This window comes from Cibotium barometz, chromosome 19, assembly GCF_041138505.1.
Source record: "Cibotium barometz isolate CiBa-2024 chromosome 19, ASM4113850v1, whole genome shotgun sequence".
In the NCBI taxonomy this organism is placed as follows: domain Eukaryota; kingdom Viridiplantae; phylum Streptophyta; class Polypodiopsida; order Cyatheales; family Cibotiaceae; genus Cibotium; species Cibotium barometz.
In genome coordinates, this window is record NC_141064.1 from 16,171,071 (window position 1) to 16,315,249 (window position 144,179).

The 144,179-nt window shown below is 42.1% G+C and overlaps 1 protein-coding gene across 2 annotated transcripts; it reads right to left on the bottom strand.

Moving 5' to 3' along the window:
* Positions 1-38,426: 38,426 nt before the first annotated feature.
* Positions 38,427-111,205, bottom strand: LOC147628268 (haloacid dehalogenase-like hydrolase family protein). 2 transcript variants are annotated; one of them, XM_086813339.1, is made up of 27 exons: positions 110,682-111,205; positions 98,962-99,062; positions 98,805-98,861; positions 98,553-98,647; positions 77,221-77,320; positions 76,999-77,057; positions 76,745-76,863; positions 74,616-74,733; positions 72,877-72,964; positions 72,442-72,514; positions 64,104-64,164; positions 63,692-63,767; positions 63,438-63,548; positions 63,155-63,250; positions 61,633-61,755; positions 61,219-61,416; positions 61,011-61,115; positions 60,045-60,109; positions 59,082-59,175; positions 51,814-51,971; positions 42,032-42,081; positions 41,801-41,922; positions 41,397-41,597; positions 40,921-40,957; positions 40,022-40,272; positions 39,514-39,663; positions 38,427-38,748 (listed from the first exon to the last, which is right to left on the bottom strand). In XM_086813339.1, exons 1-27 carry the CDS (start codon positions 111,067-111,069, stop codon positions 38,590-38,592), a joined length of 3,255 nt encoding a protein of 1,084 aa, XP_086669465.1. In that variant the 5' UTR covers positions 111,070-111,205; the 3' UTR covers positions 38,427-38,589. The 2 variants fall into 2 exon arrangements, with proteins under 2 accessions (XP_086669465.1, XP_086669464.1); XM_086813338.1 differs by having other exon boundaries at positions 72,436-72,514.
* Positions 111,206-144,179: the final 32,974 nt, after the last annotated feature.

Here is a 144,179-nt window from a genome sequence, read left to right on the forward strand (position 1 = left end):
GTATAAGGTGTGCTACTTTGGTAAGTAAGTCCACTACTACCAGAATGGAGTCATATCCTCCTTGAACAGTGGGGAGACTTGTGACAAAATCCATACTAATGCACTCCCACTTCATTTGGGGAATATCTAAGGGTTGAAGTTTTCCAGGCATCTTGACTCTTTCAGCTTTGATCCTTTGGCATGAGAGACATTGCTTCAAGTACCGAAGGACATCATTTTTCAAGCCTGCCCAATGAAAGCTCCTTCTTACGGCATTTAATGTTTTTGCATAGCCTGGGTGTCCTGCAGCAGGGCTATCATGAGCTTCATGGAGGATTAGTTTCTTTAAAGCAGGATCCTTAGGGATACATAGCCTGTGATTGAAGTAGAGGCTTCCTTCGTGAGTGGAGTATCCTTTGATTAGATTCTTCTCTTTCTCTGAATGTCCCCCTTCTTCTACTAACTTTATCATCCTCTGATATGGATCATGAGATGAGACTTCTTCCACCTTGACCAGAATGGGATTATTTGGCATTGAAATAGCACTCAAGAAAGATTTGCGGTGGCTAAGTGCATCTGTTACCACATTATCTTTCCCAGGGCAGAATTTGATGTTGAAGTCATATTCTTGTAGAATTTCAATCCATCTCCTTTACCGCATGTTGAGGTTAGGCTGGGTGAAGATCCACTTTAGACTTTTGTGGTCAGTTACAAGCTGGAATTTGCCCCCCAAGAGATACTGTCTCCATAATTTGAGGCAATGAACAACTACTAAGAGTTCCAAATCATGGGTGGCATAATTTGCTTCATATTGCTTCAGCTTGCGGGAAGTATAAGCAATTGGTCTTCCTTCTTGGCCTAAGACACCACCAAGTGCTAGACTACTAGCATCGGTAACCACTTCATGGACCAAATTTTGGGGCGGGGTATCCAAATTTGGGACGCCCGCCTCGATTTGCGTGCCGGACCGCCCCGGCTGGCGAAAGTTTTTTTTGTCTGGGAGGTTCTCCTGGTCGTAGGGGTTTAGACCGTTCGTCAATCGGACGCCCGGTCGTGCATTTATTAAGGTTTAAAGGTCGCTGTTTTTTAACTAAAATGAGTGAAATTTACGTATAGGCTTGATCTGGTGTCCGTTTTGGATGCTGTAAAATCCTATATTAGGGTAAAATCACGCACAGATTCCAAATTTGGGCTCAGAATTTGAAGATTCTAAGTAGAAATGACTCAAATAATAAAATCATTGATTTTTATACCATAAAAACTCATAATTACATGGACATTTCTTTATTAGTGAAGATGGGTATGTTACAATTAGGAAGAAGATTAACATTAAAAAGAGGGCATAAACTTCATTGTTTAGGCTTACCCTTGGTTTGCTTGATTCTTTACCTTGCAAAAGATGTGTAGCCCTGAAGGAAGAGGCTTGGCCACCAAGGGAAAATGGTAATCTTCAAGAGAAGAAAAGGTTTAGTGAAGCACCAAAGCTTCACAATGGAGAGGCAAGGTAGAGGGATAATAGAAATACACTAAACTAAAAATTACACTAGCATAGAATTACTCTAAGATGGAAAAAAAAGGAATAAGGGTATACTTATAGGTGAGGGAGTCCACCAACCAAGTCCAACTAGAATCTAGAGGCTTCCAGCTTCAGTTTGAACCAATTTGGACAAGTTCTGGACCAATTAGGCCCACTTTTCTGATCTAGTTTGAAAGAGGTGAGAGGAGAGATGAAATATCTCAGTTTTTGATTAAAAAATTGGAGTAATCATGGAGATTCTAGGCACCTCCTTCATGAGCTCCACTCACTCTCTTGAGGTGTCAAAAATCTATTTTTTTACTAATAAATCCCCTTTTTTTTTACTATTAAGTCCTGTACTAGTCAACTCTTCATCTTATGTGAGAATTTTCTCCTTTTTGGGAGATTTTCTTTTATTTTTGCATTTTTGTTATTCAAACACTTGTATTAACCCCATTGGCCCTTTAGAACACTCTTTGGACCTTAATCTATAATTTTCTGAAAATGGGTACCCTTAGGCTAAGGTGTCTAATACACATATTCAATTAATTTCTAATGCATATTAGAAAACTCTTTTTAAACTTCTGCTTTAGGGGAATTCATCTTAAATAAAAGGGATAGCTTTATATCCAAAAATATCTCAAAATTGTATTATCTCTCTCTAGAATATTTTCTCTCTCTAGGCCAAAAACAAAGGAAAACAATGTTTTCTTGCATTCTGAAATAGGGGATGATTTATAGGGGAGTGAGAGGAGAACTTATACATCTTTTAGGGTCTGAGGAGGAGCCTTACATCCATTCTAAAGAGGAGAATGATTACAAGAGACTGAAGGGAAAGTTCTTATATCTTTACATCTCAAAAGCTGGAGAGAGGAATCTTACAGCCTTGGGGGCTTCACCTAAAAATATGTAAGTGTAGCACATGAGTTCATCGGGAGGGGTATATTAATTTAAGAAATTTCTAGAATCACATTTACAGGAGGGATTTATGAACCGTAAGTTTATGAAGAAAAAGGGGTCATTTTATTCACAAAAGTATGTAAGTGTAAGGGGTTTTTTAAATAGTCCTTGAATGCATGTGATACATCACATTTCTTCATAGTGCACCCCCAGAGGGATTGACTCACTCAAAATCAGGCTGACATTTATTACCACAAAGGGGACATTACCTTTATGGATATCCACCAAAACAAGGTTTAAGGGATTGGAGTGACTGGAGCTCCTACCTTGAAGACATCTAGAATGCTTAAGGGCCTGAGAAAGAATTAAGAAATTTACATATCAAGCTTAATCCAATCGATAAAAGGATGCAAATTCTAAAGTTCCTGAGTGGTTGAGTGAATACATTGATTTATTTCTAGATAGAAATGCCCCGAGTTCGTGAATTGGATCACGAAATTGAGTTGATACCATGTGCACAACCAACTGCAAAGAGGGCCTACAAGATGTTGATGTATTTTCTAGAGGATTTGATAGAAATTCCCCATGTTCGTGAAGTGGATCACAAAATTGAGTTAATACTAGGTGTATAACCTACTATAAAGAGGGCCTAGAACATGTCTATTCCCAAAGCCATTGAGCTTAAGGAACAATTAAGACATCTCTTAAAAAATAAATTCATCCAACCTAGTGTATTTCCTTGGGTCTTCTTTGGGTGCTTCTATGCCTTTTAAGAAGAAGAAAGGTGGTACCTTAAGGTCATATATTGATTATCGATTGAATCAATTAACAATTATCCAGGATAGATGAGATTTTGGATCATCTCTATGGTGCTTAGATATTTACAAAGATTGATATAAATCTGGGTACTGCCAAATAGGAACTAAGGATCAAGGCATTCCAAAAACCATCTTCAATACAAGTTATGGACATTATGAGTTCACAATAATGCCCTTAAACCCTTAGATCATTTTGTTCTTGTGTTCTTTGATGACATCTTCGTTTATCCAAAGAAAGCAACCAAACAGGAGAAGCATGTTCATAAAGTTTTAGAGATCCTGATAAAGCACAAGCTCTTTGCTAAAAAGAGTAAGTGCACCTTCTTTATTGAATACCTAGGCTTTATTATTTCAAAGGATGAAATCTTAGTTGATCCAACTAAATTGAAAGCTATCGTTGATTGGGTAGAGCCAAAGTCTATGAAAGAAGTTTGAGGGTTTTTTGGTTTGATAAGATGGTATTAGATATTTATTCAAAGATATGCCAAAATTACCTCTCCCCTGATAGCACTTATCAATAAGGCTTATCAAGAAGGACACACCTTTTAAACCAATGTGTTAAAGTGCCTTTGACAAGCTCAAATCTACCTTGGTAACTAATCCAGTACTAAAATTACCAAAGGTTGAACCCCTTCGAGGTTATTACCAATGCAAGTGGGTTTGCAATTGGATGGATTATTATTGAGGATGGCCAACCTGTGGTTATGAGTCTTGAAAGTGAAAGCCTTATGAGAGTAATTATGCAGTTTATGACTTGTAACTTTTAGCTATCTCATGCATTGAAATTATAGAGGTACTACTTGCTTAGTTAGATATTTACTCTAGTAGTAGTAGACCATAAAAGTTTGAAATAGATGTTTACCCAGAAGAAAACTTGGGTCTCATTAGGAAAACCTACCCTAGATTTGATAAAAGCTTCAGTACAAACAATATTAGGCCTTTATAATGAACATGAAGGGATGCTAAAGCTTAATTTCCACATAAGTTCTTACCCCAAGGAAGGTAGTTTTTAAGTTTGACTATAGGAAGTTGGAACTATGCTACAAGAGATCATCCTTGGAAGGGAACAGATAGGTAAACATGGCTACATCATCGATTGGACCATGAGGATAGCCATAATCAAGCTATCATAATGGAAAATAAATGTTCTTCGTACTAAAAGAGAGCTAGGATAGATCTTGAGATCTAGAAATTACTACCACCATTACTTACAAGCTGGTCCCACATCGAGCCGCTAAGTGTAATCATCCGTAAACTCAAGGCTTCATCCCCAATCAACCCTCACCAAACTCCTCAAAACTAAAAATTGAAAGGAGTCAAAATACCAACCCCAAAGGAGGAGAGGCCTCATCAAAAACCAAGGAGGGACCACAACAAGAGAAACCAAAGGCTAGCACAACCAATACTTCAAATCCTGTTATCTTTGTTTCTTAGAAAGCCCCTAGGAACCAAATGGAGCAAGTGTGGTTATCAAAGAAATCAAAGAAGCTAACTTGTGTGTTCACCCAAGCTCCCTAAGGCCAAGAACCAAAGGCCAAAATAGGTGTGTTTCCAAAGTATATTATCCCCATACAACCCTCATAGAGTGAGAAGAGAGAGTAGCCAACAAAATTATCATCATGCTCAAGGACCTTGCAAAGTTGCATAAAACAGGAGAAGGCCCAAAAAGCAAGACAAAGGGAAGCTAAATTAGAGTGAACATGGATTTTTTAAAACGAGGAGTAGCTTTAGAAGTAAATCTAGGAATTATTATCTTCTTCAGGTTAGCAAGAAAACCTAGCTTCCCTACTTGTGTTGAAACCTTAGATGAGCATAGTATCAAGACTATCCCCATCACACGAAGGCCCAAAGATAATAAAGCCTTGTTTTGAATCTAGGAAGAATCTAAGATCTGTTGAGATGTCAACAAGCTCAACATGAGCTAACACTCATGAGGCGCTTGGGTGACTGTTTCACATTTATACCACTAGTGTGTTTGGTAGAGCTGACACGACATATCTTCACTATTGATTCTATAGCTAGACTACACCAAATTAGTCCAACTAGCACACTTATCTTTCTAGCTCACTTGTTTAGTACATTATGGACCACTTGTGCATAGTACTCTAGTACTTATGTTGGGTTTTCACTTATCTTTTATAGCCTTCTTTTGAGAGTAAGAAGAAGAAGAAGATTTCAGCCTTTCATCTTTATGTGTGTGTTATCCCTTGTTGTGTGAGTGTGTGTATGCTTATAAGAGCTCAAGCTCTCTCACTTCCCCAAATATTTTCATGGTATCAGAGTGTGGTTTAAGTTAAGGAGCTGAGCAATAAGAAAAAGAATCTACCAAGGCAAATGAAGTAGTACATGGGTAAGAGCATCATCATCTCTTCCCTTTGTTATTTAGATATGACACCCCTTGGTAGCTTTGGGAGCTACACATCTTGGATTGAGGAGTTATCTTCACAGGCATGGAGGTGCTTGTGATGTGCTCAGTACTTTATACTAAAGTTTTATGGAAAATTTCTCATTTCATGTGCGTTTCTGTCTCTGTTCAGCCACTACAAAAGATGTTGCATGCACTTTTGGGAAGTTCCGGTTTGGAACTATTTTTGTCTGAACTCTAGTTATTTTAGTTCAATAGTGCATTTTGGGTGTCCAAATAGTGATTACACATGTATCAATGATTGTGGGTGTATCTACATGTGCTTTGGTCACGTGCTATGACATACATATTGTGTAGAAGTTGTGCTATAGGAGCTACAATATATATTGTTGTGTTATAGTTTACATACAAAAATTGTCTATTTTTTGGCTGTTGTAAAGAAAAGATGTTTGACAACATTAACCAAATTGTCAGTAAGAAGCTTGACGAGAATAACTTCCATGAGTGGAAGAATGACCAATTTCCTGATGGGGAAAGGATTTTGGACTATGTTAAAGGAGACAATGAAGAACTCGAATTGCTTGAAGAGAATGCAACTCTATTATAGAATTAGGCATTCAAGTATTGGAACTAGGGCACAAGGAAAGTCATGTATAGGGCATATACAGGATGCCGACACTCTAACAATTACATGGGAAAAGCTGGTAAAGATGTTCTAGACAAACACAAAGGCAAGGAAGTCGTGCAACTAAAATAGGAGCTACATACAGTGGATAAGAAGAATATGTTTATCATGAGTATGCATTAAAGACCAAGGGAATTTTTGAATCCCTTGGATCTATTAATGTCTCAGTGGAAAACGATGACTTGGTGAGTGTCTGTTTGAATGGGCATTGCATCATCAAGTGAGTATAAAAGGAAATGCTATGAGGATCTATCCCTACGTTACTTCACTTTAAGCTTTGGTGGATGTGTGTGACACCCTCATGCATCCTAACTACATCTCAATTATCACTTTACATATTTGTCAAGGTTTCCTTTCATTGATAGTGCACATGTATGTACATGGCCTTTGTGGGAGAAAATAAAAATACTTTTATAGGCTTTATATGTAGCACCTTTGAGGTTCCTTGAACTATTTTATAGGCTTTATATGCAGCCCCTTTGAGGTGCCTTGAACTATTTTATAGGCTTTATATGCAGCCCCTTTGAGGTGCCTTGAACTATTTGGTGGCAAGGTAATAACCTCCTTGCACATCATAGTATCAGTAGCTAATGCTATTAAATAAACAACCCATATTTCCTTTGTTTTCCATACAATAGCATACCACACAGTGGCATCAACATGATTCTAGGATCGGTCCAATTCTAGAAGTGTTTGCATAGATAGATTGCACTAGTCAAAAGTCAGATCGGTTGTGAGGAATCTTCCAAGAGTTGGATTGCTAAGCTGATTGTAATCTTGAGGCTTGGAAGCTTGGGAGGCCAAGGTTATGTTATCTTGAGGCTTAGGCTATGGTCTCGTGATGTTAGCTTGAGGCTAGGTTATGTTATGCTCTCTTGTGTAGAGGATCATAACTACTCACCTACCATTTCACACTATAGGTACATGCTATTGGATTAAAGTTATACCTCTTGATGGTATGGGACATCAAGGTAAAGGTATGATGTATTTCATTATTATTCATGTGTGCATCCCTTGGGCTCGGGGGTGGTCGGGTGGATGAGTTTATGCATGATTTATGCATGTTTATGCATAACAATTATCTAGAGAGATCTTAGGGTCTTAAGAGTCCCCACTCGAAATTATAACAAAGTTACTAATGTCATGTAAGTAATGGTATGGGCCAAATACATGAACAAGTGTAAAAGGGACATTAATAAGTGTAATGTGGAAGGGACAAGAGTAAAAGGATCATTAAGTGTAATGTGGAAGGGGCCAAGTATATAATCCCATGGACATGTTCATTTACCAACTTTTGAATATACAATCTCTTTTGAAGCTAATTGCTCAAGGTTTCATGGTGGTATGACTACTCATGTGAATGCTAGGATGTGTGCACTCCATCCTCATTGAGTGCTAATCTTTCTTACATTGGTATCAGAGCCAAGCCTTTGATCCATCTTCTTCTTCCTTCTTTCTTTCTTTTCTTACAAAACGTTCTTTCACTTCTTCTTCCTTATTTCTTTAACTTCTTCTTCCTTCTTTCTTTCTCTTCTTACAAAATGTTCTTTTCACTTCTTCTTCCTTATTTCTTTAACTTCTTGCAAAATTTTCAAAAAAATGTATGGTTTCTTGATTTTCATGATCTTCTTGATTTTTTTGGTGTTCTTGATCTTTCCCAATATTTTCTTGAAAATCTTGGTGCAAGCATGGAAAGTGTTTCAAGTTGGATGCTAGAAACTGGCTACAATGATCTTAAATCAAACTGGACATCAAATAGATGGGATTTGAGTTAAGTTTGAGTCAATTTGGTGATCGAATGGGCATCCTCTAAACAACAATGAGAGACCACACAATCAAATAAAGCTTATTAGATATAGCTTAGGCCTTGCATTCATTTCCAAGTTATTTTTCTTGAGGAGCCCCTCTTTTGATTGCATTTTGCTAGGCTTTGTAGGCAAGTATCCTAGACACTATAAGCCCTTGTAACCATGATTTTATTTCAAGGGACCTTGGTCTTACAGAACTTTACTAATTTATATCAAGCTAAAATGCATTCAAAAGATAACAAATTTAATTGCATGGGTATTTTTGTTTCAAAAGGCACCGATGGATTTAGACAAAGAATGCATTGAGCTTATAGTAGCTGAAGAATAGACATATAGGGTACCCATGGAAATGCCTATATGCTAGGTAGATCTAAAATAGCTTGAGGGTTACTTAACAGAGATAATATGCCCTGACTATGAGCCCACAAACTTTTTACTTCTCTATAGTGTTAGCCATAGGCTAGCCTAATTAAGCCGCGGGTCAATGTTGCAGCTAGACAGCCCGTAGAGACAGCCGCATGTCAGCATCGTCAACTGTCAGGTCCCACCTACTTTTTTGTAGGAAACGAAACTTCCTTAAACACTCAATCGGTGCATCTTATCATCACAATACGGACAGATACTACAAGCAGGCACTATCAAAGGATGAGTCCTCTTGTAAAGGCTAGCTGCCGATTGTATCACTTTCTGTTTTGGAATGATATAAGCAAGACCATTCTTTTTTGTTATCTCTCTCTTGTACATTCACCTTCCTGTTATGTCTCTGTGTATTTCAGTTATGTTCATACATTATGATCGTTAAAGTTATCTATTAAGGCATCGTGTTTTTACACTGTTTATTAAGTGGTTAGCCTGATATTGTTCAGTGTTCTATGTGATGTGTTTGTTTTGCATTAGATCTGTACTTGTCTGGTGTATGTTGCATGTATAACCAGTGAATCTTAGTAGGTTGCAAGAATAATCTTAGTAGGTTACGAGAATAAGCGGTCATATTCCCCCGCCGACACTTTGGCGATGTGAGATCCTTTCCCTCTCTGCGCATCGAACTCTGGGGTGCTGGCAGCAAAAGTAGCAACCTCTTGCACAACGCAGAGCTTCCCACTCGAGGCCTCGCCTATGAATGTTCAGACAAAAGACTAATCCCTCTGTTCATCTAAAGCCGAACCTGGAAAAAACTTCCCTTGCCTAGAAAGCATAGGCGATTCCTCTAGGAAAAATCTTCTAATGTAGTCAAGAGCCTTAACCACCCTTTGTATTCCGGGCGAACCCGGCAGGTCACATGGCCAGTTCAAAAAAGGAACTTGCACTTGGTTCATAGAGACCAACGCTTTTTTCCCCATCGAATGAGGCACAGCCGTTGATTCTTTTCCATAGAACAAGGATTATCCTAAGACTTACTTCAACTATCGTAACTTGAACAGAATTGAATTTTATTATAGGAATCCATCAATCCAACTTAACCACATCCAATCCTAACCGCCCAACCACTGTATTGATAGGATCCATTACAAATATTTGGTTATGTTTTGTCCCGGGTACTAGGGAAAAGAGTTCCCAGGCCCCCCTAGCCGGCTCTCATGCAAAATTTAAATAGACACACCACTTACACACCCAATAAAAATTTGCCTTTTCTCTGATTCAACTATTTCCAAAACAGCATTGTAATAAAACCACAGTGTTTCCATCATAATTCTCAGTATTCCATTTCCAGGTCCAATTTCCAACTTTTCCACTTTCCAACCACAAAAAATCCAGTTTCAGACATTCCTTCCTCAGCGTACTTCATCGGTAACTAGAACGCTCACCACCTAGTCACTTAGGGGCCTTTTCAATAGTTCCTATCCCATAGTACCTAGGGGTATAATCACATAAAATCCATATGGACTCTCAATTGAAGATTTGCAAGATCAACCAACAAGATCCATGTAAAAGAGCCATGAACTCATCCGTCGAAGACCAGCAAGGCCAATCAACCAGATCCATGCCCGTGTTCAGAAAACAACTCCAACTCATTTTCTTCCTCGATGCATGCATGGGTATCTTAGGCGACCAAGCACCGTATGGTTAGCACCCTCTAGGTTCCTTCGCAGGTGACCTAGCGCTTCACTCATAGGCCGCTTCCTTGGCCCCTCATCCACCATACCGGAATTTTAACCGAACCGAGGATGGTCAAGACCTCGGTCGATCTTGCCACGCGAGATGTCCTTATTTGACTCTCCGTTAACTGTTGCAAAATCTTCCAATTAGGTCCCATGATCTCATTCCACAAGATAGTCAAAATGCTTCCCCCAGCATTCTTGACGTAAAACAGTTTTCACATACAATTATAGTTTTCAAATAAAATTCCCATCTTTTCTCATCATTACACATCCTTTCACATCATTCCTCATCATCTCTCATCATTCCATATCGTTTCTCATCATTTCATATCATTCCACGTCATTTCTCATTATCCCACATTTTTCTATATTAATTCACCTCACATCATTTCACATCAATTCACATCCACTCACATCATCCCACATCAATTCACATCCAGTCACATCATCCCACATTATTTCACATCATCTCACATCATTTCCACATTCATTCACATCCACTCACATCATCCCACATTAATTCACATCCACTCACATCATCCCACATCCATTCACATCATCCCACATCAATTCACATCCACTCACATCATCCCACATAAATTCACATCCATTCACATCATCCCACATCAATTCACATCATTCCCACATTCATTCTCATCCCACATCATTCACATCATCCACACATCAATCCACATCCATTCACATCATTCCCACATTCATTCACATCTTCCCACATCATTTCCACATCATTCACATCATCCACACATCAATCCACATCCATTCACATCTTCCCACATCATTCCCACATTCACTCATATCATCCCACATCATTTCCACATCCATTCACATCTTTCCACATTATTCCCATCCACTCATATCATCCCACATCATTCCCACATTCACTCACATCATCCCACATCATCCACTCATCCACATCAATGCACATTAACCACATCAATCCACATCATCTACAAATCATCCACACATCACTTCTCATCACTCCACATCATTCCACACATCAATCTACACATCCCACACATCACTTCTCATCTCTCCACATCATTCCACACATCCCACACATCACTTCTCATCTCTCCACATCATTCCACACATCCGACACATCACTTCTCATCTTTCCACATTATTTCACACATCACTTCTCATCTCTCCACATCATTCCATACATCCCTCACATTACTTCTCTTCACTCCACATCTTTCCACACATCCCACATTAAAAGTACAGTTTCTCTACTTTTTATACTGACAGGACTTTCTAAGTCTCGACCATTACTTGGCTCAGTTTAAAGGTAACTTTTTCTCAACTCAATTCAATTAAATCTAAATTTCCATTCACTTTAGGATCCTTGATCCTTTCAAGTATTCCAGATTCCTTTTCCAAGAAATCTAGGAATAAATCAGTCGCAATTATTTACGTTCATTCAACCACACATGTTTCTGGTCTTTTTTCATGGAGTTCCTTTTCCCGTTCAGAATGTACCCAAGATTCTATTTTGCGAGAATCTAGACGTATACCCTATAATTCCAAAAGTTAATGTGTTCATAATTTCTCTTTCTGATTAAAATTTATCCATGTTTTCTCAATGCATTCCTATGAATATTTTCACATTCTTTTCTTCATTTCTCCAAAATAAAATATGCTCAATATTCTTCTTTTTTAATAAAAGATGATTTCATGGGATTTACAAAATCAATTACACCCATATTTCCTCTTTCAGCATAAAACATTTATGTACCCAAACTAATTCAATTTTATCTAAATGAATCAATTCCCATAATTCTCATAAATTGATGAAGGTAGGGTATCCACCTTCATTTACTGGCAACACTCACCCTTTGTCTGCTTGTACAAGTTTGACACCCCCCGCATTTTTTATGAAATAATAATATCCAAAGTTCTTTTAGAATAAAAATTATTATACATAAACCTTCATTTTTTATTGACAAAATTTGGCCATAACTTCCCCGTGTTTTTTATGAATTAAAAATGGTTAAAATAATCCTTTTAACATAAAAACTAGTTTATGCATAAGCCTAAGCTTAAACATAAACATAATTACATTTAAGCACCCTATTTATTTAAGAAAAATACCCAAATATGACTTCCATATGAAAATAATATAAGAATGTTAGCCCAAGCTCTCTTTCACTTTAGAATGAATAAATATGAATTGTCTTAACATAAAACAAGCATAAATGAATTAATCCTCATTTTAATTGGATTAAAAATCATAAAAATGCTTAATCTTTATCTCTAGCTTGTTAGGCCTAGAGATTTGGTTTAAAAAATGAGATTAGGACTAAGATCTATCCTTCCAAGAAGGATTAATCCATAAAGGAGAGTATTCTTACAAAAAGAGAGATTTACAAATCAAAACATTACTTTTAAGCATAAAAGATTAGCACTAATCTATTTAAACAATATAATCAATAAAAGCATGGTTTTAAAGAAGAAACCAAAGATTAAAATGCTTCCCAAGCATTAGAGGGGTTGGGAAGAAGATTACCATTTAGAAGAGAGTAAAACACCATTGTTTTAGGCTTACCCTTGGTTTTTGGCTTGATTCTTTTAGGGAAATGTGAAGTCCACAAGAAGAAACTTGGCCACCAAGTAAAAGAGGGTAATCTCCAAGAGAAGAAGAGGATTAGTGAAGCCCCAAAGCTTCACAATGGAGAGGCAAAGTAGAGAGATAATAGAAAGATACTAAACTGAAAATTACACTAGCATAGAATTACTCCAATATGAAAATACAATGGTATGGGGGTTTATTTATAGGTGAGGGAGGCCACCAACCAAGTCCAACTAGAATCTAGAGGCTTCCAGCTCCAGTTTGATCCATTTTGGACAAGTTTTAGACTAGTTTGGCTCACTTTTTTTATTTGGTTTGAAGCAAGAAAGAGGAGAGATGAAATATTTCATTTTTCTGAATTAAAAAATGTCCCCTTGATGTGATTTCTCCTTCATGAGCCCTTCTCCCCATTCTAAGGTGTCAAATTTTTTATTTTTTACTAAAAAATATCTTTTTTTACTAAAAAATCTCATTTTTAAACTAAAAAATCTCATTTTTAACTAAAAAATATCATTTTTTTAAACTAAAAAATCTATTTTTTTAAAACTAAAAAATCTCATTTTTAACTAAAAAATCTCGTTTTTTAACTAATAAACCCAGCACTAGTCAACTCTTTATCTTATGTGAGAATTTACTCATTTTTGGGAGATTTTCTTTTATTCTTTGTATTTTTCTTATTCGGACACTTGGATTTAACCCTATTGGCCCTTTAGAACACTCTTTGGACCTTAATATGAATTTTTCTTAAATTATATACCCCTAGGCCAAGATGTCAAATTCACATATTCAATTAATTTCTAATGCACATTGAAAAACTCTTTTTAAGATTCTGTTTTAGGGGATCTCTACCTATTGACTGGGAGAAAATTCTTATCCAAAAATATTTCAAAACTATATTATCTCTCTCTAGAATATTTTCTCTCTCTAGACCAAAAACAAGAGAAAACAATGTTTTCTTGCATTCTGAATTAGGGGATGATTACAGAGACTGAAGGGGAGGTTCTTACAGCTTTACAGCTCAAAAGTTGGAGGGAGGAATCTTACAGGCGACCATGATAATTTTTGCTACTTCTTTTTGTTGCCATTTCACTTGCTTCCTTATTGCAGTTGTGTTTGAATCTCTTCCCCTTGCTTTCAAACCCGTCCTTCATGTCAGCATGTGAAAGGCGCTACTTGCAAGGCAACCAAGCTTAGTAATTCTTGTTCACCAATTTTAAAGACCAACCAGGCGAATCTAAACCAGAACAACTCGCATCCTACTCAAAAGACGAACCACTCACCCCTACTACCCCCAACCTCACCACCACTGTTCATACCACCTTCACCACCACCACCCCTGCAGCCCTGTCCCCTCTGCTACCTTAACACGATGCAGCAACCAGCTGTCAATGTCAAGTATCCCAAATTTTCTGGGAAATCATCAAATGATGAATATGCTCACATCCTGGTATTGGACACTACTTGGCGTGTCAATGTACCTCGCCCAATGATCCGCAACTCAAAAAGGCTACCTTTATTCCCACACTCTAGAATAGTGCTGTTCTTTGGGTTGCTCAGTATGAGTGCCTATTTTCCCACTTATGATGCTATCCAGGATGCATTCCTTCAATGCTTCAGAGAAGACAAGATATCCGTGCATGTGCTAGATAAGCTATGTAGAATGAACCAGAGGAGAATGACAATGGAAAATTATGCTGCAAACTCATCCCCACAGGTTAGAGATGTAGCTAATCGGCCCACGGAGGAAATTTTCAACTCTTATTTCATGAAGGGCCTCAACAACAAGCAACTAAAATGCTCCATTTGCTACTAACCTAACTACCATCACCAGGGAGCAGCTTGTAGACTCAGCTCTCAGAGCAGAGCGGGTATTGGTAAACTTGGGAAAAATCAAGGAAAAGTTTAAGAGTAAAAGGAAGTCCAAGATTTTCTCATGTGGATCTTTGGATAAGGAGTATAATCCATAGCCAGTGAGGAATCAAAGGAGGAGGAAGATCACAAGACTAGGTCCAAGAGCAAGAAGGCAGGGAGGAAGACATCCAAGAAACTAGCTACAGCCATGGCTTAGTTGGCCAATGAGGTGTGAAGCCCACTCCTACCATTCGATCAGATGTCTGGTGTGTGAAGTGTTGTAATTATGGACATGGAGCTAATGAATGTGGATTGAATGAACTCTGGTGTGCATCTGCAGGGCGTCCACACATACAACTGAAGCCTGTCGCCGCTATACAATAGCAGGAGATTCCTTTCACAATCAGTAATCCAACCTCCAGTGGTGGTCGCAGTCCAAGCTACCCAACCCATAGTTATGCCGCCAAACCAATTCTTTAGACCCCAATTTCACCCCCACGAAAACTTTACTCCCTGGGATGTGTCTGGTTCCCCAAGGTCTATCCTCACATGCTTTTATTGCCATATCCAAGGCCAACGAAAGTCAGAGTGTGAACTATGAAAAAAGCATAAAGAAAAATTAGAGGGAGCCTAGGCTTCCGTAGCGAGTCAAGCCGCAGTGAACGCTATGAAAATCCAAGCTCTGGATGAGCAAGCAGTACCCCAGCTGACCACACAAGTGGTCGAATCATCAGCCATGGGGCAGTGACTAGATCCATACAACCTAAGAATCCAGAGGTGGCATAAGAACTGACCTTAGATAAGAAAGGGAAGTAGAAAGGAATCACCTGACAGGAACAACACAAAGTTTGGATGGAAGTATCTGCTTGGGTAGAGGAGCAGGCAGGCCAAAGAGGCACTGCAAAAAAAGCACCCAAAAAAGTAGAGACCAATCTGTTAGCCAGAATCACACCTCAGTTTTTCAGATATGAACCCAAAAGAAAAAGAAGGTGAAGTGGCCTTGCCATTTCAAAATGCAATGGCCAATGAAAGTTACGCAGACACCAGGGCCGGAAGAATGTGTGGAAGCATAGAAGCGGGTGGATTACCCAAGAAGGATCATAGAAGAAGAACACCAACTGTATGATCTATGGGAAGATCTAAAGTGGTAGCCAATACACATGTCTGTGGAACAATTACTCCCATTGGTGCCAAGTTTCAGAGAGCAGCTGATTGGTCGCTTGAAACCTCAGGGAGAGGTAACGCCACCCATACCCTGCTGGAAGCCTTGAATATTGAGAAGGAAGATACCCCACCAAGGGAAGCCCCCATTTATGATGAAACGATCCCAATGATCCAGGTCAAGTTGGCCAGAGTGGATATAGCACAAGTTCTCTTGGATGGTGGTTTTTGAGTCAATATCCTATCAAATGCAACATGCAGTGCACTTGGATTCAGCAGATGGGAGCCCACACCATTCACTGTTCAAAATGGCGGATCAGTGGCGAAGTGCAGTCACTCTGATTAATCTGGGAGCTCACACTAGAGGTATCCAGATAGCAGTTATGGTGCTCCGGATGGAAGATATCAAAGGCGCTTGTTCGACAAACTCTGGCTCCGCCAAGTATGGATCAAGAAATATTGGGATGCGGATATGATTACTATCTGGCATGGAAAGAAGAGAATAAAGATCTGTATCACACCAGCAAGCGCAAAAGGTGGAGAAACCAACCCGGCCGGAAATAGTCGAAGGAGTCAACATGCTCGAAGAAGGGCTAGACCTCGATGAGGAGGAGGAGTATCTCCAACAAAATGCTAATTTGATCAGCCTGTTTGACGTTGGTGTAGTCCAAATAATGGATAGGTATCAACCAAGTAGTCCACACAAGGATAAGGTTTCCAAGGATCAGTCCACTCCACGGACAAAGGAACATAGTTCACAGAAAGCAGAAGATTTTTATGAGGCTCTAGCCAAGGAAGCCTATAGCAAATGCATTGCAGCAAAAAGGCTTTTGACAAAGATCTCAAGCACTCCAAGAGATTCAAAGAGGATGAATTGATGGAAATGAACCTCGAAATTGACAATGATCCCAAGATAGTCTGGGTTAGTGCCAAGCTAGACACAGAGTTCCGTGAAGAAGTCCAAGTGTTGCTCACTTCTTTCAAAGATGTGTTTTCTTGGCGCTACATCGAGATGAAAGGGATTAATCCCAACTTTTACCAACACTGGATCAATGTAAAGGTAGATGATATCCCTATCTGGCAACAAAGATACCGGATGAACCCAAATTATTCCAAAAGGGTGAAGGAAGAAATAAACAAGCTGCTACAAGTTGGATTTGTATATCCAATAGATCAAGCGACATGGTTGTCCCCAATCATCATTGTGCCCAAGAAAAACCAAAAGTTGATCATTTGTACCTACAACTCTGCTTGGCCAAATGTAGACTCTCAAAATTACGTCTGAATCCAACCAAATGTGCCTTTGCTATCCAAAGCGAAATGCTACTAGGCAATATCATTTCCAAAGAAGGAATAGCAATCGACCCATCCTAGGTCAAGGTCATCTAGAAAGCTCCAACTCCAAAAAATGAGATAGAGCTGAGAAGGTTTTTGGGACAAGTCAGATGGCACAGCCGAATGCTCAAATACCTTGCCCATGTAGCAGCCCCCTTGAATCAAAGGATGGTATAGATCAAAACACCTCTAACCAAGCAGTTAAGGTAGAAAAATTTCAGCTAGACAGAGGAATGTGACATTGCATTCTGGCATCTCAAGCTCATGCTGCCAGAAGCACCGGTTGTCCAACCCCCAAACTGGGATCTACCCTTTCATATCTTTGTGGATGCCTCTGATGTTGCAATTTGTAGTGTGCTGATGCAAGAGGTCGAGAAGAAATGGTTTCAACTTGTCTACTAGGGCATTTGAAGGCTCTCTAATGTTGAGCGGAACTACTCAACCACACACAAAGAAGCCCTTGGCATGATCTACTCATCAGTAACCAAGTTTCGGCACTACCTATTGTGGGTAATAAGTTTACCTTTCATGTGGATCACTCCAGCAAGAAAGATAGCTAGATGGATACTCCAAGAATTTGAGTACATAATAGTGCACACCCTAGGTTCCAATCATACAATGGAAGATTATTTATCCCGGCTTGAGTCCGAGAAAAGCCTCAACTGGATTAGCACATGACCTACCAGATGCTGAGCTATGCACAACTGACATAGTCATCCCCATCCCCCAGACATGGCACAGGTTTGATGGAGGATAATCTTTCGAGAGATCAATGAAAGTGTATTGCCATCTCTGCAGCTAGCACTTCCAAGTCATATCCGGCCAACTATACAAGAAAGGAATCGACCAAATCCTCTGGAGGTGTATCCCACCACATGAGCAGGAAGCTGTAGAGGAAATGATGCATTTTTGACACCTATGAAGGAGGCTCCTATTTCACATGTGTGGTGGAGTTTTAAACTCTCAAATAATGAGATATTTTATCTCTCCTCTCTCGTGTTTCAACTAGAACCAAAAAGTAAGCTAAACTGACCTAAAAATGGTCAAAAAGTGACCAAACTAATCTGGAAAATTCTAGAATCAGTTTGCTTGGTTAGAGGCTCACTTTTTCCTATAAAAAGAAGCCTCCCCCTTTGTAAAAGCTTAATAGTGTTTTATGCACTGTTACTCTACTCCACCCTAGAGCCAAAAACATTGAATTCATTAATAATTCACTTGTTTTTGACTATTTCCTCTACAAAGAATTGGTGGCCACTCTTGATCCAAGCAAGAGTAGAACCCTCAATCCCTCAAGCCAAAGGATAGCTCACAAAACTCCATGTAAGTTAGAAATTCTACTTTTTTCTAATTCTATTCTATGGTTTTTTGATTTCTTGCTTCTTTTAAATTGAAATTGGATGTTATGCCTTGATGGAAAGGCTTCCCCCTTCTCTTCATTGAATTCAGCCCTTCTTTATCCAAGATGTGTAATCAAATAAATAGAGTTAAACTTTCCGTATTGTTTTCTCTTAAAGAATGGGAATTGATTAAATTAGAGTGCTAAATTCATCTTGGGGTAATTTCTAAGTAGATTTAGAATGTAAAAATTGAGAAATGGTCAGCCATACAAAGGAGGTTATGGCAAAATTTTCTTAAACTTTGTGGAAATAAGTTTTATCTTTATGTTATTCAAAAAGAGTAATCACCTCTGCTTGTGTATTCTAAAAGTGTTATTTTCATTCTATGCATAGAAAGATACGTATTGGAAATATTTTTATTATAAAAGCGTTATTTTCATTAGAATTAATTTCTATGCATAGAAAGATGCATATTATTGGACATATTTTTATTATAAAAGTGTTACTTTCACCAATATTGATTTTTATGCATAAAGTGATGCATAAAAGATTTTTTTAATTATAAAAGTGTTACTTTCACCAATATTAATTTTTATGCATGAAGTAATGCATTAAAAAAATTATTATTATAAAAGTGTTACTTTTACCAATATTGATTTTTATGCATAAAGTGATGCATAAAAGATTTTTTTAATTATAAAAGTGTTACTTTCATCAATATTAATTTTTATGCATAAAGTGATGCATAAAAGATTTTTTTAATTATAAAAGTGTTACTTTCATCAAAATTTATTTTATGCATAGAAAGATGCATAAAGGAATTTATTTTTATTTCAAAAGAGTTATTCTCATTAATTTTGATTTTATGCATAGAAAGATGCATAAAGGAATTTATTTTTATTTCAAAAAAGTTATTCTCATTAACTTTGATTTTATGCATAAAGGAATTTATTTTTATTTCAAAAGAATTATTCTCATTAATTTTGATTTTATGCATAGAAAGGTGCATAAAGGAATTTATTTTTAATTCAAAAGAGTTATTCTCATTAATTTTGATTTTATGCATAGAAAGATGCATAAAGGAATTTATTTTTATTTCAAAAGAGTTATTCTCATTAACTTTGATTTTATGCATAGAAAGATGCATAAAGGAATTTATTTTTAATTCAAAAGAGTTATTCTCATTAATTTTGATTTTATGCATAGAAAGATATGCATAAAGGAATATATTTTTATTTCAAAAGAGTTATTCTCATTAACTTTGATTTTATGCATAAAAAGATGCATAAAGGAATTTATTTTTAATTTAAAAGAGTTATTCTCATTAATTTTGATTTTATGCATAGAAAGATGCATAAAGGAATTTATTTTTTATTTTGAAAAGTGTTATTTTCATTAAATTTGATTTTATTCATAGAAAGATAGATAAAGGATTTATTTTTATTTCGAAAGTGTTATTTCCCTTAAAATTGAATTTATGCATAAATAGATGTATAAAAGGATTTTTATAAAAGTGTTATTCCCACTGAAGTTGACTTTTATAAAAGAATGAATGGATGGATAGATGTGATGTGAATTAGATAAATGAGAATGAATGGATGGATGTGAGATTCATTCATATTTATCTGGTTCACATCATATCTATCTATCCATTCATTCACGTTTATCTGATTCCCCAGAATTCATAGAAAGATAGATAAAGGATTTATTTTTATTTCGAAAGTGTTATTTCCCTTAAAATTGAATTTATGCATAAACAGATGTATAAAAGGATTTTTATAAAAGTGTTATTCCCACTGAAGTTGACTTTTATAAAAGAATGAATGGATGGATAGATGTGATGTGAATTAGATAAATGAGAATGAATGGATGGATGTGAGATTCATTCATATTTATCTGGTTCACATCATATCTATCTATCCATTCATTCACGTTTATCTGATTCCCCAGAATTCGTTGCGCGGTGGGGACATGGATCTCACATCAATGATCCTGTTGGTAAAGCTAGTAAATAGGTACAACATGGTACCACTTCACAGAATTGCGAAGGTCCACGAGGAGAAAGAGGAGGATTGGACATGGTACATCCACAGGGAGATGGAAAATTACCTCAAGTCACACTAGTCAAAGGTGTGCAACCCATACATTCTCACCAAAATACTTAGCCATGCAGGAAACATTTCACTACCCCAAGGAACTCAAGAACATGAAGAATCACAAGCCCAAGCACAACAAGAAATCATGGCAGAACTGGAAAAACTTATAGCCGGGACGCAAGAAGGATAAGCTGTCCTTAAAGACAAAAAAGAGATCCTAAAGGAAATTACCAAAAAAGCCAAGGAAGGTAAGAGGTCATGGAAACCCAAGAAGATGAGAGGCAACCTCCAATATGTGGAAGCAGAAATCAAGTGCCTGGAAGAGGAGGTGGCCAAATACATAGCATCATATCAGGTTGCACTTGCAGAACACCCACCAATGAAGGTAACCACCACCCTTAACCAACAATTGGGAATTGAAAGCATCAGCTTCACACAAAAATTATCCTTGGAGACCGTGGTACCAGAGTTAGTACTTCCAAGACCACTTTCTAGCTTGCGACCTTGGTTTTCAAACACCTTTCACCTCTACATGATCCATTACTCTCAGATCTGCCATCCTCAAGTGAAAAAGGTGCAGCCCAAGAAAAGGAAGAAGAGAAATTGCCACAAGGAACTATAACACAGGAGGACAAAGAAGCCTCATCACAACATCCAAAAGTTGCTTGGGAAGAACAAGTACTACTAGAAATGGGTTGGGGCTAAAATGGGCCAACAAAGTCGAGGCCCCATTTCTAGAATGGTTCTAGGGGAAGGAATGGGTTGTGTGGCATCATGTCTCTCTCTGTTGGCTGGCCAAGACGTTGGCAAATGTCACACTGTTTGGCCCATCTATATGCATTACCAAGTACTGTCGGCCACCACAGACATCCTTGGAGGATTTCCTCTCAATGATTTCTCCGACAAAGTCTCTTCTTTTTTAACTAATAACCTTGTCCTTAGTCAACTTTTCATCTTATGTGAGTATTACTCATTTTTTTGGGGATTTTTCTTTTATTCTTCAATATATCTCCTCCCTACATTTGGATTAATCTAATTGGCCCCTCAGAACCTCAATCTACAGATTTTAGAAAATCTGGACCCTTAGGCTAAGGCCTTTTGAACAGATTATAATTTATTTCTAATGCACCTTCTGAAATCCTTTTTGAACTTCTGTTTTGGGGAAATTTATTTTAATAAGAAGATATATTTTTTCATCCAAAATGTCTAAAAGTTGAATAACCTCTCTCTAGAATATTTTCTCTCTCTAAGCCAAAAATAGTTAGAAACAAGATCTGTTAATATTCTGACAAGGAGAATGATTACAGGGGGAGAGATTGGACATCTTGAGGGGCTGGGGAGGAATCTTACAATTGACATGGCACGACAGACTCATTCATCTGCTTCTTTCTAGATGTTTTAATACTCTGCCTCATTTGAATTGTATGCAACCTTCTTGAGCATGTACTTCGTTGGCATTTGATCTATGGGATGAACATGTGACTGGATGGGGGATGCAGTTGTAGGGCCTCTCTTACCCTAGGTGATGAGTACATGTTTTGTAGATCCATCCAGCTTTGTTATTATACCCCTCTTTGTATTCCTGCCATAAGTCTTCAAGAATTTTGCACAGAGCAATTTTTTGAATGTTCGGGGTAGTGTCTCTGCCATCTTGCCTAGCCCCACCTTTTCCATCTTATATTGCACGTCTATGTCCTTTAGAATCTGGAGGCACTCGAGGATATGGTATTGAAAGAGAATCTTCCCTTGATCCATTTGAAAATCTTCTTGGAGCATTGTCCCCTTTAGATCTTGTGCATAGGGTCCAAGGTATGTAAGATTGGTACCTCATGGTGCTCGCTACCTCTTTGCGGCTGGAGGTGCCATAGCGCGAGAGTGACAGCAAACTCCAGGTCGGAGTTTTTTGAGGATGCCATCTATAAGATTATCAATATAGCATCAGTCACATTGTTGACTAGTAGGAGCTCGTGTGTGAGTGGTGAGTTAATTGGTGATGGGAAGTGTGTCAGTAAAGTGAGCAATAAAAAGTGATGTGGTGAGCGGAGTAATTAGTTTGTGTCGTGAAGCAGCGATAGGTTGTAGGTCACAACATGAAAGGTTAAAGTGTAAAGTGTTAATCCGCCTATAAAGTGTTAATCCATGAAGTGTTAATCTGTGAAGTGTTAATCCGTGAAGTGTTAAATCGTGAAGTGTTAATTCGTGAAGTGTTAAACCCTGAAGTGTTAAACCCTGAAGTGTTAAATCCATGGTGTTAAAACCGTGAAGTGTTAGTCTATAAACTAGTAGATTTGTGAAGGAGAAAACCTTTAATTTGATCGTGTTATGCATACAAGATCATCCACATAGCATTTGAGCTCAACCATGTACAAACAGTCCACTTTGCCTTGTTGTGATGGATTTTTCTGAGCTTTCCAATCTTCCAAAACACTAGGAAATGATCAAATCAAGTGTGGACAATATGCATTAGCATCCATATGTCCTCCGTGTAGCATATAAACATCATCCGAGGTCAACATAGCATTTGAGCTCAACCATGTACAAACAGAAAACATTGTTTTCCTTTTTTTAGCCTAGAGAGAGAAAATATTCTACAAAGAGGTAATACAATTTTGAGATATTTTTGGATATAAAGTTATCCCTTTTATTTAAGATGAACTCCCCTATAATAGAAGTTTAAAAAGATTTTTCTAATATGCATTAGAAATTAATTGAATATGTGCATTAGACACCTTAGCCATCAGATGTCCAGATGGCACTATTTGACACTCGGGCGGTTGAAAGACGAGATGTCCATATGAGTGATTTTCCAGGCGGTTGAAAGACCATATGCTCATGGCATTTCTTGACACTCGCACGACGGTCAAAAGACCAAATGCTTAGATGAGTGATTACATGAGCGGTTTTCGAAAGGGACCAGATGCTCACCTTATGAACAAACCATGAATAGGATGATCTTTGCATTGCATTGCATTGCATTAGCATAAAGATGCTTGAGGACTTTCTTTCTTTTGTGTGTTGTATTTATGTCTGGACAATGCTTGGTCTACATTTTCAAAATTTTGAATTATGGTTCATTTAAGGTTCCAATGGGCTAATAGGATTAATCCAAGTGTTGGGATGAGATAAATGCAAAGAATAAAAGGAAATATCCAAAAATGAGTAAATGCTCACATAAGATGAAGAGTTGACTGAGTACAAGGTTTATTAGTTTAAAAACTAAGGTATATTAGTATAAAAAAATGAGATATTTAAGTGAAATGATGTCTTTTTGACACCTTAGTAAGGTGGGGATCCCACTTGAGCTAGGCACCTTCTTCATCATCATTGCTTGGATTTTCTAATTCAAAAAAATGTGATATTTTTATCTCTCCTCTCTCTTGGAGCAAACTGGATCAAAAAGGGAGACAAACTGATCCAAATCTTGTCCAAGTTGGGTCAAAGTGAAGTTGGAAGGCTCTAGAACATAGTTGGACTTGGTGAGTGGCCTCCCTCGCCTATAAATAAACCCTCATTCCTTTGTATTTTCATCTTTGAGCTATACCATGCCAATATTATCTTAAAATAAGCATATTTCTATTATCCCTTAATTTTTCTCTTCTCTTTGGGAGCTTGGAGCTTCTCTCTCTCTCCAATAACTCTTGAAGTTTACTCTTCTTCTCTTGGTGGCCAATTGATTGGTTGGGGGCTTCACTGCTAATTAAAGAATCAAGCCAAACTTAGAGGTAAGACTAATTTTTATGGTTTTTTCAATTATCTCAATGACTTTCTTCTTCTCAACCCCTCTCAAGCTTGAGAAGCTTTCAAAATGATGGTTTTTATTCAAATCAAGCTTTCCCTAAGATTCTTAATATCTAATTAGAATTAAGTTAATCTTTATACTTAATTATAATACTTTCCTTAAGTAAATCTCTCTCTTAAAAAGAGTAGTCATCTTTATGGCTAAATCTTTAGCAAAAGAATGTTTCTCTATGATAATCTCTTAATTCAAAACTAAACTCTAGGCTTGATAAGCTAGAGATTAAGAATTGATATTTTTTATAATTTTGTGTTAGTAAAAATAATGGTTATTTCTTTTTAGATGGTTTATGAGTAGATAAAAATTACTTTAACTCATTCTAAATGAGAAAAGGATTATCCTAACAAATTAAGAAAAAAAGAATATTTAATTTAGCTTAATCAAGGAGAATAATTATAATTATGATTAAAATTATTATATATATACATAGTTTAATTTTAAGCTTAAAAGAAGAACTTCTATCATATTTTCATTACAAGTTTTTATTCAAGTAGAAAAATTGAGAATTATCAGTAATAGCAGCGAAGCTATGGTAATTTTTTTAGAAAAAAATACATATCTTATTTTTATGCATAATACAAAAAGAGAAATTCTTACCATATTCTAGGTTTAGATATTTTATGCAAAAAGATTGATTTTTATCATATTCATGGAAAAATACTTTTTTAGAATTTATGCATAAATATTTAATTAAGAGAAAAGATAAATTTTTGATAAATTTATTTTTATGCATAAGAATTTTGATGTAAAAAGAGGAATTCCCATGATATTCGAAATCCAAACAATTAAGTGTTAAAAGAGAAATTTTTGGCATAATTCAAAATATGAGTATTTATCAAAAGTGAAATTCTGAGTATTATCATTTTTATTAAGAAATATGGATAGAATTGATTTTCTAAATCCCATGAATCTTTTATTCAAAAAGAAGAATATTGAATATATCTTATTTTGAGAAATTTGAGAGAGAATGTGAAAATATCCATTGAGAAAACTTGAATAATTCTTAATCAGAAAAAGGAAATTTGGAATCATGGGATGATCAAGGATCCAATAAGTAGACAAAAATTTAGATTTAGTTTTCATTAATGAAACACAATACGTAAATGCTCTTTTTGAGTTTTTACCATAAATTTTTGATAAAGTACATTTTTCCTTTTTTAACCTTCAACAACACTCTGATATGTAGATTTAATGGGGTCAAGAAAAAGTTACCTTTAACTAAGCCAAGCAATTGGCAGAAACTTAGAAAAGTTCTATCAGTATCGAAAGTAGAGTAACCGTACTAAATGGATGTGATGTGATGTGGATCTGAATAGATGTAAATGGATGTGATGAGATGTGGATGGATGTGGATGGATGTGAATGGATGAGTGATGTGGATGGATGTGAATGGATGTGATGTGATGTGAATGGATGTGATGAAATGTGGATGGATGTGAATGATGAGATGTGGATGGATGTGAATGGACGTGATATGATGTGGATGGATGTGAATGGATGTGATGTGATGTGAATGGATGTGATGAGATATGGATGGATGTGAATGATGAGATGCGGATGGATGTGAATGGATGTGGATGGATGTGAGTGGATGTGATGAGATGTGGATGGATGTGAATGGACGTGATGTGATGTGAATAGATGGGATGTGAGATGAATGGATGTGAATAGATGTGATGTGAGATGAATGGATCTGAATGGATGTGATATGATGTGAGTGGATGTAAATGGATGAGAATGGATGTAGGACGATGGGAATGGATATGAATGGATGCGGAATGTGCCATGTGAGATGAATGGATGTGAATAGATGTGAATAGATGTGATGTGAGATGAATGGATGTGAATGGATCTGAATGGATGTGAATGGATGTGATATGATGTGAGTGGATGTAAATGGATGAGAATGGATGTAGGACGATGGGAATGGATATGAATGGATGCGAAATGTGCCATGTGAATTAATGTAGAAGAATGTGGAATAATGAGAAGTGACCTGGGACGATGTGGAAAGATGGGAGTTGTTGGAAACCGTAATTTTATATGAAACCTGTTTTTAAAAGACTGTTTTATGTCAAGAATGCAGGGAAGAATTTTGACTATCTTGTAGATTAAGGTCATGAGGACCTATGTGATAAGGTTGCAACTAGCTACTACTGCTGACGGAAGTCAATGAAGGACATCTCGCATGGCACGGTCTCCCGAGGTCTTGACCAACCTCGGTTGTTTGATTAAAATAGTGAGCTTCTGGTATGGTGGATGAGGGACCAAGGAAGCGGCCTATGTGTGAAGCGCTAGGTGACCTCTGCGAAGGAGCCTAGAGGGTGCTGACCATAAAGTGCTCGGGCTCTAGGTCACTGAAGATACTCACGTGTGCGTCGGGGAAGAAAAATGAGTTGGAGTTGTTTTCTGACCACGGGCATGGATCTGGTTGATTGGCCTTGCTGGTCTTCAACGGATGAGTGCATGGCTCTTTTATATGGATCTTGTTGGTTGATCTTGCTGATCTTCAATGGAGAATCCATTTGGATTTTCTTATATGATTATATTCCCGAGTACTATGAGCTAGGAACTATTGAAAAGGCCCCTGAGTGAGTAGGTGGTGACCGTTCTGGTTGCCAATGATGCCATAGGAACATCGATGAAGGAATGATTGGAAATTGGATTTCAAGCTAGATATTTTGGAGGATTATGATCAGTGTTACTATAGTTTCATTAAAAGATTGTTTTAAAGACAGCTAAATCTGTGAAAAAGGCAATTTCATATTGGGTGTGTAAGTGGTGTGACTATCTTGAATTTTGCTTGAAGCGCCGGCTAGGGGGCCTATGAACTCTTTTCCCTGGTACCCGAGGTAAAACATAACCAAATTTCTAAATGGATCCTATCAATACAGTGGTTGGGTGGTTGGCTAACCCATGGGATTGGATGGGGTTATGCTGGACTGATGGATCCTAAAAATAAGACTAGTTTTCTCCTCCTATTTTCCTTCCAAGGTTATCTAACTTAACTCCTCACCCTAGTTCTTAGAAAAATCATTGTGCACCTTAGTGACCTCAAGATATCTTAGCCATTGGGCGTCTATGGGTTACCTCTTTTGTTTATGCCATTTCCTAAGGTGTTAGGTGCTGTTGTTGTGATCATGTGGTCCTCCAGGCACTTCTATGCTTGAGGCTTCATCCTATGTTTCCCTTTCTTTGGGTGGCACATCTACCATGCGCACTGAGGTTGTCCCGATTCAACATACTTTGTTCCTCTAGGCCGCAACACATCTATGGTGGCAAGTAGATGCATCCAGTTTTCACTAAAGTCTGGGGGTGGAAGTGATGCATACCTCCTTCTCTTCCTCTTCCCCATGAGTGTTCGTTAACTGGTTGGCAGACTTGTAAGGATGTGGTTCGTTCTCAATGGTTACCAAATCATTCCCAAACAATTGTCCTTCCATGGGATGTGCCTTCCATGTATGGAGATTAATTTTTAGAATTTGCAAATCCTTTCGAATATACACTTGGTCTAACGCCCATGCACCACCTTGTCTTCCCTCATGAAGGGTCTTCCCAATATAATGTCAAATTATAACAAATGTATGGACCATGCACCACCTTGGCTTTTCTCATGAAGGGTCTGCCCAATATAATGTCATATGAATCTAGCTGGCACAAAAAGTCCATCACAACAAATGAATGGTGGTAACGAAACAAAAAGACCTTAAGCCTAACGTTTTTCAATAGCCCCATTGGTCTTGAGGATGTTCCATGTGCCATCTTAATGATTAGGTCCGCTCTTTCTAACTATGGTTTTCCCCATTTCTCCTAGCATCGCTTTGGTGATAATGCTCACACTTGCCCCTTCATCCAGGATAGCAAGTGCTTGGTTGGTATCCATTTTGGTGGATTGGAATTGTAGAGTTTGTATCACCACTCTCATAATACCTCCCCAATTGGTTTATAGGTATTTTGATGAATCTGGGTGTTCCCCCTTCCGTACACAGGCACTAGATTCTTCTCTTCTAGAGGTGACTGTTGTCCTTTGTAGTGGTCATTGGGTTCGTTCTTCCTTCTACCCAGTCCTTGACATCTTCCCACAATGCCGGCGTGTTCTGTAGCAATGGTCCCAGCGGTATTTTGACGGTTTTAGATAGTATGTTGAGAGACTACCTATGTCTTTAAGTTCTCTGGCAACAAGTGAGGGATCCTTCCACGTGTTTGTCTCATATTCAATCCTAGGGAATGAATGGATCGACAATTCTTGATCTACCTCCTCAAACATTCTTACCATTAGGTCACTATGATTTCCTTCTTCGGACCCTTTGGAGTAGGCACATCCAACTTCCTTTCTTTTATTTCATGGTTGGGTACATTATTGTATCCCTCACCTTGTTAGCCCTCAATTTGGCTTCATGATTGTATTGATACTCTTTAACAAGGGCCTTAGCTTCCTCAAGCTTCCTTATTTCCTCTTTATCATTTGGATATTCCCCAACACCCTTGGGGGTTGCTAGTCTCTCTTTTGCCTCCTCATCCGGTTTCAGCACTTGATTGTCTCCTTCCTTTGATTGGGTGGATCCGGGTGTCAATGGTATGTTCCTCGGATCCATCCTGAATTATGACCATGGTATCACCCTTGCCCACCTTTTTCACTCTTCTCCCAATCTGAAAGGTTGTACTACCTCCATGGTTTTTCCCTTTATCCACTTGTTTTTCTTGTGTGCGTGTTAGGACATTCCGTGGCACAATATTTCCAGGCTGCACACTAATAGTCCTGATGGTGGCATGGTTAGAAGTAGAAGCAAAGCCATTGGCGTGATATGGGCAGTCCTTGATCAGATGATCAACACCACATTTAACACATGAAAGAGTTGGCATGGCATTGGTCTGTGCTACTATTGGCTGAGTTTGGCCAGCATTAGCCACATTTTTTAGAGGACACTCCACTACTCGAAGAGGTCCTTTACAATGAAAACATTGTATGGGTCCCCTTATCATAGTTGAGTTTATGTCTTCTCCCTTCCACTGTACCGTGGTTTGAAACATTGGTACTGACGTGCTATTTTGTAAGACATAATACTCTAGTGTGATCTCCATTGGTTTCTTGTAGTATTCGTTTTATTAACTTCTACTTCAGGCATTACTTCTCCCTCTTCCAAGGGTTCCTCAACCAACACTTGGTTGACCTTGGCCTATGCTGGTTGTGGTGGTAAAATAGGCGGCAACAATGGCAACATGTCTTGCATTCAGAACATTCCTCTTGGTAAGTAGGTCGTATTCGGCTGTTGCCCTGCAGCCACATTAGTTTGCATCGGTTGTGCTGGTAAGGCTAGAGGCACTTTGGGTGCTGATTGTGCTAAAGGTTGGATCCTTGGATATCTACAGATGGAAATGTGTATTTGCTCATGAGGAAAAATCTGTGGGGGCTAGATGAGGGAAGAGATGAATGCCTAGAGATGATTGGGAAAAATGAGTGGAAGAGCAGGAATGAGAAAGCATTAGGACTCATTGCACTCAGTTTAAATGATGAAATCATTCGCCATATCACAGGGATACAAATGGGCAAAAGATGCATGGGATGCACTCAATAAATTATTTGGCACTCAAGCAAAAATTTCAAAGATAAATTTGCTAATGCAATTCTATAAACTTGATATGAAGTAAAGTGAACCTTTAATCACACACTTGAACAAATACAAAAGCATTAAGCAACAACTGGCAGCCATTGGTAAGAAGGTAGGAGGAAAAGGCATTCTTCACCCGAGGAGGATTCTCACGAGGATGAGGATGAGGATGAGGAAGAGGCAGGGGAGGAGGAAGGACCTTCACTTGTCACAACTGTGGGAAGCCAGGACAATTGGCAAGAGACTGCTAATAAGCAAACCCAGTGCAGAAGGAACGACATCGGAAAACTTCATGGAGACTCCTAAGGAAGTGGAGTCAGATCATCTTTTCTGAGAGAGAAAGAGTGCTCCATGCTCTTTCACGAGATAAGATTTTCCGTTTCTTTGTGTCAGGATGTGTTAGGATAAGGTGCCAAATTTTTATAAGGTAATCCTGAAATTTTTGTCACTAATTTTGGTAGATAGCGTTTCGTATTGTGAACTCTGTTTCACACTATGAACTGCATTCCTACACTTTTATATTTTTAACAATCGAGTCATAGAATGATTTTTTGATTGAATTAGAGTGTGATTTCCTTACCGAAACGATCCAGAACGGTTATGCCTACTAGCAATTGGAATGTAATGCAAGACACCCAACACAACCAATGGCTCCTTGTTTTTATAATTATTGTGATTTTTTGGAAATCCAAAATAAAGTATGTCACCCTGCTAGCTCACTATAGCAAAATTGGTGAGGAAAACATCAAAATTAAAAGGAAATCTCATTGTAGCTTTCCTCTAGGCAATACCAAGTACTCACCCACACTTCCAAACACACAATTTTCCTCAACCACTCTAATTTCTTCTCTTCCACAAAAACCTTATCTATGCAATTTTTCATAATGCGCCTTTAGAATGCAAAGGCAATTTTGAATCTTGCATAATGGGATCTGGAGCTCTCAGAGTATGGAAGAAACAATGGTTGTTTCCTCGGCAGGCGGTGCTAAAAATGTTATGGGCTATCGCACCTTCCAAAAGGGAACTCCACATATCCACAGTTAGAAGAAGTAATATACAACAACTATCATTGGTACTTACCAATGCTTCGAGCTCACGTCCCTTGAGGCTCTCCAAGATCGCTTTTGGAAGCTCCACTCCTCCAATCTCCAAGATCGCTTTTGGAAGCTCCACTCCTCCAATCTCCACCTCCACGCTATCACCATAGAGTCGTTCACAGCCCAATGCAAGGCAATATTCCTCTCACTCTCCCATACACATGCATAAAAGAGGAACATGCACTAGAGTACACACACTCTCTCTCTCTCTCTCTTACAAGACAAGGCAAGAGCTCTCATAGCACAAAGGGGGATTGTGTGTTTCCATTATGAGAAAATGCCTTTTATACAACTGGCCCTTATTCATAGTTAGGTGCCCAAAACTTACTAACTAAAGCCTTGGCTAGCCAATATCTCATAATGTACAACCTTTATAGTGCCTTTAGATAACACTTTTTAATGCCCTAAAATGGAGGAGCATCTTTGTTAATCCAAGCTGGGATTAACAACATGTTTTTTGAGACTCTTAATGGAGTTGAAACTATTAGTTTCCTTAACAGTAGTAAGTTTAAAAAATACATTGGACCTCTTACCAAAGAATCCTTACATGCTTCTCATGACAAGAAAGTTGCCAAGGAAAGGGCTGCTCAAAAGAAGACCCAAGATCAAGAGGAGGCAAGGGAAAGATGAGCCAAACTGTAACAACAATGAGAAAAAAACCTTAAACCTACTGCACAAGCCTTTGTCAGAGAAGTTGAAGGAGATCACATAGAAGCTCTACGAACATCCATTCAATTACCTAGCCCTTATGCTAAAGTGCTTTATAATGCATTACTTGATACGGGGGCTAGTCACAATCTAATGTCCTTCAATGCATAGAACCAGTTGGAAAACCCCAACTTGTAGATACCTCCTTAAAGGTGAAAGGTATCCATGGTAGAAATACCAAGGTTCTTGGATATTACAAATAAAGATATATTTTGGGAGCAAGCAACTGGTGGGAGACTTCCTGGTCATGCCTACTAGCACATTTTCTGTACTTGGTCGTACGTGGATAAACGTTGTAGGATGTATGATTGACTGGTCCACAGGGTGTGTCTCAATTGTGGGTGAAACCACAACTGAACAATCTACTCATAAACCCCTGCCACCTCTCACTATTATTGAGGGTTGCAACAATGAGGATGTGAGACCTCTCTGCCCCCTCCGCGCACCAGATTCCCGGTTGCTAGCAGAGCAGAAGTAGCTTCCTCTTGTGCAGGGCATGGTTTCCCACTCGGGGCCTCGCCCTCGAATGTCCGGACACGAGACTAATCTGGTGGTCATTCCGAAACCGAAACCGGGAAAATTTTTCTTGCCCGAAAAACGGGGACGATTCTACCTTTTTGATTTTCTTAACGAATTTTCTAACAGGTTCAAGAGATTAAACTATCCTTCACCTAATTAAACCAGATAGAAGGAAAACTATCACTGACTTAATTTGAAGAAATCAATGATTTTTTTCTAACCGAAATCAGGCACAGCCGTTAATCTAATCATTTGAGGAAATCAACGCTTTTTTTCTAACCGAAGTCAGACAGCCATTGATCTACTCATTTGAGAAATTCTTCAGGTTTTTATTTAACTACTCAAATTCTAAGCGTATTCCTATTTTAATTTAATTATTAAAACTCCATTGATTCCAACCTATCCGGCCTATGGGTTAGCCACCACCCAACCACTGGAATCAGTAGAACCAGACAATTACTCACCCACCCATAATTGAATGCCTTTCTTAACTTTTGCTTTCAAATACAAATATGCACACACTCCTCTTTAAAACTTTAACATATAAAATAATTCATTGACAAACAGTTATTGGTTACAGATGTCATAACTCAAAAATTCCGTCCAGTCCCTTGTTTCTCAAAAAACACTATCACTGTGGACTCTCCATTAAGACCAACTGGTCAGCAAGGAGATCCAGTAGTAACAGATTACAATAATCATTTCGTCCATCATACATATCTTCCATGACATAGGTATAGGTGTCCTAGGCACCGCGAGCCCGTGCATCGCCTGGTTAGAACCCTCCAGGATCCTCCTTAGGTGTCCTAGCACTTCACTCAGGGACCGCTTCGTTGACCCTCACCCATCGTACCGGAAGCACACCATTTTTCAACCATACCGAGACTGGTCAAGACCTGGGCAGGCTTTGCCGCGTGAGCTATCCTTTGAACACTCCCCGCCAACTGTTGCAACCGAACTTTCCTTAGAAAAACATAAACCAAATGCTCCCTCCAGCATTCTGGCGTAAGACAGTCCTTTAAGAAAATAGGGTTTCTATATGCAAGTTTTTAGTTTGATTTTCTTTTGAATACAAGGAGTATTTCTTGAATCAGTATCCCCAAAACTTTTTGATCGGAATTTTGATTTCATACCAGAATTCCTCGAATTCTATAACCTTGATCCATAGATCAATTCGAAAGGTCTCAAACTTAGTTTCAGATTTGGCGAGAGTTTTGAGTGTATTTTTCTAAACTGGTCACACCTTTTCTCGAAACTGACGAAAGAGTTTGGTCTTGGTCATAGTCTGATTCAAAGTTTGAGTCGAATAAGATTTTTCCTGAACTATCTTTCTCTAAAAGGTTTGATAATTAAGTTACTATTTTACTGAATTTCTTTCTTTGAATATTCACTTAACTGATTTCTAAATTAGTTACGAATTCCAATGAGAAATAAATTAATCATTTATCTGGATATTTCGCTCTGGATAGATTTCTTGAATTTTCTTTTTACAATCCGTGTGAATATAAAACGATAGAAATTTCTCTCTTAGAGTATTTAATTATTCATTTATCAAATACTCATAGAGTTTAAACATAAAATTGAAGAGAATTCTAATTTTAATATAAAAATTCTTTATGCATCTATTTATGCATAAAAATCAACTTCAATGGGAATAACACTTTTATATAAAAAAATCCTTTCATGCATCTATTTATGCATAAAATAAAATTTAATAGAAATAACACTTTTAAAATAAAAAGAATTTCTTTATGCATCTATTTATACATACAAATAAATTTTTATAAGAATAACGCTTTTATAATTGAAAAAAAAATTATGCATCTTTCTATGCATAAAAATCAAATTTAATAAGAATAACACTTTTATAATAAATAAATTTCATTTATGCATCTTTCTATACATAGAAATTAAATTTAATAAGAATAACACTTTTATAATAAAAAAATTTTATTATGCATCTTTCTATGCATAGAAATCAAATTTAATAATTAATATCAGTGATATCCATGCATATTCATGGGTGAATATGTACATAGAGTAATTAGAATATTTCTTTTAGATGCAAAAATGGTGGGGATTACTCTTTTGGAATAACATAAAAAACAAACTTTCTTTTTCACAGAATTCTGAAAAATTTTACCATAACCTCCTTTGTATGGTCAGAGCGATTAGGAGTTTACGCGATGCCTGCCTGCGAGATCCCTGCTGCTTGGTATTGACCCCTTTTATATAAAAGGATAGACATGGGGGTAAACATGATGCCATATGGATCATGGGTCCAGTACCAAAAGTGGTAAAGGGATTATGCGATGTCCGTAAGCCCCTTACCACTTTATAACACTGACCCAAATAACAAAATGAAAGACCCCAAAACAAAAGAAAACAAAAGGGGTCAATATCAAGCGATTGCTTACGCGATGCCTGCGAGTTCCCTACCGCTTGGTACGTCACCCTTGTGTATAAAAGGAGAGACATGGAGGTAAATATGAGGCCATATGGATCATGGGGTCAGTACCAAGCGGTAGGGAGCTTATGCGATGTCCGTGAGTCCCCGCTTCGTATTGACCCAAATAACAAAATTAAAACACACCCCTTGATGGCAACAAAACATCAGTCTTTCTCTCTTCTTCCTCTTCGCTAGTTGGTGCAAGGTCACATCTGGCGAAGCTTCTTCAACTACAAGAACAAGAAAATATAAGTGGCCAACACTAGTGACAGTGGTTAGTTCTTTTCAAATGACTTATAAATTATACTCACCTTGATCATCAGAACTCTTCCTTTTTGGTGTCCTAGAACATGTCACACGGTTAGTACAAGCTTGCCTATTTGGAGAGCTTCCTTCTTCCCTCACTGGTGACAATTCAACATTTAGCACACCCTGATCATCAAAACCCTTCTTCTTTGACGTCCTAGAACGAGTCATGCAACTAGTACATGTTTGCCCCGATTCTACGCTTGCAATGTGATTGTACCCACTTGGAGAGCTTCTTCCATCATGCCTCACGGGTGACAACTCTCCTAGACTCAACTTAGTTCTCAGAGTGGTACTCTTTTGTTCCTTGTTGACATCGCCCTCTCCTTCTTCCAAGCCAACAATGATAACACTTATTGAATCAATAGTGTGGTCTCATCATGTGAAAGCATGATGATGAAAATCGAAAAACACTCAACAAGTGTTCTTCCCACACGAGACATTTGCTTTGGGGTTTCCTCTACTGCAAGAAGAAGAAGCCTATGCTCCACAACCTCACTCAGATCAACATATTCATGTCTTACTTCTTCCCCTCCTTGCCTACTAAAAGACGGTGCTGAAGTGTAGCCTGCACATTTTGAAATTCATTGGTAGCAACACATCTTTCAAATGGGTAGAAGAAGACATACACAAATCGCTTCAACACATGGTAGTTCATCTATGAATTTTGAGGTTGAGAGAAAAGCTGCAACACAGAGCTTTGCAACCGATTGATGGTTTGTCCGACTGGTGGATTTTGAGTTTATAAGTTGGGACATCCCTAAGGAGTTTTTACCATAGGTTTCCAACCGGTTAATAACCATATAATATGTTGTGAGGGTTTACAACCAATGGTCAAAACCAGTTTATAAGTTGACAACCAGTTATATAAACATTGGTAGATAACTTAAAAACATTGGTTAAAACCAATTTATAAATTAGGCCACTTTAATGGTTTTTAACCCTTGTTTCCAACCCTTTGAAACCAGTTTATGAGTTGGAAGGGTTTATAACCACCACTGGTTGATAACTAGTTTATAAATTGAGAGCATGACAAATAGCAATTGGCTACCAAATTGTTGACAACTGGTTTATAGATTGAGAGTATGACAAATGGCAAGTGGTTGTAGACAAGTTTATAAGAGAAGGGACACTTGAAAGAGTTTTGGACTATTGGGTTGAGTCCGCTGACAACCAGTTTATATGTTTGGAGCATAACAATACGTTTTCAATCACTAGATTGACACCCACTATAATAGCTTGGAAGCACTGCAAATGGGCTTCAACCAAGTTTCAGACGGGCTGGCATATAGCAAGTGCTTAAAGGTTGTATTAACAAGCAATGCTAATCAAATAAAACCAATTAAAGAGTATAAGTTTCTACCTTTGTTTTCAAGCATGGCATGACCAAGTGGTTTCCTTAGCACCATTTTTTTTTTGCTTCTTCGCGTATGACCTGGCATATAGCAAGTGCTTAAAGGTTGTATTAACAAGCAATGCTAATCAAATAAAACCAATTAAAGAGTATAAGTTTCTACCTTTGTTTTCAAGCATGGCATGACCAAGTGGTTTCCTTAGCACCATTTTTTTTTTGCTTCTTCGCGTATGACCTGGCTACAACCCACCACTACAATTTACTTGCCTTTGATACATACATAAGAGTAACAAAACGCATGGTACGCATGCTTGCAAAGTAATATAAACAGACCAACAAGAGACTGATCCACTCCAAACGCGAGGCCACACTCTGGGCAACTTTCCGCCACAATTAGCATACTATCCTCATGTAGAATCTTTGGGGGTTGTGGAATGATCATCGTGCTAGAGTTCTCTAACTTCACAGCCATCATGAAAGCTCTACTAGCACCTGCTTTCTCCACAGCCTCAATTTTGTGGTCTAAATCGGCCTATAAACATAGACAAAGAGGCAATGAACATGGCAACTATTTCTACTGGTCCAAGTGTACCACCTTACCATGCATCCACCCCTCCTACCGAGAGAGGCAATGAAATCTCCCTCAAGTTTCATCATAAACTACTTTGACCAACGGCAACCCTCATGGCATATGAGATGTGTCTTTAGAGGGTTCAAATCTTGCAACCAAACTATCATCCATAACCCTCAAGAAATTCTTTTAATAGAAGTGAAGCTTGATAAAAAGGTTGACATGATCCCCAGGAAATGCTTCTTGTACAAGTGCAGCTTTATAACAAGCTTGACAAGATCCCCACTAGGTTGGATGGGCATGGACTTGATCTTGGAATCAGACCAAGTCTAGCCGGACTTCCTAAGTAAGATTCAAGAAGAAAGACTGAAAGCCATGTAAGGCAAACCAATTAGAGATGCGGAAGTACTCGGATCTACTCGTCATGTCCTCGGGCAGAGAGATTCTGCTTCTACCCGTCCCGTCTCTCTTTACCGGAGAAAAATCAAATAAGAAAAAAAAGGCTCCTAACCGAATCGTTTGGAATTCCTAGGTTTGGGAAATTGTTCCATCCACTAATAGTGGTCAGATTGTTCCTATGAATGGTGAGATGTTAGAAATCATGACCCCAGTTTTACCAAGGTTCACTAAAAGATTCCTGTCATCTTTAAAAGACTGACATGCAGCAAGGTGTCTCTGCAATCTCTGTGCTGAGTTGAATAAGAACTATGTCATCTGTATATAGGAGAATAGGCACTACATCTCGGGCCAGCTACGATTATGTACCACTGTCAATGAGCTCGGAAATGTCATCAATATACAACCCAAATGAAGTAGAAGAGAGTTGGTGACTCCGAATATGTTATTGATCTTGTCTGAAAGGCTTCTTGGTGCTCACATCATCTAGTCACAAACTCATAAACTCCCCCAATTCCCATACGATCTCAAAAACCATGCTCTGAGTACTATATTAAAGGACCTATAAAAACCCACCAAACAACAACAGACCCACTCTCGGTGCTCTAGTTTCCTCAGTGATAGCTCGGAGAATAAAGACGTAACACAATCCGCCTGAATCCTCTCTCCTGTAGCCCTCACATCTCATACCCTCCAAAAACTCTTGGCCAAAGAATGTGTGTGTGTGCTTGCACGTGTGAGAGAGAGGGAGAGAAGAAAGGGAAAACGAAAGAGGGTCAATTTGCAAACTCTACCTTTGGTTTGTAGGGTTCTATTTGTACTATCTTCCATGTGGAGCCTCCTTTTATCACACTGCCTCCATTTGACAACCCTTTTTGAACCACATCTTGTTTTGGTGGAATTATCCTTGCCACCATACACACATTGCCTCCTCTATAAGCAAGGAAACTTGACTTCTCAAAGGACTGTGTTTACATACATGTGTATTGACACAAGTACCTACCTACACTGTATAAATGTGTGCACACAACGTAAGAACGGCATTTGAATTCAAACTAGGATACCCAGAAGTTGAAACGGGTTTGATACCCCACAAAAAGGATGTTTCTTCTCTTTCATATAATGTAAAACGTTATACAGTCCTTGGTATTATTGGCAAATTTCATGTTATACAAAAGAATGAGATTAAGGAAATCCCCTCCCCCTCCATCTTTTTTTTTTTTAAAATCACGAGTTGAACTTCATTATCTTTGAATTGGTAAACCCTTCACCACTGGTGGCTTTACATCATACAAAAGTGGCAAGGCCATTGATGATGATGATGATGATGCAGCCTCATCAAAAGGAATCTGAAAGGCGAGGGCTTTATATAAGCAAACCTCATCTTCCTCACAATAGTACACCTGCAGCAGTGCAAGCTTTACAGCTGTTAGCACCAGCAGAACACTTTTTTATGGTATGCATTAAAGAGTATGAAAGTGAAAAAGGGCTGCGGGCACCAGCCCTCGAGCGTGTGTGTGTGTGTGTGTGAGAGAGAGAGAGAGAGAGAGAGAGAGAGGGACATTGTATTAAACGTCTACAAAAGACCCAAAGCATCTATGAGACTAAGAAATAGTGCAAATGATCCACGATTACCTGGATGTCAGAGAGTTGAAAAAAAAATCATTCATCCAAGAAAGTAAAAAGGGCTGCATGTGGGTGCAAGTGCGCACCAGCATGTGTGTGTGTGTGTGTGTGCGCTGCATGCATGTATGAGAGAGAGAGTAATGTCAGGGAGAACTTGTAGGTTGTGTAATGGCATGTAGCAGAATTCGAATTTCATTTCCTGGGTTAGAAGTTAATGACAGATTATACAGCAAAGCACTTTGGGCCTAGATGTGCATGTGCACCATGCATGGTAGAGAGAGAGAGAGAGAGCTTTGTGTGTGTGGGCATGTGGCATGCTAGCTGCATGCATATGAGCGAGAGAGAGAGAGAGAGAGAGAGAGAGAGAGAGAGAGAGTAATGTCCAGGTAAACTGAAGGTTGTGATGGCGTGTAGCAGAAAAAATTGAACTTCAAAGTTAGTGACAAAATATGATCAAAGCACTTTGGGACTTGATGTGCATGTGCATCCATGCATGCATGGTGAAGAGAGAGAGAGAGAGAGAGAGAGAGAGAGAGAGAGACCTTGCAATTGATTTGTACAGTTGCCAATGCATCCATAGGTCGTGTGAAGCTAACAACGGCTTGTCCATTGCCATCAAATGCACCCACCGAAGGGTCTAACATCACCTTGTCATCAGGTTCAGCATCTGCTTCAAATTTACTAGTAACCTCCTGCATACCACACTTCAGCTTCAGTAGAACAAATATATAGTTGTTCTCTTCTGTTTCTCCAGAAAGGGAAAACCTCCTTTATTGGGGCAATGAAAAAGCCCTCATCCTAAGATTAACGTTGCAAATGAAAGCCTCCAATCCACAAGCATACAGAGACATGATTATACAGGACTAACAGCCATTGTCTGGACTCCATGTATACTAGGCTAGAGGAAATCTCCAAGATTTTAGGGGAGAGTAAAGAGGCTCTTTCTCACATGCGTCCCTACAAGAAGTACACTGTTTTGGCACACCAGCATGTAAACTTTATGAACCTTATTGCAAAAAGTAAAAACATATCAGTGATAGAATCACTAACCTTGGTGAAATGAAATCCAGATGGTAGTGATATTTGTATCTTAAAACTTCCATTGCTCGCTTTTACTGGGTCCACCTTGATAACTTCTGTGTCACTTGATGTTCGGCGGCGAAGGCGTCTTGGTTTTCCTGTTTTCAGTTGGGGAGGTTGCACACCCTTCAAGTCAAGTGTAGATAATAATGGACCATTATCTCCTTTAGTATTAAGAATTCTTATAACACTGTTGTTTGTGTCTGCAATGTACAACTTCCCTGAAAGAACAAGAAGAGAGAAACCAAGTGTTACTAAGGGGAATAACATACATAGCCCCCACTGGGATCCACCCACCCATCCCTCCTGCAATTCTTTGGTGCAAGTAATCTCCCACCTTGAAAAACCAGAGACGCAGGAATGCGCAAAAACTGAAGCCTTAACATATATTTCCTGATAGAAATGGGGGGGATTCTTTATTTTACCTCAGACAAGCCTCTTTCATGTAGTGCAGATTAACTGTTTAAACGTTAAGAAACAGTATTTGCAAGTGCAATTGGGCTATTTGAAACTATGACTTTCCTGCAATGTCGTGTGCATTCATACAGAGATGCACTAGTAAGACAAATATCCTAGAAGTGGCACCCAAAAAAAAAAGAAATGGTCAATATAATTCAAACAAAGTATGGGTTAATGAAGTAAGGATCCTAAGTGCAGAAAGAGAGATGTTATTAATGTCTATGAAAGACCCGAAAGGTCTATGAGACCAAAAAGATGTCACATCTGATCCATGAGAGAGAGAGAGAGACAGAGACAGAGAGAGAGGGGTAATATTTAACGTCTACAAATGACCGAAAGAGTCTATGGGACTAAGAATAAGTACATATGATCCATACATCAAAGTGAGGTGTCAAGTGACACTAACATACCATTAAGCCCCATTGCAAGTCCGGCCGGCTCAGACAACTGCAACATATGAAGCAAAGATTCAAATCAATGTCAAAAACAAACATTATAACAAGAAAGCTTTCTGCCTTGCAAATACATACAGGAACCATTTTCCTGGAGCTTTAAATGTTCAAGTTTACAGCTTGCTAAATACTAAATTTATAAACAATACAAGATGCAAGCAAATGAAATAATCAATTTTCGTTCAGGTACACTGCATTCATAAAGGTCAAATCCTCGAACTATGAGCATTAGAAACTGACACTACCAGGACAATGCAGATGCCCACAACAGCAAAAAGATGATTAGACATGTTTTGACTGAGTATGACACGTACTATAAGGAGAAACTAGTGCGCGGCTGAGACGTGGACATTATGCCATGTGGAGCGAGATCGAAAATTCTTGTCCTTGGGTAGATAGGCACACAGTCCTTAAAAAGCAAAAGCAAGCCTTACCTGACATCCTAAACCATTTCCATCCTTGAACCCAGCCTTTCCAGAGCCAGCTAGAGTCTTGACAACCTTGCTGCTAGGATCCATAGTTTTGACCTTGTGATTGTACGAGTCAGCTATGTAGACAAGCCCATCAACACCGTAAAGCACACCCAATGGATGCTGAAATTGGGCTCCAGTTCCGGTACCGTCCTTGTCGCCAAACTTCATATAGTCCCAGCAGAAGAAACTAACAGAATTAGAACACTATAACACTAACCATGCCAACTACTATGAAGTGTGTCAAGATATAATGGAAAAAGTAAATGTCATAATTAGCGCACTACAACACTAATCATGCCAAGTACTATGAATACAAATGCTAGCACCTGTGTGTGAAGATATAATGGAAAAAGCAACTGATTCACCTGAAAGAGATTATCAGGAAACATTGGATCTCCTCCAGCAAGTAAGCATGAGCCTCCAGTAGCTAGGTTGACTGTTCTGATAGAGCTACTCTCACTGTCTGCCACGTAAAGCTCCTTCAAGTCTGTTAACGCAAAAAATCAAGAAAACTGAAACTTGATTCTATTACTAACAAATGATTAGCAAGAAAATATCCTTAGTGGAGTTCCGAGGAGTGCAAATGTGAATTCTACCTGGCGAAAAAGAGAGGCCAGAAGGTTGAGCATATGATGTTTCTTGGCCCCTGCAAATTTTATAAGAAAAAATTATGAAACAAGAAGCATCAAAAGCAGAGGGTGTTTCAACAAGCATCAAGAAGATATCAGGATGACATTGGGGATGAGATCACTGTGGCATTACAGGATATGTGGAGCACTGGCTCTAAGCCTCCTTTTCTTACTGAGGGTCTTATCCACCTCATCCCTAAGGGAATGGTGATAACCTAACATTGCCCAGTGGAGGCCTATCACATTGCTTGGGACTGCATACAGAATTCTTTCCAAGGCAGTGGGCATAAGATTGCAACCAATGTTATAGATAGTCATTCATGACACACAGATTGGATTCCTCCGAAGAAGAAGCATCTTTGATAACATCTTTTCCTTTTGGGGGGCGGTAAAGTGGACCAGGGCAAGTAATCAGCCCTTGGCAATCTTGCTACTTGATTTTGAGAAAGCCTATGACAGAATGGATTGGGAATTCTGAAAGGGTACTCTCACACGCAGGGGATTTTCTCAGGATTGGATCAGAGGTATCTTGACGCTCATAGCACTGTACTTGCTTGTGGAGGTCGAGGTGAGCACGTCCAGATCTCTCTCGCTCTGTACGATAGGGCTTTGAGCATTTTCCTTCGCTCCAATGCAAGAGTATATGGATCGAGATTGCCACTGCGCACAAAGGAGGAGCTTTTGGACTCAGTTGGCTGATGATACAAGTTTGTTGACTCATCTCACTCATTTCACATTGCCTCGGAAGAGTTTCGTCTAGCACTAGGGGCCTTTACAAATTGGCATAAGTCTGTCGGATTTTGGGTCACTGACCTTGAGAGGATTGATTGGGGCACAGATGTTGGCTTCACATGGATTGACAGAGGACACATTGCCACTTATCTTGGATGCCAAGTCGGGATAGACATTACAACTACCCAACAGTTAGCCCTTGTGATCAAGAGCATTAAGTAAAAGCTCCTTCATTGGAGCTCCAAGAAGCTCGATCTAGCATCTAGAGCCCTGGTGGTAAACCAAGTGTTCCTTGCCACAGCTTGGTATATCACTTCTTGTTGGTGTTATGACCGTAGATGCATTAGAGAGTTGCGGAGGGTGATCCGCAACTTCTTATGGTCAAGGCTTGATGGCACAACAAAAACCAGGGCTAGAATTACGTGGGAAACTATTATCCTTCCCAAGCACAAAGGGGAATTGAACATCATTGATCCATAGATCCAATGCAAAGCTCTACTTTGCAAGTTGGTGGTTAGAGCATATTGAGAGCCCTGGAAGGATTTCTTCATGTACCATATTCGTAGATGTGTCCTTGAGAGCCATGGTGACTGGAGGCACAGTACACGTTTTATTTTCTTTGAGGTAGATTACTGCCCCCGTCCTCCCCACCATCATCCAGGCTTGGAGTAGTATGCATATAGTTTTACGTCATAGACCCCCAAGCTCAGTAGATGAGGTTGATAGGCATCCCATTATGTGAAACAACCTTATCAGAGATGATCCTAGCAAACCCCCAAGTGCAGCAGGGTATATAAAGTGGGACAGGCTGGGAGAGATGCGAAGCGACAAGACTTGACTGGAAGAATTTTAATTGTCTTCCAGATGATCAAAGAGAGGCATCTACCTAGCATCTCAGAGGAAGACACTGACCGCTTGCACAGATTGATGCAACTATATTGTAACATGTGGAAGCTTGGTGGATAGAATCGGTAACTTCAATGTTCAGAATTCAGCAATCTTTCGCGGACGAAGATAACGCACAACATAGAGAGAGAGAGAGAGAGAGGTGAAATAGCAGTCGGCCTCTTATTATTTATCCCACGACCTGTTCTGAGGCCTTTAATCCATGCGCTTTCACACCTAGATGCTGGCCACAATCTGGCCACCTCAGTTGGGGTGGCCGCCTGCTGTCCATGCTGCGCACGACTGCTGGGCAGTCAATATGCCCTGGCCACCTGGCTAGGCTGGCCTCCAAGGCTGGTTGGCTGGCTGACAAGGCCCCATGGGCTGGCGGACAGCTTGCCAAGCCCTTCCATGGGCTGGCCGATTGGGCCACAGCCTCCTTGACTGGCTGCCATCATGCCCAAGTCTCCTAAGGCTGGCCCACAACATGCCCTAGCCTTCCTGGCTAGAGGGCAAAGGCCATGGGGTATCTTGGCCCCCTTGGTGTCCTAAGGCCTACCCCGTGCCCATGTTCAAGGGATACGACCCCTTTTTTAGGGTATCCTTAAGGGTTTCCCCCCTTCTACATGCTACTAGACAGATGCATGGCATCTGGTTGCAAACCAAACACTCAGGACACTTGACATCATTCCAGAGGGAGACTCACAGTATGGACTGGCACTGCTTCATGTGCAGGACAATGCACACCTGACCAAGACCTGTACACCTAACCTTGGACGCGTAGAGTGAAACCCTAGTTGACTCGTCTCGGACAGGAACTCACATGGGACCAGTTTCCACTCCACGTCCTACAACTGTTGTTCAAATATGTCCACATGGCATCCAAGTGTGAAATGCACGTGACATTCCCTTCTCCTTAGCTTGACGGAAGCTGCATAGCCTCTAAATAGTCCGTCAATAAAGCCGGATAGTCTTCGAAGAATTCCTTGTCAAAGCCAAACCGCTTCATGAGTCCCTCAGTCTTGAAACTTCTTGAGGAATTTTCTTTGTCTTCGGCTCGAGCCGTGCTTGAAGCGGTACAAAAGGATATGCTCTAGAACCATCACTCCAGCTTTGTCAATTATATCTAGTTCCGCTTCGTCTTCAATCTCTAAAGGAATTGGACCTACATATGGTTTTAGCCAACTGACATGGAACACATCCAGCATAGTCCAGCTCGAATACCTTCAACTTCATTAGCACCTCATTGATCTTTCTCTGGATAGGAAAAGGTTCCAAAGGTTCTGAACGATAACTTTGGGCATCGCTTGCCCACCTATTTCAACCATTGCTTCATAATCTGAAGATAAACCCAATCTCCTTCCTAGAACTTCACATCCCTGCGATCTTTATTGGCCTATCGAGTGTAGGGCTCCTGTGCTTAAGCCAGCCTGTCGGCAGATTTGTGACAAAATCCATCAAGGTCTTACGGGAATGGATAAAGGCTGTAACAACCCTATCTTCTTCCCACGAGGAGCTTTCACTTTCTAACAAACGTCGCAACCTTGCACATGAGTGAACACATCTCGCCTCATTCTTGGCTAATTCTATTGCCTTTCTAGCTTCTCAAAAGTTGAATTCATGTCCCTATCACCACCAGTGATAGGGACATGAATGCAACGTTGCACATGAGTGAACACATCTCGCCTCATTCTTGGCTAATACTATTGCCTTTCTAGCTTCTCAAAAGTTGAATTCATGACGCCATCACCACCAGTGATGGCGTCATGAGAGCTGCCCTGAACAACTTCATGACACAAAGGCGGCCTTTGTAGAAAAGCCAACCATCTTGTATCAAAAATTAGCATGGTCATGTGGCATTCAATGCCTTTACCCATTGTGTACCGAATTCCTCGGAATCCGCGTACGTGTTCTTCACGTCATCTAGTCCCATACCAATAAGGTTGAGTCTAGTGTTCTAAATCAAAGTCATTGTTCCCTTCCTTCTTAACGCATCAGCCACAAGGTTGGCCTTTCCTAGAAGATACTCGATCATACCACCAAATTGCTAGAAAATTTGACTCCAACGGTGCTGATGGTCACTCCACTGTGCACTTAGCATTGTCTGAATCTAGCGCAATGCCTCATGGTCAATGCGAACCTCAAATTCTCGCCCATAAAGAAAATGATGCCAATGTTTTAAGACCTTAATTACTACAAAGAGTTCCCAATCATAGATCACATTTCTTTTTTGCGAGAAGTAACTTACGAGACATGTAAGCTACTGGATGCCCATTCTGTTGTAAAATAGCTCCAATTGCGATATTACTCACATCAGTGATTACTTGACTCGTCCTATGAGGCAAGTGCTAGACAAGAAGCTTCTAACAAAGCCACCTTGAGGTTCTTGAATGCCTCCAAAGTTCATGGAGCCATTCGGATCCGCTACCTTCTAGTCTTGGCACCCTTAAGCAGATCGATGGGTTTCGCGAAGAGGTCAAAGAATGTGTCTATCTGGGTGAAATGTGCTTAGCATATGCCCACAAAGGATTGGATATCGTAAGCTGTCTATGGTATCTCCCAATTGACTATCTTGGCCACCTTAGCCAGATCAAGTCGGATGCCCTCGGGACTGATTATGTATCCAAGGTAGTGAACCTCGAAACAGATAAAACTCCGACTTCTTCTCATTAGCATAGAGCTCGTTGCTTTTCAGCAACTTCAAAACTTTATCCACATCAGTGTCATGCTCCTAGCTGAAAATACCAGTATGTCGTCTAAAATTATGAACACACACTTTCCAATCAAGTCCTTGAATATCCACATCATCATGCGGTTGAATGTGGCTAGGGTGTTTGTCAAGCCAAAAGGCATAACCACAAATTCATAGCGGGCCCGTTCCGTACGGAAGGCTTTGTTGGGGATGCCCCCCTCAACAATCCTAACTTGGTAGTACCCACTCTTCAAATCCAGTTTTGAGAACACCTTGGCTCCATTCAGCCTCTCGAGAATGTAATCTATTCGAGGCATTGAGAACTTGCTCTTGATAGTCAGCTTATTGAGTGCACGATCGTCGACACACAATCGGGAAGAACCATCTTTTTTCTTGACGAATAGGATCGGGGCTGCAAATGGCGACACACTAGGGCGTATGAAGCCAAATTGCAACAATTCTTGGAGTTGGCGGTCCAACTCCAATTCCATTGTCTTGGACAGGCGGTATGGAAACTTGCTCGAGGGATTTGAGCCTGGGAGGAGGTCTATCTTGTGGTCCTCTGCTCTAGATCGGGGGAGTTGGGGAGGGAGATTGTCCCGAAAAAATCTTCTGAAACTTATCATGGAGAGCTTAGAAGCACTGTCCACTATCTGGGCAGTCTGGATATAAATCATTGCACAATGTGCGCCTTTTCGTATTTCTTGTTTAGCCTACAAGTGGCTTATGAGAGGAAAGTTCGGGATTCCTGGCTCACACTTAATGGTCACTAGGGCTTTGAACACATGCCGGGTAATCCAAAAAGTGTGCTTGTCTCAATCAATGTCTGGCTGGAACTTGTGAAACCATTGAATTCTCAGAGTTATGTCTGCTCTTACAAGAGGGACAACCATAAAGTCTAGCACAAACTCTATGCCCTGAATCACGAGCTTAGCGTCTTGAGCTTCAAACTTGATGCTCCTCGTCATGCCTGTGCTAAATCCCTCAACCTTCTTGTCTAGCAAAGCTAGAAGGAACCGGGCTCACCAAGGGGCCTATTCCATGACCACATCCTCCATGCTGCGCTGTCAAACAAGACAACGACTCTCTGGCCACCTATGTAGCCAAAAGTCTTGAGCAGTTCCTTGCGCTCATACTCCTAGTCTTGGGCGCCCTTCTACTTATTCTTGAGCTCCCAGCTAACGATTGCACCAACCAAAGAACGGGGGTCCAAGAAACCAGGGATGATCGCTGAGATCTATGTGGGAGTGGGGCTCACCACGAAGGCCATGGAGGCTGGGGGTGGTAGTCTTCTTTGGACAATCCTTAGACGTGTTTCCTTTTGTTTGACAAAAGAAACACCTACCCTCCTCCTTATACTGAGCTCTCTCTTCTACACTCTCAGTTTTCCACCGGTCTTCCCTGCTTGAGTTTTCTGATGTAAAGTGAGCTAGGACGCATTAGTCAAGTCTTGGAGCCAGAGGCTCCCGTGCTCTATCATGGGGAAGATCCCATCTGGTTTTGGCCTTTTCCGCCCCTCGAAAGTCTTGGGCTTTCTGCCACTATACTTCCTCTCAACACTCTGTGCAAACGAGAAGGCATCTTCGAAGGTGGCTGGACGAAACATATGCACTTCCCACTAGATTTGTGTGTCAAGGCCATAAAGGAACTGCCCTTTCTTGTCCTTGTCAAAATGCCTAATTGCAAACATAAGTTTGAAATTTTGTTGGCAAACTGTAGGACTGGTTGTACATTTTGACACACCCCTCTTGAACTCGTCTTCGAGCCACTCAAGGTAATGGGGCAATAGAATCCGCTTAAGATCTAAGACAAACTCATCCCAAACATTAGCTGCCATACCTAATCTGGTCTGGGCATGAGCCCACGGGTCCACCATGGAATGGCCTCACCTTCTAAATACCAACTAGCCAATATCACTCTATCAGTATCATATTTTCTTACAGTAGCAAAATAAGCTTCAAATTAATGCAGCCAAGAATACAGGGTTGTGGGTCAAGTTTACCATTATACTTATTGATGTTCATTCTCTCAGGGGTGGGGAGGTGACTCGAGGAAGAAACTGATGTTGCTCTTGTGTCTAAAGCCGCAAGAAAACTTTCGAGCTCCACGCATCGCCTGGCGTCTTCTTGTGAAGACGCACGGGATACTACTACACATTCTTCCATCAAACGAATCTCCAATGCTCTCATCTGCAACTCGAGTGTCGAACTCAATTGCAATAGTAACCCTTCACAAGGGTTGTCGGAAAGAGGATCTATTATCAAGATTTGGGAAAGAGAAGGAGAGAGAAGAGGAGACAAAGAAAAAGGGGACTAGAAAGCGGGTTCTTTCTTCCAGGGCCAAGATCTATGCATTCTGCTCTTCCAACTGGTGCTCTGGTCTGCGATTGCTCACATCATCGTCTAGAACATGCCATGCACACTCATGTCTGCCACCCTCGAAGGGCTACCTAGAGCTCCTTGTTCCGAAGTTCTTTGTTCTCTCTCTTCGTCGAAGCTCGCCATAGTGGGATATGCACTTCCTTTCCGGAACGCAATAAAACCATCCACTATACTTTCCGAAGGCTTCTGAAGGCTAGAAACCAACCGTCCTTCTAGGGACGAGAGTCACGCAGAAAGGGGTGGTCCTCCGGAGTCTGGCAACCAACCACACAAGCGAAAAAAAAATTGCTTCCTTTTTTTTTGGTTTTTCACGCTCAGTCTTCACACTTAAAGAAGGCTCTGATACCAATGTAACACGCCAAAGCTTGGTGGATAGAATCGGTAACTTCAATGAGCAATCTTTCCGACGAAGATAACGCACAACATAGAGAGAGATGTGCAAATATATATATATATATATATATATATATATATATATAGAGAGAGAGAGAGAGAGAGAGAGAGAGAGAGAGAGAGAGGGAGGGAGTCGGACACAGTATTGGGTCCCAAATACCCTCTGTAGGGCCCCCACCACGAATGGTGTATTTGCTTTATTAGAATGATGTACAATAATGCAAATCTGTAGATCTCATGATCTGTTCTTGACTTGCACACTTCACCTTGGCTGTAGCATTCCCCTTGGCTGTCCTGGCCCTTGGAATACAACAACCCTTTGTGAATTATGAGATGAATAAATGGATTCTATGCTTGGCCCCTTCTAGTACTGGTTGTCTGGCTCAAATAGCAATCCGCCTGTTATTATTTATCCCACGACCTGTTCTGAGGCCTTTAATCCATGCGCTTTCACACCTAGATGCTGGCCACAATCTGCCGCCTCAGTTGGGGTGGCTGCCTGCTGTCCATGCTGCGCATGACTGCTGGGCAGCCAACATGCCCTGGCCACCTGGCTGGGCTGGCCTCCAAGGCAGGTCGGCTGGCTGGTCAAGCCCCTATGGGCTGGCCAACAGCTTGCCAAGCCCTTCCATGGGCTGGCCAATTGGGCCACAGCCTCCTTTCCTGGCTGCCATGGCCAACAACATGCCCTAGCCTTCTTGGCTAGAGGGCAAAGGCCATGGGCCATCTTGGCCCCCTTGGGTGGCCTAAGGCCTATCCCGTGCCCATGTTCAAGGGATACAACCCCTTTTCTGGGGTATCCCTAAGGATTTCCCCCCTTCTACATGCAACTACATGCTGCTACACAGATGTCAATCATTTGGTTGCAAACCAAACACTCAGGACACTCGACATCATTCCAGAGGGAGACTCACAGTACGGACTGACACTACCTCATGTGCAGGACAATTCACACCTGACCAAGACCATGTACAGGACTTGTACGCCCAACCTTGGACGCTTAGAGTGGAACCCTGGTTGACTCGTCCCGGACTGGGATACAACCCCTTGAACATGGGACCAATTTCCACTCCACATCCTGCAACTACTGTTCAGATATGTCCACGTGGGATCCAAGTGCGGGATGCACGTGACATATACGTAACCATTGGATCACTGGTACAATTTTAGATGAGTAACATCACTTGTGGTTAGGGTTCTGGGACAGGTATGCCCCTTCACGTGTTGGGATTCCTAAAGCCAGAGGAGGGAGAGGGTGTTACCTTCTATTCCATCGAGTCTTGATGGCCGATGGAGAGATGTAATGTACAGATGATCACATCTGGCTCTAAGATCCGTCCATTGAGAGTAGTGGGTTGCGCACTAGGAAGGGTTGGTATACCGACGCTTCCCCAGTGATGGTTACTCATGCCTCGTGGTGCCTATGGCTATATGGTGGATGCCTTATTGGATATCTACATTGGGACCTTGGTGGTGTCGACACTCCAGCGGAGGTGGTGTGTATCGTAACTGAGGGATATCCTGAAGAAAGCATGTCGAGTTATGCCCCTATGAACAGGTATAACAGGATCTGCTCCCTTGCCCTCAAAAAGAAGCTGTGGGCCAGACTGAGTCAACCATGCAATAGCACACCAAATAATATAGATAGGATCACTCCTCAATCTGCCCAAGAGCTGGGCTATAGATACCCAGACCCTTTGTGCTCCTTTGCACTCCCATAAGCAATGATACCCATGTGAAACATCCAGAAGCAGTAGGATATCTGGCTCAGCATCTCTGCCAGAATGGGGGGTGTAATATCATATGCCTCTCCTAGTCAGGCTTAAGATTGGGAACTCTCTAGGTCTGTCCAAGCATGAGAAACCTCGCGTTACGCACAATGTAGCAGAAGAAAGGTATGCTCCTCATGGGATTAGTCACATCAGTCCATTCCCACCTCCCTTTGTATGATTTTATATTACTTAATAGAAGTCTCTTTTCTAGATAGAGGGGGGGGGAGGGGGGTGAGAGGAGGCACAAGCCTTGAGATGGCCATAAGATTAGCCACCTAATTTTCATACAGGAATTGAAATGTCAAAACCAAAAGGAACTGCCAAGTACTCAGGCCAGGTTCAGAAGGGGATTGACACCTCGTGAACCGGGCAAGCTGGCGAAAATCTATTGGTAAGCCACATTGTCAGGTGTTGACTGTATTCACAAGGGGCTCAGATGCAGAGAAAAATATCGTACATCATGATAGTGAATGCAGAAAAATTTGCCCAGCCCGCTTGAGCTGAATGGGGAGAGGAAAGCCTGACGCATAATCTGAGCTGGCGGGAAATGCACCTAGGTTCCTGACTGCATGCCCTGATGGTTTACCAGGTGGGTCCTGGCCTGATTGGTGGAATGTCGAGGCACAGCTTTCTATTATGTTTTTGAGTCTGTAAAGTAGAATGAACATGGGCCCGAACAGCCCCGTGTCCACTGCCCGACTGCTGCCACATCAAAAGGAAAGGGGGGGGAGGTGGGGGGTTGTTGGTTTCTAAGTGGCCCAACGTTTTGCTAATCCAATCAAAACTACAAATATTGAAAGCTTCCCGCTTGAAAGAGATGAATAAAGAAAGCGAGTGTCTTACATTTGCCAGACTTTGCAGATGTAAAAGAATGTTTTGACAATTTTTTCGTACCTTTTCCCATTGAGATTGCGTTCGTAACCATCACCACTGAAAACCTTTGTAACACCATCTAATAAAGTATGCTGCCAAATTTGATGTTGCCCTGCCATAGCAATATACACAATGCCTAATGCAGGATCACAGCAAACATCCCATGGAGAATTGAGCACCTACCAAAATGGTAAAAACAGTTGAATGAATAATTGCATGCTTAAACCATGAAGTTAAAGGACATCTGAAACAAAATTCACCCAAGTAGTGTAGCTCGCATTTTTGCACTTCCAGTGGCACTTTCCTGTAAGCTCTACCTGTAACTATGTATTTTTTACACAAACTTGAAAGAGCTTCCTTTAATATAGCCTTTAAAAAGGGAACTTTTTCTAAACAAAGAAAATCCAGGCTATTTTTGATCCAAAGTCAAAAGGCAAGGCACTTTGTTCAATGCAAATGTTCTTACAAAGTTTACACCATCATAAAAAGTTAGAGTTTGAACAAACAACACGCGCAACAAGAACAAGCATGTGTGCTCACGGCTAGAGACCTAGAGACCTAGGTATCGGTGACCAACCTTGACCTGTTACAAACCTAGAGACCTAGGTACCTTGGGTTGGTCACCGATACCTAGAGACCTAGGTATCGGTTACCAACCTTGACCTGTTACAAACCTAGGTTTCAGTGACCAACCCAACCTGTAGCAAGCACGCAAGGTAGGACCATATGGTGTTCACAGTGTGTCCATTGCAGACATAGCAATACTTCACATGGACTTCACGCCATATGTGCCAAGCTGTAAGGCTACTGATCATCCTTTATCTGGAGCCCTAAGGAAAAGAGGGATCCCAAGGTGGCAATGGAGCCTGCTGGCCTCTGTCCTAACCCTTTAGGGGTCAAGGCCAAAGGCCTGAACTACTCATACAGAAGCGCAGAACAGTCCTTATGGCACCAGTAACAAAGCCCATAGTGGTGAAGCAGTGCCGGGCGGCCTTGACCCATCAAGTGTACCATTGTGCAACATACCCACTCACCTAGTGGTTATGTTGGGAATCAAGGTCTTACATGTGTGTGAACCCACTCTTATGAGTGTGGTAGTGTGTTTGTGTGTCAACCACCTCTTCGAGGGGTAAGAAAAATATCTAGATATTTGTGTGTACTTCAATGATGTCAGAAGGACAACCTTTGTAACCTATAAAGGAACGTGTACTTCATTGAATCATTAAGCAACAGTTACATCATTAAGTCGTGTACTTCACTCTCTCTCTAAGAGCTTTGTTCTCTCTTCTCTCTCTATCCTTCTGCACACACACATACGGCATAAAGATCTTTCAGCCACAATAGCTGAGAACTGCACCTGCAAACCCTAACCCTTGCTGCTTTCAACATTTGGTATCAGAGCTGCTCTGCTCCTAGCTCTGTCGCCCTGCCTTTGTGCGCCAGTCAATGCTCATCATCTTGCTTTTCCTGCCAGCTATCTGTCCGCCCCTGTTGTACGCCTCTACCCATTATCATGCAGCTCTGTTCCTCGCCGCCAGACTGCCCCTGCTCAAGCTTTGCCTTGCGCCACTAATATCTTCCACTCACCACCCACTAGCACCACTACCTGGTGGCTCTCTTCACCGTGGTCTCTTCGCAGGCACTACGTCTGACTCAGTCAGTCTTGGTCGTCACCTTCATCAACAAGCGGGCCACGACATTAACCATCCGTCATATCTCTTACCTGCAGCGACCAGCCACGCAGCTGAATCAACCAAAAAAACTGTGACTGCAGCAAAGCTAACAGTAGCAAGTCAGAAGGATGCAGACATCGAAAATCAAATTGGGGCTTTTCCAAATGAAGGGTTAATCCATGCTGTTACAGTCATAATTTTTGGGGATTTCTGGGGATTTTTCTTTCTTTCTGCAAATCAAGTTTAATAGTGTAATTAATCTTAATTACTTCATTAAAAATAACAATTGAGGGTGCAAACTTTAGCATTAGAGGGTTGCTGCCCCTAATTTTTGGAGGCCGCCTTTTTCGTAAGGGATTAGACACTAACATTGGATACATTCCTTTGTTAAGACCTTCCCAGTTTCATAGCATATAATGGCTTCCCACATGTTCATTGAAAAATTCAATGGGGAGAACACCCAACAAACTAAGTTGAAGTTTAGTCTAATGAGAGAAGACCTTTGGCCTTTCATTGAAGGGGAAAAAAATATGCCCGAGGAAGAAGATGCAGCACAAAAAGCTTGGAAACTCAGAGATCAAAGAGCCCTTGGCCTTTTTGATAACTTCATGCACATCTCACTACCTACAAAGAGGCTTGGACAAGCTCTTCGGGGCTCAGGCAAGAAAGGTACTCTGCAAAAAGAGTTATATGGACTCACAATGCAACCACATGAGCGATTTGATGCTCGTATGAACAAAATGAAGTCTCTAATGAACCAGCTTTTACAAGACTTAGCAAATGTGGAAGAAGATGTCATAGAACTTCAAAGGTATAAAGTATTCCCTTTGTGGTAGGAACAATCATGCTGAGAAGGACTATATTCAAAGAAGCCGTGCAAAAATTGTCAGAAAAACAACTACAATGAAAAGAACTGCTTTCACAAAAAGGCAAATGTCAATATCAATGAGAAGAGACAGCTTTCCACAAAGGAAGCAAACTATTGTTACGATGATCGGCCTTTTTAAAGCCCGAGATAAGTGTTGCTTTCTGATGTGTTGTGTTGTTTTTCACTTGAGTGTGTGACCTAATCCTTGTTTATCCTTACCCATGGGATTCCATAACTTGCATGTGAACTAGAGCCATGTGATTTATCCTTGCAAGAAAATCTGGCATGAGAAAGCATGAGCCTAGATATTGTACTTCATTGAATCATTAAGCAACAGTCACATCATTCAGTCGTGTACTTCACTCTCTCTCTAAGAGCTTTGTTCTCTCTCCTCTTTCTATCCTTTTGTACACACACACATATGACACGAAGATCTTTCAGTCACCATAGCTGAGCACTATACTTGCAAACTCTAACCCTAGCTTTTTCAACAAGCAGGTTCCAGAAGCCATGACATGGCATCAACAATCGGTAGCTTTACAGTAGCCGGCCATGTTAAGCCTTACAACCGAAGAAAAAATGCACGCTTACACGGGTGGAACATACTCTAGAACTCAACATACCATGAGTCATCCAATGCGAATGCCTTGGAAGTTGGAATCTATTGTTGGAACTCTATTTTTCATACAAGCCGAATCAAGTTTCAAGGTACTTACAAGTCTTTATTCAAACCTTGTTATTCTATTCATTTTTCTCTTCAAATTTGAGCTTTATTGTGATGCATCAAACTTTGCTACTTTTTATTATATTTTATCATCCTCTGCACATTTTTTCTAAAACAGAATTAGTCTAAGGCTATATTTTATCCTTAGCAAATTAAAAGATGCCCAAACCTTAAGTTAACCTTCCAAATCAATTTAAATGTGCTCGTGCATCTAGAATTGACATTTAACAAGAGGAGTAGGGTTGTCTCTTGGATTAGAAAAATCCCTAATTTTTTCAAAATACATTTTTAAATATTAGTCAAAATTCTAGAGAGAGAATAATACACGTGCAAGGTAACCATTGCGTATATTTTTTTCTATGAGAGAAGGGATAAATTGTACCAACTTAGAGAGAATGTGTGGGAAGAGGTCCTAAATACATATGGAAATAACTAAATAGAGATATCAAGGCTAGAAACCAAGGACGTAGAATTGCACATCTGCAAGAAATCAGTTTAGGAAGTCATTCCTAGAGAGTAAGAGAGAAGCAGCAGATTTCAAGAGAGAAGAAGAGAATCTAGAGAGAGAAAGGAAAATGATCCCTTAAGAAAGTAGAATTAAGGCTAAGATTAAGTTAAAATCCTCGGATTAGCTCAAGAGAATCTAGTTGATCCAAAGTATAATTAGATTAAATTCATCTCTCAAGAAAAGAAGAATTTTAGAGAGAAAGTTCCAGATAACCCTTAAATTCAAAAGATTGAAAGCACTACAATCAAGAAAAAGGGTGTATTTTAAAAGTAAGTCTATGATGCCCTGAAAAGGTAAGGATAAGTGACGTTTTGATAGAGAATGACCATCAAGGAGAGGTAACCTTAAGACCCTCAAGAATTGATCAAAGATACTGAGAGGGATTCTCCATGCCTGATAAAGCCAAAATCCAAGAGTTATATCATTGATTTTAAAAGCCTTAATCAAAGAGTTAGAATGACCATCCTTGTATGTAAAAAAACCCTAAGCAGAATTGATTGGATTTGGACTAGGAAATAATCCCCAGAAAGGAAGAATCTTGAAGCGAACTATGAGCCTCATGAGAGATCAATCATTTTTACTAATGTGGTCACTGGAGGACTCAATGGTTCTCGGAGTTTGATTGGAGAATTGTGATGTCTCGTCGAGCTTGCGATAATTTGCAGTCGAGCTTTAGAATAAGATCTTGGGATGTCTTGACTCCAATACTACTTATTTGTTTGGAATACTATATTCATGTGTTGCATATGATTGTTGTGTGAGTGTGTGAAGGTATCACACAGGTTTATGGATTTCCGTATGGATGTCATCCACGGAGGTGCATCACACGAAGGCGGCCGTCCGTGACCTTGACCCCTCTCGGCCAAACGTGGGTGTTCTCCGGGCACGACAAGTGTGAGAACAAGAAGTGAGGACAAGAAGCGACTCCGGAGTGAAACGTGCAAGGTAGTGCGCTAAGTATGTGTGTTGGTACTAGACATACGTGGCTCCCGACGCCGGGTACCTGCTGGAGTGTTCGTGCTTCTAGAATAGGTAATGTCCAATAGAAGCGACTCCTAGGATTATTTGGCACTTGTGTTGAAGTGGATGTGAGACATTGTAAGACTCCTCTGGTCATCATAGTCGTCCAAGAGTGTTCGAGCTCACTGGTGCACACCGTCTTGGTCCAAGAATCATAGCCATGGGGCGAGGAGATTTCTTCGTGGTTTCGCAGTGATCTGCGCCATTTTGTGATGATATATCTCAGATGATTCTCACATTCTCGACATTTATTTGGATTCTTGTATTTAACAGTAAAGAGTATTGCTTCTATTATTACTAAAAAGAAATGTGTAATTGGTGGTGTGTGTGTGTAAACTCTGTACTCAGTTGCGTGTGAGTAATAAAAAAGAGAATTTTGGATTATGGGTGTGTCAGTTCACACCGGCTCCATGGGATTGGACGGGGCTAGAGGCTGATCAGCGTATATGGATCTGGTTGAAGTCATAATGGATGAGAAATGGAAAGCGGGAGGCCAGGTGGACCTGAGATTATGGGTGCTTTCCAAACACGAGACCTAATCTATTTGAAAAACTTAGACACTTGGGAAAAATGGAAATAAGTTTTGGATTTAATTGAGGAGTTAGGACATCGTGTTGAGCCTCCGGGAGCCGCAGATGGGTCCTACTTGTGAGAATTAAGAAGAAGACACACGCTTGGTGCAATCATGTTCATTTCCAAGCGTAAGGTCTATCTCAGATCAGTTATGCGAAAAGCTGCTGGATAGCTGAACATTAGGATATTGATACATTGAGGCACTGAGTGGGATGCTCTACCCTCATATTAGTCTTCCGTTGTAGTTTTATAGAGTTATTGAAGGGTAGGGGTCTCACAGTGAGGATGAAATTTTCTCTGATGGAACAACCTCAGATTGGAAATAATCAACCAGAATAAAGGAAACCCTATGCCAACACTACTAACACATTTAGCTGGTGCTACACCGTTCTACCACCTATTCAACGCTCCATTCTGCCTAATTCCAGGTAAACAATTTTGGCACTCTTCTGAGAGCTTCCTGGAGCAGATAGTGACCAGAAGTTCCACGCTAGAGAGCCAGTGAGGTCGCAAGCCACTGTGCGTAAGCCAGTCAGTGTCCAGCAAAAAACCAGATGGTCACAAAGCAAAATAAGAGGTGGAATGAGAAAGGTGCCAACAGTATGGGTAGTCTTAAGAAAATCAACTCCACCAGTGGTAGCTTTCAAGGCATGAAGTATACACCCTTGCTCACACCAAACAGAATGACCTACGAGTTATCTCAAAGACCATTGGGCTGGCTGGTACAGTACTCCAGATTCTACCAATCAGACCACATTGGTGGATAAGAGCTGAAGGTCAACCACCAATAGATTGCATTTGATGGTATACCTAGATGAATCCATGAACATGCCCAAATTCACCTTATAAGAAAGCGCAATTTATAACCTCATGGTAGTCATCCACAAGACAATAAACCATCAACTCCATCATGTATAGTATGGACTAGATACTACGACATCCCCACTACTGTCATCCATGCCCAATAGTGAGTGTAGAACTTGGTAGCCTAGGGTGGGGCATTCTTCTGGAAGGGTGAAACCAACCGAAGTTGTTCAGAGCTAAACAAGATGCAGAAGAGAAGCACACAGCTGCTATGAGAGGCAGCTCCCAGGACAGAAAAGAGCAGCACAGAAAGCTTGGGCTAGGCAGAGGAAGCACACAGGCTAGGGAAGGACTGTGCACTAGGCCCACTCACAAGTGCACAATTCCAAGGATGGGTGGTTGAGGATGCTGCACAAAACTGCATTCTCATGCATATAGCCCCTGCCGTGTAGCTGAGTGGTTAGGGGGTCGAAGTTTTAACACGGAGGTCATGGTTTTGACCCCACTTGCTGCGGCCAGGATCCGCACATTGAATAAGATGACAGGCTAAATAACTCGAGGTGAAAAAAAAGGAAGGGAGAGATGAAGGGTGCATGACAAGGCAGCAGATGCAAGGGGCAGATGAAGGGTGCATGACAGGGCAGCAGATGCAGGGGGGGCTTTCGGCCCTAATAAGTGTAATTTGATCAAATTCATAGAAAAGCTTGCAAGCACCTGTAGCAAGTAAACACGAAAGCTATAAATAAAACTGCAACAGAGCAACCTTTTTCAAAAAAACATCTTATTGTTTCTTAAGTTGCTAGTTGCACCCCCCATGCTGTTAGCTCAGTCTCATATTGCTGCTTGACTGACTGGACTACGTTGCTGATCAATCTAAATCTGACCAGACTAGCCAGTTAGTTGACCACAACACTGGTCACCATTATTCAATGCTACAGTGGGAGGCTTAAGGGTAGTTTACCACACACTTGCATGCACAGATGCCTTCAGTTATGAATATATACAAACCCAATATAAAAATGTCTTGAGGCAGACCCTTTCAAAGACATTTACACAATCATATGAAATCCAAATGCACAGCATTTCTTGTTCTTGGAGATATAGAATGTGGCAATCAACCTGTGATGTTCCCTTTCTGCCACCTTTGTAATCAGATCCCTTCACTCCATTTCCAGCAAGTGTGAGAACAGTTTCATTGGCAAAGTCAATCTCCCTGTAAATCATCAGGCTACCTGTTAGCCATCCTTACTGGTAAGTCTCACAAATGCCAACTTCAATGACTGAGTCATAAGAAAATGAATTTAACAAGCCTGTACAAAATAAGAGACCACTGCAAACTTCGGTTATTACTATGTACATCTTGTAAAAACTAGTCCTGTTAGGAATACTATAAACACCGTTTTTTCCAAACAAAACATTTTAAAAAAATAGTATCATAGTCGTACCGGGGACCCTGCCAAAGCCCCGTTTCAGTGAAACACTGTTCTCGCTTAGTCCTGCTCTCTATTTTTAGCCACCCCCATCCTTGAATCACATGCTACATTAACTTGGCTTGGCCTCTCTAACCTAAATCCTTTACAGAGTTAGTTTTATCTAGGGATTAAGCAATTCAGCATAGAGATAATGTGAAGGTTCCTGAAGAACAAAGGCACAACGTAGAAAGAGTGGAAGCACCAGCAAATCAAGATTTGCTCTTTATCTTCATCAGAAGTTGGTCCAAAAAAAAGAATTGAAGTTCAAAACCATCTATGAGTGGTAAAACTGGCCTCTAGGAGTGTTGTGTAATTATGATCGGACATCACATGGAAGGAAAGAAGTGGAATACTCCTCACTCCCTACAGGAATGGATGAACTAAAGACCTTAACGAAGAACTGGAGACCTTCGCTGATCTCCTTGTAGATGCCAAGAAGACACACGTGCGCATGTGCACACACACCCCCACAGAGAGAAAGACACGGACACGGATACAGACACAGACATACACAGAGACACACAGACACAGACACACAGACGCAGACACAGAGATACAGACACAGAGACAGAGACAGACACACACACACACACAGTGATAAGAAGCCAACCTTAATGCATGGTTCTCTGTGTCTGCCACATACAGGACATTTTTACTTGGATTATAGGCTACACCCTGCAAACAATTCAAGATATGTTCAGGAACTTTATACAAATCCCATTAACCAAAAGGTTATACTCCCGCACTACACAATTCTTGTCTGGAAATGATATATAGATAGAAAGTTTAGGTTAGTTCAAAAACTTAACAGGGGTAGACTACAATCTTGGTTCCATGAGAATCTTGCATAAAGCTTCAAACATCTGTGATCATGCATGGCAAGAAAATAAAGCACGATAATATCATATTTTCTAGTGTCCACTATGTTCTATGACAAGCCCATCCATGTACAGGAATCTAGTCCTACGAATCAGAACATCAATATGTCACACATACTTGTAATAAGCACCAAAGCATGCCCCAGAGATAGCTCCAGGTTTTTAGAAAAAAAACCTGGTAGGCAGGTCTTCCTACATGTACCACAGTGCTGAATTAATCTCCCCTCTTCATAAATACTAATCTCCCATGTTGAGCTGGCTGTCATTTCAGTAAGAACTAGAATACTTGCTCCTGTTAAAAGCTTCATTTTCCAATCTGTTCGTAGATTTTGAGGCTAACTTGTTTGTGCCATTTAGTTTTATAAGTGGCACCTTCCCAAATGCCAAGTCAGTACTGCATACACCAGAAAAACCCAAAAAGCATGGGAAGTATCTAGTCTGTTCTGACAGCTGCCTTCTACTTATGGCTGATTGCCTAGGTACATCAATGAAGTTCTTTCTAGCAGCTTCGATGTAGAAGGGGGTGCTAGCCTCCACAGAAGTTGTTCTACTGTTGGGGGCATCAACCCTTACGTCTACAATGTAGCACTCCTTCATCCCGTGATGCTTTATGTGAGAAACCCCACAATTGGCAATACTGCACGGTGCTCACAAAGTTGAGCATCAAAAAAAAACTTGAAAAAGGCAAGTTCCCTTACTTGAGGTCTGTTGAAAGCAGCTTCCTCAAACGTTCCATCTCGAAGACCTTCACCACCCACGCCCCCGATTTGTTGTATGAAGTTCCCCTCAAGATCAGTGACTACCTAGATATTTTGGGCAGGTAGAACAAATAAGAGCTTACCTTCAGGTGGTAACAAACCCTTGGAAAGAAGAAAAGTGTGATTCACATTTGAAGTTTGAGCTTACAATTCTGTGATGATTGCTGTCTGAGATGAAGAGTCGTTGGTTGGCAAGGTCTGTTGTAAGTTTGCCTGGAAACTTGAGAGGCGAGGAAACCAGCCGTGTATCTTTGTCTTTCTCTAGAAGCTCAGGAATAGGTCGGTCATCTAAAATCTTCTTGTTTCTATAATACCGAAGAGCGGCACCCACAAAATCATCAAGATCCTGATTTGATCCACAAAAATCAGAATCACATATAGAGGCTTGCTGAAGCAAAAACTTCTTTCGCACTCCCTAAACTGTTTTCATTGCAACTCCAGGTAACACTACATATGCTCATGTTACATCCAATGTTCAAGTTACATAACATATCTTAAAAGATTTGCTTATTTTAAAAAGACAATTGATGAGCAATATTTTGGAAGAAGAGATGGCACACACCTTGCGATGACCTTCCCCGGATAGTACAGCCAGAACTTTCCCCCGAGGACTAACTACTACCAGTGTGGGCCATGAGTTGATACCAAGCTTCCGCCACATCACCATATCACCATCATTCACAACCTGTCACCAGATCCAAAACACAAGCTTTATCAAATATATGTTTTGAAGAAAAAATGCAGAAACTCACAACCCTAATGACCAAAGGTTCAAGAAGTGATATATACCTAGATGAATCCAGGAACATGCCCAAATTCACCTTTTAGGAACGTGCATGTTATATACTCATGGTAGTCAACCCACAAGACTATATAACTATCAACTCCATTATGCATAGTATGGACTAGATACTACGACATCCCCACTAACGTCATCAGTGCCCAATAGTGGGTGTAGAACTCTGTATCAAGATATGCTCACACACGCACTCCACACACACACACACACACACACACACACACATAAGAGCATATATTCACACACAGCGCTCCGTACTGAGTTTCTGTCAAACCTCCGGAGATGCACTGATAGTTTACTTGTATGCTCTCAAGTGAAGATAGTGCTCTTTCTTCTCTCAAACCCTGCCTATCTCTTGCTTCAATGCTTGTGTGAGTGTGTGTGTGTGTGTGAGGGAGGGAGTGAGAGAGAGCAGTGGCTACACTTGTTGAGGCGCTAGTGGTGGCGGCCTTGTTGAGCTACTTTGGCATGCTTCCATTGCAAACGAGATAGAGGTAAGTGAGAGCTGCCTTACTAATGTATTGCATGTTTTCCATGGCATATTGGGTTTGGGTTGGAGTATAGGCTCCTTGAGGCATGCGAGAAGAGCCCCATTGAGTGGCCAAAAGGCCCAATAGGTGCCAAGTGTGGCCCGAATTTTGGAGACACCTAACACACGCCAACTAGGCTACACTGAGAGACTATTTACATATGTTTGAAACAAAAAGGAGGAAGATGATAAATAAAAGCACGAAACTAATCCAAGGTATGTGACATGACAGATATATCTCCTAATAGAAGGAAAGAAAGCTCTTACTGATGCATTTGCTTCTGTGCTATGCTAAATCATTCTCCACGCCCATGTTTAAACTCTGTAGAATCAATTTTTTTTAGCTTGACAACATCTCTCATGTGCTCGGGACTGATCCAGTGGGGTGGTGAGTTTGCATATTGCTTTCTTATGTGTTCTCTATGCATATGTGCATGTGTTGGTGGGTACTTTAGAAGCAGGTAGATCTTGGGGTAACGACACAAGGTTGTCTAAGTTGGTATCAGAGCTAAGGCAGAGCTAAGGCTTGCAATAAAAAGTAGATCTGCACCCATGAGCAGGTCCTCCCCCACACCTTTTGAAGCTGTTTAGGTACCTCCAATCAATGAGAAGCTGTTTAGCTACCTCCAACGAATGATGAAAGATACCATGCATCCTAGCAGTTAAGCTACATTACAAGAGAAGCTGTCTAGCTACCTTTTGATAAATTATGAAAGATACCATGCAACCTAGCAGTAGCATGCAACTTGGGCATACCGGATGTGTCACATTGTATCTCAATACTGCATTGCGGATAGCACTCAGATCTTTCTCATTGTCGAATTTTGCAGAGTGGACACCAATAACTGATAGCTGCATTGAATCTGTGAGCATTAGAAAGTTGAGAAATGGAATCACAAGAAATATATTAAGAGAGCGGTTAGAGCATGCAAGTACTCTTTCTCATACTTGAGAGAATAAAAACACAATATATGTCTAGGTCACACAACCTGCATAATTGTTGTTCAATTAAAAATAAAATAACTCTATAAGACCTTACCGGTTCACCCTTGTACTTTTTTTCTAGATACTCCAAATCCGGCAAAATATGCATGCAGTTAATGCAGCAATATGTCCAAAAATCTAACACCACCACCTTTCCTACCAGATCCTGAAAAATCAGACAAATTACAGAATTTTTGGGGCATATCTATTAAGTGATAGAACTGTTGACACACACAAGCACATCACTTGACTCCATAAAGACACATTGAGAGTTCAGAACAGCGAGGCTAATAAGTGCAAAGGAACAACCTTCTGTAATCTAAGAGGAGTCGTATTTAGCCACTCTAACCGTGGCTGAAATTCCGGTACCTGCTGTCCCCCCCCACTAAATGAATAAAGCAGTCAGTTGCACATACTGTCACAATTCACACATAATAAGATAAACACAGCCAAAAAATTCCAAGTTTTACAGTGTAAAAAACTCAGAAAGATAGCTTTGTTTCACTGCCTGAAATCAGTTGCTAAAACTCTTGAGAAGCCAAACATGAACAGTTGCAGAAAGAAGACTTATGCAAGAATACTTCCTAGATAGAAGTATGAGCAATTTTCATCTGTTGAGCAATTTTGCTCACGAGTGCATTTTGTATTGAATACATGACAGAACACAATGAAATTGAAAAAATCACACGCAAATCCTTAATGAAACACCACATGGACCTACCGAGTCTCCAAATCATTTATGTAACTCATAAATCTTGTGGTGCGATCAGCTTCATCCGCTCCTGCATCATAAACAAAAGAAGAACATTCTTAATGCAATGTGATGCATGTAATAGAAAACTATTCAGTTGTGTTGAAAACCCAACTTCCTGGTACCATAGAAATTTAAGCAACCATCATCAATGATAGTGTTATATAATTTTTTGGTCCGACCAAAGGTAGAGTATGCATCTCATTGTCAGCATCATGTTATTGGCCGTGTGCCTAATGTACAGGGAGAGAGGGTGGCCCTCTAGGGCACCATCACAGATCTTCTACCCCTGGCTGATCATTGGATTGTTGGAGGAGACTTCAATATGGTTGAGCAGCCATTGGACAAAAAGGGTGGCCATGAGGGTAGAACACACCCTTTGGACAGAGCCTCCTGGGAAAGATTTATACTCTTCTTCTATGGCAAGGATTGTTGGACGAAGGATGATTTCCAGAGAAGGCCCAATTCCTTATCTTACTCATGGCATGACCATAGAAGCTGTTGAGATATCGAGCTCGTCTAGTGAGGCGGTGGCCACTGATGACCCACCTGGGGGATAGGCCCCACACTTACACCACTGGCATGGTTGGTGAGATCTTGGGTGATATGCGGCCAGTGGGATGACAGGCTGTGTGACAGCCATTCTAGAGACAGGCATAGTTATAGCGCCAGCTCATTTAGTCGGGTTCACACTAGAGAGAACCCGTGTATGTATTGGTTGAGTACCTTTCATATTATGAGTACTCTTATTCTTGTATATGTTGTGTTGAGTGTTGAGTAGAGAAGAAGAAGATTTCCAGCCTCTCACCTTGTGTGTTCTCTATTAGGGTTTTGTGAGTGTGTGTGTGTGCTTGCAAGAGCTCAAGCTCTCTTCCCCCCTGCATCTTTTCATGGTATCAGAGCCTGGTTCGTGCTAAGGGCTGAGCTGCAAGCAAGAGAACCACAGGAAGCGGTACGAGGGTAAGAGCTGCAACTACTCTTCCCTATTTGTGTTGGTGACTACACCCTTGTCGGGAGCTCTACGGGAGGCACCGGCAACGATCTCTGATTGAGGAGCTTTCTTCGCGGGAGTAAAGCTATAGGGCAACTATACTGTCCTATTGGACCACATTTTCAGGGCCGAAAACGCGTTTCGGGTGCGTCTGGATCTCCGTTTTTCAGAAAGCAGGCGATTTCGAGCACTGCGGGTAAGTCATCGATTCTCTGCAGAACTCTGTTTTAAGAACTGCAGGAAGACAGATTGACTGTGCAGACATTGTGGGTGCTGCAAAGAGGTCTACAGTTGCCATTGGGTGTATGTATGCACATTGAAGTCACTGGTTGTGACATTTGAGAGTACTACAGTACCGCTGTGCAGAAAATACAGCAGTTTGTGCAGAAAAAAACCAGAGTGCAGGTTCTAGTAAAATTGTGTGTTTGGCAAGATGTCAAATGATGGGATAACTCAAATTGTGGCTGAGAAGCTTGATAAGAAAAACTTCCATGCTTGGAGGTTCAGGTTGACGAATTTCCTGATGGGAAAAGGCTATTGGGACTACATAGAAGGTGAGCATGAAGAGGCACCAGAGATACCGGATATAAATCCGACTGCTGCAGATGTGAAAGAGTTTAAAGACTGGAACCAAGGAGCCAGGAAGGTTATGTATTGGCTCTCCATTAGTATACAGGACACCATGATTGGGCACATTCAGGATGCCAAGTCCCCCAAGGAGGCGTGGGACACCTTGGTAAAGCTTTATGAAACAAATACCAAGGCACGTAAGATACAGTTGAAGAATGAACTTCATACTGTGGAGAAAAAGAGCATGTCTATGAATGATTATGCATTGAAGATAAAGAGTATTGTGGAATCCCTTGCATCTATTGGTGTGTCAGTAGATGATGATGATAATAAGGTGGAGGTCTGTCTACGTGGTCTCGGGCCACAATACAAGGCGTTCAAGACGTCTATTCAGACTCGGGAAAACATTCCCAACTTTACAGATTTGGTGTCTATGCTGATTATCGAAGAGAAGAGCTTGGGTGAAGACCAACAGTCTTCACAAAGCAAAAACAGTTCAGAGCAACAGGCCTTCTACACGAGTTCAGGAAGAGGACGAGGTAGAGGAGGCCGTGGACGCGGTCAAGGAGGTGGCCGAACAGGTAATCAGAATTATGGCCAGCAGCAACAACAGTCCCAGAATCAACAACAACAACAACAACACAAAGGTGGAAGAGGCAAATTCAGAGGCAGGGGGAGTCAAAGAGGCCGTGGAAATTGGCAAAGGCAATGTAATGATGCACGTGAATGCTATTATTGTGGTAAGCCTGGACATGTGCAGGCAGAATGTTATAAGAAGCAGGCTGACATGCAAAATGGGAAAGTGCAGCAAAACAACTATGCATCCTCAAGCAGAAATAATGAGGATAATGAAAGGTTGTTTGTTATGCAGCATGTCATAAATGCCATGTCTGAAAATGTTGAAGCAGCACAAAAAGATAATGTATGGTATGTGGATTCAGGCACTTCGAACCACATGACGAGTCATGGGGAGTGGTTCAAGGAGACGAAAAACCCGGAAAGACCAGGTTTTGTGGAAACAGGGGATGACACTGCTCATCCAATTGCCCACGTTGGAGATGTACCATTGTCTATGCAGGATGGCAAAGTGAAGTACCTTGCAGATGTACTTCATGTACCGAACATAACAAAGAATCTGGTTTCAGTTGGCCAGATGATTGAGCAGGGTTTGCAGGTTCGGTTTAACCCTGATGGGTGTTATGTTGAAGATTTCAAAGACAGGTGCAGGTTGGTTGCAAAAGGCAACAGAGTGAGCAGAATGTTTACATTAAATGTAGACATGCCTGAAATGAGTGCTGCGATGATTGCAAATGGTTCAGGAATTGTTGCAGACACAGACATTTAGCATAAAAGGATTGGACATGTAAATGTGCAGAGATTGAAGTCTATGCAGACAAAAGGAATTGTGACAGGACTGCCAAAATTTAAAGTGGAAGGTATGCAGAAAATATGTGAAGCATGCCAATTTGGGAAGCAAACAAAGCATGTGTTTCCACGTAACACATATGTGAGCAGAAATGAAACTAGATGTTGTGCATTCAGATGTATGGGGTCCTACGAAGACCATATCTATGGGAGGCTGCAGGTATTATGTGACTTTCATTGATGACCACACGAGGAAAGTGTGGGTATATTTCATGAAGGAGAAGAGTGAGGTGTTCACTCACTTTCAGAATTTCAGAGTTTTGGTTGAAAAGCAAACAGGGAAATATGTAAAGTGCCTAAGGTCAGATGGAGGGGGAGAGTACTTCTCCAATGAGTTCTTTGAATTTTTAAAGAAGAATGGTATTCGGAGACAGTTTACATGCAGATACACTCCGCAGCAAAATGGAGTTGCTGAGCGGAAAAACAGGCACATTGCTGAGATTGCGCGAGCATTGATGGAAGAGAAGAATATGCCGCATAGCTATTGGGCTGAGGCTGTTTCTACAGCAGTATACATCATGAACAGGACTCCAACTGCAGCCATACATGATGTAACTCCAGAGGAGAGGTTTACTCGCAGAAAACCAGATTTGTCTCATCTGAAAGTCTTTGGATGCATTGCATATGTGCATGTGCCAGATGAGCTGAGAACTAATCTGGATCCAAAAGCTGAAAAATGTGTGTTTATTGGATATTCCCTTGAGCAAAAGGGATACAGGTGTTATAACCCTGCTACACGTGAGTTGAGGGTAAGCAGGGATGTTGTCTTTGATGAGATGAGCAGCTGGTATGCTGCTGGAAAAGAAGCTGTTGGGGCTGATGTGAGTGGAAGTGCGGTTGCACAGAATGCAGGTCAGCAATCACAGTCTTTGAGTGGACCAGGAGAGTCCTCATCTAGTGGGTCTATTGATAGACCATGGAACTGCGTCATAATACCAGCCCTACAAATGTGATTACTACATCACGTAAAGAAAAAGAGAAAGTGATTGAGCCCCTTGGTATGCCTGACATTTCTGCAGGGCATTCTCATGTTGATGGAGAGTCTAGTGGCTCAGATATGAGCCTTGATGAGGAGCTTGGGATCCCAGCTATGAGAACACCTGGTGTAAAGAAGGCTATGGAAGCCATGAATGAGAAGCTGCGAAGATCTGGGAGAGTGAAAAATCCTGTGCAGAGATTTACCTATGATGGTTATGTGGCACATCACTATGCATATATGGCAAAGGTTGTGCAGGTTGTTGAGCCCACATGCATTGATGAGGCTGTTGGAAATGTGTGTTGGGAGAAAGCTATGGATGAGGAGATGGATGCACTATATGGAAATGAGACTTGGGATTTAGTGCAATTGCCTGAAGGCAAGAAAGCCATTGAATGCAAGTGGGTGTACAAAGTAAAACATAACAGTGATGGAAGCATAAACAGGTACAAGGCTAGATTGGTAGCCAAAGGATATGCACAGACATATGGCATTGATTATGAGGAAACTTTCAGCCCAGTTGCCAAGATGGCAACGGTGAGAGTTGTGATAGCAGTGGCTGCGTCAAAGCAATGGTCTTTACATCAGATGGATGTAAAGAATGCATTCTTGCATGGGGATTTGCAAGAAGAGGTGTATATATTGCAGCCACCTGGTTATGAGGATGTGAGTCACCCCGAGCATGTTTGCAGGTTGAAGAAGGCCTTGTATGGCTTAAAACAAGCACCAAGAGCATGGTCTGACAAGATTTCTGAATATCTTGTCACTATTGGCTTTCATGTAGCCAATGCAGATTTCTCATTGTATGTGAGACATGGTGATAGAGGGGTTGTGCTTGTTGTCATATGTAGATGACTTGATCATTACGGGGGACCATGATGCAGAGATCTTTGATGTAAAGATCTTGCTTAGACAGAAGTTGGAGATGAAGGATCTGGGGGAGCTCAGATATTTCTTGGGCATTGAGGTGATTAGTTCACCACATGGTATTGGATTACTGCAGAGACAGTATGGCTTGGACATGTTGTCCAAGTATGGTATGACAGGCTGTAAGCCTATTTCTGTGCCATTGGATCAGAATGGCAAGTTGAGTGCAGATTCAGGAGAGATCTTGGAGGATCCTACTATGTACAGGAGCATAGTAGGAAGTTTGATCTACATGACGATCACCAGACCAGATTTGAGCTATGCTGTTGGGTTGGTGAGTCAGTTTATGCAGGTTCCACGGAAACCGCATTTGGATGCAGTGAGACGCATACTGAGATATGTGAAGTCTACTTTGCATTGTGGACTATTCTATGAGACTGGGACAGAGATATGTGTACATGGGTACACAGATGCTGATTGGGCTGGTAGTATCTCAGATAGAAGATCTACCAGTGGATTCATGTTTTCTTTGGGGAGTGCTGCTGTGACTTCGAGCAGCAAGAAGCAGCCTACGGTTGCTCTGTCGAGTACAGAGGCCGAGTACAGAGGAGCTGCTATGGCAGCATGTGAGGTAGCTTGGTTGAGAAAGCTACTTGCAGATTTGGGTCTATCAGTGGATAGACAAGTTGTCATTTTCTGTGACAACATTAGCAGTATACAGTTGGCCAGGAACCCAGTCTTTCATGCTCGTACGAAGCACATAGAGGTCCACTACCACTTTGTCAGAGAGAAGGTCTTGGCAGGAGACCTTGACCTTGTTTATGTCAGCACAGAGGATCAAGTAGCTGACATCTTCACCAAAGCATTGGGTACAGAGAAGCTCCGCAGATTCAGGGCTTCGCTTGGTGTACATGAGATGGAGTTGAGCTCGAGGGGGAGTGTTGAGATATCGAGCTCGTCTAGTGAGGCGGTGGCCACTGATGACCCACCTGGGGGATAGGCCCCACACTTACACCACTGGCATGGTTGGTGAGATCTTGGGTGATATGCGGCCAGTGGGATGACAGGCTGTGTGACAGCCATTCTAGAGACTGGCATAGTTATAGCGCCAGCTCATTTAGTCGGGTTCACACTATAGAGAACCCGTGTATGTATTGGTTGAGTACCTTTCATATTGTGCGTACTCTTATTCTTGTATATGTTGTGTTGAGTGTTGAGTAGAGAAGAAGAAGATTTCCAGCCTCTCACCTTGTGTGTTCTCTATTAGGGTTTTGTGAGTGTGTGTGTGTGCTTGCAAGAGCTCAAGCTCTCTTCCCCCCTGCATCTTTTCAGAAGCGGGGATGGATGTATCTTTGCACGGTTGGACAGATTTTATGTGGATGACTGGGGCCTAGATAGAGGAGGCTCTATTGCCATCTTGCCAGATACTACCAAATCAGATCATTGCCCGCTTGTCTTGTGCATCAGGGAACTTGGGAGCCAGAAGGGTGTACCGCGTGCTCACATCCCAGACTCTCTCTATCAAGATGTAGAGCCCTCCGAGGAGGTTAGAGAGATTTGGAGGCTTTGTGATCATCCTGACCCACGAGAGAGGCTTGTTTTGGCCCTAGAGAGGACTAGCCAGCACTATCATTCTGTTGCTTTGGCCAAGAAAGAAGAGGCTCTAGACAAGGAGCGAGCGATCAGACGCATGTTGGCTGCGCTTCAGAGGGAACATGAGGAGCATCCTGCGTCCTCTTGGATCCCAGACCTTTTGTCCACTATTAGAGCTGAGTTACAAATGGCCATGGATAGGCGGGCTGAGTTTGCATTTCATGCTAATAGGTGTTTTGGTCACAGATGGGTGGCATATGCAACAAACCATTTTTCTCAGCACATGGACCTATGCACAACAGGGACAGTTTGAGATGCTTGCAAGATTCTCAGGGAGAATTTCATATTGATCCAAATAAGGTGAGGAGTATTGCCTCAGATTTTTGTCAGACCTTGCTCTCTGCAGAGAGCCCACTCTTTGGACAAAGATGCTGCACAACAGCTAGTTTGGGAGAGCATGTCCAGGCTTATTACAAATGATATGTGTGCCTCTTTGGATGCCCTCTTTTCGAAGGATGAGCTGAGACATGCTTTGCATGCCCTCTCGAAAGGCAAATGCCCAGGCGCCTCTCTCCTTCCTTCTTCTTGCAGTTCTGGGATTACATTGGTGATGATATTATTACTACTTTGCACGAGATGTGGAGTTTAGGTATGATGCCCTCTTTTATCATGGAGGGTATTATCCACCTTCTCCCGAAAGGTGGGATAAGACCAATATTAGACAGTGAAGGCCCATTACTTTGGTTGGTTTTGCTTACAAAATTTTAGCGGAAGGCAGTTAGCATGAGGCTTCAGCCATTTCTTCAGAGAGTTATTCATGATACACAGAATGGTTTCCTCCAAGGAAGGAGGATCTTTAATAACATCTTTTCATTCTGGGAAGCTGTGGAGTGGGCTAAATCCAGCCAACAACCCCTTGCCATTCTTTTGCTAGACTTTGAAAAAGCTTATGACAAAGTGGATTGGGACTTCTTGGAAGACATGATGGCATGGATGGGTTTCTCCCAGGAGTGGATCAGAGGGGTCTCATGTATGTATAGGGAGGCCCACGGTACAGTTTTAGCCTGCAGAGGGCATGGTGAGCGCTTTCAGATCTCCCGCTCTGTGAGGCAGGGATGCCCCTTAGCTCCACTACTCTACCTTTAAGTAGCGGAGGCTATGAGCAGGTTTCTTAGAGCTACCCCAAGGGTCTCTGGCCTCAGGCTGCCTCTTCGCACAGAGGACACTACCTCCTGAATGTCATATCTCTACAGAATAAAAGGCACAGTACCCTTATTGTGCATCTAGTATTTTGCAAGATCAACTTCAAGGCATTTTTCTCCACTACATGTTGTGCACAAGATCTAGATTTCTAATGAGTGGCCACAAATTATGGTGGACCTGCCCCATGGGTTAGAACATTCATGAGGCACATTATCGCCTGTAATTAGGTGGCAACATCTTATGGTGGACCCACTCCATGTATAAGAACATTCATGAGGCAGACTCTCGCATGAATGTATTGTTGAGCACCTGTGACCAAAACCCATGTGTTATCATGGTCAAGTGGGCACTCAGAAAGGATCAAAGCCTGGGAAGGTGGGCTATATCTACAGAAAAGAATAGTTGCAAATCATGCATGTCTATTTGACAGATTTTTTCAACCAGCAGTTATCTCCCTACTGGTGGTGTCATGACTGGCTGGTGTCTTTGAAAGTTGTTAATGTTATCCCTGTTAGTTTTTTTTTTAATTCTTCCAATCAATTTGACACCACCGCCATCTCTCTTATAATAAAAACCAAGATATATATAGCATATTGAAATGTCTACTGTTCGATAATAACATATAGCATGATTAACACCAACAAACATGCTAATGAATTATAGAGCCACTCTTGTACCAGTACCGCTTGCTATCGATGGCTGAAACAGACCAAGGAGTGCATTTATAAGGGCCCTTGGGGATGCATATGACATAGCCTGCAACAACAATCCAAGTTTGATGAGTATTGAAAAGTTGGTAAAGGAGGCCACACACAACCTTACATATAGAATGCTGAGTAACAAATTGAGCTTCTAGACACAAGCACATGGAGCATTCAGAGGAAGGCAGAGATTCATGTGGACTGCATTGTCTTTCACATCATTCAGATAAGGACATGAGACACTTTGACAAAGAAAACAATGCCTAATGTGCTACGAGATAACGCCTATGCAAGATACTATGTGGTGAAGTCCATACTGTCCTGGTTGCAAACGCGAGAAAGCATTTACAAGCTACCAACAACAAACACTCAACGACCTGGCAAGTTATCTGGGAAAAAAAATTGTCCACTAGATACCTTCCAATGGGAAAGGGCAACATAAGAGCTTGACAAGGCAACAAAAAGGCTTCCGTACTTCAGTGCATCCCGACGACTCACACTTAATCTGCACGCAACCAGTAAGCATTAACTAGCGGTCAGATATTGTTGAAACCAAGGGGGGATAATGAAAATCAAAAAGACCTAAAGACACTCAAGTCCATTAAATACCAATCCATATCATGAAAAAAATTTATGAGCAATGATACAAAAGCAATGGACATAACATTGACCATCTAGCAGACGACTTACTTTGTACTCCTTTCCTATGATAAAGTTTAAAACTTTTTGCTTGTATTCCTCCAACAGTAACCCCGCCCATATTGCTCCTAAAAGGAATTGACCTTCCTCAAAAATTCAAGCATTACCACTCCATCCCTTACTGAAACTTGTCTTGGCTGCATGCTTGATATTGACATACTGCATGCCCAAATTATGACCCAAACTTCTAGAGAAAAACTTTGAAAAAGGAGGGTGTATTTGCATTTCTTGAAAAGCTGTCCTAAAAAGTCTCACATCATAGGGAAGAAAATAAGGACTTAGCCAACCCTTTACTGTCCTAAAAAGTCTCACATCATAGGGAAGAAAACACAATTTCCAGGCAGAACTTAGCCTCCCAAATTTGGAACATTGATTGCAAATAGAACTGCAGCCTATGACGCAGGAAACAATAGGTTTCAACCTTTAAAATGCCAAAATGTCATTCAACCACCCATAGCGGGGGAACGAAAGGAACAGCCAGAAACAGCCTTCACTGCAAAATGGCAAAAGAATCTACAAAATGACCATGGCTGTTGCAGAGCAGGCATAGCATGCTGCATTGCCCTTCTGTAACGGCAGCCTGCCCTATTGCATATGTTGTTTCCCCCTACCCAACTAGACATATTTTTCCTCTACACATGTGCGCTACAACTGGTGAGTCTGCCCCCCCTGACCTTGGAAAATTTTTGAGGTTTCAACTTATACCTCTATTTGCAATGCCTTCAACTTTGATTTAGTCTTGTTAGTAACAGTGCATGTTGCCACAAATGTTTTAATTCTAATAATTTTTCCTGTGATAATATCTACTTTCAATGGCCCATAATTTCCTCGTCCTAGTTTTGTTGCCATTTTTTTGTTTCCAAGGCACCAACTGCTTTGGTTCTTACTCCATGTACTGTAACTACAGACCAAAGTTTCCTTAGCCTTTGATCTTGCCATAAAAAGAACCTGGAGCGTCCCTAAACTTTGCAACATTTTAATTTTGAAGTCCAGCATCATGACCCCACATGCCTTTTTCCTGGCAGAACAGTGGCTTCCCGTATGAATTGGAGCCTCCTAAGCCCAGTATCTTTGCCATCAAACTGTGATAAGCTAACGGCAACCTCACAGTTTGCTCACTGGAAACGGCACCATAAAGAGAAACTTGCTTTTCCTTCACACACAGACAAGTACAAACTCAAATCAATTATCAGCTGGAAGGACACAAACAAGGTCCAGATGGTTTTATCTTCACATAGGCCATGCTTGATCATGTTTTGGGATATAGGTACTAATTGCTTGGAAACAGGGTCAATCTCAAGGCTTCAAACTTGTTACAAGTCTTGAGTTCTAGTTAAGCAAGAAAATGATATCGCATCATTAGCTGACACAATACAAGTCGATATACAGAAACTGGATCCATGTACTTCAAATGCACAATTAATAGACTCTATTTAAACCTTTTAAGGAATACTCACCCAGCTGGGAGTGAACCCACTTCATCAAGGCTGACATCAGCTGATGGAAAAGATACAGGGACTTCGGGTTGAGGATCCATTTTTGCACTAGGATATGTTCTCTCTGTCTCATCCTCAACTGCAAGCATGGCTGAAGTGAGTAACAGTTGGGCAATTCAAATATCTTTCCCCCATGCAATTTCTAATGACATCTAGAGGCAACTTTTTAAAAATTGCTATAAGAGATGACTTTATATATTTCCAGGCTTCCAAAATCCACATTTTATTTTGCAACTAGCTTTAGCTCTTGATAGCTTGAAAATCTTTATTCATAGGTTGAATTGTTTGAAAACCTGATAACACTAAGACCTTACAAAAAGCTTATTGAAAACTCTAAGAAAAGATTTGAACTTTGGAAAAGTCTGAAAAAAAGAGAACCAATCAAAGAACACAAAGATGTAATGATCTACTGCTAGACTCTTAATCATACTCATCTATGGAGATGATACTGATCAGGGCAAGGCTAAGTTCCACACATTCTCAGATGAGCTGGCTCCTCTGAATTTTATCCTATACGACCCACTGATGACCTCCAAATGAAGCAAGACACAACAAAAAGCCTCGGTGTATGTACAACTGGCAATTACACAGGAGGCAGAACGAAAAGGGGCATCCTGAAATGAAGAAGCATGGCACAACCAATTCTAGCATAATAAACCATTTACTGACTTCTGTATCTGATTCAAAAAACCATCCTGATCCCTTTTCTGAACAGATCACATACAGAATCTCCTTATAAACTTTATAAGGCTTCATCAGGTGTAACAGTTGATCTCACCAACGGTCAACATAAAACAGTTCAGGAGATGAGTTACACACTATAAAGTCTCATGAAACTACTGCAGATTTTGAGCTCCAGGACTCTCCTTCAGGCACACAAATAATGAGATTTCTCATTCTTTCTCCATTTCTCACACTAATTTAGAGTGCCTCTCTATGACACATGCCCTAAATATCACTGCAGATATGCCTCTATTAGGCTGCAAAAAGCTAACAAGTTTGAAGTGTCACAGCAGTTAGCACGGTAGCTTATACAGTTCCTAAGGTTATTAATACAGCACATCGCTTCGTCAGATGCTCTCTCTAGCATAGAATGACCTTATACATAGCCAGAACTTGGTCGAAAATTTCCATGGGATACATATACATCTAGATAAAACCATGACTTTTTGAAATGACTATTTAAAACCAAGACAAGCTTTAATTTATTAGGCACAGAAAAATAATGAACTACTCATGACATTTCACAGCTAAAGGATAACCTTACTATCAGAGGTAGCTACCTCTTTCTATGTATCTCAAAATAGAAGCAACGACTTCCCTACTAAGACAGCGATTGCTATCCTCCAAGAGGAATTAACAAGTCCCACTACACTGTTCCTCTGTATAAACTGAGAGTGCATTTATCTTAAAAGAAGATCCCCTTGTTGCAGGCATGCCAAACAAAAAGAATGACCTGAACTTGCATATCTGCTGCCCACATCTTTGAAGAAGAAAATACTGAGATAATAACACAAGATGAACCTCAGCATTATCCCCATTAAAATCAACTAAAGAGAGGAGGTATCTGTATATTTAGTTCATGGTCAATAAGTTGAAGAGCTACTTCAAGAACATAACAAGCATAGATCAATATCCTACAATACAATAAGAGCAGTGTATGAAACAAACCAGACCAAAGAAATCATTGTCCAGAAGATGAGCACACCTAAAGACTCATTTACTGCCATTGAGAAGCTTACTCAAAATAATACTGCCATGGGAGTAGCACAGCATGTGCAGTATGCATGAACACAAGTTCCTAACCTCATATACGCTCTATAAAAGCATCAGCAGCAAACAATGGAGGATCACAAGAGTTTCACAGAACCTGAACACCATTAACATAGTTGCTATTCAAGTCTGCGATTAGTCCTACATGACGTGAGTCAGTCCAATTATTCCTTTGAGATGGAATGGATACCACTTCTCGTACAAGACTGATGCACTCAAGTTATGCAGGTCAATCTATATGATCAATCCAGTAAAAAATTGTCAAAATACAGTTACTCCTGATCCTTCTTGCTTGTTGGGCAAGCATCAATATTCACCAGGTCCCTGCAGTTTGAGGATGTCATCCAGCTTTACATCTCCTATGTCTTTCCTAATGAGAGATGGACTTCCTTGCACAAGCTTATCACCACTCAAAGTCGTGGTGACAGCAATGCACCTGCAGAGAATCGATCATCACTTAGAATTGGAGCTAAAATGGTGAAAGCAACCACTGTATCATGACAAATCTTGAAGTACAAGTGCAGAAGTAAGGAACGGAAAGATCTGCTTGAGATGGTCCATTAACTATAACCTCATTCCTGCTGCCTTGGCAGCATGAAGACCTGCCAGAGCATCCTCAACAACAACACACTGCAATAGAAGCGAATGTTTTCACCTTTAATTTTGATTCAATTGATGCATGAACGGATGAGAATAAAGTAGCAACACTTCAAAACCAATGCTAAAATACAAACAAATAACACCCCCTCCCCCCCCCCCCAAAAAAAAAAAAAACCTTTTTTTAAAGGCGTACCTCACTGGTTGGGACATCAAGAGCCTTGGCAGCAGCAAGGAAGATGTCAGGAGCCGGCTTCAAGTTTTTAAATGCATCTGCTGACACAATGGCATCAAAGCTGTCGAAAATATAACCAGGAAGAAGTTTAACAAGTTGCAGCTATTAGAATGAAGGACAAGGCAAGAAAATTTGCAGAAGTAAGAACTCTATGGACCTGATCGATATCCCTACCATGAGTTTTAGACCAAAATAGCAAACAGATTATTCCCTTCTCCAGTACTTTTATCTTAAAAAAGTGTTCACTCAAACCACACACAACACTTAATCAACAATCGCAGCACTGGCAACCCCGATAACATTTCTACTAATCCCCAGTACTAGGACCCAAATTGTCAAGACCTTTCTAAGCAGCCACACAATAACCATAGATGAAGCTCACATGTGATGAAGATGAAGCACCCTCAAAAAAGCAAGAAACCCTAGCATGTCATTGTCACATCCATAACTAAAACATAGATTAATGCTAAGCACACGAGAGGTTAACACTAATCAGACTTATCTTGCAAACGCACAGAAGAGAAGGACAGAGAGACCTAGTCTACTATATATTGCAAAACATGAGAATTTACAATGATGAATTTGGATCTTGGGTGAGATCCTCGTTATGCATATATATCTAGCATACCTATCTACTGATGCATAGATATAGATAACTTGCTAATCCGCAACCTTGTGAAGATCTCGAGCTTTTCTTGCATTAAGGGCTGAAGACTGCAACAGAAAGTTGTTTTCACCTTGTATGTATAATGTGTGCAAGGGCTGATGATATGAGATGCATAAAATGAACTCTAAACTACCCTTTTATAGGGTGTCATGATGTTGGTTAGGTTCAGGTCATCCAGCCCTTTTATGACCCCAAACAGTTGACCCTGCGGATAGACAGGAGAAGGATCGGATACTCTCTCAGGGGCTGTACTCCGCCTTGGAGGAGCTGATTCTCACCATGAGAGGACAGGCTCCCTCACACCTACCAGGGTTTCGACGCACCACAAGAGCCTCCATTTTTCTAGGTCTGACACAAGGATGCACGGACCGAACCTCTCCCGCATTAACAGATTTTATGTGGATGAGTGGGCATGCAACAAGAGGGGGGGGGGGAAAAAAGGGGAGGGGGCGGGGGCGAGGGAGGGATTGGGGGATTGCAGGAATCATAACACGCACCATGTTATCCAACCATACCCCTGTCCTTCACCTTGAGGACCCCTGGCAGCTGGAGCATCAGTAGAGTGCCCGCATCCCCAAGAGTTTGGTTCAGGACTCCGAGATTGGCACTCAGATAGAGGAAATTTGGAGCACTCACCTTCAGACAGGGTTTGGCAACGGAGGGACCTAGATGTGGGGCTTAGAGAAGTTGGATTTCTTTTACAGAGAACAGCCCAGGACAGACTCGTCGCTTTTCAAGACCAGGAGAGGAGCCTGCGCAGGAGCTTCACCTCCCTCCAGAGACTACAGGACAGCCCGTGGCTGGAGTCGCAGATGGAGAAAACCTACATGGAGATACACTCGATAGAGAAGAGGAGGAGGGTGGAGTTCAAGTACAACGCCCATGCCCCAGGCCCTCACCACCGCTGTGACGGGATCCGCACACTAAGGAGTCTAGATGGCAACATTGTGTCACATCCCCCTCAGTTGCGGGCCATTGCCACAGACTTCTACAAAGAGCTGCTCTCTGCCTGTCTCCTCAGCCCCCAGATCGAGGCTGTGATAGACAGTGTGGCAGCACACTTGAAAGGTGGTCTCCCCCGGACTGCAGAGATTTTTGAGCTCTCCCTTCTGGAGGGAGGAGCTGAGCAATGCCCTCCAGGCCCTATCTCACGGCAAATGTCCTGGCGCAATGGACTCCCGGTTTCCCTCTTCCTTTGTCACTAGGACCTCATGGGGGACGTCTTCCAGGCCACCTTGAATGAGATCATGGCCACTAGCCTCATGCCAGAGAGGCTCTCAGAGGGACTCATTCACTTGATCCCCGAAGAGGGTGGTGACCGTTTGGAGATACAACAATGGTGCCCCATCACCCTCCTAGGCAGCACCTACAAAATACTCGCCAAAGCCATCAGCCGTCGCCTGCAACCTCACCTCCCAAATTTGATTTTTAGGAGGCGACTGCCACAGCCCGCTTTCGCTAGGAGGATTTGGCTGTATTGTTCCTGGACATTGAGAAAGCCTACGGAGAAGTGGACTGGGCTTTCCTCGAGGGCACCATGCTTAGGATGGGATTCCCGGCCAGATGGATCCACGGAGTCTCAGGGCTCTATTCCGCCGCCCACAATCACGTCCTGATTTAGGGGGCCAAAGGGGAAAGGTTCCCAATTACCAGATCAGTCCTGCAGGGGTGTCCACTCGCCCCCTTCACCTTCCTCTTTGTTGCTGAGGCAATGAGCAGTTTCTTGGCCGCCCAGGAGACTGGGCAACAGGGTCTCCGCCTCCCTATTCACTCTCATGAGGAGCTTCTGGACTCCGAGTTTGCTGACGATACTGCCGCCTACCTGTTGTACGTGTGTGTGGGTGAGTAAGTGTGTGTGAACCCACTCTTAGAGTGGTTAGGATAATATCTAGATATTATACCTGTCTAACATAAACACTGATGTCAGCCTTTGAGGCCATAAAAGCATTGTACTTGGTGAAGCTTAATATCAATCTAATCATCATTGAGTCATGCAGCGGGAGGTTGCTTTACTCACCAACAGTCACGTATTGCCTTCCGGCGCCTTGTGCGAAGGAAGAAGCGGGGCTTCCTTGCTCAGCTAGAGCAGGAATTATACCAGCTGTTCTTGAGCCAGGATTCGAGGGAGGCTTGGCGTTTGTTTCATGAGTCCTCCCCTGCTTTGGCCATCACTTCTACAGAGGTCTGGGGTAGCTATGCAGCATCTCTATATACAGTTCCTAGACAGACACCTTTTCCTGACCCGCCAGCACCATGCCCACAGACATGTACTTTCTTTACCGCGCAGAGATGGTAAGGAAGGCCATTGATAGGATGAAGAATGGATTGGTTGCTGAGCACTTTAATCATGCGAGAGACATGCTGGCAGAGCTTCTAGCAGTGATGTTCAATCATGCTGTGTGTGAAGGCTTACCCGAGACTTGGAGTAGGTCCACCATCATGCCTATCTTCAAGTCAGGGGACCCTATGGAGCCAGGGAATTATCGTACTATTATGATTGGTCACACACTAGCACGATTGTATGCATCCATTCTTGAGCAGCAGTTGAGTAGATGGGCAGAGAGAGAGGGCATTCGAGCAGAGGGACAGGCAGGGTTCAGGAGAGGTTTCTCTACTCTTGACCACATCTTGACTCTGCGGGCCATTATTGAGGAGGGCAGATCGCATGGGCGACGGATTTATTGTAGCTTTGTGGACTTCCGCAAAGCATTTGATACAGTGCCCAAAGCCAAATTGATGAGGCGATTACAGGAGATGGGGGTACCCACAGAGCTCATATGGGGGATTATGGCTTTATATAGATCAGTTGCAGGACAGGTACGCACCCCAGAGGGGGTCTCTACTTTGGTTCACTCCACTATAGGAGTGAAGCAAGGTTGCCCGTTATCCCCTTCATTGTTTGGTATGTATGTGGATGAGGCTTCTGACTACATTAGAGATTGGGGGACAGAGGAGGTACATGGATCCCACTATTGTTAAATGTTGATGATATTGTGTTGATCTCTGACTCCCCTGAGGGTATGTAGCGTCATCTGGGTGCTTTACATGAGTTTGCACATGATAGTGGATTGTCTGTCAAACTTGGCAAAACCAAGGTTATGGTGTTTAACACCACGCCACAATGGGTTAGGCGATCACCTCCCACATTTACATATGTGGCGTGGTGTTTAACACCACGCCACAGTGGGTTAGGCGATCAGTTGCTCCCACATTTACATATGGGCAGGAGATTGTGGAGTATGCAGATGCATATACATATCTTGGGGTAGTATTCAGTGGGCCAGTGTTTTCGATGAGGAGGGCAGCAGAGACTAGATTGACTAGAGCACATGCAGCCCTGGGTGGTTTGGAGAGGATGTGTTCGCAGGTTCAGTTTCAGGAACCTCGAACGAAACTTTGGCTTTTTGACACTCTAGTGACATCAGCTATGCTTTATGGAGTGCAGAAATGGGAACCTTCAGTGGGCCATCACAGCGCAGGCGGATGGAGAGGTATGGAGAGGCCTTTGGTATCTATAATTGCTAGGATTATTAGAGCCAAGGCCGTGGTACCTCATGAGATTATTCGAGCAGAGCTGGTAGCTGCCCCTCTGGTGATTGAGGCTCTTACGAGATCAGTCTCCTACATACATGGCTTGTGGCATCTCCCCCGAGACAGATATGCACGCCTCGCCCTTGATTCCTCCCGACAGTTAGCTTTACAAGGAGACACGGCTTGTTGGTATGGACAGATGACATCTTGGTTCCAGGCACATGGTTTTAGCATGGACAGATTGCCTCCCTTCCAGTATTCTCTGGATGCACCCTCTCTCACTCTCACACGGACAGAGATTACCAGACTCATCCGTCAGGATTTAGTTCAACTGGACATTAGGAGGACATGGATACAGCCGACTGAGGAGCTGGGCACGAAGATGGCTTTCTACAGAGAGCATTTTCTTCAGCTCACAGCAGATGGTTTTGTGATCAGACCCAGTTACATGGATGTACACTTGTCTCATGCAGTACGATGTGCTATTGGTCAGATTCGCACATCCTCACACCAGCTTGAGATTGAGATTGGCCGATATAGAGGTATACCAGCTGAGGCCAGGATATGCCGAGTATGCCATGGGGAGCCAGAGACAGAGCTGCATTATATATGCCATTGTACTGCATACTATGAGATACGTGGTCGTTTCCACTGTTTATTCAGAGAGGGTTTTGGACCACTTTCCAGAGTCATGGGGTACCAGGTCCAGAGGTGTTTGGGATTGTTCTTGCTTGAGCTGCGGAGATATACAGATAGCCTGCTTAGGCGCACAGAGAGCCAGACTCAGAGGCACATTACAGACTTCTTTAGTCCAGACATCACTGCGCCAGATGGACCACAGCAGCAGCACGACATGGATACTGCCCACACCAACGGTACACTGATTGATCGTGCCATTGAGCTTGGGTGGTCCAGACGCCCACGACTACGGAGGAGGGCATCCCAGTATAGACGGAGGTTGCAGCGACGGATTCGGATTATTCTTGCGAGACATGCGGGACACCCAGTCAGGGTGCTGACCACAGAGGATATTGAGGAGATCCGCCAGCGTCCGATGTGGCACATATTATGAGATGGAGGCACCTCCATAGTGTACCCCCCGTCCCATATGATATTGTATCCCCTCACTGTACTCCACTCACCTCCATAGCGTACCCCCCCCCTCCCTATATTCACACCCTCCATAGTGTACCCCCCGTCCCATATGATATTGTATCCCCTCATTGTACTCCACTCACCTCCATAGCGTACCCCCCCCTCCCCCCTGTTAAGATTCTAGAAATGGGATTGGTCATGGTGAAGAACATAAGATTAAGCATAAGATTAAGGTGGATTAAACCACACTAAAAACTCCATGACTAGAGAGAGAGAGAGATTGCACACTCAACACTATTCCCTTGTATTGCATATCACAATGAACCATACAATGATATAGGCTCTCAAGCCTTATCCCACTTTACATGTCATCATCCATGTGGCACTCCCTTTTCCACTCTTTTGGTCAACACTCACACACCATACAATATTACATGTGGCATTCCTATCTCACCACAATATCTTGCACCTCTAGAGTGCTTTCCCACATACACACAATATCTTGCACCTCTAGGGTGCTTTCCCACATACACACAACACCGCGATTATATCTCTCAACACCCCCTCTTAATCGAGGTGTTCCACAACTCACCCATCATCCATCATCCATACAATGTAGCATTGCACAAACGCAATTGCTATCTCTCAACACTCCCCCTCAATGATACATTGGAGTGTCCATCATCCAAACATGTGTGCCCGTGTCTACCATCTTAGACACCTAGTCCATTTTGAGCCGACTCATCGCTCACAGCGGAACCACTGAGTCCGATTTGAACATGGAAGTTCGGGTGGGATTCAACCCATGCATATGCACCTCACACGTGCATCGCTCATGCACACATCACTCAACTACCATTTTGAGCTTCTCGGTGAGCTCGGGCATGGTTACCCTCATACCATGGGTGAGGTGATTACAAAAAAATCCTCGTTTTGAGCTTCAAACTCAGGTACGGTTACCCTTCTCATTCATGGGTGAAAAATACAAAAAATCTTTTAACCGAAGCCGGAGGCAGTGGACCTTCATGTGTGTGAATACTTTTTTTGCTTCTTCTCATAGCATGTGAACAAAGTGTCATGCTTTTGAAGGTTTGTGAAGTAGGTGTGTGTGAACATTTTCTTAAATGCTTTGAAAAAATTGGTGTGTGTGAATGAACCCTTACTGCCAATAAGGGGTTCAATTTAATTGCTTTAATACACCTGGCGAATCTTTACAGCAACGTTTTTTTTTCAGAATTGGGACCCGCCCATCTTCGTCTTCTCCAGGTCTTCTCCATGTTTTCGACGGATTCTGCACAGCGGCCAGCTATGGCGATCTCCTTCGCTCCTGTTGCTGGTGCCACCTTTGCTATTATTTGCCTGCTGCGGTAGTAGAGCACCGTGATAGGGGACTCACCGTCTGATGTCGTCGTCTTCCCGCTTTCTCCTTCTTCAAGCTTTGCCACTTGCTTCCATGGAGACCTTGAACTTGTCTCTACTTCAAACCCCATCGTGAGATCGTGAGGTCTTGACTCTGCAATATTGCTGCTTCGAGTTTGCCATCGCCAATATGGCAGTGCTACTTGCTTTCTCTGCCGCTTAAATTCAACATTACTTTATGTGTTGCTCTGAGCTTGCCACCATGACATGGCTACAGCACCACCTACATCTGTCATGCGCCCCTCATTCTCGTGCATACCTGTTAGCAGCTATTCGAAGTATGCTATAGTCATTGTTCTCTCATCTACAAGCCTGAATGCTCTCCTAGCTACGTTGCATAACAGGCTACCTCCTCCGGCTGTCCTAGCCTACAAGGCTTCAACATTGCAGTCTCAATTCTAGCTGCCTTCCTTTCCTTGTCCATGATATGAGCACCATGAGCTCCCATTGAGCTCTCTTCCTTTACTTACCCATTCAACCTCCCTTTTGAGGTTTACAAGCCATCCACATGGCCTTCAAGAGCTCCCCAATTTGAGCTCTAACATGCATCTCCTTCTTGTTTCAGTCTCTTTGCCTCTTCTAAACCTCTCCATTGAGGTTTCTCCCATAGCCATAAACATGGCCTTTCATGAGCTCCAAATCTGCATGCTCCTCCTTTGTGCATGCAACCACTCAAGGGTGCTTCTTCACATGGTCTCTCAAATGAAACCATAGGTGCATAAACATGTGGAAACTGCCAAGGTTTCCATCCCCTTCTTTGCTCTCTTTCATTGAGCAAACATCAACAAGTGCATCCTCTTCTTGATGCACACACACGTGAACTCCATTGAGTTCACCATCTCACTTGCCATCATCTTGACAAGCATGCACCTCCACACTCTTTGCTTGGAAGCAAAGAATCTTGGGATTCTTCCATCCCATCAAGCAACCCTTATACATTGAGCATTTTTCCATGCTCAAACACAAAACTTTGAGGCAAAACTTCACAAAACCAACCTTCTTGAGGCATAATCAGCAGCATATCTTCTCTTGGCAGCTTCTCCTTGACGATGATGAAGACTCCATAGCCTTCATAATGCTGAAATCTCCATTTTCAGCTTCCTTGATGATGAGCAAGCTCTCCATGTTGCAAAACTCTATTTGCAACTCTCTTGGGCAGCTTCTATGCAACCTCCTTGTTGCAAATCTCCTCTCAAACTTGAGAATGGTAGCTCTAAATCTCTCTCAAATCCTCACAAATGCAAATCCAAATGATAATATGAGTGTGCATAATTTTTTTTTTTATAATAAGCTGAAAATAATGCTTAATCAAAGAAACACACAACCAAGCTAATATACATAATAAACACCATGACCAAGAGCCCATTTGGCTCTGATACCATGTTAAGATTCTAGAAATGGGATTGGTCATGGTGAAGAACATAAGATTAAGCATAAGATTAAGGTGGATTAAACCACACTAAAAACTCCATGACTAGAGAGAGAGAGAGATTGCACACTCAACACTATTCCCTTGTATTGCATATCACAATGAACCATACAATGATATAGGCTCTCAAGCCTTATCCCACTTTACATGTTATCATCCATGTGGCACTCCCTTTTCCACTCTTTTGGTCAACACTCACACACCATACAATATTACATGTGGCATTCCTATCTCACCACAATATCTTGCACCTCTAGAGTGCTTTCCCACATACACACAATATCTTGCACCTCTAGGGTGCTTTCCCACATACACACAACACCGCGATTATATCTCTCAACACCCCCTCCCTATATTCACACCCTATAAGGGTTTCTGTTTACCTTCCAGTTCCAGTTTCATTTTCTAGGTGCCAGTAGTATCATCTTTATTTTTCATTTTCTGGTTTTTTATCCAGACATTGTATCAGATCCACCATGATGTAACTTTTTGGTCTCATAGGTCATTATGGCCTTTTGAAGACGTTAATATAACATTTCATTTTCATTTTCTAGCTCGCTTTCATTCAGACTCAGGGTACATGTTCATGCCATTCACAGCCTCAGCATCGGCGATGTATGATATCTTATATCCCTCTTATGGCACTGGATGGAGTTAGACATAGATCTGCATAGCATGCTTGTACTACCCCTTCAGCATATAGAGATGCATCTTGCCTTAGCACTCCATCCACATCCCCACCCCCCTTATATTGTTTGCATATAGGCTCCACCGATCCATGATGATTCACAGTTGTATCCAGACACATGCACACTTTTTCTTTTGTTTCTTTTCTTCCGATGACCGGAAGAACACAGTTGTATTATTTTTTTTTTGTCTCATAGGCCGGCTTTGGCCTCTCGTAGACGTTAATATATCTTTCTTTCTCTCTCTCTCTCTCTGCGGGGCGATATGTGCATCAGATCGTGGATGACCGCATTTGTTAGCTATGCTACCAGGAGGTAGAGACAGAGGAACACTACATTTGCCGATGTACAGTCTATTATGAGATCCGAGGGAGATATCACTGCCTCTTTCAAGAGGGTTTTGGGCCGTTACGCAGGGTCATGGAAATTGAGGATCAGAGATGCCTGGGATTGTTTCTACTTGAGCTCACGAGACACAGAGAGACCCTCTTGGCAGACAGGAGGCCGAGCCATGATGTACCTAGACAGAGGACCTTGACAGATTTCTTCGGCACCAGCACCAGCACCAGCAACCCAGCCCACACACCTCCTGATACCTCCTCCATTGCGCCATCAGGGCACCGACTACGCTCCCAGGGAGTCACCACTGATAGAGCAGTTATCTTATGTCGTGCTCGTCGGCCACGCCCACCAAGATCCCGACCATGGCATCCTCACCATCGCCAAATCAGAGCCATTATTGCTCGGCATCAGAGGCACCTACCTCGCTTCTACGACCTCTCCATTCTAGACAGCCCCATGGCCGAGATACTTGATCTAAGGAGAGGGCAACACTTCAACTGATCAGCATACATGGATCTACCTAATATACATTTTTCAGTATTTTCCAGCATTTTCTGCTGAGTATCATCTCGGAGTCTTACAGTTTTGTTCTTATAACTGTAGGACAATCAGTTTATTGTACTTTTTAGTCTTATTTAGTTGTTCTCTTTGATGAGACACCAACTTCAGATGTACTCTCAGTTTTGGTCTCATAGGCCACTATGGCCTCTTAGAGACGTCAATATACCCTTTCTCACCCTCTTCCCATCCACCCCCCTTTCTCAGGCCCCCAAGGCAGCAACATAACTCTCTCTCTGCTGAATCTCATCTCATCCTCTTCTCTCTTTCCCCTACATGGCTTGACCCCCCCCCCTCCCTGCTGCTGCTGTTTCGCGCTGGTGTCATGGATTAATTTCCAATCCATTGGCTGTGGGAAGTTCTGCAGAAAGTCATGGCCAAGACCGGGTTTAAAGAGGAGCTCGTGAAGGTGGAGGACAAGCTCGGCACAATTATCAAAGAAAACAAGAAGATGGTCGACTCTTCCGTTACCGCAATCATAAACCGCCTCTCCAAACTCGAGAAGGGATTTGACAAAATCCAAGAGCTCGAAGAGAGAACATCCAAGCAAGAGGCTAAGATTTCAGCCTTAAAGGAGGAACTAGTGGAGGCCAAATTGCATGCTAAAAGTCAAGCGGCTGAAATCTCAGCCCTCAAAAAGGAGCCACTTCAAAAAGCAAGCTTGAGGATGGAAAATTTCAGCCCTCCTTTATTGAAGAGCTGAATACCATCAAGGAACAAATGAGGATCATTCGAGAGGAGGAGGAGCAACATAAAGAGAAGACATCTTCATGGGTGGAGGTGATCACAAAGACACAAAAGAAGATGGACGAGGCGGAGAAATGGATCGAGGTCGCCAAGAAAGGGAAAGGTAAAGAATCGCCACCCATCCCCACTCCCACCATCATCAACATGACCCTTGAAGAGGAGCAAAGGAGGAAGACCCGGGCCTTACATGTACGAGTGTCCGGTCCAAAAGACCGTGATGATGCGGAAGGGGAAACTAAGGAGCTCTTCTCTATGATGGGCATTGAAGCCACGCACACAAAGGCATGGAGAGTGGGAAAGAAGAGAGAAGGTAGTGGCGAATCTTCTAAGGAGAGAGCACTTATCATTCGTTTCCCCTCCATGGAAGCGAAGAAGGACTTCTTGAAGAGACGTCCTACACTCAAGAAGACGGGAATATTTCTTGGAGATGACCTCACACTCTCGCAACTTGCCCACATGAAAGAAGTTATGCCCGAGATAAGGGCAGCCCGAGAGAAAGGGAAAGTGTCCTTCTATAGAGATGGTAGAGTGGTGATTATGGAGAGGCGCTCTTCATGACGGTGCGAGACCTATGGGACTACACTCAAAGTTGCTACTTGGAATTGTAATGGATCTCTACGCCTTGATGTAGGGGCTTTTGAGGATAGTTTCACTGGGAGGAACATCATCTTCTACTGTGAGACGCATCAGGCTCCTGGACAGTCCATGCCACATGTTAGTGGATACCGATGGGAGACAGCTTGTAGACAGAAGACTCGTTCAAAGCATAGAGGACGAGGCTCAGGAGGAGTGGCAGTATTGTTTAGAGAGGAGCTACAACCACTGATACATATAGTCCGCAGAGATGAGTAGGCTAGGTACATGTGGGTTAGACTGAGGGCAGAGACGGGCAGATATCTCTACATTGCTATATGCTATATGCTATTTTGCTCCTAGTACATCAGTGTATCATCGCCTAGCGGGCAATCTCCCTTTTCTATTTTGGATGATGACATTTGGGAGTTCTCCAAGGATGGTAACATCATTCTCCTGGGGGACTTCAATGCCAGGACTGCCCATAACCAGACAGTATTTTATGATACCTCAGAGGAAATGTTCAGGGAGCTTGATGTTAGGGATATGGGCCTATCTAGACTCTCACAGGATGAGGAACATACAATGTATGGGCGGTATTTGATAGACATGGGGGCTGCACATGGATTGGCCATCCTGAATGGCCTACAGAGATTCCCGACATCGAGCGGTTTCACTAGCTTTCCACATCGGCATGGTGCTAGTACAATGGACTATGTTATGGCTCAGCCCAGTCTCATTCCCTCTTTTCAGGATTTTATGGTAGGCACTAGGCTGGTTGGAATAGCAGTGGATCATGCTATCTTGTCCTTCACTCTCACATTTCAGTTCAGCACCGCTCCATTGAGACAGGTCTCCACACACACTCGTTATACCTTTACGAGGGAGATTGACACCGTGTACACGAATGAGATATACAGACGCTTATGTGCCGAGGAGCTGGGACGGCCATTAGATGAGCTCACTCAGATATTGATAGAGACGCTTCATGCTGCAGCATCAGAGGCATATCCCCATAGTCAGCCTACACAGAGACGATCTGGGAACATGCCCCAGAACAGTTGGTATGATGAGGAGTGCAGAGAGATGAGGATCAGATTACAGAGAGAGGTGCTCATTCTCATTGATGAGGATCATCGTCTCAAAGATCTTGTGGACGCCAAAATTGAAGGAGACAAGGCCTTCATGTCAAAGATGAAGGCAAGGGAAAACCAAGAACCAGAAAATGCACTTACTACAAAAAGCTTGGACACTCCAAAGACAAATGCTTCAATCGAATGGCCAAGGAGCAAGCTGAACATCGTGCAACTCTGGTAGCAGAAAAGACACTCCTTCAGCTCTTCAAAAGTCCTTGTGTGCTTGATGCACTCATATTCCCCAATCCTTTCGTCTTTTAGTTCGTTCAACCAGGACCTTCCTTCTATCTTGGTAGAAAGTACTATAATAATCTTGTTCCTACACGTCACTCCACGCCGACATGATGTGCAAAATACCATGCATGTACAGGAATTTCATTTTCCTATTATCCAGTTGTCAGAAATCTATGAACAAGTGCCAAAAGCAAGAAGCTATGATGCTGAGTAAAAGTCGGCTGTTGCAATAAACACAGAGCACAGAGATGCAGGATAGGGAAAACGCGAGCGGGTGTGCCTCATTGTAGGTTCGAGTTGTCCACCCTGTGACAGGTGCTGTGTTTGTGGCTTGCTTTAGCTCTGAGGCCTTCCTTCACAGCAGGAATTCAGTGTGGTCAGATGGAACTTGGAACACACATTGGATGTGGATCAGTTGAAGGGTTGGTAAGATTTTCTTTGGAAGCTCTGGCATATGGCTTGACAAGCTGGAACCACAACTTGAAACTCCTGTGTGAGCTGGGCCATGTTAGGCGTTAGAGCAGGCCTCATCTGTAGGGTGAAATGTGCCCATTTTGAGCGCGTGGATGGATTGGTCCAAGTTGTTTCCATCAACAGCTGTAGAAGTCAGCAACCTATGGCTGCTCTTGGGGTGACTACAAAGCACACAAGGTCTCATGTTTCCTACTGAGATTCAATTCACCTGTATTGAAAACTAGTATGCCAAATTTACAGTTACTCAGAGACGAGTGCGTAGGAACCGCGAGCTCCCCGAACTGCGCCCCTCCTTCGCCTGAATCGTTCCCTTCTGCCTCTGCCTTCGCTTCCCTCCCTCATCGCTGCCCCCTCCTCCTTCCTCGTTTTTTCCTTCGCTGCGCCATTTCGCTTCTCTTCCTGCTTTGCCCCCTTTCCTCCTCCGCCTCCCCTCCTTCCCTTTGCCTGCTTTTATTTTTTTTTAAAAATGAGTTTTTTAATATTTCAAAAAAAAAGCTTTTGAATTTATTTCAAAAAAAGCTTGGAAAAAGCCTGGAAAAAAATGGAAATTGCTAGATTTGAGAAAAAAAATCTCTGAAAATTCTCTGAAAATTTTTGGCTTTTCAACTTCCGGAAAACCTTTGGCTTTCCGTTTTCCCGAAACCTTTTGGCTTTCCGAATTCTTGAAAAACTTTTGACCTTCCGTATTCCGGAAACCTGTGATCTTTCACATTCCGAATTTTTTCTGTCTTTTCATTTTCCCAAAACTTTTGGCTTTCCGTATTCCGAGAAAACGGTTGGAATTCCGAAATTTTTTAACCGTTCGTATTCTAAATGCGTTCGAGGTAATTTAAAAATTTCAAAAAATTCCTGAAAATTAGTAAAAAATTAGACAAAGGTTATTTTAAATTTTGAGAAAATGTGGGGTTGGTGTTTGGCATGTGGTGTGTCCATTCGAGCGCCCGTGACCATTCAAATTCCTGTAAAAATATATTTTTTGAACCAGAAAATTAGAAAAATCCATTAAAATTGAAAATTTTCATTGGATTTGAGAATTGTCGGGCGGAATTGGAAATTTCGTGAACGATGGGATTCTCAGGAAAAATTAGGAATATTCTGAAATTATTTTTAAAAATCCTAAAAATTGGTATTTTTTTAAAATATCAATGGTATTTTGGCAAATTAAATTGCTAAAAATTTTGTGAAAAAATATAGGTTTGGTGGAATTCAAAATTATTATATTTTGAGGCCCTAGAAAATTAGAAAAAATTAGAAAAAAATCATGATAAATTCTTTTTCTCGAGAATTTAATATTTTCGAGGTTTATTTAATGTTGAAGTACATTTTCTCGTGCTGACATTAGATAGATGCGGGTTATTCGCATATTATTAATACGATTATACCTCGTATTAATGGATATTTATGTTTGGATTAATTCTAAACGATGTATTCATGATTTTTTACCATTGTTTAGCCATTCTTTTTAGACATGTTCCTTAATTTCTTTTGATGGCTATAATTTACGTTCAAAGTGTGTTTCACCTTTGACACTTTTCCATGATAATTTATTTTGCACTTATTTAAGTGTGGATTCTGCTTAAATTCTTAAGCCTAAGACAAATTCTATCATGGGTTAGTTGATCGGTTTGTTTTGGTGGATTTTTATTGGATGTTTTCCAAGTTTTATATGGACTCATCAGGTTCTGCCTAGATCACTTATGTCTAGGGTTTTCTTATTGAGCAATGAGTGCTACACACATGTGTTTCACTTTCTTACTTTGGAGTTTTATTTGGACAACACAATGTTCATATACTCCGGATTGATGAGTTGGCCACCAATTTTAATGCTTCTTTTGTCCATTAGATGGTATGCATTGTTTTTTATGATCAACTATGTTATTTATGGATTGAAGGAGCTTCTATGCTTTTAGCCATGGTTTTATAAGGATCTTTTGATCTTTTGAATAATTACATGTGCTTTGAAGGTAGCACTTGCCTTCGTTTTTTGCACATAATTTTGGAGCATATTTCTTGTACTCTTGTGTATATTCCAACTCGGATACCTAGTTGCTTATATATCTAGGTGAGTTATTTTTCTACCCTAACTTTATTGTGTTTTGGGTAGTTATCATTAGAAAGGCGCCAATAATTCAATTTCTTTTCTAATGATGTACTCTCAGAAGGAGTTATTCCTTGATGTAGTCTCAAGTATATAGAGACAGGTTTAGTATGTGAAAGTCTGGATAAGGCCATCTTATTCCTTTTATACAGGATTTTATTCATATTTTCCTAGACGGCATACTAGGGAGTTTCAAATTGTTAAGGTATGTATGGGTGGTATCATGGTGGTATGGGACACTAATGATCCCTCGCATATATTATCTTATGGGATAATTTGGGCTCAAGATTGTTGCTTTGCTTACATCACTTAGCATGTTGACCTCAACATTCAAAGACAATCTTATTTTCTAAAATTCACTAGAAGTTGTATTGTGGGCATTCTCTAGATAAATTTCTTTTATGTATAGCCTGCATGTTTTGATGAGGGAAATCTCGTCGGCATTTTCACTTGTTGAAATCTCTTTCTTTAGAGTTCAAACAAGTTTATCTTGTTGTGTTCGGATAAGGAAATTTGGATTCTTCCTTTGTTGGCATTTCTTTCTCTAGTTCCGTACTTTAGGTGATTTACAAAATCAACCTGATAGGTTTACGGATGGACATATGTAACTCATCGAGACGTTGATGACTCTCTATGTTGTTATGGGTAACTCGAGACGTCGATTATTCCATATGCAGATGTGGGTATGTCGGGGCACCGATGAATCCCTGGTTTCTGTTGTTATAATGCCATGCTTTCCTACTTTGTTCCGAAAGGTTTACAACGAGGAAGTTACTTTGAATGTGAATTGCTCTGATCATCCGCAATCTGATGGGCAAACAGAGTGTATGAATCAGATTGTAGAGGATATGCTTCGTGCATATGTCTCTAGAAAATCATCATATTGGGAAATATTTCAATGATGGAATTTGCCTATAACAGTTTTAAATTTACGGCTATTATTTTTTAGTCCGTGCATACTTATGTATGGGTATTAACCCAGGGCACCTATTGATGTCGGTCTTAAGGACATCCAGCTTGATGCATCGAGGGATTTCTTGCGTGATACGTAGGAAATGCTGACCGAAGCTCGGGATTCTATCAGGAGTGCTCATGATAGGGCACGGTTTTATGCTGATAGGAGACGCTCATCTCAGTCTTTTGAATCAGGAGCGTTGGTTTGTTTTAATGTTCCTAAAGATTTTCAGACTTTGTCAATGGGAAAATGCTCGAATTTATCTCCTAGAATTGTGGTCCATTTTCGAGTTATACATCGGATTGGCACGGTTGCGTAAGAACTAAAACTACCTCCAATTGTTAGAGTTCATCCAGTCTTTCATATCGATAGATTGAAAGGGAAACTGGGAGGTGAGGATAACACAGTTACTCTCCTTAAGAACTCGTTGAAGTCGAAAATTTATCCTATGTTCCACATAAACCTGATAAGGTACTTGAATTCAGGGAAAGGAAACTTTGTAGTTTACTAATCCCTGAGGTTAAAATTAGGTGGAAAGATAGGGAAATTTAGGATTCGACTTAGGAGTCGGTTGAGATGGTTCAGCGCAGTTCTCCTTTTTTTCATTGCAAGAGTGCAATGTTTTGAGAGAGGGGAAGTATGTTATATGTACATTATGTGTGCTATGTTATATACACATTATGTGTGCATATACTAGGAGGCTAACCCACATTAGGCTTGTGAGCATGGGAGCATGGGAACAAGCTCTAGTGGAGCATGGGTTAGGACTAACCTTAAGGGTTAAGGTTAGGGTCAGGCATCCAAGGGTCACACATGGGAAATGGAAAGTCAAGAGTCACTTGAGGGCCCTCCTATATAATAGGGACATGGGGCACACTCAAGGGGTCTTGGAAGCTTGGAGGCTTAGGCTTATGAGGCCAAGGCTTTGTTATGCTCTCTTGTGTAGAGGTTCATATCTACTCATCTACCATTTCACACTTTAGCTACATGCTATTGGATTGGAGTTATACCTCTTGATGGTATGGGACATCAAGGTAGAGGTATGATGTATTTCATTTATTATTCATGTGTGCATCCCTTGGGCTCGGGGGTGGTTGGGTGGTTGAGTTTATGCCTGATTTATGCATGTTTATGCATAACAATTATCTAGAGAGATCTTAGGGTTTTAACAGCAGTCCTTTGCCATTGGGCCCGAGGGAGATATTTTTTCTTCCCTACTCCAGCTATTTTGACCCTGTTGAGGAAGACCGGAACCGTTTCCCGATTACTCTCAGATTTCCAAGTCTTCCGCACGCATATTGGCCTATGTTAGAGGCCATCGGGTCTGCCTTTGGGCTTGTTCTTCAAGTGCCCCCCCTTCACGCCTTGCCGACATCTTCTGCCCAGGTGGTCACTGCCTCGGCGGATGCTGTCCCCAGGGTCATGGTTCTTGCCCACGCGTGACATTGAGCTCTTTGAGGACTATGTTTTGCTTCCGGGCCCTTGTGGCAATTTGAAGCAACGTATGGAGATTGCAGGTAAACCCGATCAGTGCCGGGTTTGTCACTAACAAGGTCACTTTGCTCAAGATTGTCCTTGGGCTCGAGGTCGCAGGAGGCCTCGTAAGCGTGCCTCTCAGGCACCACCTCCCTTGGTTGCTTCCCGTCCTTCAATCCGCCAGGTATGGCGTGCTGTCTCTCACGCCCGCCCCCCTGGTGCGATTGATGGGAAGGCTTCCTCGGATCATGTACAGATAGATGACGTTTTTGGTCAGAGGGATGTGTCAGCTGATGCATCTTTGCAGAGAGATGATATTTCTGATCAGGATGACTTTGTGGAGTCCTCTCTACTTGGAGGGGGCGATATGCAGGATGTTCAACACAGTGGGGATCATGTATTGCAGGATTTTCAGCATGATGCCATTGCCCTTGCTGCCCCGCAGGGCGAATTGGTTTCTCGTAAATATGCAGGCACGGTGCAGGGCCTTGGACAAGGGCATGTCAGTGGACTTTGCCCTGTGGATTTTCCCGTCCTCCAGCATTATGAGAGGCGTCCTCAGGCTGCTCATCGTCTTCTTAGATCGGGGGTTAAACCATCTTCTCTTCCATGAGAATTGTCTCATGGAATGTTCAGGGCCTTGGAGGGCTTCCCACCCGTGGTAGGAAGCGCCTTCTGAAGGACCAGCTTCACCCTGAAGTTACAGGAGGGTCTATGGATGTGCTTTTGTTGCACGAACACAAATTGGATAGATCTCAGTGTGGCAAAATTGGTAAGATGCTTTCTGGCCACACCTTCTGGTCCTCGGCAGTTGGGACTAGAGGGGGTGTTTGTATTTCAGTGGCAGCATCTATTGTACCTCATGTTATTGGGCACGGTGTTATCATCCTTGCTAGAGCGCAGTGGATCTTGATCGTGCATGAGGGTCAGAAATTGGGAATTTTGAATATCTATGCACCTAACGTGAGAGGTGAAAGGGTGGCCTTTTGGGACACCGTTACAAATGTCATTCCCTAGGTTGATCATTGGATAGTGGGAGGAGATTTTAATATGGTTGAGCAACCTTCTAACAAGAAGGGTGGACGCGAAGGGGGTTTACACCCTTTGGAGCAAGCCTCATGGGAGAGGTTCACGCTTTCTTTTTTTGGCACGGATTGCTGGACTGAGGATGACTTCCAGAGAAGGCCAAATTCCTTATCTTTCTCTTGGCATAACCGCAGGAGCGAGGATGAGAGCATCTTTGCACGTCTGGACAGGTGTTATGTGGATGATTGGTCCTTGGACAGAGGAGGTACCATTGCTATTATGCCTGGCACCACCAAATCCAATCATTGCCCCGTTGTTTTGTGTCTCAGGGAGCCTGGGGCTCGCTCGGCCTCTCCCCGTATCCGTATCCCTGACTCTCTTTATCTAGATGCTGACATCTCCCTTGAGATCAGAGAGATATGGAGATCTTGTGACGATCCTGATCCTCGTCATAATATTGCGCTAGCTCTTGAGAGGACCAACCATCATTATCATAGCATTGCCTTGTCTAAGAAGCAAGAGGCTCTGGACAAGGAGAGAGCTATTAGGCGCAGGATTGCTGCTCTTTAGAGGGAACATGAAAAGCATCCACATGCAACTTGGATTACAGACCTCTTGACCACAGTTAGAGCAAAGCTGCAGTTGGCCATGGACAGGAGGGCTGAGTTCGCCTTTCATGCGAACGAGGCCTTTTGGACTCAGATGGGTGGCAGATGCAATAGAGTTTTTTTCAGCACACAGGCCTTCCCATAGCAGGGACTCTGTGAGGTACTTGCAGGATTCACAGGGTGAGGTTCAGATTGAGCCTGATAAGGTGAGGGATATTGCTTCAGAATTTTATCAATCTTGTTGACTGCAAAGATACCCTCCCCTCAGAGAGATGTGGCACGGCAGAAAGTTTGGGAGTGCATGCCCAGGCTCATTACAGATGCTATGTGTTCTTCCCTGGATGCCCCTTTCTCGAAGGATGAATTGCTTCACGCACTGCATGCTCTTTCCAATGGTTCATGCCCCGGGGATGATGGTCTTTCTCCCGCCTTCTTTATTCTTTTTTGGGATCATATTGGAGATGCTTTCACTGTTGCCCTTCAGAAATGTGGTTGTCGGGTATGATGCCTCCATACCTCACGGAGGGGCTGATTCACCTTATCCCCAAGAGTGGGGACAAGACTGACATCAAGCAATGGAGGCCCATCACCCTCCTTGGATCTGCATATAAAATCTTAGCTAAAGCCTTGAGTATAAGGTTGCAGCCGATTCTCCAAAGGACTATCCATGATACCCACAATGGGTTCCTCCAAGGAAGGAGTATATTTGATAACATCTTTTCTTTTTGGGAAGCTGTCGAGTGGGCAAAGGCTAGTCAGCACAGAGGGTTTGGTCTGCGATGCTCACCTCTTTGGTAGGATTAAGAGGGATGCTATCATTTCTTTTGGTTCTATCATTTGGTTGACACAGTCTGGACCACAGTTGAGATTCGAGGAGACTGACAGGAGCTTGGCCATTATGGTTAGGCAAGGAGTTGCTCGGCAGTGTTGTCTTCAGGATTTGCCACTTTCACACTTTGTCCCTCCGGCACAGAGGTTAGATAGTTCTTGGGAGATTATTGCTAGCATCTCAGCCTGGAATATCTGGAAGGCTAGATGCACCGAGGCTACTGAGGGTACTCCCGTTTTTGTTTCTCAGTGTCTTTGCAGGATTTGGAGTGATATTATTCACACCATCATGGCTACCTGGGCCAGAATACAAGGATCTTCGAGGGCTGCGGAGAGGAAGCGCGGCCAGTTTATGAGAGAGTGGGACATTGGTATCTTTTTCTCGTCCTCTCATTCGCGACCCTATTGGCAGCACAGGGCTCCTGATTGGTTGAGATCTCCACCTCTCTTGGTGTGAAATCTCCATTTTGTAAAAAATTTTCATACTTAATAGAAGTCTCCTTTCTGTAAAAAAAAACTAGTATGCCAACTGTATGTGTTACTTCTATTGAAAACTAATTATAGGTAATGTTCTAAAGCATACACCTACATGATTGGTTCAAAAAAACCCCATCACTTTGCCATTTCAAAAATCCCCTAGCCAAACGATACATGATACGTGCCTGCATTACTAATTGAGAAAACTGGATTTATCTCATAATACATTCCTAGCAACATCATCCTTGGGAGAATTAAGGTATCTGAAACCCAATGCGGGTATCTTGGAACCACTTAGGTGTTAATAAGACTGAGTTTGATTTATTACACATAGCCATGAAAAGATTTTCTTGAAAGAGACGAACACTAAATACTATGAAACCAGTATGCTCTCTTTCGGAATTGTTTCCTAGGAGTCACGTTTGGATGGCACCAGTGTGGTTTCCCATGTGCAAATCTCTTTCAGTTCAATGGATGTGGTTCATGGCTGTTCATTGAAATGTTTATTCGCAATAATAGCTTAAGTGTCCGAAACCCCTGGGCCTAGTTGCAATATGTCAGGTGCACTATGGGCCTCAGCATTAATCAAGGTGAAAGAATAACTATATGGACAAAATAGAAACCACGCACAAACCAACACGTACACTTTAATATCATTAAACTGTCTTTGACTGGCTGCCTACATTGCTATGTCCAAAAGCAAGTGCATGGCAGATAGGCCCACCTCTGCACCCATGGAACTTAAAACAACAATTTTCTCACGCTGCACCACACTTGCTCATGATTAAGAATTTTTTTTTTTTTTCCGGAAAAAAATCCTTCTATTAGTTAATGAGAAAACGCCATAAGGCTACATCACCTCGCATGATTAAGAATATTATTATAAAGCAGAACAGTAATAATACAAAAATATGGGCTGCATTCAGAATCTTACAGGGAGAAAGGCAAACCAGCAGCTGTCAAATTGGCATCAATCTTTAGCCGATCAGCACTTGAGGCAAGTGCCACTTTCAAGCCTGCCGCTTTGCACTGGGCTAGCAAGGCACAAAGACGTGTCAGGATTAAAAAACCACATAACTCTTATCGACTATCAAGAATACGGCCGATAGATCTTGATTATTTTTTTCTCTGGATAAAGCATCCATTCACTCAGAATGATACATTGGCTTCACCTTGACGTATATACCTGCATGATCAAATCTGATGCTCCAGGAAACCCAAGACCTGAGTTTGGTTTGGCATACTGTTTACACCAAGCAGTATAAATGAGAGCAACAAATCACAGCACGGATGGACAGCATTGCACATCAGAACAAAACACATGAAAACTCCAACTGGCATACCTTTTCCAAATATACCTGAAAAAAGCGGGACTTGGCAAAAGCAACATCAAAATCCTTCACGCCATAAACCTGAGCTACTCCTCCCAGAAAATTTGCTTCACCTGGTTAACCAAATCAAAGACTTAAACATGTAACTGCATTGCTAGGAGAAGAAATAATGTTTACAAGAAAAAACGTTTACTGCTATACTTGACTCCAGCTATAAGCAATCTGTTGTATTAAACAGGCACCATGTGCATGTCCAGTCATCATACTTTTCTTTTGAACATCTCACGTGCACCCTGCACTTGGGTGTGCAGTGACAAGACAGTACCAGCATCAAGTGCAACTTTTGGGTTAGGGATGTAGCATTTAGAGAGATCCAATCTAGAGACATGATAATAGCTGCCATGGGTAGGCCGCATAAGTCCATGCAGTAGCACAAACCAAGGACAATTTTGTAACCCACTTGAAGTTGAGGTGTGTTCAGATGTCCTGGCAGCTTATTAGGCCAAATGCCACGCACTGAACATCAAGGTAGATGTGGACGGCAGTGTGGGCAGCCTATAGGGTAGATGAGTAACCAAGAAACATAGGATAACCAGCGGGGAGAAGACCATGTCAAGGGTGATCAGTTTTGCATTCGTGTTTTAGAGCCGGGCAGATTTGTTTGCACCATCCAAGTTTGGGTGCCCAAACCCACACATGTGAGATCCAACCTTTAATTAAAGGTATTTTATTGCTGTTTTTGCCAGCCAATCAGCCAACATGCATGAAGCTGGCGAACCAGCCCATGACGAGATTTCACCTATAAATGCCACTTTCTCACCCCACTTCTGTCATCTGATCCACAAATCAGATAAGGCATAAAGCAGAGCATCAGTTCACAACAAAGGTCAAGGATCAAGACCACACTCAATTCAACTTCATAATAAAGTAAATATAACGCAAGGCGGGCACCCACAACAAAGGTCAAGGATCAAGCAGAGCATCAGTCCACAACAAAGGTCAAGGATCAAGACCACTCATTTCAACTTCATAAAATAAGTAAATATAACGCAAGGCGGACCTACACTGTTTGGGCTGTATATAGATGAGATCACATCATTTGTGAACAGATTTAAAGGGACAGGCTCACGGTTGGCTCACACAATGGTGTCCATCTTGCTTATATGCAGATGACATAGTCCTTATTTCCGATTCTACAGAGGGGTTACAGGGACATCTAGATGCATTGCAGAACCTCAGGGAAACTAAGGTCATGCATGGTCTTCAACACCTCCTACCGTGTGCAGGTTGTCTGGTCCATTCTCTACAGAGAAACCTAGGTGGAGATCGTCTCATCTTATGACCACCTCGGAGTGATCTTCATAAGCTCAATCTTCTCCATGATACCAACTGCCCACGCACACCTTGCGAGAGGATTCGCGTCCCTAAAGGCCTGGAGAGAGTGTGTTTCCAGGCCCACTTCTAGGAGCCTCTCACGACGTGTTGGTTGTCTAACACTCTGGTACACCCCACACAGCGATGTACAGTGTCCCTTTTTGGGGACCGGATCTTGGAGTGGACGATACCCACTGAAATGCCCATCGACATAGCTCTCTCAAGAAATTGTTCAAGTCAACACTAATCTTAGTGAAAATCAAAAGATTCACCTCCCCAATTTGACTCAAAGCATCTACAACCCCGTTCAAACTGCCCTTCTTGTACTGACTCTCCATATCAAAGTCTTGCATGAGCTTTGCCCATCGTGTCTTCCTCTCTCTCAACTCAAGTCTATCACAAATGTACTTGATCGACTCATGGTCCATCAAGACAACAAATTTGGATCCATACAAATAATGTCTCCAAGTTTTCAATGCATGTATAACCGCATACAATTCTCTCTCTTGAGTATGCCATCTAACCTAGCTATCATCAAGCTCCTTGCTTTCAAATGCCACAGGTCGGCCCCCCTGGAACAAGGCAGCCCCTATCACGTAATCACTCGCATTAGTCTCAACTACAAATGGTTGACCAGGATCCGCTAAGGCTAAAACGGGTGCTTCCTTGACCTTGAGCTTGAGAGTATGAAGGCCTCGACAGGCCTCTCATTCCAGGTAATAGGACTATTGGACTTCCGTCTTCGTTCTTTGAGAAGGTTCGTGAAAGAAACAATCATATTCGAATAATCCTTCACTGACTTTTTAAGAAAGACGGTGAATCCCTAGTTGCCTCACTATCCGAGGATCTGGCCAATCCAACACCTTCTCGATCCACTCAAGATCAATGCTCACACCATCTGAGAAATCCGATGACCTAGGTATGTGACCTCCTTATAGAAGAATTCACACTTAGAGAGTTTAGCATTCAGTCCTTCTTGTCTTAGAATCCCTAAGACTACCCTGAGATGCTCAACATGCTCCTCAAGGGTATGACTAGAATACCACAACAAACTTCCCAAAATAATAAGAGATCATTCGTCATCTATTGAAAAGTAGCACGAGCATTCGGGAGCCCAAAAGGTAATACGAGAAACTCGTAATGGCCATATCCTATGCGAAAACCTGTCTTAAAGACAACTTCCTTGGATATACGTATCCAGAACGAAGATCAATCTTCCCAAAATACCCTGCAAGCAACAGGAGTCTACAACCTCATGTGTCCTTTCCTTCTTCTCACCCACAAAAGCGTCCAATGTAAAATAAGGTGCTACAGCAACCTTACCTACAAAAGAGTGTTACATACCTAGCACTAGCCCTTGGGGTTAGGGACTAATCCAACAAGGTTAGGGGAGCCCTGGGATTAGGGAAAGCAGGCCGATTCACGTGGCTAGGAATCAAATTTAATCAACCCAAGGTTGTTGGCTTCTATTGGTGCCCACTTTCTAATGGTGGCTGTGATTGCAGCCTTGGTGTCTGATATAGGTTGTCACCAAAGCATCAAAATACCATTTGCTGATATGCAAAACACAATGCACGCCCCCAAAAGAAAAAGGTTTTTTAAAAATTGAAACAAAAAAAATGGCATGGCACCGATGATGTGGCGATGGTGACGTGGCAGGAAAGCAACGCAAGGTCACCTTACAGGCTTGGCTTTTGGAAATCAAAAGATTAAAAGCTTTTTAAAAACTATAAAGAGAAGAGCTTTTATTATTAAAAAGATGCTTTTTGGACTATAAGTGAGTTTTAAAGCGCTTTTCTCGCGTGCTTTTGGCCAAGAACTATTCTCACTGTTGAGACACGTAAAAAAGACAAGAGAGCTCTCTACCTCTAAGAACTTGTACTCAAGACTCCTCCAAGGAGTTTTATCTAATATAACTCCGAAGGGGGGGGGGGCGTTGGTTCAGCCCAAGGCTATTTAGACCCCTAGTGTGGCGTCTTCTCTCTCCACTCTCTGTTTTTGTTTATTTTCAGATTTTCTACGAGAGATAACAATCTTTACACGTGGTGCTTTTTGCATTTTCTTCAAGCAATGGGAAGCACTCACCACCAGGAAGAGGATCAAGCCACCAAAAGTGGAAAGCAAACCCAAGAAGACCCAAGAACCCACATGGTCAAAGAAACTATGCCCAATTTGGACACTATTCTCCAAGATCTCTACTTGATGAGAATTTTTAAGCAACTATCTAAGAAGATCGAACAAATGAAGAAAGGGGATGAGCAACCAACAAAGGGGGATGCGGCTGAAAATCAAGAGTCTTCATCAAAGAGATCAACCCAATCCTCCACCTTCTCATGGAAGGAAGAGGAGCCCTTCCAAATCAGCCCACTCTCATCATGGGAAAAGTCAACATGGTCGGAAAAGGTCCAGGAGCCGATCTTCTTCATCAAGCCTTTCATCTTCTTCTTCTTCTTCCCCTTCTAGGTCACCCTCTCCACGACATGGAAAGAAAAGAAATAAAGGTAAGCGCAAAGCTAAGGAATTCAGAGGAGGAAGGACCGTGCGGTTTACACCATATGACGAAGCTTATGGTTACACTGACAAAGCCCTCATTGCTTTTGGTTCCAAAAACTATTCGGAGTCATCCAAGATTCGCATGGCTAGTTTACATCTTACGAAGACAGGCAATGCATGGTGGGGTGCACTCATGGTTGAGGGAAACCTCCTTAGAAATGGAAAGACTTCAAAAAGCAATTTTATGATCAATTTTGACCTAAGAAGTTTGAAGATGATGTGCACCTTGCACGGGAAAGATTGCGGATGGAAACAAGTGAGGCAGTTGATCATTACAACAAGAAATTTTGGGATGAATATCTCAACATTACTCCTTTTAAAGAGATTTTTGAGAAGTCTGAGGAAAAAATATCGGGCTGGTTTGCATGACAACATTCGAGATTTTGTGAATGTATGCCTGAATGATACCATCCAAGATTTGATGCATTCAGCTTCAAATGCTGCCAGGATCTACATGGTAGATGAACCAAAGAAAAAGACAAGTATTGGAGATCAAAAGTCTTCGGTACTTGAGAGAAGCAATGAGAACTCCAAGAATAGGTTTCAACCTATGAAGCTGAGGGGTGTTCCAAACTCGTACAAAGGAAAGCACAACTTGACCAATGAGCAAATAGAGATCTACCGCAAGGAAGGGAAATGCTTTAGATGTGGCAAAGAGGGGCACATGCCAGCCCAATGTCCGAATCGTCCTAAGGGACCTCAAAAGCAAGTAAAGTCCAAGGAAAAGTCTAAGCCAGTGGTCGGTGGGATTTCCGATGTATTGGGGAACACTTCAGAACCCGAGGCTAGAGAGTTATGCCTCTCTTGGGGCAAAATGCTCTAGTGTTGTTTGACATGAAAGCCGCGGATAATTTCATTTTCATAGAGCTTGCGGAACAATTGGGTATCAAACCCGAGGAGATGGGACTGGCCTTGCATGCAGAACAAGTGTTTCATGGTGACGCATGGTAGTAACAACTATCATTGGTAACTTGAGGATTCATGACCAAGGTTGTGGACTATGAGGATTTCTATATTTCACGTTTGAAGCACTCGAATGTCGTCCGTATATTATCTTTGTAAAGGATAAGAGTGAAGACTCAATGAAAGATTTAAACTCTCTCGAGAGGGAGAGACTACAGTTTCTAGAGGGCGGCCAGCTTCAGTCCTTGTCCACGACTATTAAATCAGCATTAAATGCTGAAAAAAACACATAAAAGTCTGCGCCTTTTTCCCTTGCAGTCTGGGCATCATGCGCCTGAATTCCCAAGAGGCTGGACACTGAATATATGCTGTTTTCGGGACTGGGCAGCCTGTATGGGCTGCCCCAACTTTGCCCTACAGCCCTCATAACACTAGATGTGTTGTTGGCTGCCCCTGGCATGCCCCTAGGGCTGTCCTACAGCCCTTCCATCGCTGGTGGGTTCAACCAGGGCCTTCCTGGCCCTCATGGGGGTGGTTTCACACTATCCCCATGCCCACACTAAGACTTGGGGTAGCCCTATGGGCTGGCCCCTATTCCTAAAAGCAAACCCTAACTAACTACACAATCATCTGGCATCCGGTACCCTACCAGATACACAAAATCACTGACATCATTCCAAAGGGAGACTCACAGCGCGGATTGGCACTGTTTCATGTGCTCCTAGGACAGTGCACACCTGACCTTGGACTCCTGTGCAAGACAATGCACACCTGACCTCGAACGACTGAGATGGATCCCTGGCTGACTCGTCCCGGACTGAGCTTCGTTAGGAACTGTCTTTGTCTTCGGCCTGAGCCATGCTTGAAACGGTGCAGAAGGATCTGTTCTGGAACCATAACTTCTGCTTCATCAACAATATCTGGTTCCGCCTCGTCTTTAACTTCTGAAGGGATTGGACTTGCATGTGGCTTCAACCAACTGACGTGAAATACATCGTGCATAGTCCAACTCAGAGGTAGCTTAAACTGCATAGACACCTCATTAATCTTCTTCTGGATGGGAAAAGGTCTGAAGCTCTTGAAAGACAACTTTGGGCATCGCTTGCCTAGCCGTCAGTCTGTGGGTGGAATGCACTGGAAAAATTCAATTTAGTCCCAAAGTTATCAAACAATGCCCTCCAAAAATGACTGGTAAACTTGGCATCTTGGTCTGACACTATGGTCCTAGGAATCCTGCCAATCGGGTACCAATGCCGAATGAACAACTGGGCAACATCGTCGGCGGTCACATTGGCCCTGCAAGGTATAAGCATAACAAATTTGTTAAATCTATCAACAATAGTTAAGCACTGCGTATTACGCTTACTCGGACTGGAAGGCAGATTCGTGACAAAGTCCATTGAAATATCTTGGAAAGAACCCTCAGGAATTGGCAAGGGCTGTAACAACCCGATCTTCTTTCCACGAGGAGCTTTTACCTTTGGACAAATATCACAACGTTGCACATATGTAAACACATCTCGCCTCATCTTTGGCCAATAATATTGCAATTCCAATTTCTCCAGAGTCGAATTCATGCCCCTATGAGCACCAGTAATGGCATCATGGGCATCATGGAGAAGAGCTGCCCTGAACGACTTCATGACACACAGTCGGCCTTTGTAGAAAAGCCAACCATCGCATATCAGAAAGTGGCATGGTCCTGTGGCATCCAATGCCCCTCAACCTGTTTGTCCACCGAAGTTAGGTCGAAACGGGCACGCCTAGCGGCCTGTTCCGTGACCACATCCTCCATGTTGCCGCTGTTAGACAAGACAATGACTCTCTGGCCACTTATGTAGCCAAAGGACTTGAGCAATTCGTTGTGCTCATACTCCTGGTCATGGGCGCCCTTCTACTTATCTTCGAGCTCTCGGCTAATAATTGCTCCAACTGAAGCACCGGGATTTGAAAAACTAGGGGCAGCCACTGGGGTCTGTGTGGGAGCTGTGAGCTCACCACGGAAGCTGTGGAGGCAACGGCGACGGGCTTTGGAGGCTTCTTAGGACACTCCTAAGAAGTATGTCCTTTTGAATGACAAAAGAAACATCTACCCTCCTTCTTGTACTGAGAAAGCTCCTCAGCACTCAACTTGCCACCTGTCTTGCCTGCCTCCGCTTTCTCGTCTAGAGTAAGCTTAGACGCATTGTTCGAGTTCTTGGAGCCAGAGGCTCCCGGGCTCTATCCTGGGGAAGACCCCGTCTGGTTCTGGCCTTTGCCCCCCGAGGCGGTAGCCTTGGGAGAAGCCGGCTGGGAAGTCTTGGGCTTGCCACCATTATGCTTCATTTCAGCACTCTGCGCAAGCGAGAGTGTATCTTCAAAGGTGACTGGCCTAAACATACGCACCTCCCATTGGATTTGCGTGTCCAGGCCATACAAAAACTGCCCTTTCTTGTCCGAATCAGATAAGCCTAATTGCAAGCATAAAGTCCAAATTCTATTGGCAAAACTGGTTGCGCGTTCTGACGCGCTCCCCTGAACTCGTCTTCGAGTCGCTCAAGGTAGTGGGGCGGTAGAAACCGCTGCTTAAGGTCGCGGACAAACACGTCCCACACATAAGCTGCCATACCTAATCTGGTGTGGGCATGAGCCCACTGAGTCCACCAAGGAATGGCCTCACCTTCCAAGTACCAACTAGCTAAGATCACTCTGTCAGTATCTGTCTTTCTAACTACGGCAAAGTAAGCTTCAAACTGATGCAATCATGAATAAAGAGTTGTGGGGTCGAGTTTACCATTCTACTTACTAAAGTTCATTTTCTCAGGAAAATGATTCGCTAGGTAACGCTCGTGTTCCACGCGTCGCATGGCTTCGTCTTCCTGTTGTCGGATCTCCAATGCACACATCTGCAACTCAAGCAAAGAGCTCGGCTGCGGTCGTGACCGTGCGAGAGGGTCCCTGTGTCGAGGATCTAGAATCTGGGATACGGAAGGAGAGGGAGGAGGAGATGGAAAACGCGACGCTAGGGAACGGGTACGTTCTTCCAGAGCCTCAATCTGTGCCTTTTGTTCTTCCAACTTGGTCGTCTGGTCTGTGAGATTGCTCGCATCATCTGCTGGAATATCTCTGCAACACTCAAGCCTGGTGCCCTAGCTGGGCTACCTGGTGCACTCTGGCCCCATGGTTCTTGGTCTCTCTCGTCGTCGAAGCTCACCATAGCAGGAAAATGCACTTCCTTTCCGCAATCTGACCGTCCACTATGTGTGTGGGGGGAGACGTCCGGAGGCTTCCGAAGGCTGAAAATCAATCGTCCTTCGAGGGATAGGAGTCACTCTGAAAGGGGTAGTCCACTGGCGTCTGAAAACCAACCACACGAGCGAGAAAAAATTCTGGTTTCTTTGCTGAATCTTTGCACTTGAAGTAGGCTCTGATACCACTGTAACATGCGGAAGCTTCGCGGGAGATCAGTAACTTCAATGCTCAGAAATCAACACCTTTTTCACGACGGAATTAACACACATAACTGAATGAAGATGTGCAAAAAATAGAGAGAGAGAGAGGGGGAAGAGGACACAGTATTGGGTCCCAAATACCCTCTGTAGGGCCCCCACCACGAATGGTGTATTTGCTTTATTAGAATGATGTAAATCTGAAAAGAAAATATAGAAATCTTGACCTTTCTTGGCTGAGAAATCTCTGCCCTTGACCTACAGTCCTTCACCCCTTTGCTTTAGCAACTCCTTGGCTTGTCTGGCCCTTGTTTGCTTGAGCACTTGGTGAATTGTGAGATAACACAATGATTATGGGCCTTGGCTATTTATACTCCCTTCCAACAGCAGTCAGCCACCAGTAGATAATCGGGCGGCCAGCTTCAATCCTTCTCCACGACTATTAAATCAGCATTAAATGCTGAAAAAAACACATAAAAGTCTGCACCTTTTTCCCTTGCAGGCTGGGCATCATGCGCCTGAATCCCAAGAGACTGGACACTGAATATATGCTGTTTTGGGGACTGGGCAGCCTGTATGGGCTGCCCCAACTTTGCCCTACAGCCCTCATAACACTAGATGTGTTGTTGGCTTCCCCTGGCATGCCCCTAGGGCTGTCCTACAGCCCTTCCATGGCTGGTGGGTTCAGCCAGGGCCTTCCTAGCCCTCATGGGGGTGGTTTCACACTATCCCCATGCCCACACTAAGACTTGGGGTAGCCCTATGGACTGGCCCCTATTCCTAAAAGCAAACCCTAACTATCTACACAATGATCTGGCATCCGGTACCATACCAGATACACAGAATCACTGACATCATTCCAGAGGGAGACTCACAGCGCGGATTGGCATTGTTTCATGTGCAGGATAGTGCACACCTAACCTTGAACTCCTGTGCAGGACAATGCACACCTGACCTCGGACGACTGAGATGGATCCCTAGCTGACTCGTCCCGGACTAGGCTCACATGAGACCAGTTTACCATCCCAGGTCCTGCACCTTCCGTACAGATATGTATACGTGGCATCCAAGTGCGGAATGTACGTGACAAAGAGTAAGCCTCTTGGTCCAAGTCCAAGGCACAATGAATCAATAATAACCCAAGAGTCATTTATATAGTGCTTATTGCTGCTATAAATAACAGTCGAGTCATAAATAGCCAATAACCTTGGGTTTACTAAATCTGAAACCAAGCCACCTGAATCTGCTTGCTTTCCCTAATCCCAGAGCTCCCCTAACCCTTTTGGATTAGTCTCAAACCCCAAGGGTTAGTGTTAGGTACGTAACATAGGGGTTGATCCAATCACTGCCCTCTAGAGGAGTATCACCTATTCCCGCAATTGCTAAATATCAGCCTGGAGTGTGGCCATTTGCTCCTCAAAGTAAGATTTTTCAGCTCCTTCAACCCCCTCATGCTCAACCTCAATAGGTTCCCCATCCGGTTGAGGGTGCTCTTAAAGGTCCAATAGGTCATCAGTAAAGCGAAGTGCAAGCTCCATAGAAGTAGGAAAGAGAATAGAGAAAGTGGTGCTGCAAGAAAACTGTGTACCAATTCTCAAGAGAGCAAAACACGCTTTTTTCGCGAGAAAAGACGAGAAAATATGCAAAAACCACCAACCTACTGATGCTCAACCCACGAGATGGAAACCGTGTTGTGAATCCACGCAATAGACTATCTCCAAAGTTTCATCACGTCCGGAGTAAGGGTAAGATGAGTTAAACAGACCTAGACCATGTTTTTATAAGTTAAAAAAACACCACATGTGCTTTCCACTAAAAATAATGGGGATGCGTTTTTTAAAAGAGTTAGAAGGTCTCACCCCACCGCCCCCCCACCCTGCACGTTTTTTCCAAAAAAAAACAAGAACTTACTATTTTCAGCCCATGAGTTGCTTTTTCATATAAAATAATTGTCCCTGAAATTAACATGTGACGCCAGCTTTAGCATTCTCCTTCTACATCCTCTCTATACAACCGTTGTACGGCTACCTCTAACACTAATAGTTGTCTATGAATGTGGGCTACAAAGCTTGCCCTCTTTGATTTGGATATTGGATGTGTGTCATTTGTACATGGCACAAGGGAGCTCTTAAAACCATAGTTTTTTTCTTACTCGTATGGCCATACTTCCATACCCGTATGTGTATGGTCACGTGCGGAAAAACTTTTCATTCTCGAGCCAAAAAAGAAAATGTTTTGCATCTTTTCTAGACATAGAGATTAATTGTCAATGTGTGAAAGTCATGACGGATGAAACATGGTCAATTTGTGAAAACCATGATAGACCATCTATCATGGCTTTCACATATTTTAAGTCTCTCATGGTTCACTTCTTTAAAAATGGCATGTCTACCCTTTAATTTAAGAATCAAGTATGAAATCCCACGTATGGAATTTCTCCAAGGTTTCCACCATACTTATTTCATACTTCCAAACTCATATGCGTATGTCGTATGGTTGCCATATGAAAAAACTATGCTTAAAACCAGAAACCTCTGCCAAGAAGTGCTATTAATGGCCAAAGTAGTCAACAATCTCTTGCCAACCAGTGGCCATGGAGGTGGGCTGACCTGCCATCCACAAATGGCAAGAACCGGGCATCACTTGCATGCAGCAAATAACTCCTCTTTTCAGGAGGGAAGTGATGTCCACAAGTTCTGAACTCGTGATAGATGTAGTTTGGGGTCTTAACAACTAAGCCAAGGACTTGTACACACTTTAACTTGGTTGATTGTTCTGTTTGTAGAGATATGAAGTAGCTACTACCTTTGAAAACAAGTCTTTTAAGGTGTATTCAACATCCCAATCATTGGGACCAATCAGGTTCAAATCTAAACCCAAGGTCACTAGTAGGGAGCAGAATTGCCTAGAGATTGGAGAACAAACTGTTGGCCACATCTACGCTGTTGTGACATGGAAGCTAAGCACATTGTGAACAAGGTAGATAACAAATTGATTGTTTTCTTAATGTCGATCAGCAACTCAGCTGGTCCAATGTTGCTGTTGTACTTAGAATTTTGCAGAGTGCTCAGATGTCTGTGTTAAGCATTGAGGTGAGCACTACTGCAACCATGACGGCCAGGAAAGGTGGCCGGGTGCCTTTTTCCGCAAGGAGAGGACCCTCTCCTCCAGGAAAAGGCCTCCCAACGGCCCCTACACCATCACAATCAATCAGTATATTTGACCTTGCTTTAAATAAGGGCCTGAGTGGAACTAGTAAGCTTGATTACCAGCCTGTTAATAAGGCCTCTTAGAGCTAATCAAGTGTGCGCACAAGCGCTCATCTGTTGATCATCCTCTATCTCTTCAGTGGTGGCATATCAAATGTTAGAATTGATTGAGCTTCATCCTTCCAAATATTTCACATGTTGGCATCTAAAGCCTTGAATTTGCTAACTGAGGTGTTAATCCTCTAAAGATATATTTAAGCATTACCAGTTCCCATGAAGGGGAAAAAGTCTGCAACAGAAACCTGCACTCCCATCTCTGCAAACAGGTCCACTCCCGCCAAGCGCGACCTCTCCTCGCTGTTGCAGAGGACACCGTCCATGTCGAAAAGCACAGCAGAGACTCGATCAGAGGTCGCCTTCTTCTCATCAGAGATGTTCACGCTAGTGGAAGAAGAAGAGGAAGCGCAGGCCATCAGCCTTGATGGCAATGTGCATTGCGAGGGTGAGAAAGGAGGAGGAGACAGAGATGGCAACGGTGGGTTATGCAGAACAGAAGAAAATCGTGCAGAGAAGGGCTTGCGGTAATGATGAAGAGGTAAAAAGCGGGCAAATGAACGAGAGAGGCAAGGAGAAACGGGGGGGAAAGAAGCCATCAAAGCTTGGAAAGAGAGAGGGCCTTCTCAAGCTCCAACCTTCTGGCTATGGCGGTAGACTGATCGCTGACTATGGCCACCTTCGCTGCAGCTCTGGATAAAAGGCTAGGCTGTGATGAGCAATAATGCGTGCACTCTCTAGATACTGCCAAGGAAGGATTTCCTACGTGGCCCAACCTCGTCCAACCTTGGTTAATCCACGTTCCCTCACCACCATTTTCATCCCAGAAACACAATTTGAGGACATGGTCCTTTTAATGTGTAAGAATTATGGAGTTTTTTTTGGGCGTGGGAGAAATAGTTAGCGGGTGGATAAGGCGTCAACCTTTCTACCAGGATTGATGTGGCCCACCCCTCAAAAAAAGTGGTGTGTTCCTCCTCGATAAAAAAAAAAGAATTGTGGTTTTTTAAAATGAAATCTACCATATATTCTCTCTCTCTCTCTCTCTCTCTCTCTCTCTCTCTCATATGTACGTTTATAGTGGGAGGACATCTTGCAAGGGAAATTGGGGTTTTGGTGACCTACGCCTAGCTAGAGTTTTGGTGATGTACCTTGGTCATTAAAGCCAAGCCACACCTGTGCAAAAAGAAGGCCATCATGAAGAACTTAAGTTATAAATTCTAGCAGGAGAAGTAGGGCAGCCTACTTCATCGAGCGTATATCAGCAAGGGCTCTCTCTCTCTCTCTCTCTCTCTCTCTCTCTCTCTCTCACACACACACACACACACAAACAGAGAAAAGGTCTTTATATCTCTATCTCTCTTGTAGTACAGAGAATAGCCAAAGGAGAGATGGTAGAGAAGAGAGGGGAGGAGAGGAAAGTGGGGAGGAGGCGGAGGAGATAAGGGTCGTGAGGAGAAGCGGTAGAAGGACCCAAAGGAGAAGGGAGGGAGGAGGGCGGAGGAGAGGAAGTGGATGAGGGTCCTGAGGAGTCATGGTAGGAGGATTGGGAGGAGGAGAAGATATAGGAGATATATCGGTAAACATATGCCGATGATGATGAGCTTTTCATTATGTTGTAGATTCACAACTTTTCATTTGTGATCAAGGGACTTGCACATGTGATTAATTATCATCTAAGGATTGAACCGTAGAGAGTTGACCTCCTATGTAACGTCATGCTCTCTCCTCCCCTCGACCTTTGTATGTGTAACATCATGCCCTCCTCCGTGTTGTAGATATCGAGCTCAACTAGTGCTGCAAACATTGATGACCTACCTACGTGATAGCTTCCGCACTTATGCCACTAGCATGGTTGGTGAGATTATGGTTGATATGCCGCTAGTGGTGGATGACATGCTATGTGAAAGCCACATTTGGATTACTAGAGTATGACATAGTTATAGCGCCAGCTCATATAGTTGGGTTCACACTATGGACCGACCATTGTATGTTATAGTAGAAGAGTACTTTCCCTCATTGTATGTACTCCTATCTCTTTAGTTTATGGTTGTAGAGAAGAGAAGAAGATATGAGAAAATTTTAATTATTATAGTAGAAGAGTATTTTCCCTCATACTTGTACTCTTATCTCTTTAGTTTATGGTTGTAGAGAAGAGAAGAAGATAGGAGAAAATTTAGCTATTTATCTCTCTCTTGTGTCCTGCTCACTCTTAAAGTGTGTGTTTGCTTGCAAGGAACTCAAGCACTCCCTCTCCCCCACATTCTCTTTATGGTATCATAACTTCGGTTCGTGTGAGAGCTAAGGAGGCAAACAAGAGGCAAGAACAAGGCAACAAGCAAGGAAGCGGTAAATGAGTAAGGGTATTTCCATCACTTTGCCTCTGATTTTAAAGCAACACCTTTGGTAGATGTGAGAGCTACATGCAAATAGCGAAGTCACTATCTCAAATTGAGACATCCTCCTAGGTGAACGAAGTTAACTTTAATTTCAAATTGAGGCATCCTCTTACGTACTTCCATCTCTTTCCCTCTTTGATTTTGAAGAGCTACAGGCAAACAGGGAAGTCATTATCTCAGATTGAGGCATCCTCCTGGATTGAAGTAAGAAGACCCTGTTGTGTGTACTTAACTTTGTTAACTACAATTTCATGTGTTTCGACGCGATTCGAATGCATTTCAGGCCCCATTTGGCTTTGCAAGTTTTTTGCACTAGAGGCTCTCTGTGAAAGTGTCGATTTTGATTGTATATGTCTAATTTATGGTTTGGTGCAAAGTTGCATTAGAAATTTGATTATAGAACAGTCTGTACAGAGAATCTGTGATTTGCAGATTAATGCTAGATGTATGTTTATTTGACTATTCTATATACAGGTGTAGTATAACGGGTATACGATACCGTTGTGTTGAAGATTGCAAGTTTGTTGTAAGTGAAGAGTATTTACAAACACTATTTGGTAAGTTGCTGTGCAGGTAAATACATCTAACTGTCTATCCCAGATTGTGAGCAAGAAACTAGACAAGAATAACTTCTAAACATGGAAGTTCAGGATGACCAATTTCCTTATGGGAAAATGATATTGGGAGTTCATTATATGTGATGGAAAGGAGCCAAAGATCGGTGAAGAGAGTCCCACCCCTCAAGCAAGTGCAGGCATATAAAGCATGGCATGAAAGTGCCACAAGGTGTTGTACTAGTTGTTGTTTATCAATGTAACAATGTTGCATTTCCCGTCAGGAAGCCACCAAGATGAGGGAGGAGAGAAGGGCTCTTGTTCACCACCCAATCGTAGAGGAATGTAGATAAGAATCCACACTACCGGGCTTATATAGTGGCTTGCCTGCCCACACATGCCCAGCCGCTCGCAATCCTCCAACCCGAGCGCCTCACCCATGAACTCCGGACACTTTCACCAATTGGGCTCCATGTCTAGTTGAGCCCTATTGGGGTTACAAGCTACGTAACATTACCTCCCCCTTAAGAAGAGTTTTCATCTACAAAAACAAACTGAGATAGTTTTTGGTAAGCATACTCAAGCATTCCAAAAGTGGACACTTTCTCGTCTCTGTCCTTCCACTTGACAAGTGCCTCTCGGTACATAGTATGCCTCGTGTTTCGATCCCTAAATCCAAGAATCCAAACTAAGGATAGTTTTTGGTAAGCATACTCAAGCATTCCAAAAGTGGACACTTCCTCGTCTCTGTCCTTTCGATCCCTAAATCCAAGAATTCTCTCGGGTTCATGTGGAAGAGACCGTGGTTCAATAAGTTCCACCAAAATGTCAGGACTACGTTATCCTAATGATCCATTGTTTTACGTATTCTACTGACATGAAAAACAAGATGTACTCGAGAGCTCTCCAGCAACTCAAGTTTGTACGCTACACTATCAATCTTTTTAAGGATTTTAAACGGATTGCAATATCTAAGTCTAAGAGAAACCTCTTGACACTTTCCCAACTTGAGAGTCTCCGACTTCACAAGGACTTTCAAGAAAACAAAGTCACCCTCTTCAAAGGTCACTTCTCTACGGCTCTTGTCAAACGTACATTTTTGGAGTGTTTTTGCACGATCTTGTGCACTACAAATGCTATCTCTTCCTGCTTTTAGCATATCTTGCATATCCTCTAGGAAATCCTTGACAAACTGAATTTTCTCCTTCTCTAGCCCTACGGTATAGGACATCTCGGGTAGAACTATACATTAACATGAATGGGCTAAATCCAGTCTCGCCGAATGTTTTGAACTATTATAAACAGATTCTAAAAGTGGCAGGTGCTCCTCCCAATTCAATTCCTTTTTACTGATATATGGTCGAAGCATGTCTTCTAGCACTTGGTTGACTCTTTCTGTGACCATTAGACTGTGGATGGTCGGCCGTACTCATACTCAAAGTAGTATCCAACTTTTTGAAGACTTCCCTTCAAAATTACAGAACTTCCTATCTCTATCAAAAACTATATCTGCGGGTAGGCCATATAGCTTGTAGACATGTTTGATAAACAAATTAGCTAGCTCAGGAGTTTTTACCTCCTTTCTAGTAGGAATAAACTTGGCCATTTTAGTCAACCTATCTACCACCACCTAAACCGAATCATATTCTTGACTCGTTTTAGGTAACCCGGTGATAAAATCCATCCCATTTTCCTTTGGGAATATCCAATGGATGGAGCAAACCTCCTACTTTGAGATGCTCATGCTTATTAACTCTGGCACTTCTTGCATATCAGCATGATGTCTTGGGCGTCCTTGAATATACTAGGCCAATAGAATTGTCTTTTAACTAGTGCATAGGTCTTTTGTAACCCAGGGTGACCAGCACTTGGACTATCGTGACTTTCAATAAGAATTTGGCGTCGAAAGTCACCAATAAATGATACACAAACTCTACCTTTGTAAATCAAGTACCCATCATCGATATAGAAGTTCCTAAACCTTTCCACCTCCACCCCCCCACCCCCCTGGACGAACTTTATCACCCCCATTTGAAACAATGTCGAATGGTAGTGAAGGGTCCACCCCCGAGCTCTCTGTCTCAGTACATAGCCCAAGAGACATGTATAGTCTCTCCAAACTAGAAACTCCCTTTCTTCTTTACAGAAACCTTGGCTAATCGCTCTGGATTAGCACTCCTCTCTGGCAAGGAAGGAAAGGGTGCTTCTTTTTTTTAGCGAGCAATTACGGGCAAGCAGTCTTGCAAAACTGGCGAGCGGTTGAAATCGTAACACATGGGCACCTCTTTTTCCCTACTCTCTCTCACTATCTCTCTCTCTCACACACACAATTCACATGTAGACTCTAAGATATTGATAAAAGTCGCTTCCATACACAGGAGACATTGAATACAAATTCCATGGAAAACACCAATAAGTGTGCTTGGTTGAAAACATAGGACATTTCTCTCTCTCTCTCTCTCTCTCTCTCTCTCTCTATATATATATATATATATATATATATATATATATATATATATATGTATGTATATATATATATATATATATATGTATGTATGTATATATATATATATGTATGTATGTATATATATATATATATATATATATATATATATATATATATGTATATATATATGTATATATACATATATATATATATATATGTATATATATATATATATGTATATATATATATATATATATATATATATATTGACGCATTTACACACCCACACATTTCACACATTTGCAAGATATTTCACATGTAACACATAGGACATTTCTCTCTCTCTCTCTCTCTCTCTCTCTCTCTCTCTCTATATTGACACATGTCAAACTTTTCCAAGATATTGATAAATGTCACTTCCATACATGAGACGTGAATACAAAATCCATGGAAAACAACAATAAATGTTTTTGGAAACCAATGACATGGTCATCTCTATGACTCATATTCCATGTGAGGCACCAGCACTACTTGAAGTTGTATGATCTTGCTGGTTTATGTTGGGTCGTGGAGGCCCTCCCCAATGCGGATACTGATATGGGTTTGTTATGTTAGGTTGTGGTATACCATAAGTGTATGGCATCATTTCTACTCCTGGTGGTGGTGGATAGTAAGAAATTTGCCGAGATGTAGAAGTAGCACCACATGGTACATATGAAGCATGCAACCATTGGGGTTGTCCATGCCAAGGTTCCTCCAACGAAATTTGAGGTTGCATGCTTGCTTGAATAATTTTCTTGGATTCTTTACCTTGAAACCAAGTGGAACACAAGTTTATAGGCACATCTTGCAAAAGAGCCAACTCCTGATTATAGCACAACCAATCATTTTCTATGCTTATACAATGTCAGTGAAGCTCCTTGCATGCCTTAGCCATGACACCAGTCCTTGTAAAGCAATCTAGTACTAATTTCCTTTCCATTGTGAAAGTACCAAAAGGAGCCACCTGCCAAAATGAAGAAAAACTTAAAATCAATGTCTTACATTGTATCGAATCATTACCAATAAAAAAACAAGTAGTGTTTATTCTATACCTTATAGTCTCAACGGGTCGCTCAGCTGCACCCCGTAATGGTTGATTATCTGTCCCCCTAATATGAGTGGCAGGCCTTCCTTTTAGGCGGAGTGACTCACTCAGGAGGTTAGTGTAGTGTGTAAGCCCAGAGGTTGTAGCAAATGCATCCTTACCGTTCACTCTAATATATGTTGGAGGTCGAATGCTTGGTGGGTGTCGAACAAATATCCCAACAATCAACATTACTACCTGCACAGTCATGACATACACCTCGTTTGTTTGAATAATAATTTAGAGCTTTCTTTTAATCTCCCAATGCTAGAAGAAAAGAAAGTTGTGGTTCATACCTCTTCAAAATCTATCTCATCAGAGCGACGGTAGCTCTCTTGCAACTCAAGATATAAAGTGTGTTGTAGAGAAAGATCATGGGCTCTGGCTATCTCCACCACATCACCGAAATGGTCATCGACACAAGTGCTTACAAAGGTTCCATCCTCTTTTAAGAACTCATTGCCAAGAACACATGCAGCCTCAACAAGCTCTTTATTCCAAATGTTCCATCCAAATGTTCCAATGAGGGACTAGTGGAGTATCCTTGTCTATAGGCAACCCTGTGGGAAAATCTGCCCACACCATTGAACATCCTCTCAAAGATGAGGGCTGGCTTCCTATATTTCCAAACTTGTTCAAGCCCCCAACAAACTTTGCCAGCCCATTGTAATGCCTGGGAGCCAAGTTTATATTAGAACCTTGTTGAAACTATAAATACTTATGTTCAAAATACAAGTTGGGGTTTTCATGCACTTACTGTGAGATGTTTCTCCCAATTATATTGTCGGCTATTTCAGTGATGTTTCCCAAAATAGCCATGTACTTCGCTGATATATTTCGAAACACTTGTATTATAAAAAACCAAACATGGCTATTAAACACATGCTTTAAAGGAAACGATTGAACAACTATAAAATAAGGTTAGTGTCCATTACTATACTTAGAGGACTGTCTAAAGTATTCGTGTCATTGTCTTTGTCCTCCTCCACATCCTCATCTTCTGTATGATCGTCCTCCTCTGAATCGTCATCATCCTCCTCATCTTCGCTTACAACCTTTCTTTTCTTTGTGACTTTCTTTCTTTTTTGGGGACCAATTCTTTCCACATTGACTTGCCACCCTATTTTTTGGTGCCAAGATTAGTGACACCTTTGCCTCATCCACTTGCATCTTTTTTGACACTTATAGGCAATGCTTCCCCATTGCCTGTCCTAGTTACGCCTTTCTTGCCATGGCATGTAGGTTGCTTGGACCCCTCAGCTCCAGACCACCTAGGCTGATGTAGATCTACTTCGCAAAATCATGTCAAACAAATGGTTAACATAGAGCAAGGCATGGAATATATCACATGGCACCGGGCATGGATAATATCTTTACCCACAAGGCCTCCTCGTCATGGGGGTATGTCCCATTGGGATAATCTAACCACCATGGGCACAAACTCCATACCTCTTTTCCGGCAAGTTCTTCTATCCAGATTTCTAGATATATGCCATTTTCCTCAACCTCACTCAACACCCACTCATCTGCAGGATGACGAAGCTCGGGGAAGGAAACTATGTCCCTCATCAAAACCCACCACTTGGTAATAAATAGGATAATAACAAAGTTGTCTTATTAGCATACCTATACCTAGTGTACATGAAAATTGGAATGAAATATTCTATTCTAAGCACACCTGTATATGGCGTATCTTGCTGTACATATGAGATGTGGCTGAGCTGATGCTATGACCGAAGAGACCGCGTTGCTTTTTGCCACGATACAAATGCGGTGTCAAAATGTTTTACCTTGTAATCGGCCAAATAATCTTTCAGGGACATTATTTCGTTTGATTCTCCTTTCGCATGAACATCCCACAAGATTGGCTTCTCTTCCTCTATTTTGCACTTCATATCAAGTGATGTGGGTACATGTACTTGTTGAGGAACATGTGGAATGCAAGTTCTCTGCATGGTACCTGTGTAGACTTCATAGCATTCTCTCCTTTAGCAATGGTTTGAACCAACTTGCCCTTTCTACAAAAACATAGCAGCCATGCATTACACTCTAAAACTTTACTAAAACCAACTGGCGCTTTTTGCATAGCAAATGAAACTTACTCATTTGGAGGAAAGTTAGAGCGGGCAATGAGTTGTAGCTTCTCAATTGTGTGAGTTGTTACTGCTTCTCATGCCAATCTTGGTACTTAAATACCACATCAAAGAAATCCTTTCCATTTGCAGGATTTGCAAATGGCTACGAATGTGTACCCCTTTTTCGTGGAAATCATCTCTGTTTCCTTCAAGCAATTCTCGTACACCTCCTCCTCATCTTCCGTGCATTCCCCTTCCTTAGGCAATCCTCTCGTTTTTGTTTGAATCATTTTCTTGAAGTCGTTCTGTTCTTACAAATCAAGATGGAAAACCTTAAGAAAACCTGAGCTAAAGAAGTAACGTCTTTGAATTAAATGTTAAAGGCATGCATAAATATTACCTAAAAAACAAATTGGGACAACAGTGCCATTGGGACACTGTACCAACTTGGTTTGCCCACTTTTTTTATTATTGTGAGCAACTATTGTGGTTTCCCACTTCTGTTCATAGTTTGTTAGCTTCTGTAGAGCAGAGTATTCACGTTTGCTATACCCAAACGTTGTATCAGAAAAATATCATGGTCTGGTGTGTGTGGTACATGCACACGAGTCACCCTGATGAAAAAAACAACAATTAATAGCTTCAGAGAGAATCATTGAACATATGTATTACGGAATATTTATATACTTATTGAGGTTTGCAAGTTTCATTAATAACACTGCCTCTTCTTCCTTTTGTGAAGGAAATGATGCGACACCCAACTTGAGGATACATATCCTTCAAATGTAACCATTATATGTGTCCAAGACAATGAAGAAAATTATATTGGAGCTTTCAAGAAAGATAGAAAACATTCCAAAAGAAAGAAGTGTGAATTTAACTTACTTGTTTCAATGGTATGAAGCCATGACACAAGTCTATGGTTTTCGTCCCAAACGACTAAATTTTTATTGGTAAGGTGAGCCCACTTCTATGTTTCTTTGATATTTTCATCAAACATATTCGATTGTTGCCGCCAAAACCCATCTCTCCATCTCGGGTCCTTAGGGTTATGTTCTGTGGGGGCTTCCTCAAGAAAAGACTAAAAAACAATGAACTTTCCCATTGATGGCACATAACTGTGCCTATTGAAGCTCTCTTCAAGTTCCAACAGATGGTCATCTGTACTTTGAATGGCTGGATTCACACAAAGCCTGTTCAATGGTACAGGTGGTAGTCTCACATAGTGTGAAGACAACCAGTTCTGCAACATCTCAGTTTGCACCAGCCTCCCAAAATTTTCCGGTAGAGAGGGCAAGTTCTCATCCTCCTCTTTCACCAATTGCCTGACAACCCTTTTTCAAGAGCTCTGTGGGGTAGAGGAGCCTGCTACATTTGTTCCTTGGACCACATTTTACACAATTTCACTTGGCCTTGCATTTTCAGTGCTCTTGGACAATGTTGGTTGAGAAATGTTAATGATGTCTGGTTGCTTTTCTGACGAGCTTTTTGAGATTGGGTTGATGAAGCCATTCTTCAACATACAACATTGCAAAGTGAGTGTCTTTGTATATGATTGTGTTTTAGTATGTGTGCGTATACCAAAGTGTATGGGGAGGAGAGAGAGAGAGAGAGAGAGAGAGAGAGAGAGAGAGAGAGAGAGAGATGCATAGAGAGAGAACGTCACCTCCTTGCTCCTTATGATGGGCAATACAAAAAAAGACATCAAGAAGCCCTTTTGTACAAAAACATATACTTACCATGGTTAATCTAACCCAACCCAAAACCTAACCTAACCTATCCACTCCAGTTATTCATCTACACCATAGTTGGCTAAGATAACATGGGCATCTTAATCTCTCTGTTAACCTAATTCTAGGGTTAACAAGAGCTACCACCATTATCTTACATCAAGGAGTCACCATAGATACACCAAAGGGTCATACATTCAAGATATGAAGCTATAGTGTCTAAAGCTACAACTTGGACACGGGCACCCGTAATGGTGTCACAGAGTATTTATGGTGATTCCCACTTCAAGAGCGTGTGGCAGCAAAATAGGATGAAGTCCTAAGTGATGTACTTCATGGATATATTATGAGAGTAGTCATTGTAATAGCATTAGGCCTCTTATGAGCCTAAAGTGCCTGATCGGCCATAATTTAAGTAAGTGTAAACACTTATGGCCCTGTATATAGGTGAGTTTCTCTCATAATACAACATACTCTCCCATTGTGCAATCGAGTCTTGTGTGAGTGAAGTGAGGTGAGAGGAGAGGAGGGACGAGGACCCGTACTGCAACGCGGCGGTGTGACAACGCTCACGAGAGACACGGTGGAATTTCTTCTTAAGAGTTGTAGAACTTGGAGACCTCAAGGGTTATGAGCTCGGCCATTGAAAAGATCCGCATGATAGTTGCAGTTCACCAGGTAATCTCTTTGTGGATGTGTTTCAAGGAGGGTTAGGGTGAGCCATAACATTTTTGGTGCCGCTGTCGAGGAGCCATCCCTTGGCTTTTTCCATCGTTTTGCCTCTAATCTACATATAACCCATTGCCCATTATCTTGATTAATGGTTTCCCATGAAAAAATGGTGATTTATGTGAGATTTGGTGTAGAATAGCTCTCTTTTTTGTTTTTAAAAAGAATGCTTTTTGCTTAATTTTTAGATTAAATTATTATTTTTGTTACTGTTTTTGTGGTTTTTTATGTTCTTAGGGCTTGCACATAGTTTGTATTAGGCTTAGTTTGCATCCATTGCATCAAACAATGCAATTCTTAGTGAATGTTAGCTCTCTTTAGTGTTAAACATAGAACTAAGATCATTAATTCTAGTTTAATTGTGTGTTTATTGTTGAAATTGTTTGGATTAAAGTGTTAGCAAGCATTAGGAGTAGCTTAATCTTTCAAAAAATATCTTAAAATCATCAAAAATCCTTGAATTTTACTAATTTCTCTTAATAAATTGGTTTTTGTCATTAAGGGTGATTAGTCTTGTTCAAGAGGCCAAAAAATTAGAAAATGTGTTGATTGGGGTCTAAATGGATCATATGAGTAGTCGAAATTGGGGTTTTTGAGTGTTTTGAGAGCATCTAGAAGCATCAAAACACCTAATCACATCAATTTTTTCATCGATTGGAGAAATTTGACTCTCTTTGCTTAATTGTTACCTTAAAAGAGGAGACCATAATTAAGAGTCTAATTAATCTCCTATTTTAGATTAATTTACACAATTGTTGATGCACAAAGATTAGCATTCCCTTGCTCTATCCAATGATGTGCTCAATTGTGTGAATTAATTAGGGATTAATGGTTAATTAGAGTCCTTGATTAATATCTAATTAATATCTAAGAGAGAAATATTAGTGAAAGGATTAATCTTGGATTAATTCTTAATCACTTTTTTATTTAACTCATTAAGGCTAATGAGCATTCAATGAGTAGATGCTCATGAGTTGTCAAAATTGTCCATTTTGGGAGTCATTTATGAAGGGTGTAAGGGGTGTCATTAAAAGATTTTTTTTGATTCTCACTTACTTTTTTGGGAAAATGCCTATACCCCTTTCATTTTAAATTCAAAAATATTTCTAAAAAAAAAGCCCACGTAATCCGGCCGTGAAAGAAATTTCGACGAAAATCTCACCGTGAAAGTGCAGGCCTTGAAAAGGTTCATCGTGAAAGTGCAAGCCGTGAAAAGGTCTGTCGTGAAAGTGCAGGCCATGAAAAAGTCCGCCGTGAAAGTCCAGTGGAAAAAATATTTTTTTAATGAATTTAATATTTCGCGGAGTCCGGTTCATGGCGTGAAACATAGAACGTTTCACGGCGTGAAAACCTAAGGTTTCACGCGGGAAAAAAATCAAAATTTATAAAACTTGTGAAGTCCATCGGTCGACGTGAAAAGGGGTCCATCGACTCTAGAAACCACCCTTGTTTGTTGGAGGCCTATATCTCCTAAACCGTATATCTGATTGATTAGGGCTCATCGAAAAGCTGACATCGATCTCTTCGACTTTAGACTGGCCGTCTGAAGTCAAAATTGACCATTTTGGCCTCCGATCAGCAGCCTCAAAATTTGACCCAGAAATCGAGGTAAAAAATAACCCAAAAACCACAAAAAATTACAAAAACAGCGTGAAAACGATAAGCCATATTCGGGCTACTTTTGAGGGTCTAAAAACGACAAAAATCATGGACGACTCAGGGAAACAAAGTGTAGTACTCCAAAAATACTACAACTCCCTCATACAGAGTTTTTCAAAATTCCCTTTGGAACACCCTCAAAAATGTGCTGCGAAACAGGGAAAAAATTCTCATAATTTTTTTTTTGGTCTTGAGACGGTGATGGAAAATAGGTTTTAGGACCTCCTCTTCCATTTTGGTAGTTCCTAGCATATGTTTTTTTCAGAAAAATATCTCTAACGTACGTATAGCGCTTAAGCTAATTAGGGCGAACGGACACTCGTTTGACCCAATGAAGAGTACGCCAAGCCTCTTGAGGCTGAACAGGCTGTGGGGAAGTGTAAAAAGCAAAATAATAATAAAAATTGTGATTGCTCATTAAGAAGCATTTAGGCACTCTGACATGGCCACGATAGAGGGATTGCCAAGGATCACACAAGGACTAAACCCAATGGCTGACATCTTCGAGCCATTGAGATCTATGCTACAAATTCACCTCCCAATGCCATCGGCCATGCCTATAACAAGCGTGTCATCGGGTTTTACACCAATTTTATCGCTTCGATTCCACCGAGCTTTGGTCCCTTGCCTAACATTCTTGCAAATCCTATAAGTACTAACCCTTTCTTGCATGCCCACACCTTGGACATATTGACTTAGACATATTGACTAGTCTAGGAAGGGGGTGGCCCAAGGACTCGCTGAGTCTTTTCCAAAGAGCACTCACATACGACCCCAGTGATTCATACAGAAATACGACCGTAAAAATTTCTAAAATTATGGGCGAATATGATGGAACAACAGACCATGTTCAATTCATTCAAATGTTTGAACAAAGATGTGAAGCCTTTGGAAATCCCAACTGCCCTACTAAGGTACATCTGTTAAACTTATGCTTAGAGGGAAAGCTAGTCGTTGGTTCATCGCATTGATGCCAGCGATCAAGACCAACTTCAAAACCTTGAAATTAGCCTTTATACATGGCTTTTCCAGACAAGGTGACTGGTGGAGTGCAGTAACAGAACTCTATTCAATTGAGCGTCAGCTAAATGAATCCATTAGAGATTTTATCCTTATTTAGGATAAAACTCTTGGACTCACGTTGTGAGTCATGGGAAAAATTAAACGATGTTCAATTGTTTGAAGAGATGTTTCATGATGGGCTTGAAGAATAACAGCTTACACAACTTGATCATTGTATCCAATCCGGAAACATTCGATCAATGTTGCAAAGAAGTAATATGTTTAGATGACAACATGTTAGAAGATGATCATGCTATTAGATGTTCCTCATCTAAACCAATTGAATCAATGGCAAAAGAAAGATCAATCTCGAAATTGACATTCCCAGAATTTTATGTAGCCTTGCTTAAAACCTTATAACAAACATCTCTAAGAGAGGATGAAAATCTTCAAAACCAGACATCCTTAATGCCTTTAAAAGTAAGGAATGAAATGCCTTGTGTTGAATGCAATCACTACAACCATCCCAATCCTCATTATGCATACATTGTAAAACCTTTGACCATGATACTAAAAAATGTCCCACTTCATCCACAATGTACTCAAAAACCTCCATCTCCCGTGCACCAAATAGAAATAGTTCAAATGGTAGAAATTGCTAAGGAAACAGTTAATCGAACACTTCAGTGTTTCTATTGTCGTGGACCTGATAAGGTGGCAGACTGCACAGTTTGGAATACTTCCATGCCCATAGTCTCGCTGACACCTTTGCGACCCATGTGTGAATGATGTGGCATTGCTCACATGTTCCAGGATTGCCCAAGACGAGTTGCTTCAATGTAACTTGTCTCACAAAATACAACTCTTAACATCTTAAGTGTACAAAACGGGCAATTGTCCATGGTGCCCTTGAATGTTCTTACACACTTACAAGCCAAGGCACGAGAAAAAGAATGTAAAAGGCAACACCTCAATATGGGTAGAAGAACATGCTTTAAACAGAACCCAAAAGAGAAGGAGTAAAACCTTCTAAAACCAAGAAAAACAGAGGACAACAAAATGTCGAAACCAAGGTCGAATTAAACGACAGGAAAAAGGAGTCTGTAGAGGACATAAACCCAAAAGGGGACATAAACACAAAAGAGCCAAAAGCTATACAAGATGTAGAAGCATCCATCTCAAAGTCTACCACACAAACCTCGACACCCATATGTGCGACACATGATACTAAAACCCAAAAGAAAATTCAATCTCGTCGCATGGGTAAACATAATGAAAAACTGAAAATCCAAAGAAAGTCAAAAAATGAAACAAGTTCTAGTACATTACTAAGTGAGGATGAAACAAGTTCTTACTCTTCACTCAGTGCACCACATAGACCAATCAAGAAACTAGAATCCACCCAACCACCCCAGATGGATAATAATGATCACATAACATATACGGAAGGCAAAAAGCAAGCTCAGGAGAGCATGCTTAGCTTGGTTTAATGTCTTACAGGGTCACCAGTTATGATTGAGCCTCATGATGCCAATCCTAAAACAGCAACCAAAATACAAAGCCCAGAGGAGTACTGCTTCCCCTTTCAAGAGGAAGACATACTCTTTATAGAAGAGTCATTTGAGACAGATTGTACGAATTATACACTTGAGAAAGCACGTGAGGAATTCGATAATTCCCTTATAAGATTAAAACAGTCTCTCAAAACCTCATTTGGAGGAATGCTCTAGCTAGCATCACATCAGCACTTGCACCTTTAATGGCTCAACCTGAGTTATACGAAGACATAAAGAACTCCATAAAACAGAACTGTAAGGATTTGCAAGTTTCCAAACAGACCTCATTAAGAATTGTCAGAGGGCCAAGTGTGCCAGTGTACGCATTGGGTACTCTTGAAAAAGCTGAGACCCAAATAGAGGATGAAAGTGAATGGGAATATGAAACAGAAACATGATTTGAAGCAGAAACAATAACCGAAACACCCATAATATGGTTGGATTTCCCTACATGCAATGATGTTAAGCACAAACACGCATTGATTAGCCCTCGAGCTAGTTATAACATCGTGAGACAATAGACACTTGGATGTCATTGGGACAACCTAAACTCATTCCTACAAGCAATAGTATTGCAAGAGGAGCCAATAGACAAAACATTAAAGTTCTAGGTTAATTTACATACACTACTTAAACAATCGATGGGGCGATATGAATTTTCCATTTCATGTTACCCTAGATTCCCTTGAGTATGATGTCGTCTGAGTGGCGGAACTTGGATAGGTGAATCGTTGTATTCACTAGATGAATCCATGCAAATAGTCGCCTTGAACACTCCTGCAAGCAATGTACAATTGCTATTATATACGGGAGGAAAGGACCTTGCAAGAGCTGGAACTTCCAACATATCTTACTGAAAAGATCCCTAGGATTTTGGTGGGATTGGAAATTTCAAATAAAATCACCACAGCTCAAGCATAGCTTTATCCAACATGAGAACATAATCTCATGACCCTCGAGCTATGGGATTTGTTAGGTCAACCAGCACTCACGACACATCCTAAAAGAATAAAATTTACACGACTTGAACATGCCATGTTTGGGGTACTTTGAACATACAATGTATATTGAAACTAACCCCCTCACTTACAAGGTTTTTGTGGTTGAGTATGTATTAGAAGTAGATTTGATCTTGGGGCATAAATGGACTATTGCTGCCCAAGCACCACTGTGCTTTGCTAGCGATAGAGTCATCCATGATGGTCAAAGACAAAAAGTTAATAATACCATACTGCAAGGAAGAGGATCCAACTTTAATGGATTTCTATGATGATGCTGAACGCAAAGGGATACAAGCCTCTTCCACAAAAGCCTCTCTACACAATGACCTACCATCTGTATCAATGACCGACTCCGATAAAGCATCTACTCCTTCAACCCCATCCTCACCTACGAAGTTCGATGCCAAGACCTTGCAATCAACATCTATTCCTGAAGAAGTTCCCATAGCCAAACCATCTATCTCTAACAAGGAACTCAAAGGAAAGACCTAGGAGACTATGCATCTTCATCGACAAACCCCACCAAAGGAGACAACCACATGCTCAAAGGCCTTTTCATCGACATAGCCACTCCACAAGAGACTCTAATCTCATCATCAACAATTCCCATGAGTCTCAAACCTACAGCCTCAACGCCAACCAAAGTCAATGAGGGCCCCAAACCTTCCACATCAACCCTAAAGAAAACTCCACCAAGACTCCCACAATCACGATATCTTACTGATATCAAAATGTGGGTGGAGAAGCAGGTACTTGTAGCTCAAGGCTACTATGAAGGTGCCAGTTAAATTTGGGTGCCTTGACAGTCAAAAACTCTTTCTCAACGTAGCACTCGGAGGCCAAGGAAAAAGAAAAGTACTCCACAACACAATCCACAAAAGCCTATGCGAGTTCCTTAAAAATCTCCACTAAGTCATTAAGTGTGGGTACCAAAAACATTGCTGCACGCACAAGGGTACTACCAAAGAAATACCAAAGCTTGGGTCCCCAAGCGCATCACAAAGACCCCTAAGCTTGCACAAAGAAGAAAGCCTCAGCACCAAGCACATTGGCCTCGCCAGTTTATAGTGTGCCTGTGCGCTGTGCTTCAACAACAAGGATACTATGATGGTAATTCCATCATATGGTTGCCAAAATCGAACAATGTGAAGAAAAACTCACCACCAACTTCAACCCCAACAACTTCACCTAAAGCTCGACAAGAATGGAGGCCCAAGCAACGACAAGAAAATTACTCAACAACTCTCGTGCATTCAGCACCAACACAAGAGCTTGTGTGTTCATCCAAACAATCAATAGTCTTCCCTACTGCCTTGACAACATCTGAGCAACAAATTCCAGAATCAATACCTACATCTGCAAAACAGAGACTTATGAGCATATCAAGGACAAAATAACAATGCTTTGTCACCCCTCTGGATGTGAGAAATAAGTGCATAAGAAGCGGTTGCTTGCAAGTCATGACCTAGATGACCCATTAAAAGAAAAAAAAAACCCTCGCGGTCAAAACCTACAACTTCATCGAATTAGGCCATCTCATGAAATAACCCTTCACAGCCAAAAAAACTTGCAATCTCACGAGTTCAGGTTTCTCACGAATTATAGTCTCACGGCTTAAGAACCTACACTTTCACGATTTAAGCCTCATCCCGGATTAAGCCATATCACGCAATAGACATGATATATATGTTAAGCTTATTGCTTACTATTATTTTGGCTGAATTAATGTAGCAACTGCTCCATGAGTACATATCCATACTCATGCAGTGGAGAATATTTGCACCAAAGCCTCACCATCCAATAACTTCGAGGTACATCTCTGGATGGGGGAGCCATGGTGGGCGAAAGCCTGGTCAATGGTACAACCCATCACCTGAAATTTTCCTTCAAATTACAAACCTCTCCAAACGATGCCACCATCTTCACAAGTTAATGATCTTCAATCTTTAGTGAATATACCTATATTAGCCTTGCAAGTTGACGTAATTCTTTCAATCCTCACCAACAAGTGGCTACTTCAACACAGAGCAGTTCAATGAGAGTCTATATAACTCAATTCTTTTACTTCATGTAAATCTGCTTCATAAGAGCACTTAAATATACATAAAAACATAAAAAGCACATGGGCAGAAGAAGACAGGAACAGGTCCTTCTCAACAACATTTGACAAGAATCCTGCCACACAAAGGGACATCATCAAATGAGGAACTGAGAATCACCATCTCATTCTGATGATTAAGTCTACGTTTCTCTGGATCCTTCCCTCTTGTCTCTCCCATTATTAACATCTCTTAGTGTCCCCACTAACAAAAATCAAATGTAACCTTGCCAATGATTGCCAAAAACAACGTGATAAAAAAAAAAGGGGACTCACACAAATATAAAAAATGCAATCATTCACAAAAAACCCCACCTCCCAACCCGTTAGGAATTCCCAATAAACCACTAACCTCTTCATTCATTAACTAGCTTTTCTTATTTCTGGCACGAAACGGCTCGTTGAAGCTCTCGCCCCCTGCTCACGCTGACTGCACGCCCTCCCCCCATTCTCGCCCTTGCGTTTGCTCCCCCCCCGCCTGCCCTCGCGTTTGCCCCCCCTCCCCTGCCTGGCTATCCTGCGCACCCCAGCGCTGTAGCGCCCGCCGCCCCCTGCTCCTGCTCCTCTCCTTCGTGCCCTCCCGTCCTTCTTTAGCGCCCCACCCCCCCTTTCGCCGCTGTTCCCTTATCTTTCCCCCCCGCCTCGTTTTTCGCGCTTCTTCCGCCTCCCCCCTAGGGGCTTTTTGTCTTCGCCGCCTTACCCTCCTTTTTTTTTCTGATTTTTCCGTCCCCTGGGGCTTTATTTTTGCCTTCTGCCTTCCCCCTCCGTCCTTTGTGTGCAGCTCGGTTCTTGCAGGACTCTCCGCATTCGCTCCGCCTTCGACATTGCTTCAGACACTGATGGAGGCTCCTCCCGCCCCGCCTGAGGAACTCTCCCGCGGCCCCGCCCCCTGAGGATACCCCCATCAGACTTTCTCTTTCGCCAGAAGAGGAAGCGAGCCTCGCCGCAGAGGTGGAACGTCTCCAGGCACATTCCACCATGTGCCGTGTATAGTCGGCACTTGCCCCAGCAGCAGAGGGGAGATCTAGGATCTTCTTCAGGCCCGCCTTCTTGCAGATGTGGGCAAGATCATGGACGTTCAGCTACTGGGCCGTGGACACTATCAGATCGAGTTCGAGACAGCCCAGAGCGTGGCCAAGGTCCTAGCCATGAGTCCCCTTGACATCAGGGGTGCTCGGGCATTCTTCAGACCTTGGCAGCATGGCTTTGACCCAGCATCAGCCGAGCAGGGAGAGCGCCTTTTTCATGTTACAGTTTGCTTCCCTTGACTCTGTCGTGAGTACATTCCGCTCCTTTCTAGGCTAGGAGCATTGGCGGGTTCGGTGCTAGAGACTGGCCCCACAGCAGCTTCAGTGGTGGCCAGAGCAGCTGGGCTACCTTCGGTCAGAGTTTTGGTTCCTGACATCTCCTCCCTTCCGAAGGTCATTCAGCTACCTAGGATAGGGGGGGATGGATTGATCAGAGAGTGGAGTTCTTGGGGCTCCCGAACCAGTGCTTTATTTGCAGGCAGGTCGGTCATTTGGCCAAGGCCTACCCTCGCAGGGGACCCCGACCTTCACCGTAGGCAGCAGGCCCGCCCATAGATGCGGCTCGGCAGGCAGCCTCCGGGACACCTGCTCAGGCCACAGAGACCTCGGAGTGGCAGCCTGGACAGGGGCACCGTTGAGGGAAACAGCCACAACAGCACGCCCAGAGACCGATGCAGCAGCAGCCACAGGCTCAGCATCATTGGGTTCCCGTGAGGAACAGCTTTGCTCCCCTCCAGGAGGAGACCCCTGCGATGACTGAGGACGAGGAGATGGCAGCACCCCCTCCTTCACCCCCCCACCCCCCCACCCCCCACCCCCGTTCCCCCCCTATCGCCTCGCTTCCACCTTCGCCTCCTCCCGCCCCCCGCGCTCCGGTTTCGGCAGCGGCTCCTTCTCCACCCCCCTCGCCCCCCCTCCTCCCCCCTGCCCGCCTCAGCTCCCCGGGAGGCCCTGGCAGTCCCCTGGCGTTCACCTACAGTCCGGAGGGCTCTGAGCACCGACCTTGCTCGAGCACCGCGCAGAGGAGACTTACCATGCCGATTCGGGCTTCACGGATATCATCTATCCGCAGCAGTCGGCTGAGTCGCCTCGGTACTAGATAGCACTCGGAGGCTTTTGATTACTCCTTCACATGGCTTTTTGGAGCAGAGGGCCCCCATGAGCCAGCACCCATCAGAGTTCATGTAGTGATACCTCCGGCCCACGGGGAGGAGGCACTTGATTCAGCGGTGGCCTTCTCGTTCCCTCTCTGTGGCCCATGCGACCAGGAGTGGACTCTGGAGCTCGCTCTTAGCACTTTGAGAAGACTCAGGCAGCAGTTGAGTTTTCTCACCATGTGAGTGACCTGGAGGTGACAGATGTGATAGGCTGACTATGGGAGTTGGCTCATTTTTTCTTGGATCCCGAGAGTGTGGATGCCTCAGGGATTCGTCATTTGGTCGTTCGCATAGTGGCAGACTTAGCACGCGACCCTGGATATGTATGCATACACGAGGTTGCTCTGTCTGAGTGGGAGGCAGTCGCCATGGGACATAGCCACTGGCGCCTGATCCGTGATTCAGCACACCGGGTGGGCAGATTCGTAGCCGCTCGGATGGGGACTATTCTCCATCCAAGCCGCTTGCGACGAAGGCCCACCATACGGCTAAGACAACATCCACCTCATCAGCAGGTCATCCATGAGGATCATCTCATGGAATGTACAGGGCCTTAGCGGAGCACATTATATACGCTATCGTGGTTGCTTGAGGCAGGAGCTTCAGAGATGCCTGGTTGGTGGCAGTATTGATATTTTGATGATGCAGGAGCACCACTTGGGTGAGAGCAAGATCCGGAGATATGGTTTGGTGATGCCTGGTAGATGGGACACCTTTTGGTCTGCAGGGTTTGGCCCTTTGGGTGGATAGGGAGGAGTATGCATGGTCATTGCAGATGTATGGCGGCAGGCCATTGTGGATCGAGGGATCATTGTGCCTGGTAGAGCACAGTTTGTCATTCTGAGGATGCATGATGAGCTCTTGGGCGTGCTCAATGTCTATGCGCCCAACCATGCTAGTGCCAGAGCAGAGTTCTGGACCCAGGTTACGGATGCATTGCCAGAGGCCGCACATTGGTGTGTCGAGGGAGACTTCAACATGCTTGAGGACCCGGCCGATAGGGTGGGAGGCAGTCATGTTATAGTGCACGGCACGGAGCTTGCAACTTGGGAGCGATTTTGCATGTCACTGAGGATCACTGATGCATGGCAGCTGGGGCCTTCTCCCCCTCTCAGGACAGTCTTAGTTTCTCTCGATCGGATCGTCGGCAGGGAGGGACTAATCTATCACGGATTGATCGCTTTTATGTGGGCGACTGGTTAGGGGAGCGAGGGGGCTCCGTTGGCATTCTCGATGGCACCTCATTTTCAGACCATGCGCCAGTTATTTTGACACTTGAGGAGAGGACACAGGAGCCCAGCTTAGGATCCCAGAGAGGGTACTTACAGATCCTAGTCTCGTTGAGGACACTGAGAGGATTTGGCATGATAGTTAGTGCTCTCACTAGGATGCAGCAGGCCAGTGTGCCGAGGGGCTCATCGAGCTTAGCTCTTTTCTGCATGCTGCAGCTTTGACACGGCTGGGAGAGACTCGCGAGGGCGGGAGCATCGGCTGAGACGCAGCCTTGCTTCGCTTCAGCGCCTTCAGGAGCAGCAGCCTGCATGTGAGTGGGTGGCGTCCCAATTGAGCCAGGCACGCCAGGAGGTTAGAGAGGCAGAGGAGCAGAGACATGAGTTTTACTATCGTCGCCAGGCCTCTCAGTGGGGACGTAGCTTGGTGATAGAGTGACTGGGGAGTTTTTTGAGATTACTGGACCCCGCCGCGATGCTCAAGCAGGAGTCCGTCAGCTTGGGAGGCCGAACGGATCGGTAGCTTCTACTGAGCTCGGGGAGATCAGAGCCATTGCCACCACTGGGTTCTATAGAGACCTGCTTTCAGCGGAGCCAGCCACTGAGGCTCGGGATGCTTGCAGACAGACAGTGTGGGCCCATGTGCAGAGGAGGGTCACAGATCGTATGCGTATAGTTCTGGGTGAGCCTCTTTCAGAGGTTGAGCTTGCTGAGGCCTTGAGGGTCCTACCGCGTCATAGTAGTTGCCCAGGGGAGGACGGATTGACGCCGACCTTTTTTATGCGCTATTGGGACCTTTTGGGGCCATGCCTCTGCAGGGGCTTTCAGTATGTTTTGGACACTGGGGTGATGCTATAGAGATTTTCAGAGGGCTTGATCTTTCTTATCCCCAAGGGGGAGGGAGTATCAGATGATATTCGACATTGGAGATCTATTACGATCCTCAATACTGTCTACAAGGTCTTAGCAAAGGCCTTGAGTTTGAGGATCCAGCCCTTCCTGGGAGAGTTGATTTCATGCTACCCAGATAGGATTCGTCAAGGAGTGTAGTATCTTTGACAACATTTTCACCTTCTGGGAGGCGACGGCCCGAGCTAGATTTCTTGGTGAGGACTTGGTCGTGATGCTTCTCGATTTTGAGAAGGCATACGATAGAGTCGATTGGGGTTTCTTAGAGGGCACTATGCTTCGCCTGGGCTTTGAGCCACGTTGGATTAGAGGGGTGGCGGCTCTGTATTCCACAGCTCGTAGCCAGGTGTTGATTGCAGGAGGACGGGGGCCGAGTTTTGAGCTGACCAGATCAGTCTATCAGGGGTGTCCTCTCGCCCGGTTTCTTTTTCTCTTCTTTGTGCTGAGGCTATGAGCATGTATTTGACGGCAGAGGAGGTTGGTTTGAGAGGACTCCAGCTCCCAGTCCGGGGGGAGGACCTGCTCGATGCTGAGCTTGCTGACGACACGGGCTTATTTTTGTATGGCTAGGAGGCCAATCTTCTTCGGGCAAAGCAGTCGCTCTAGGTTTTTAGTGTAGCTTCGGGAGCATTGATCAATTGGCGCAAGACAGTGGCCTTTTGGATCAGTAGCGCTCCCACTCTGGCATGGAGTCCAGACCCCGGTTTTAGATGGATTCCTCCTGGCACAGCAGTGTGATATTTGGGATGCCAGATTGGACTAGATTTGTCACCTGAGCAGCAGATTGCCCCACTTCTTCTGAGCATTCGGAAGAAGCTTTTGTATTGGAGTATAGCTCGGCTATCCTTGGCTGGGAGGGTGGTGGTGGCAAATCAGGTGCTTTTAGCGACCATGTGGTACATTACGTCTTGCTGGATCTTCTTGAGCTCTTGCATCAGCCAGGTACAGAGGCTGATCAGGAACTTTCTTTGGTCTGGGCGGGACGGTCAGCCAGCCCGGTCAAAGGTTGCTTGGGCAGTTATTACACTTCCGCTGGCCCAGGGAGGCTTGGGCATTATAGATCCAATCGATCAGAGTAGAGCCTTATTGGGGAAGCTTATTGTTCGGGGGCTGCTTCTAAGCGCTGAGCCTTGGAAAGAGCTTCTTTTGCAGCGGCTGCAAGCTCAGGCTCCCCCACAGCAGGGGGCACTTGGGCACCCGAGATTCGATGGATCTTCATAGAGATGAGGAGGACAGGCCTTAGTAGAGGATGGGAGGACAGATTTGCCTTGAGCATCTTGAGAGCTTGGGAGCTGCTGAGACTGGGGCTCTCTCAGAGACCTCCTTCTTGTGTTGAGGAGCGGTCCAGACAACCGCTCATCTGGAGCCCAGCGGTTCGCACAGAGCAGCAGGGTCATATGCTGGGTTCTCGGTTGCGTCTAGCATAGGGACCTTTGGCGGCAGGCCCAGCACGTAGCTTTGGAGACTGGCAGGCCTTCTGTAGTCTCCTAGAGGAGATCCAGGTGGAGAGGCTGAGTCACTTCAGAGGGGGGTTGATTATGAGGGATGACATTCAGGAGGCACTCACAGAGGAGTGGTTCATGTCTCTCGAGCTAGTGGCCCCACGGTGGATGGGAGCCTTTACACAGTTGGAGATCTTGATTGCTATCAGAGCTTGCACTGAGGATGGCAGATGCCTCTACTATGAGATTCAGAATGAGGGCAGACTTCAGAGAGTGGAGGTGGAGTCGCCTTTGGTTGCAGAGTGCACCTTTCAGAGGATACGGGTAGTGGCCGCCGCTTCTCGAAAGTGGCATATTGACCCAGACCCTGCAGAGGTGCTCCCGGATTGGCGCATATGGGCATATGCAACGCGCCCCTTGGCCCACCCCTGGTGAGTACGAGTGGCATGATCCTTATGCATCCCTTGAGGCCACAGAGATCACCTTTTTCCAGTATACTATTCGGTTGGGGTGGCATATTTTGACGGTGAGGAGGATGGTCTCTCCAGCTGCAGCAGCGGGACACTGGCGGCTCTACAGGGACTCTCACAGGAGTTCTTGGAGGATTTTTAGGCCCGGCTCTGGGCTAGTCGACAGGCCCGCAGGATCTCGACTTTCCAGTGGTGGTTGGTCGCCCCCACAGGGGCTTAGCAGTTGGCACCTGGCTTGTCTACAGCGGTCTTCCGGCGGCCTGCATCCTCCGATGCGGCCACCCTATGGAGACACAGAGACATTGCCTATGGGACTGCCCTCAGGCGCAACAGATTTGGCTGCGGATGCTGCGTATTCTGCCCCCCCTCTCTGCAGAGGGTATGTATACGTGGGGTGCCACTGCTTGGTCGACTTCGTCAGGGCCTGCTATGGGCTATGAGATGGAGCAGGACAGCCAAGCCATCAGATTCATTAGGGGCCAGCCTCGCCTTGTTCCTTCACCGGATTTCTCGTCCGCCAGCTGGACACAGGAGAGGGATCTACGATGGGAGCTCCTCAGCAGCCTCACCATTTGGTTCACCTCATTTGGTTCACCTCATTTGGTTCACCTGGAGGGCCCGGTGCTTCAGGGCCTTTGAGGGGAGACTGGAGCCACCAGCAGAGACTGTTTGGGGATTTGGTAGGAGTTGATCCACACCCTGCGAGGACAGTATGACTGCATCCGGCGGCTCGGATGAGGCGATCTTGCGGCGCCAGGCCTTTCACACCACCTAGCGCAGCGGCCCCTTCTATACCCTACACGCAGGGTCCCCCCGTTGGCACTACAGGCCACCTGTTTGGCTTTTTCCCCCTCTTATTGTATGATATAGCCCCTCAGTTCTTTGTACTGATACTTGTACTTTTCAACACCTAGGGAGAGTCTCCCTGGCTGCCTTGCTTTGTTCTCTGCTCTGTTTTTCTTGTGAGTAGGAGAGGATCTTTTGTAGCCCTACGGGCGTTTTTATATAACTAATGAAAGGATCTTTTCTCGAAAAAAAAAAAGCTTTTCTTATTTGCTCTGGAGGAATTCCCAATAAACCACTAAACCACTAACCTCTTTATTCATTAACTAACTTTTCTTATTTCCTCTGGAGGAACAAAGACCATTGAACGTCATTCAACATCAAAGACATCGACAAGCTTGTTCATTCTCCCCACACAAAGGTCTTCAACGCAATCGCCCCATTAGGAAGGGGGGAATGTTAACCCAATTCTAGGGTTAATAAGAGCTATTGCCATTATCTTACATCAAGGAGTCACGGTAGATACACTAAAGAGTCATACATTCAAGATATGAAGCCATAGTGTCCAAAGCTACAACTTGGACGGACGCCCGTAATGGTGTCACACGGAGTATTTATGGCGATTCCGGCTTCAAGAGCATGTGGCAGCAAGATAGGATAAAGTCTTAGTGATGTACTTCATGGATATATTATGAGAGTAGTCATTGTAATAGCATTAGGCCTCTTATGAGCCTAAAGGTCGGCCACAGTTTAAGTAAGTGTGAACACTTATGGCCATGTATATAAGTGAATTTCTCTCATAATACAACATACTCTCCCATTGTGCAAGTGAGTGTGTGTGATGAAGTGAGGTGAGAGGAGGGATGAGGACCCGTAGTGCAACGCGGGGCGGTGTGACAACGATCGCGGGAGACGCGGTGGAATTGTTTCTCAAGGAGTTGTAGAGCTTGGAGACCTCAAGGGTTACGAGCTCGGCCATTGGAAAGATCCTCTCATGACAGTTGCGGTTCACCAGGTAATCTCTTTTTGGATGTGTTTCAAGGAGGGTTAGGGGCAATGTGTAACATGTTTGAGTACTTTCTCTATGATACAAGCTTCTACACACACACACACACACACACACACACACACACACACACACACACACAAAATGATTCCTCCTAAAAATATCAATCAAGGGATATCGGAGCATATAAAATTGTTTCGTTTATCCTTTTAGTGGAAGCCATGTTTATAGAGTAAATCATATTTTATGCATATGTTCATGCATAAAAATCATTTATGATGAAAATCACACTTTCAATATATAAAAAATATCTTTTGTGCATATGTTTATGCATAAAAATCAATAATGATAAAAATCACACTTTTAATATAAAAAATATCTTTTATGCATATGTTCATGCATAAAAATCATTTATGATGAAAATCACACTTTCAATATAAAAAAATATCTTTTATGCATAAAAATCAATAATGATAAAAATCACACTTTTAATAATAAAAAATATCTTTTATGCATATGTTCATGCATAAAAATCAATAATGATAAAAATCACACTTTTGATATAAAAAAATATTCTTTATGCATACTTTTATACATGAAAATCAATATGATGAAAGTAACTCTTTTAAAATAAAAATAATAATCTTTTATGCATTATTTTATACATAAAATCCAATATGATAAAAGTAACACTTTTTTAATAAAAAAAGAATCCTTTTATGCATACTTTTATGCATGAAAATCAATTATGATAAAAGTAACACTTTTATAATAAAAAAATAATCTTTTATGCATACTTTTATGCATGAAAATCAATTATAATAAAAGTAACACTTTCATAATAAAAATAATAATCTTTTATGCATACTTTTATGCATGAAAATCAATTATGATAAAAGTAACACTTTTATAATAAAAATAATAATCTTTTATGCATGAAAATCAATTATGATAAAAGTAAAACTTTTCTAATAAAAAAAATCTTTTATGCATACTTTTATGCATGAAAATCAATTATGATAAAAGTAACACTTTTATAATAAAAAAAAAATCTTTTATGCATACTTTTATGCATACTTTTATGCATGAAAATCAATTATGATAAAAGTAACACTTTTATAATAAAAAAATAACCTTTCATGCATACTTTTATGCATAAAATTTAATAATGATAAAAGTAACACTTTTATAATAAAAAATAACCTTTCATGCATACTTTTATGCATAAAATTTAATAATGATAAAAGTAACACAATTATAATAAAAAAATAACCTTTTCTGCATAAAAATTAATAGTGATAAAAGTAATACTTTTATAATAAAAAAATTCTTTTATGCACAAAAATCCATTTTGATGAAAGTAACACTTTCATAATAAAAGAAAATTATTCCTTTATGCATAAAAATCTATTTTGATGAAAGTAACACTTTCATAATAAAAAGATTATTCTTTTATGCATAAAAAATTTAATAATAATCAATATGCATCTTCTATGCATGAAAATGACACTTTTAGAGTATAGAATTGATAGGAATTACTCTTTCATAATAAAAGATAATACCTATTGCCAGAAATTTCACCATAACCTCCTTTGTATGGTGGCTGACCATTTTTTAATTTTTCCTACTTAATTTGTCTTAAAAATTTAATTCTAGTTGATTGAAAGTAATCTAGGAGGCTAATCAAAATTCACTTATAAAAGAGAAAACATTATAAAAAGTTTAATTCCAATAAGTATCACTTTAACTAGGATAAAGAAGGGTTGATTCTAAGAAGAGAGAGGGAAAAAGCCTTTCGATCAAGGCATAGCATCCATTTATCACTTCAAACAATCATAAACATTAGAAAAACATAAAATCAATAAAGAAAATTATAAGAATATCTACTTACATAATTTCTTGGAGCTTTCCTTTGGCTTGATGGTTTGAGGGTTCAACTCTTGTTTGTAAGAAGAGTGGCCACCAATCTTTGGAAGAGGGGAATGTCAAAAACTAGTGAATTATTAATAAATTCACAGTTCTTGGCTTGGGAGGTGTAGAGTAACAGTGCATAAACACTATTGAGTTTCAAAAAAGGGTAAGGCTTCTATTTATAGGGAAAAGTGAGCTTCTAACCAAGCCAACTGATTCTAGAATTTTCCAGATCAGTTTGGTCAATTTTTTTAAGGTCAGTTTTGCTCACTTTTTGGATCTAGTTGAAACAGGAGAGAGGAGAGATAAAAATATCTCATTATTTGGGAGTTTAAAACTCATTCAAGCATGTGAAATAGGCACCTCCTTCATGAGGGGAATTCCCCCTTACTGAGGTGTCAAAAATGCATCATTTCATCCAAATATCTCTTTTTTTTAAAAACTATTAACCATGTCCTTAGTCAACTCTTCATCTTATGTGAGTATTTACTCATTTTTTGGGGATTTTTCTTTTATTCTTCTATTTATCTCCTCCCTACATTTGGATGAATCTTATTAGTCCATAGGAACCTTAATTTAAAATTTCGAAAAAATCTTCACCCCCAGGATAATGTCTCTTGAACAAATTATACTTAATTTCTAATGCACCTTCTGAAAATCTTTTTGAACTTCTGTTTCGGGGAAACTTATTTTAATAAGGAGAGTTATTTTTCCATCCAAAAATATTCAAAATCTGAATATTATCTCTCTAGAATATTTTCTCTCTCTAGGCTAAAACAAGTAGAAACAATATCTTTTATATTTCTGAAGAGGGAATTGATTACAGGGGAAGATGTTGGACATCTTGAGAGGCTGGGGAGGAATCTTACATGGCCAATAAGAGGACAAGGATGCAAAGATCAGAATCTGAGGATGTAGGTAAGGAAACAAGATCTAGGAAGAAGCAAGAGAAGGGAAAGACAACCATGTAACATGCAAAGTCTAGCAAGTAAGGAAAATCTAGGGCTAGAAGAAGGAATATTGGCATGGATGACTTCCAGTTGGGAGAGGGATAGTCCCCTTATAGTCTCATGGCTGATGTTAAACATAGGAAGGCTGATATCACTTATGGTTAGCTTTTGTAGAGCTGAATTCTAGTATAAGGAGATAGTGGTACAAGCTTGCAAGTCTTAGGAGAGTTAGATTTAAAACACCCGAGTCTAATGTGGTTCAATTGAGCAAGGTTTCTGATATATTGCCTATTGTGGATGTTTGGATTCATGGTAGGAAGGCAAGGAAGGTTTACATTGATGGGGGGAGCCTAGGTATGTGTCATAACTGAAGAGTCTATGTATGATCTTGGGCTAGAGGTGACAAGGAAGTCTATTTTCAGCGTGAAGATGGCCAATAGTTCAAAGGTGAAGTGTCTTGGTGTGGTCAAAGATATGGAGCTGAATGTTCTAGGTTAGAAAGTAGTGATTGATATGCATGTGATTCTAGCAAGGGTTGGGGCATACCCCATCATTTTGGGTAGACCCTGACTGATTGCTATGAAGTCAAGATAGGAGTAGTACAGGGGTTGTATTGACTTGTTTATTGACAGGCCTAAAGAGAAGAGGATAAGGTATGATTTCAAGATAGGCAAGATTTTGGAGATTGGAGAGGAGTCAGAGGGATAATACACCCTCTTTTGATGGCTATGATGCTTATTCTCTAGGATCCTTAGATGAAGCCGATGATGACATAGAACTAGATCAAAGCTTGTTGGAGTTGGAGGTGTACATGTGTGGGGTGCATATAGGTGAGGTTAAAGGGGATGGTATGGCTGGTCATATGGCTAAACAAGATTACGTTCAAGATGTAGAGCCCATGCGTAGGGTGCATATAGGTGAGGTTAAAGGGGATGGTATGGATGGTCATATGGCTAAACAAGATCATGTTCAAGATGTAGAGTTGTGCCTTTTTACATAAGCATTGCTCCTACTACATGCTTTCCAACACTTAGGCTCAAATAGAATGCCTGGGTCCAATCTAGGGGCATCATTATAGGAAGAGTAAGAAGCATATCCTTAATTTTCTCAAAGGCAAGCTTTATGTAAAGGGTAAACATGATCTGCAAGCATACAAAAAGGCCTAGACAAATACTTGAGCTTTTGGACAAAACTTATAAGATCCTTGGTTGACTTTGGGCTTTCTGTTTGTAACAAACTTCCCACTTTTGCAGGATCTCGAGCTATGCCATTCTCACTCACGTCATGACCCAAAAGTCTGACCTTGGCCCTGTCTAGTTTACACTTAGTTAGATTGAGTTAGGGTCCATCCATCAAGCCTTTTAAACACCCTGTTAAACCTCTCCACATGGATCCATATATCACTATAAACACAAAAATCATCCATAAACTTCTATCAAAGGAGCCAAGATATGGGCCAAGAACCCTATCCACCCAGCTTTGAAAAACTGGCATATACATTAAGAAGCCTAAAGGGCATAACCCTCTAACAAAACACCCCCTAAGGAGTGATAGAATTGGTCTTCTTTTGGTCTTTTGGGGCTATCCTAATATGAAAATAGCCACTAAATCCATCATAGATTGAATACCTCTCATGCCCTGCAACTTGGTCTAGTATCTCATCCTGAAATGGGATAGGATATTGATGCCTTTTTGTGGCTGCATTAAGAGGTTTGTAATCCACACAAACCATCCATTTATTATCCTTCTTAGGTACAATGAATATAGGGGAAACTCACTCTGCATCATCAATTGGGTATATAAAACCAGCTTGTACAACAACTTGGTGACTGCCATCTCCAAAACCAGCTTGTACAACAACTTGGTGACTGCCATCTCCAAAACCAACTTGTACAACAATTTGGTGACTTCTCATCTCCAAACCCTATCTCTGAATAACACCTAGCCTCCTTATCTTCTGGCTACTGGTTTTACACCTTCTTTCAGCTTTATCTCATGGATGAAACTTGAAATTCCCCTCATCTGATTGTAATCTTTGGCAAATAGCTTGGGATACCTATCTCACAAACCAAGATATTAAACATTGGTGCAGGAGTTGAGTGACGAGAATTCCAGAAAAGGGTGCTAATTCGAGAGCCTATGCATCATATCTTGAGTTATGGGGTTTTTGAAAAGTGGGGTATGGATTTTATAGGACCAGAAACACGAAGCACTATATTATCACTGCAGTGGATTATCTAACTAGGTGGCCAAAAGCCAAGGCAACAAGCAAGGCTATAGCAAAATAGGTGTGTAAGCTCCTTTATGAAATGATTTATTGTCATTTTTGTCATGAGAATATATTTTAAGTCCTCTATAAAAATATTATTTATCCCCTCTTGAGTAATTTGGGGACGCCTAGATTACTCTTGCGTCATGTCGGCTAGGTTAATATCGTGGGTGACACCACTATAAATATTAATACGTGCGGTATATGACGTATGTTTAAGGCCACCTATGATTATTTCAGTTAGGTTTGTATGGCAGGGTGATTCCTGGGGTACTTACACCTGGTAGTCATGAGTTGGTGATGATTTGTGCCTGTTTAATATTTGTGGGATTAATTTAATAATTAATTGGGCTTATATTTTCAGGTGATGAAGACTATGGGAATTGAAGAGTTTACTTTGGAAGAAATGTCTTGGATCATCACATTTCATTTTTGGCAAGCATAGAAGCTCGTAGCCTTATTAAATGATTTTTCCATTTTGAACTTTAGGAAAGATACATTTATTTTTGTGGAATTTATTAAAGCCTATGGCTTTACCCTAGTCCCAATTTGACACTCTATTTTTGTTAAAGAAGAGTGCCGTGCTCTCTAAAAAGCACATCTTGTATTTTGGGGGCTATGGCCTAATTTTGGTGAAAAGGAAAGCTAATAAAGAAATACTCTTGTGTGGGGAGAGGCCACGCACAAGAGGGGGAAGATTGCACCCAATATGGTCTTTTTGGAGCTAAGTATTTTTGTTTAAGTGTTTAATTTTTCAATTGCTTTGATTTAGTTGAAGCTTACAAGCAATGGTTTTTATGATTGAATTAATTCTCTACTTTTCCACAATCAATTCCTAGAATAAGATTCCGGTTGCAGTGGTATCAGAGCCCATTAGGTAATGCTTCCAGATTTTCAAAGCATGCACTACTGCTGCTAATTCCTTGTCATAAGTGCTATAATTTTGCTCTGCAGGCTTAAGCTTTCTACTTTGATATGCAATAGGATGGTTGTCTTGCATAAGAATAGCTCCAAATCCTTTGCCACTAGCATCAGTCACTACTATAAAGAATGGTCTTTGAAAATCAGGTAGTGTTAGAACTGGTGCTTGTGTTAAAGCATTCTTGAGTGTTGCAAAAGATTTATCTTGCTTTTCAGTCCAATTGAAATTTGTAGCTTTCTTAAGGAGTTCAGTCAAAGGATTGGCAATACAAGCAAAGTTCTTGACGAACTTCCTATAATAACTACATAAGCCAAGAAAAGATCTAAGATCATGTATGTTTCTAGGCGTAGGCCAAGAAGCAATACATTCAATTTTCTTAGGATCTACACGAATTCCTTCGGCCGACACTATATGTCCTAAGTATTCAATCTCCTCTTGAAAGAAAGAACTCTTTTCAGGATTGACATACAATTCATTTTCTCTCAACAGATTGAACACTTGTTCCAAGTGTTGTTCATGTTCTTGTCGATCCTTGCTGAAAACAAGAATGTCATCAAAGAACACTATAACAAAACTTTGAAACTTAAGGAATATATGATTCATCATAGGGCTGAAAGTAGCTGGAGCATTGGTCAAACCAAATGGCATAACCAAAAACTCATAATGACCAGTTTGGGTTCTAAAAGCTGTCTTGAAAATGTCAGATTGAGTCATACGGACTTGATGATACCCAGACTTTAGGTCAATTTTGCTAAAGACCTTTGATCCTCTAAGCTTATCAAGAAGATCATCTACCCTAGGAATAGGATATCTGTTCTTGACAGTAATCTTATTCAATGCACGATAGTCTACACACATTCGGTAAGTTCCGTTCTTCTTCTTAACAAGAAGTACTGGAGCTCCAAAAGGTGAACTACTATGTCGAATAAGGCCTCTCTCTAGCAAGTCTTCTATTTGGCTTTGGATTTCTCTTTGCTCTAAATTGTTGACTCTATAGGGAGCTTTACAAGGCGGGGAATTTCCAGGCAATAAGTCAATACTATGATCCTCTGGCCTAGACTTAGGTAATCCTGGAGGCAGATCTTCCATGAAACAGTCACTAAATTTGGAGATAAAAGAATCAAACTTTGGTCTTTTGGATGTGTTCAACTCAGCATCAAGCTGGTTAACCCATACCATATAAGTCTTGTCTCTTTTTCTTAGAGCTCTCTTTGCTTGAGTGTGACTCAACAAAGGACTCATTTCTCCTTTGACTTGA

Excerpts from the sequence above, each read along its gene's own strand:
- LOC147628268 (XM_086813338.1), bottom strand. The coding sequence starts at position 111,069 with ATGGCTTCTTTCCCCCCCGTTTCTCCTTGCCTCTCTCGTTCATTTGCC. Across the intron at positions 98,862-98,961 it reads TTCAGGTATATTTGGAAAAG|TATGCCAAACCAAACTCAGG; the intron begins GTATGCCAGTTG and ends TGGTGTAAACAG. Across the intron at positions 64,165-72,435 it reads ATCGATAGCAAGCGGTACTG|GAGCGGATGAAGCTGATCGC; the intron begins GTACAAGAGTGG and ends TTTATGATGCAG.